At 45.8% G+C, this 144,179-nt stretch overlaps 1 protein-coding gene across 6 annotated transcripts; it reads left to right on the top strand.

Annotated features, from left to right (window-relative positions):
• The first annotated feature begins 37,189 nt into the window (after positions 1-37,189).
• Positions 37,190-90,044, top strand: Gpatch2l (G-patch domain containing 2 like). 6 transcript variants are annotated; one of them, XM_052739229.1, is made up of 10 exons: positions 37,190-37,310; positions 39,278-39,949; positions 52,391-52,455; positions 55,994-56,170; positions 56,993-57,072; positions 60,620-60,687; positions 62,197-62,251; positions 64,202-64,287; positions 77,019-77,113; positions 84,760-90,044. In XM_052739229.1, exons 2-10 carry the CDS (start codon positions 39,288-39,290, stop codon positions 84,909-84,911), a joined length of 1,440 nt encoding a protein of 479 aa, XP_052595189.1. In that variant the 5' UTR covers positions 37,190-37,310; positions 39,278-39,287; the 3' UTR covers positions 84,912-90,044. The 6 variants fall into 6 exon arrangements, with proteins under 6 accessions (XP_052595189.1, XP_052595188.1, XP_052595193.1 ...); XM_052739228.1 differs by having other exon boundaries at positions 37,205-37,332; XM_052739233.1 differs by lacking the exon at positions 62,197-62,251 and adding an exon at positions 62,106-62,145 and having other exon boundaries at positions 37,205-37,332.
• The last annotated feature ends 54,135 nt before the right edge of the window (positions 90,045-144,179 follow it).

The following is a 144,179-nucleotide window of genomic DNA, read 5'->3' as shown; positions in this document are numbered from 1 at the left end:
TATTAAGCTGTGACTTTGGTTTTAAAGAGAGGGACAAATGCATGTTTTTCCATAGGCAATGCCATACATTCATGATCAATTCAATGAAATTGACGCTGGCTTATCCAGTGTGTGGCTTTGCAGCCTACAGAAGACAGGAAGGGCCCGGGGCCCAGCACTGTTCACACTAGCCTGTTCTCCCTTTCCTGCCTCCTGACCCGTGCGGAAGAGGAAGCCTGGGACCCTGAATTTTTATATCCCTGCTCCTTTTGTATTTTGTATTTTTTTTTTTTTTTTGAGACAAAGCTTCTCTGTAGCTTTGGAGCCTTTCCTGGAACTCACTCTGTAGTCCAGGCTGGCCTCAAACTCACAGAAGTCTGCCTGCCTCTGCCTCCTGAGTGCTGGGATTAAAGGCCTGTGCCACCACTGCCCTATCCCTGCTCCTTAATGAAGCCTAGCACAGTGAGTTTAGAGCTGGATAGAGGAATGTTGGTGAATAATACCACATTTTAAGTTCACATCTCTTGATCTATGAGTCCTAGCTTGTTGAGCAAATCCTTTCTTATCTTCAGTTCCACGCCAGGCCCTGTTCTAAGGACTTTATCAATACGGACTTTAAATCATCCTGACAATCTCACAAGGCAGTGGCTGTTCTTCTCACTAAGGAGGGCTCATCATTGGATCACCATAATCCTGCATGAAGTGCCTAGTGGCTGACCATAAGACACTGCTCTCATAGGAAACATATGCCATAGAGTGCAAAGTGCTTTCAAACTCACTATGTAGCTAAGGATGACTTTGAATTCTTAATCTTCCCATCTCTACTTCCTGAGTGTTAGAATTCCTGGTATGTATCATCCTATCTGGCTTATGAAAGAAACATTGTTTTTTTCAGTGCTAGGAATTGAACCCAGGCCCCCATGCTTGTAAGGCAACCACCCTACCAATGTAGGGTATTGGTAGGGTCTAAGCTATAGCCCCAGTCCACGTTTGGCATTTTGGCCACAGGTAGAATGCTGTCATGTGCTACATCATTGCAATGAGCTGGGATAAGGCCTCGGAAGCTACCAAGCTCAAACTGAATAGAATTGCCTATGAAGCCATGTACCTCAGTTTCTAGAAACTCTGTGGTGGCTCTAACCTCTAACCCCAGCACTTGAGAGGCAGAGGCAAGATGATTGCTGAGAATTCAAGTCTATCTTGGGCTACAGGGTGACCCCCAAAAGGAACATGGGTAACTGACTATTGTACGTGTTGGGGGAGTCATGGGTGTGTGGTTTCTGGTAGCTTCAGAGAGCCAGAGCTGCGATGGAGCTGCATAATATCAAGAGAACCTTGTTTCTGTGAGGACCTGGGTACCCAGGGCTGGGTGGACCAGGGACTCATTCTTCTCAGTTGATGAATACACCCTTTAAACCAGACCTCATGCTAGAGGGTGACAAGAGAGTCAGGATGGGCCAGGCCTCCAGGCCAGGGCAATTGCAACGGTAATGGTTATTTGGATCCAGCCTCTGCTCTTCTTTGTGTTGGAAACAGTTCCATGTCTTCCTTGGGGAACCACTCTACCTTTCTTTCCATGGGAAGGTGTGATCATGAGGAACGCCCAACCCCATAGGTAGGTGTATGAGGCAAGCCAGCCATTGAGAGACTTTATCTTCCTAGGCACAGGAATTGGTTCAGAAGTAGACACGTGACCCAAAGCAGATCAAAGAGAGGTCTGCTATTGCGTTTGTACTGGTCAAGGGGAGCTATCAGCTTACTACTTTAAATTATTATTATTATTATTATTATTATTATTATTATTATTATTATTATTATTATTTGTGTGTGTGCATGCACAGTGTGATAATGGAGGACATGCATGAATGGCTCACATTTGAAGGTTAGAGGGCAAACTTTGTGGAACTAGTTTTCTCTTCCATGGGTTTTAGAGATCAAACTCAGGCATCAGGCTTGTGTTTTTAGGTGTCAAGGCTTTTACTCACTGAGCCACTGCTAAGGGCTTGTGGTTACTTATTGTGCACCCCAATAAAACTTATCTGGGGATTGGAGGGCAGAGCCAGCCACTAGATTAGACATAGAGGCCAGACCGTGGTGGCACACACCCTTAATCCTATCACTGGGGAGGCAGCGATCCATCTGGATCTCTGTGAGCTCAAGGCCACACTGGAAACAAAGCCAGGCAGTGGTGGCACACACTTTTAATCTCAATACTGGGAAGAACACATGCCTTTAATCCCAGGAAGTTATGTCTGGGCAGAGAAAGGTATATAAAGCTTGAGGAAACAGGAACTCACAGTCTTGAGACTGAGGATTTCCTAGAGGTAAGAGCTTGTGGCTGGCTTGTTCTGCTTCTCTGATCTTTCAGTTTTCACCCCAATATCTTGCTAACCTTTTAAGATTCGTGTTACAAGGGATTACTACTTTTGTTGAGTTGGTGGGACTTACACCAAGTCTACTTTGGATGTGTTGACTGATATCAGGATCCACGTACAAAGAGACAAGAAACGGGGACAGGTTTCCCAAGAATACTCTTTGAACATTTGGAAGCCATAGTTCCTAAGTCTGGAATTTTAGTTTCATGAGCCGATACACACACTTGAACTGAGTCTTAGTTTTTTTTAATGACTCTAGTCAGTATGTCAACTGACAAAAGAATCCTAGATTCTCGGGGTGTGATGTCTCCTGTGTGAGAGTGAGAGTCCCCCATGAAGATCCCGAGAACAGAAGGGCCGATGATGGTGGTGAGGGAACCCACAGTGGCCTCCCGGAATATGAGAGTGTTCTGAAGGGCAAGAGGCTGTGGCATTTCATCTATCTTGTCCTGGACTTTGTTCATAGGATAGAGACGTGGACCAAAATGCCTCAATCCTGATACATAATCTTTCCACCTGAAATGTATAATTGGATGTGGTTGAGGCAAAGATTCAACAGAACGACCTGGTAGAGAGAGAGGTCTGAAAGAAGGTTCTTGCTCTCATTCTTCCTCTGTGCATGTGTGCATGCATGCGTGCGTGCGTGCGTGCGTGCGCGCGTGTTTGTGTGTGTGTGTGTGTGTGTGTGTGTGTGTGTGTGTGTGTGTGTGTGTGCGCGCGCGCGCGCGCGTGCAGAGCAAACCGATTAACTCTCAGGATCCTGTCTTCCACTGTTTGCTGAGGTTATCAAGGGCCAGATGCTCCACCCAGATAGACTGAGTAGGCTGGAAGTGAGGTGAAGATGTGGCTGCCAAAAGTGTGAGGGGTCTTGATGGGACACCCCAGAAGCCAGGCCTGGCTTGCAGGGGCTTCTTCAGGAGTCATGCTCCCTGTGGAGAAGGGAGGTGATGTGAATGACAGATCCAGGAGGGGCTAAGGTGGAGTGAAACCATGGAGCAAGGATTACAGAAAACCTACCCTGTCCGAAGACCTGAAAATCTGAATCTGATGAACTCAGTGAGACCAAATAAAAGATGCAGAAAAGACAGCAAATGTGATGTCATGAGCTACGAGTCCCCATTAGTCACCAGTGAGCAACACTTAAGGAACAGATAAGAAGGGCTTGGAAGCCAGCTGCTGTCTTAGAAGTGGATGTATTTCTAAATCATCAACTCAGGGGGCATGGCTGCCCAGGTCAGAGTGTCCATTCCTTCTCAGATGCTCTAGAGGGACCAGAGCTTTATCTAACAGGAGAGGCTTGGAAAAGGACTGGATATGTGCTACACACCTATGACATCATTCCCAGCAGTGTCTTCTGTCCAGGTGGCCTGTAACCATGCAGGAAGCACCATGCCAAGTTCTCTCTAGAGAGCCTACAAAGCTCCAGGTACAGTGATGCTTCTGCCTGAAGCCCACCTTTAAAAGTTCCTCAGAGAGCCCCATCCAGGAGGGACTCAGCCAGGCTCTCTTTACTTGAGGCAGGTCTTCTGCTTCCTGGCAATAGGAAAAGCCAGCATCTATATCCTGTTGCTGCCCCTATTCTGCCCTCCCTAGGGACACAGGGTGGATGTGACATTGGGCCTTGTGTGGAGACTGCCAGCTTTGGCAAGGTTGATTGGGACCCACATGTCAGCTGGGGCCACTTCCTCATCACCGTAACTCTATGCCAAATAACAAGACCACCGAAATCTGCCCGAGCAGGCCTGGGGAACACACTCCATTACTCTCTTTTATTCACCCGGGAGATTTATGTAGCCTATCTCCCTTCCCTTTGTCCACCTGCAAGGGCCTATAAGTCATGTCCCCAGGCTGACAGGTCACAGGGCCTGTGCTGCTGCTCTGTCAGAGTGAGTGATGCCAGGGGGTGATTAAAAGAGAGGAAGGGTGAGGGGTCAGCCGCAGACGGCATGATGGGAGTTTGGAATGTAATTATCACTCCTGTGACATACGGCTTGGTCGTTCCCCCCCCCTTCTCGTAATAGATATACACACTTGGGTACAGCTCTCAGAGAGGAGGGGGTGGTGATGCAAGGAGGTGGCCTGAAGGACCTGTGGAAAGGGGCTTTGTATAATGGGCGTCCCAGGTAAGTGTGGAGGACCAGGCACATCTTCAGCTCCTGAGGAAGAGCGCCCTCCATACCCAGGAATTCTCTCAAGGGCCTTGGGACAAGGGAAACTAATTGTTATCATTATTGTCATTAACTCAAAGGACTCTATCAGGGAAGATATGGGTGGGACAAGCTCTTGGGGTAGTTAGATGGACTAGATGGCTCACATGGTCACACGCATCTTTCTCAGTTCCCATTCCCACAGTGTACCTGGACCGGCCATGACTTGCTGGGGTCAAAATGGGGTTGTGTGAATGCTACGTCTGGATGTGACAGCGTTATAGGGCCCACTTTTGTTGTTTTAGGGTTCGGAACCACCATGTAAGGAAGTCTGTGTTATTCTGTTGGCGACATCAAGTGAAGAGAAAGGCCCTGGAGGATGGCTGTGGAGAGAGAGAGAGGGAGAGAGAGACTCGGATGTCTCAGGGCTCCAGCCTCTCTGCTTGATGGCTGAGCAAGAGAAAAAGGTCATTTTGCAGTCTTCAACCCAGACTGCAGGTAGACTCAGAGCAGAGATGAGCCACCCCAGCTGAGCTCCGCCCTGCTGACTCCAGGATCATAAAGTCATACGCAATAACGTGATGGCTGTTTTTAACCATGCTGTTTTGCAACAATTCTCTCACTGATCAACCCATCTCCTCCTTGGGTCCTTTTCCTCAATTTGACATAGAAATCATGAAGAGTCAGGAACAGCATCTGAACGAAAGCTGCGTTGGGGCTTCTGTGTCCAAGCATGAGGGAAAACACACACAAGACAGTCTCTGGGCTGCTCTGGAGGAAGCTTGTATAATATGAGGTGTTCCCTTTTGATCCCATTGGGACTTCTGCTGTTTCGATAAACACCATGACCAAAAAAATCATGGGGAGAAAAGGGCTTATTTAGTCTTACACTTCAAGGTAACAGTCTTATCAGGAGAGGGAAGTCAGGGCAGGAACTCAAGCAGGACAGGAACCTGGAGGCAGGAACTATAGCAGAGGCCATGAGGAACACTTGCTCCCTGTGGCCTGCTCAGCCTGATTTCTTATACACCCCAGAACTACCTGCAAAAGGGTGGCACTGCCCATAGTGAGCTGGGGACACACACATCAGCCATCCATCAAGAAAATGTCCTACAGACTTGTGTACAGGCCAATCTGATTGGGGCATTTTCTCAATTGTGGTTCCCTCTTCCAGAATCACGCTAGCTTGTGTCAAGTTGACATAAAACTAACCACCACACTGTTGCAGTCTTCGGAACAGTGGTAGCTGGGAAGTCTGCAGGCACCGTCTGCAAGAGTTCAAGGAAGCACGTGATGTAAGCAGGAAAGACACGGCCTCAGTTTTTTATGAAGGGACAGATGACTCTGTTTTGAATTTAACTTAATTTTATCACCTGTCCACAGCTGCCCTTGCAATACCATGGCCTCATTCTTCCTCAGGGCAATATGAGCTTTGGGAAGAAAGAGCTGGGAAGCAGCCAAACTTGAACCCAGGGCAGGAAGATCGGAGGAGAGGGCCTCTGAGGCAGTCAGGGTTTTTATAAATGTTATTGTCTCTATCCTCAGGATCCTACTCCCAGGTCCCCTTCCCAGTGTGTGTGTTTATGTGTGTGCGTGTGCGTGTGCGCATGTGTGTGTGTGTGTGTGTGTGTGTGTGTGTGTGTGTGTGTGTGTGTGTGTGTCTCCATTTGGAGGTTAGAGCCCAACCTTAACCTCAGGTACCCATCTTGTTTTTTGAGACAGAATATCCTACTAATCCATAGCTCCCAGATTAGGCTAGGCTGACTGGCCAGCGAGGCTCAGGGATCTGCCTGTCTCTGCCTCCCCAGAGCTGGGATTAGACATGTGGGTTCTGGAAGTACAACCTGAGAAGAAGGGTATTCAGGGCAGAAAGCCCATGAATTCCCAGAACAAGGTAGTGGTGTGGCCAGGGTGTGGATACAAAGCATTTGGGGTTTGAACTTGAAGTCTGGTGAAGTTGAGAGTACGGTGATCCCTGGCCTCCAAAGCTGGATATCCTGTATCAGGCTGTAGTTGTTGCTGACAGAGGCTGGACTGTCTCTTTCTAAATGCCTTCAGAGGCACTGTTCACAGAGACTCCAAGAGGTGAATGCCTCCTCTTCCTCTCCCTTTCTCAGCATCAATGTAGAGGGTTGTGGGCAGACGGGCTGCACAATCTGGATTCCCATCTGAGGTCTTCCCAGAATGGCTGTGTGACCTTGGATAAATATCTCAATCTCTTTGTGCCAGCTTCTTTTTTCATCAGATGAGATTAATTATAGCATTCACCACATTAAAATAAGTGTGAGGGTCAAATAATTCAATGTATGTAAAGAACGTAAGGGCTGGAGAGGTGGCTCATAGGTTAAGAGCATACACTGCTCTTATAGAGAACCTGAGCTTGGTTCCCAACACTCACATTAGGTCACCCACAACTACCTATAACTCCCACTCCAGGCAATCTGACATCCTCTTCTGGCCTCAGTGGGCACCTGCATTAATGGGCACATACCCACCCACCCCCAACAGACAGGTAAAAACAAAATAAAGCCAGGTGTGGTGGTATACATTTTTAATCCTAGCACTTGGGCGGCAGGGGCTGGCAGATCTCTGTGAGCTCTAGACCAACCTATCTTACACAGCAAGTTGCAGTGAGAACCCGTCTCAAAAAAACAAAACCAAAAAGTAATACAAACCCCCCAAAAAATTCCTGTACTTGTGGGGCTTCTAATTATTACTGAGTAAAACAAAAATATGTGATGGAACACATAAAAAGCCATTTATGTGAAAGTAAAACCACACCCCAAAATAATAATATATATTTTATTTAAATTTCTGTTCTATTTTATTTATTTATTTATTTAGTGTCTGCACATATCTGTGTCATGGCATACACATGGAGGTCAGACAACATATTGGAGTTAGTTTTTTCCTTCCACCATGTGGGTTGCTGGGATCAGACTCAGGTTGTCAAGTCTAGGCAGCAGGTGCCCTTACCCACTGGGCCATCTCACCAGCCCCCGGTAACGCATATGTTTTTCTTTTGTTCTGTGAATGACAGAGACTTCCTTTTCATGGTTCTAGAAGCTGAGAAGTCTGAGATCGAGGCACTGGCTGGTGCAGCATCTGGTGAGGCTCACTCTGTGCTTTGAGGCTGGTGCCTCAGGCTGTGTTCTTGGGGGCATGTTCTCTAAGAGCGCACAGACGTGTAGGTAGGTGTACCGAAAAAGAACTGAATGATTAGACACCAAGTTGTTACTAGTGGGAGAGTAAAGGAAGCCTGGAGATTACTCAAGCATTATTGACACATAATCAGGAAGAGTTTGTTTCCATATACTTTTATAAACGAAGTGTGTGTGTGTGTGTGTGTGTGTTGTGCACATATTTGGGGGGGGTACATGTACCTGTGCATATGTGTAGAAGCCATGGGAAGATGTCAGTGTGTTCCTTAATAGTCCTCTACTTTATTCCCTGGAGACAGGGTCTCTCACTGAACCTGTAGCTTACTGCTTTTCCGTGAGGCTGGTTAGTTGGCCAGCAAGTCCTAGGGCTCTTCTTGTCTCTGCTCTACCCTTGCAGCACTGGGGTTATAAGTAAGACATGCTCGGCTCTTTAGCTTTTTTACATTATTTATTTATTTATTATTTAGTGTGTGTGTGTGGGTGTGGGTGTGTGTGTGGGTGTGCGTGTGGGTGTGCGTGCGCATGCAGGTCAGAGAACAACTTGCAGTAGTTGCTTCTTTTTATCTACCAGGTGGGTCCTGGGGATCCAACTCCGGTCATCGCACTTACTGGCAAACTCCTTTCCTTGCTGAGCCATCTCCCAGGTTCCAAGCTCTGCTCTTTATGTGGGTGCTGGGGGTGTAAACTCGGGTTCTCATGCCTGCACAGAAAATGCTATTTGCTGAGCCATATCCTTAGTCAATCAGAGAATACCCTTTTTGTGGTATAAACCTTGAGATTAGACAAATCTGATGTGTTAGTCTCTGCCAGTTGCCAGAGGAGGTCACAGTATGCTGGATGTCATAGACAACCCACACTTTACCAGGTTTTGAAGGCTTGAGTGGACCAAGATCAAGGCTCCAATAGACATAGTTCCAGACAAGGGCCCTCTTCTGGGACCACAAATGACTGCTTTCTTTCTGTGTTCTGGCTTAAGGGATATTTCCTTCTTTTCATAAGGACACTAATTGCCACAGGACCTCATTTAATCCTAAATTCCTCAAGGACCCACCATGAAGTCCTATCATTAGGACTTGGGCTTGTGAACACAAGCATTCAGTCTGTAATATCTGAGTTAGAATCCCAGCCATTACTGCATGACTTTGGCATGTTATCATTCTCTCTCCAACCCTGTTTACTCAATTATAAAAACGGGGCTCACACCCTTCATTTCAGAGAACTGTGGTGAGTTTTTTAAAAACCTACAAATGTAAGTCCCAATTCCCTGGCAACTCAAACCCTGCTCTGTGTTTGAACCCAGGCCCCTAATGGACCTCATCTTCTCTTTCTCTTAATTCATGCACATGACTATCTGTACTTGAGCCTCAGACTAATAGTATGAATGTCCATGTCTTCCAAAGTCCCCAAAATACACCTTCAGTTGGACTTCTTTAGGATTTAGGTTTGTCTTGGGTGATTTTGGAAAGGGTTCAAGGAAGCTTTGCTCTAAGCTCTGTGTTGTTAGGAAGTGACTAGTTCTCAAATGATGTATATAATCAATTTTAAGAATAGATTGGCTTAAGTTAAAGCTATAATTAAAGAAGCAGCCATTATCCTATTAGCTAGTTGTGCTAAGGGCAATGTTTTTGAGATCTTGATAATACTTGATTCATCGTGGTCATGAAGTGGCTTTGTCTAATTCTTGTGAAATTATTCACACCCCCCAGGAAAGCACCAGGAAGTCTCTGTGGGTGCCAGGCCAGTGCTGATGCCAGAAGCACCTTTTCTTCCTCATATAGGAACTTCTTTGAATCCAAACCAGGCATTTGTAAGACCTTGGTCAATGACAAGAGAGGAATTGTTCTGTTCTGGTTCAGATTAGATAACTTTAGCCGAAGTAGCTTCCCGTCCTTCTTTCTTGGCTCTACCTAGCACCACCCCCAACACTTCAGGGCAACAGAGTACTCAAAAGGCAGGGATCTGTGCACCCTGCAGATGGGCCAGGTCAGAAGTGGTGGGTACTTGCAGGCTGGAGGTAGAAAGAGAACTTTCCCTTATTGAGAAGTTGAAAGTCCCATTCTCAGTATAGTATGGAGCTGAGTCAAGGTGGGAGGTAGTGAAGAGTGTTCCCATGGAGAGATGATGGTCATGGAACCAATGCATGTTAGCGCTATGGAAGCCATCTGGAACAAGGAAGTTAGGGCCATCTTTCACTGCAGAACTATTTCTCAATGGGAGGGTGCGTAGAAGCTGGGCACACAGCAGTGATATGGATGGAGCTGTTGAAAATGAGTCAGATGAGATCACTGCCCATTTCCCCCTAAACCTTAGGTCACTGCAGCTCACCTGGCCCAAACCCCAGTTCTCACTCAACAGTTCACTCTCCAGAAGTCTAGGAAAAGGTAGTTTTCCATCTAAGGCGCTCCCTCCCTTCCCCACCAACCTCATTCTGATCTTCCATGGCTCTCGGGGCTTTGCCCATGTCTTGTGCGGGTATCCAGATAAGACCTCTCCAAAAGCCTCCACTTGATAGTGTGTGCTTGGGCATGTTATAGTCTGGTGCGCACAAAAAGGACAGGCTCTGGAAATGGCTCACACTGGCTCCCATCAGCTCACAACAGGGGCACCTCTCATCTTTTCCCAGCTCATGGTCAGTAATAGCAGGTTGGTACCCGGAAACAGTCACGGTGGGAGAATTCATACCATAGAAATGGGCAAATGTTATACTTGGGGCTTCCTGCACGCCCTTGTGAAGAGCCAGTTCAACCCTAACTAGAATACACTTGAGAGAGAGAGAGAGAGAGAGAGAGAGAGAGAGAGAGAGAGAGAGAGAGAGAGAGAGAGCTGTCTGTCTTTCCCCACTACATTTTATAAAGCTAGACCCTCATCCATCTTCATCTTGCTCACCACCCAGGAATTAGTACTTGCATAAAATAAGAGAGTTTCTTTGGTACCAACCTAAGTGCATACCATTCCATGACTGATCTAGGTTTATGCTCTGAGGGTTTGGGATGCTCATGGTGGTACCCACCCTTGGTGCCTCTGCATCCTAGAACTATAAAGGTAGCATAGCTGCTCATCCCTGACGGTACTTGGGAAACATTAGTGTAGAATCCTTCTACACTCCTCTCTCCCTGAGATAGACTCAGCTACTGTTTCCTCTCTGACTGCTCCTCTGCAGAGCTCTTAGCTTTGCTGAATGGAGACTGAAGGCCATGCTCACATCTGCAGGAGGGCCAGAGGCTGCTTGGGAAGGACCATGATTCATCTCGGTGCGAATGAGACTATACTTTCAGCCATCGTGGGAGTAGCTAGAGGGAGTGAGGGTATAGAGGAAGAGTAAACTGCCCCCACTGATAAGTCCTACACAGCCAAATCTACAGCAAATTCAGAGAGGCCCGAGATATGTATAATGGAGGGTCCACCAGAGAGCCTGCCCAGTCTTTCTCAATTCTACATCCCACTAATCTAAAGGACGGGAATCCTGGGCCCAAGTCAGGAACCACTCAGCCAGTCTGGTTGTTCTTTGCCTATAATCTCCACAGAAGCACTTGTCCCTCATACCTGATTGTCTAGATTTTTTCTGAGTCCTCCAGGCTGGAGGGGATTTGTTTATGGCAAATCTAGGTTTTCTTTCAACCAGAGTGTTCATATTCAAACATCTCCTTGCCAGGGAGTGTCGAGAGGGTGCTTAGATATGTCCTAGTCTTCATCTTTTGATATCTTGGGTGCATATGTAAAACGTCATGATCTACGCCCCTAAGAGCTGTGCCCGGCAAAGAAACAGTAAAAGAAACAAAGGCAGAGCCATCTGCCAGTGTGTCTGCTTTTGGCTGGCGCGGGCACCAGTGTCAGGGGCTGATGGGAATTGAGGGCGCTCAGAGGCTTGTAAAGCAAGAGAGCAGACACATGGAAGAGCTGGAGAAGGAAAATGATCTGAGGCTTCCAGAGGAGGATAAGGACGATTGGGCCAGAGGAAAGTGTGGGACGATGAGGAAGTGCTGTCCCCAGATGGGTGCTGGGGAGTCCAGCTGGAGCTCCGGTGGGTGGGCGCGGCTGAATCCCTGTACTGTCCAGACACTGGGAGGAGGGGAAGACAGCGTGACTGCGTCTGATCTACAGTGACGAGTACCAATGTTAACTGTCACCTCTCATCTCCAAACTAAATCACACCTGGAATTGGAGCCACCGAGGAGCTGATAGAGTCAGCCTCGCCAAGGCGACAAGTCAATCAGCACGGAGATGCGCACTCGGAGACAGGCTCCACCAGGCCGGGCGCCTTCATTCATTCTGGGATTTACACTTGTCAAGCAGCCGCCTGGGGGTGGGCAGGAGGAGGGGTGCGCAGGAGGCTGGTCTCACTTCAGCTCCACTTAGAATGAGGTGACTGGCGGCTTTCCCCCAGGGCCCTCGCAGGCCGGGTCCCCTTACTCTGGATGGGGAAGGATTGGCAGGCTCCGAGTCAGCCTTATGAGATGTGCAAACAGCCGGCTGCATCCAGCAGCCTTCCACATGTTTGACAAATACAGAGTTCAAAGAAAATTCTATCCAGGGCCACAGGTCGTATTGCTGGAAGGGAGCAGTGAGGTTTGGTGGGCAAAGATGGATGGATTTATATGGACCTCTTCAGAGCAAATTTTAGCTGTGGTGGAATGATATGCAAAAAAAAAAAAAGACTTCCTTCCATTTATTTTATTTTATTTTTTGTTGAACAAATGCTATCCAGTTGCACTCTATGGTGGACCGGGGATTCTGCAGCCCAGAGCTTCCCCATCCTGAAAAGGAGAAGGACTAACTGTGTTAAAGGGGCTGGGAGTGTAGCTTGGTTGGTAGAGTCCTTGCTTACTTAGCATGCAGTCCTGGGTTCAGCTCCCAGCAGTTTTGAAGTTCAAGGTCACCCGGGACTACACGGTGAGATTCTCCCTAAACATGGTGTCAAAACATCTCAAGTTAGGGCCTACTACAGCCTTTGAGTTACTGAGTGAATCCAGAGCCAGCCCCCACCCCATGGCTGACTACACCAGCTACAATCCCTCACATTTATAAAAGAGAGGACTTCTCACCTACCTATAAACATAACTGATACCTGTCATACCAAGGAAAGTACCTAGACATGTAAATGCCAGGTAGAGAGAAAGCCATCAAGAACTCTTCCTAGATTTTTTTTTTCATCATGAAAGCAGTAAAACTTCATCACAGAAAGTCTGGAGCAATTCAGAGAGAGAAAGTCACCTACATACAACATTAGAATTTTGATTGGCTCCCCTGTGGTCTTCTCTCTCTTGTCTAAAAAAAAAAAATCTTTGTTGTTGTTTTGTTTCATTTTGAGACAGGTTCTCACTATGTAATTCAGGCCGGCTCTGAATTCATGATCCTCCTGCCTCAGTCTTCCAAGTGTTGGAATTACAGATGTGCACTTTCTGTGCCCATCTACTTCTGCTATGTCTTTTACATATGATTTCTCAGAACCCCTTAGCTGAGAGTGTGTGTGCCATGCCGATGGATGTGGCGCTGGGTGGAAGCTTCATTTTCTCCTCTAGCCCCCATTCACACTGGTCCCTGAGGACCAGGCTTCATTCTGCCTGGTGCCCAGCACAGACGTGGTGATACCGGCACTGGGAAGGCTGATCTCTTAATCCAGATTGGTGTAGTCATTTGGAACTGAAAGAAGCTCTTTTTATGTTGCCTGCTTCTCCGCATTAACTTCTCTTTGATGTAATTTTTGCTTCCGATGCTCTCTCCCTTCATGGGTTAGATTAGTGTGAAATTGGCCTGGCTCCTCTGGAGACTGCAGTGTTAAGCTTCAAATATTTGGTCCTTATTGAAAATCCTTAACCTACATCAAGGGAGAAAAGTGGCTGTGCTACTTGGGAGCAAGTGCGTGCCGCAAGTGTGTGTGTGTGTGTGTGTGTGTGTGTGTGTGTGTGTGTGTGTGTGCGTGTGTACAAGATTTGGCATAGTGTAAAAGGGAGAGAAGTGTATGTTGGCTAGGGGGCAGGGGGGAGTGAAGACTCTTCTCTATTTATTGACTTCTGAGACGATAATAATGAGTCTTAAGGAACTTGGAAACTTCAAAGGGAAGAAAGCTGACCGGAGCTGTCCACTGGTGCTGGTGCTGAAGAAAGCCAGGATTCCGTTGACTGTGCTCAGGGAAAGGGTGCAATTACATCTTCCTGGTGGTTCCTGTGGGGTTAAAGCTGCCCTAGCGAATGTGCCACTCAATTCAGAGATGACTTTGAAACACGGTGGCCAGGAATCTGAACTGACTAGCACCGGTGGGTGCTGTCAATACTCATACTCTGCTTTGGGTTTACCGTCTCACAAAGAGAAGTGGTAACTCAAACTCCGGCCAGACTGCTAGATGGAGGTACTCATCTCCAGGAGAGAGTCATCTAAGTCCAAGGCCCAAGGGAAGGTCCCCACTTTTAAGGAGGAACTGGGGAGCTTCCTGGAGTAAGTGATCCAGACAGATCCAGAAGGGAGAGCTCTCCAGGAAAACAGCAGCTTATGTCCCGTGTCCCCCAAATCCAGGTTGACATCTGAGAACATTACTGCAGGACTGACCCCTGCCTAGGGCCAGCTACCCAGAATGGAGGTGATCATATGACCAGGGTGTTCAGGGGGAGCTGAAGACTCTCCGCTTCAAAGCAGATCACCTCTATATATTTCGCTCTTGCTATCAGCCAACCAACAAGCACTTCCTGTCCAGCTTTCTCTGCTCCAGTGGCCTTGGCCCTTCATTGTATGTCTGGCTTCTGCCTTGGTTTATTTTCTTCCCCACAGCACTCCTTCCTCTGATCTTAGTCTCCGTGACCTTCCCTTTTCTTGCCCTGGTCTCCACCCTTCCCCTCACTCCCATTGAGGTCCTTCCCTCTCACTTACATCTTCGTATCTGTCCGTACTCCCTCCCTGCCCACTCCATGCCAGACCAGACCTCGGGCAAGGGCCTTGGCCCAACTTTGGCTCAGCCTGTGCCTCCTTGGGCTTGGTCCCTCCTCTCCCCTTCCGGAGTGCGCAAATCACTCCTTCCAGTGTCAGCGGGCAAATTGGTTTATCCTCCCCCCACCCCGGCTTTCATTACCTTGCCGAAATGAAGCGATATCTCCTCGCGGAGGCTTCCAGTCCGTGCCGCCGCTGGCATAATAAATGAAGACAGAGTGCCGGCGGCAGAGACCATCTCCCCTCCGCACCACCAGCCGCTGCCAGCTTCATTATTCGCTTAAGTTGCCGGAGAGAATTACTTAACCCTGACCCGTGTATTAGGGGCCTGTATTAATGCCGCGACAGGCGCCTCTTACGGCAGAGAACAATTTATTAGCGCCGAAACAGGCTGCTTTTCTCTGTCATTTTTCCAATCTGAGCTTTGAACACACATCATTAAACTTGTCTGACTCTCTCCCCTTCTCCATCATTCCTTTCATTTTTTTAAACAGAAGCACCGTAGAGAACGGAGATGGTTCTGAAAATCTCCAAGCACCCCTCCCTCTCTTCCCTCTCCCCCTTTTCTTTTCTTCTTTTCCTCTTTCTTGTTCTCTCCTTGGGCTCTCTCTCTCTCCTTCTGGATCCTTGTCTTGTTTTTAGAGTCAGAATGTGTGGGGAGGGGACCTGGGGTTCCCAGAAAGGAACGGAGTTTTCCTTTGGGGGTGGGGCCTGGGGGATAGGAAAGTCACAGCCCCATCCCTTGAGCCATATATCACTCTCTCTCCCTCAGATGCCTCTACGGCCCCGTGTTGTGCCTTCAGCAGAGCACCTACTTTGAAGTCATGCTTGGGATGGATCCTGAAGACTAAAGGAGCTTGTAGTAAGTAAGGAAAGGCTGGGCGAGTTTCCTATTTCCCACGGGGAACTTACCATGCAAGGATTGGAAGCATGCAGAATCGCCTAGAGGTGGCTATGCTGGGCTTGAACACCCTGGGCCCAAGTGCAAAGGCTGCCATTGCCCTGGAGGGCTGGCTGTGGGGCCACAGGCTGCACGCCTAGCTCTCTGAAACCAGGGCACTGTAGTGTCAGTCTCTAGTCCCGGTCATTGGCTCCCCATGTGACTTTGTCCCAGATCCTGAGCTCAACTTGCAGCTTGCACTGTCCTCCTTGATTCCTGGTCCTCTGCCCAGGCCGAGGCCATGTGTGCAGTGCCAACTGCTGAATGGAGTCACAGGAAGCCATGCTCCCTCGGGGCCGCCTCTGCCCTTTGAACTGGGAGATGCATAAGGCCGTTGTCTTCACTTATGTCCCTTTGAGGCCGACCTGGGTATGGAGAGTTTGAGAAGCAGTAGTGGAGGGTGGAGAGAGCGAGGCTAAGAAGGAGGAGACATGAGAATGTGTGAGCCTTTGTCGACCTTGGAGTTTGACCCCAATAGGCCCTCTGAGCTGGGCAAGAAACTATTCCCACTTCTCCTTCTGGAGAACTGAGGTATTTATCCATAAACTCCCTCTAGCTAGCGGGGAGTAAACTCTCACGTATTTCTCCCATGAGCTGTGTATGTGTGTGCACGCACGCGCATGCGTGCATGTATATGTGTGTAGGGGGTGCTGCTGCCGCCACGCACAGTTCTCTTGGAGAAGGTCTCAGGGCCAAACTGGAAAGGTAAGTCCCCTGATTGAGGTACGATGGGATAGGGTGGGTTAGGATGCATTCGCATGGCACTGGCCAGCACAATTCTGCAATGGGCGAAATCAGAGGTGGTCCAGAAGGGCAGCATCCATCCTTGCATCACTCCCATCTGTCTACCGTCCTCAGCGTCCTCTCTCTCCAGTCTCCAGCACCCATTGCCTCTGGCAGGTCTCAACTTTGCAGCCCCAGCCCGACCAGGAGCAGAATCTCTCAGGCCAGGAGAGATCTTGAACAATCGAGGCAGGATGGAAGTAGTAAGCAGGAACTGAGGGGAACCGTCAAACCACAGCACAGAGACAACCACATCATTTAAAAACACATGCTGTCAGCCAAGCACATTGTGGCGGGAACAGGGGTGGGGAGGTGCGGGGGGGGGGGGGCGAGGGGGCAGACAATTTGCCCTGTAGACTTCCAGTTCAGTGTCAGGGTGGGGTTCCTAGAGGGGATCCGACTTCTGTGAAGTTTCATTTCCTTTTTTCGTTCTTCACAACACTAGTTGATGTTTGCGGGGGGGGGGGGGGGGGGGGGGGGGGACATTGGACTGTGAAACCAGTGGAGAGAGGGGTGGAGGAGGGGTGAGGAGCTTAGAGTTCATCTGAGAGGCTTTCCCCCAGCCCAGTCCCCCCAGACTCGCTGGGCCTGCGGATCCCTGCGACCCTCCCTCCCGCTTAGCTCAATGGCTCTAGAGGACTTCTCTAATCACCTCTGCTTCCCGCATTAATGAGCCTCTCATCTCACTGATGGCAATCAGGATATTTGCTTATGAAAGGGACACGGTGAATAACACGATTGCTCCCCTCCACCTCCTTCCTTCCCCTCTCCCCCCCTCCCTTCCCCTCACCCTCCACACAATTCTCTCAATTAACGATAGGCAGAAATTAATTTTTCCCCCTCGATCGAAACAATCGCCAAGAAGCGGATTGCCAGCGTGGCTTCAGATAGGGACCGCTCCCAGCAGAGAGCAGAGAAAAGGAAGGAAGATGCCGGCGATAAGCGGGCCCTATCTGCAGGCACAGGACAGAGTAATACAAATGTTATCCTTAGAAATGTACTTAAAGAGGATATGTTTATAATTCGGAGGGGATTTTCAGGGGCTCTCCCGTCCTCCCTCCCTCTCCAGGGCACACTGCTCCACTCACTTCTGCAGGGCGGAACCCAGGGTTTGCTGGGAAGCGGCTCCAGCTGCCTCAGTGAGGGAGTGGCCCAGGGTGAGAAGTGAGATCACATTACTCAGGTCCTGACCACGGACCAAGGGCCCAGGATAAGCCTCCGCTGGTCATGCTCATTTGGCCTAACTGTTGTGTGGGTTTCTAGGTGACAGCCTGTCTATCTGCCACCGTACCACCCCTCCTGAACCTGCCTGTATGCTTGGTGTACCCCCTTCCAGCCAGGTCTCTGACCAGGTAAAGAGGCAGAGGCCTGTGGTGAAGTTCACATCCTAGTGAACTGTCTTTAAGAACCAAGACACTGCAGCTGAAGAGCCTGGGTTCGAACCCAGGCACTACTGCTCAGCAGCGCTGAGAAAGTAGGAAGTTGCTTACGTTCTCTGTGGCTTTATTTCCTCACCTGTAGCATGGGGGCAAAACTGCCTCCCTGAGTTGTGATAAAGATTAAATGAGGAATGGTGTGTGTCAGTCAGATTTGCACGGCTGTCCTGAAATAGCTGAGATCCAAATTTTATTCTGGTTCGTGGTTCTGGGGTTCAAGGCCAAGGTCCCTCAGACACATTGGTTTGGACCTCTGGACAGGGCAGCCTACTATGGCAGGAAGGCCTACTACACATACTACAAGCCAGGAAAGAAGGGGAACAGGAAGTGGAGGCAGACTGGGGTGTGGGGGGGGGCATGTGGGGGGGGGTGTGAGAGAGAGAACACCAGGATCACCTTTCAAGTTTCCACCCCTAATGATCTAAGTATGTCCCGTTAAGCCTCACCTTCTAAAGTCAATAGTACAGCCCTCAGGAGCAAGCCTCCTTCACATGAACCGTTGGAGGACATTACATTTCCAAACCATAACCGTTGATGAATACTTAGAACGGCATGTGGAACATAGCAAGTGCTACTTAAATGTTGGGTACAGGAAAAGTCTCCACAGTCAGGAGTCTGTGGACAAGTCCACTTATCAGTCGCCAGTGAAGTCCTGGGAAGGATGAGGGCACTTCACAGATCTGGTGTCTGTACGCTTGGAGTTGTAAACGGCCTTTACGATGCGTGGAATCCACACCTGATGAAAAGTGCCATGGGATTGCCATGGGAGGAAGTAGAGAAATTCAACCAGGACAATCAAGACTGGCCTCACAGAGGAGGTGGCCCCTCAGTGGGACTTTTTTCTTTTATAAAGATTTATTTAGGTGTATGAGTGTTTTGGCTGGCATGTATGTAAATGCACTGTGTGTATGTGTAGTGCTTGTGGGGGCCAGAAGAGGGCGCCAGGTCCCCGGAACTGGAATTAAGGTGGTTGTGAGCCACCACCGCGGGTGCTGGGAATCCAACCCGGAAGTGCTCTTAATGGCTAAATCATCTGCCCAGCTCCATCAGCGGGACCCTGAAGAACGTGGTGAGGTTTTGTAATAAAGGCTGGTGCAGGCTGCTGCTGGGTAAAGCGGGCAGGAAAACGAGGGGTCTAGATGTAAGGAGCCAACAGGTCACCAGGAAAGGTGGAGAACTGGGTGGGGCAGAGCAGCGAGTCCCTTCTGTGGTCCCCGGCTGTGTCTAATCCCCCAGCTCCCCGTGACTCCCTCCCTTCCCTCTCCACACCCAAGAAAGATTAACTTCTCTCAGTTCGAGAAGGAAGTTATCATTAGCCGAGAATTAAAAGAGTGATTAACGATGCACCCCTCCTCCCCGCCAGGTCTTATCTGGCGGTGGTGAGCTGGATGGACAATGGGGCGAGCGCGGAGGGGAACAGACTAGCAGAGGGAGAGAACGGGAAAACAATAAATACTAAGTGCAAGAAGAAAGGGAGCGGGCCGCGGTCCCCACTTGTTACATTGAAGGCGCCTCTCCAGAGGGGGCCAGGCTCCAAATTGCTAATTAGCGCCTCTGAAAAGGCCTGGCTCTGATATGCGCGCGGCTGAAAGGCCGCGTTAATGAAGGCGCCGAGCCCGCTTCCCTTTGACGGGCCCGCAGCCCTCCTCCAGCCCTGGGCCGCCCGCCCCGAACAATGCGCCGGGGAGAGCCGGCTCCCCCAGGCCTCGCTGGGACGGCCCGGGCAGCGTGCGAGCCATGTGGAGGGGGAGATAAGGCCGAGCGCAGGGAAGAGCTCCCTCCCAGGGGCCCAGGGAAAATTTGCAGTTATTATGAAGAAGATGAGACAGATTAAAAAGCCCTTGTGTTCGCCGCTTTGCCCCTTTATTTTAGTGGCTTCATCTTGGAGATGAAAGAAGTTGGAAATGACTTTTCTCCGCTTTGCGCGCTCCAAGAAGCTTCATGGCACATTTCTTGACGTTATTCCTTCCTTTGTTTCTCTCTTCCTTGCTTTTAACCCCTGAGTGGCTTCTCCGTGGGGCCGTGGGTACTTGGGGTGCGGAAGCGAGAGGGCCGTTCTCCATCGGCCACAGGCAGCCAGAGCCCTGGAGGTCTGTGGCTTCCTTTCCAGAAGGCTTATGCTGTGGAAGGCTCAGAGAGGAACGAGCGGTGCCCAAGGCTGGATCTTCCCTGGGCCTATCCACAGTAGGTAACACGGCACTAAGCTGAACTGCGGGACTCCAAGGCCACCGTTACCTGGGCTCAAGCCCCAAGGCCTCCTCCGAACATAACCTTGGCAGGGGTCCTTAGTTTGTGGTACTTGACTTTCCTATCTGCGAAATAGGCATGATGTTATCTACTTTGTGGATGGGGAAATGGATCTCAGGACGGACCCTACCCCCCAAGAGTTTGGGATGTTCCTGTTTTTCTTTAATGTCGCCCTGTGTATAGCCTTTCCCTGGTGAGTTCGGTCTTACATGACCTACCTGCTTTGGCCAAGGTGTTGCTTACAACCTTAATTCAAGCAGGGCTTGAAAACGCATTAAGTCCAGAACATTTCTGCCTCCTCTCCTTGGTGTCTTTATGGTTGGAAGGACATCATGTAAGGGCTGGCCTCTGGTCAGGAGAACACAGCTGTATCAGCTTGCTGGAGGTCTGTGGTAGACAGAGAGGGAGAGTCAAGTTGTCCCACACAGCGATATCCTAGGATAATATACAGCCTTCACCTAACGACAGCTGTATTGGGTAAGCCCAGCCATGACCAGCCTGGCCCAGATGGGCAGACTGTCCCTGCCAGCATGGGGGTCTGTGAGAGCTGCTGAATAAATGTTGTTTTAAGTAATTAAGTTTTTTTTTTACATTTGTTTGTTTAACGTGTGTGTGTGTGTGTGTGTGTGTGTGTGTGTATGTGTGTGTGTGTGTGTGTGTGTGTGTGTGTGTGAGAGAGAGAGAGAGAGAGAGAGAGAGAGAGAGAGAGAGCGCCAACGTGAGAACATGTATGCCAGAGTGCACACGGGAATTCAGAGGGACCATCTGAGGGAGTCAGCTCTCTGCTCCTGCTCGGTGGGTCTCAGGAATCGAACTTATGTTGCCAGGATTGGCAGCAAGTGCCTCTGTCTGCAGAGATATATTGGCTAACTCGCCAGCCCAGTGACTAAATCGAACTTTTTTTTTTTTCTTTTTAAACAGCAGCGCACAAAGCAGGAGTCACGGTCTCTCCGTGTATATGTGTCAGTACTCGTCGCTCTCACTCATTTCCCTCTCCCGAGCAACGACACTGGTTTTCCTTTACAGCCTCGCCTTCCTGTCTCTCTGTCACTGTGTAAGCCCGGCTGGCTGCACTGGGAGCCCCTGGAGATCCTCTTGTCTCTGCTGCTGCAATTACAGACCTTTCTGCCACTGCATCCAGCTTTTGTGTGGGTCCTGGGGATCCAAATCCAGGTTGTCAGCTTGTGTGCACCCCAAACTTTCCTCCTTCTTTAAAAAAAAAAAGAGTTTAATTGTATGTTTTATGTGTGTGAGTTGTTTTGCCCGTATGTATGTCTATGCACCATGTCCATGACCAGAGAAGTCAGAAGAGGGCGTCAAATCTTCTAGAACTGGAGTTACAGATAGTTGTGAGCCTCCATGTGGGTGCCGGGGATTGAACCCAGGTCCTCTAGAAGAGCAGTCGGTGCTCTTTAGAGCTGAACCATCTCTCCAGATCTCCAACCTTTCCTTGAGTTGCGAAAACTGGCCAAAAGGGATGTTAATGGACTAGCAGGAAACACTGTAACCCTCATCCTCAAACAGAGGAGTACAAAAGTTTTCAGCATCCAGCAGTGTTGGGGGAAATAAAAATATGATTATAGTATAAAGAAAATTAATCAATAAAAACAGAACTCAACATCGATAAAGGACAGAATGGATGCACAAGAATAATGGTCTATTAGTAGACTAGTAGGAAGTTGACTTGAATAAAATTAAACACTGTAAAAATGAAGGAAACAAACATGCCAAACACCTGTTACTATATTTCATATGTTCCACAAGGGAAGAAAAACATGAGCACATGAAGGAGAGACGTTGAATATGTTGAGGAAGAGCTGCAGTTGAGAAGTTAATAGGAAATGGTGCCAGGTACCACAATAGTAACAGAAAAAAGAAAAGAAAGATTTCAGATCTAGCTTCAATGTAAACACAGCATCTGAGATGACAGATCCATTGGATAGGATAAACAGCCTATTTGATCTTTGTGGATGAAAAAGATGACTGACTTTGAAAACATCTATGTAAGATGCCTAAAATAAAAGTCAAAAATAAAAGAGGAAGAAAGAAGGAAGAAAAAAAAGATGTAAAAGAAAAAGAGAGCTGGACGGTGGTGGCGCACGCCTTTAATCCCAGCACTCGGGAGGCAGAGCCAGGCAGATCTTTATGAGTTCGAGGATAACCTGGTCTACAGAGTGAGATCCAGGAAAGGCTCCAAAGCTACACAGAGAAACCCTGTCTTGGAAAAAAAAAAGAAAGAAAAGAAAAGAAAAAGAAAAAGAGACTGGAGAGATGGCTCAGTGGTTAAGAGCACTGGCTCCTCTTGCAGGGGACCTGGGTTCGGTTCCCAGAACCACATCAGTTTGTCCATGACTGCCTGCTATAACTCCAGCTCCAGGGGCAGGGGAATTTCTGTGAGTTCAAGGCCAGCCTGGTCTATAGTATACATAGTGAGTTACAAGACAGCCAAGTCTACATAGAGACCCTGTTTCAATCCTCTCCCCCAACCAACAAAAACAATCAAAAAATGAAAAGATTGAAAAAGAACTTAAAATAACCCAAAATATGTGTGCAAATTTGACTTGAGATGGACCTACATCCCAACAAACACATAATAATTTGAAAATATCTGTCTAAAATGCAATTAATACCTCCAACCTGCTGAACACCATGGCTTAGCCTATCTTAAACATACTCAGAACACTGACTTGACCGTAAATCAGGCAAGATCATCATCAGCGCAAAAAGCGCCGACTATCTCACGATTTTCACAGACCACTGTACTTAGACTGAAAACCAGAATGGTTATGTGGATGCTTTTCAATGTCACTGTAAAATAAAAGAAATTGAAGATTGAACCATTGTAAGTCGGGAGCTGTCTGTAATTTGAGTTCCAGAAGTAGATGAGAAATGGGAGGGGAAAATACTTGAAGAAATGATCGCTAAAACTTCCTAAAGTCAATACAAATTAAAATTCCATAGATTTAAGACAAGAAGCATGACGAAAATGGCACCAAGGCGTATCAGAATCAGAACTTTTTAAAGCCAGTGATAAAGGCTGGAGAGATGGCTCAGCGGTTAGGAGCACTTGTTACTCTTGCAGAGAACAAAGACCCGGTTCAGTTCCCAGTATCTACATGGTGGTTCATGGTCATCTGTAACTCCAGTTCCAGAGAACCAATACCTACTTCTGACCTGATGGGCACCAGGTACTCACGTGGTACACATTTATTTGTGCAGGTAAAACACTCATACACATAACATAAATCTAAAAACACTTTTTTTTAAAGCCAGTGATAAAGAAGCAATCTTAACAACAACATGAGTACAAAGACACACTATGACAAAGAAAGGCAAGAAGATGGCAGATTGAGTCTTTGACGTAAGCCAACAGACAGTGAAGCAACACTTTTAAAAGAATAAACAAGTGGTGGCCCACGCCTTAATCCCAGCATTCAGGAGGCAGAGGCAGGCAGATCTCTGTGAGTTCAAAGCCAGCTTGGTCTACAGAATGAATTCCAGGACAGTCAGGGCTGTTACACAGAGAAACCAGGTCTTGAAAAACAACAACAACAACAACAACAATAATAATAATATTAATAATAATAATAGAAAACATTGTTCAGGGATTGTCCACCAATCAAAGACATCTTTCAGAAATTTCTTTTTCAGAGAAATCAGATCTGAATGAATCATCACCAACATACCAGACTGATAGAAAATACTGGGGAAAATATTGCAGACAGAAACATTACAGATCCAGATTTAAATCTACATAAGGGAATAAAAATCACCAAAAATGATAATAATTGTGTGACTACAAAAATATTTTATTTAACAATAACATAAAGTGACTAAAGGCAAAAAAACAGCAATATATTGTGGGAATTCTGTCATATGAAGAAATAAAATGTATGACAACTGATGGGTCCAGGACATGCCATTAAAAATATGGCACTATGTCCATAGAGGAAATAGCAGCCGCCATAGAAGCTACAAAGTCCACTCACCTCTTCTTCCCTGAAATGGGTTTTATAACAGCTGATATTCTCCTGAAAATAGGTCCCGAGACTTCCTCCCATTCAGGAATGTTCCCTACCCCATACCAAGGAAAAGGCTATCCTTCTCATACAAGGTCGACAAGGAGAATATGGACAAGTAACTGTTGTTGAGTTACTGATGTTTGTTACCATTGGATTACATTTTTAAACCTCTAATCATACTTCCACATGACTGTCCATAAACACAAATTTTCCTGTTTCTTTTCCTAAAATTTCATTTCATTTTCCTTCTTTTATTTTTTTTTGGGGGGGGGCGTTTCGAGACAGGGTTTCTCTGTATAGTTTTGATGCCTGTCCTGGTTCTCACTCTGTAGACCAGGCTGGCCTTGAACTCAGAGACCCGCCAGGCTCTGCCTCCTGAGTGCTTAAATTAAAAAGCGTGTGCCACCACCGCCTGGCTAATTTAATTTTATATGTGTGAGTGTTTTGCCTGCATGTATGTCTATGCACCACATGCATACTATGCCTGAGGAGGTCAGAAGAGGCCATTGAACCCCCGGGGACTAGAGTAACAGATGGTTGTGACCTGCCACCATGTGGATGCTGGGAATTGAACCCAGATCCTCTGTAAGAGCAGCCAGTGCTCTTAACCACAGGGCCATCTCTCCAGCTCCTTCTCTGTTCCTTTAAGTCTTCATTTGTATAGGCTCTGGGTTGTGCCAAACTGATTTTAAATAACTTCCCGTGTTTTTCTCTGGTCATGCCCTGTGCTGGTTACTTTTATGATGCTGACAGAATGACTTAAGGGAGAGACCATTTATTTTGGCTCATGGTTTTAGTAGGTTTTATCCCTCGTGGTCAGCTCTGTTATTTCTGGGTCTGTGGTGACACAGGACACCTTGGTAGTGGGAGTGTGTGGCAGAAGATGTTTACCTTTGGGTGAACAGGAAGCAGAGAATGAGGGAGCCAGGGACAAGATATCCCAAGAGCCCATCTTTCGTGACCTACTTCCTCCAGCTAGGTCCTACCTCTTACAGTTTCCAGAACCTCTCAAGATCACATTACCGGCTGGGGGATCAAAGAGAATTTCAACACAGGAGCCTGTTGGGGCTTTTCATTTTCAAATCATAACACCTCCACCACAGCAGGAAGTGGTGGGATACTGTGATAAGCTTCATACGCTAAGCACCAAGAGGAATATGACTGGAAGGCAGGCTGTTAACATACGCATTTTAAATCTTAAAGAAACCACTGAACGTTAAAACAGAGGTATACATAGTAAGCTAACAAAGGCTGCCTCTAAGCTCAACTGTCACAAAATGGAGTGTCTTTCCCGTCCTCCAAATTAGTATGCTGAAGCCCCAACTCTCAGTTTCCATGTCTGCGTAAGGATTATGTAGATCAGCAGTTCTCGAGACCCCTTTGGGGGAGGGATCCAATGATCCTTTTGCAGGGCCACATATCAGATATTCTACATATCAGGTATTAACATTATGATTTCTAACAGTAGCAAAATTACAGTTGTGAAGCAGCAATAAAATAATTTTATGGTTGGGGGTCACCACAACATGAGGAACTGTATTAAAGGGTCACAGCATTAGGAAGATTGAGAACCACTGCCTTAGATTATAGGGTTATTTTGAGGGCTAATGAAACAATCTTATCAATTAATAAAAGATATGGTTTTCTTTGTATCACAGTACATGCCTAGCAGTTAATATGTCTATTTGTGTCCTGCTGTGTATCAGGGAAGATGCTAGCTGCTAAGGCTGTGGACCTGAGTTTGATCCCTGGAACCTATAAGGTGGAAGGAGAGAACCAAATCCCTCCAGTTTTCCTCTGGCCTAGACATGACACACAGAACAAGTATATAAATGTAATAAAATAGTGATACTACTACTACCCACATATGTGATTATCATGAGGATTAACCCTGATAGGATTGAATTAATCCACACTAATGTTTAAGTGCTGAGTACCCAATAGATGATAATGACCATTAAGTCATACCTCCCTCCACTAAAAGGATGTTTTGATCAATAATAGAGCTCATACATAAGGGTGGAATTGTAACGAGGCTGAAAAACCCCTATCACCCCGTGGCATCACAGCTGCTGAAGTGGTGTAGGACAATCGTCCTTCATGTGTTCATGGTGATGCTGGCATGAACTAACCTAGGCACTGCCAGCTGTAGGAGAGTGTAACACATACGATGATAGTGCAGAAGCTGGGGGGGGGGGGGGTGGCTCAGTTTTTAAAGGGCTCGCCTCACAAGTATGAAGAGCTGAGTTCCACCTCCAGTACCCACATGCAATCCCAGTCAAGGGTTGAGGAGGGAGAAAGGAGAGTCCCTGGGATTGGTGCGTTCCCGGCCAATAAGAGACCCTGTCTCAAAGGAAGTGGCCAGCGTGTCTGAGGATGACAAGCAAAGTTGTCCTCTGGCCTTTCCATGCACACTCACACATGTGTAGCTGCACACACACAAACAAGCACACATCCACACACATAAACAAATAATAAGATAAAATAGTCAAATAATTATATATAGTAATAATACTTGATAATGATATGAATCACCTTGAGACAGGGTTTCTCTGTGTAACAGCTCTGGCTGTCCTGGAACTCACTTTGTAGACCAGGCTGGCCTTGAACTCACAGAGATCTGTCTGCCTCTGCCTCCCGAGTGCTGGGATTAAAGGTGTGCACCACCACTGCCCAGCTGTGCATTCCTTTTCTTCGTTGTCTTAGAGCACATTCCTTACTCTTCTAAGAACAGGTCGATGTACAACAACGTGCAGTGAGTGTAACACCAGCAGCCCCTTCCTGCAGCTCACGTATACGGCATCTCTTGATTGTGTCAGGAGGCCACCGCAAGTGATCGCACTATACCGGCCAGGCTTGCGTAAGCATGCCCTACAATATCTGCACTGCTTCAGACACGTTTCTCAGAACACATCCTTGTTGCTAAGTGACTGTGTTTTTAATTGTCTAACTTGGTCTATGTATGTCCCGGGTAGTTCCTGACACTCCAGACAGAGCTTCCGAATGCTTGTTTCCCTTCCCTCATCCCCTTCCGGCCCATTGAAAAACTCAGGTTCAGCTAATCTTTCATCACTTCTTCCAAGCACTCACCGAGTTCCATCTTCAACAGCCTTGGCCCATGTGTCCGAGGACTCCTGCTTTCTGTTCTTATGTCTGGTTTGGGGCTGTGTGAGAACAAGCCCAAACAAACAGAGAAGGTAGTCGTCTGCTCTTGGTTCTGCAGCTCCTCCTTACCTGTCCAGATGGCTCCAGCCTGTGCGAGAGTACTTCGGAACAGAGTACTTCGGAACAGAGCTTCAGGGTTTTACTCCATGCCAAGCTTCAATGGCAGGACGGAACAGAGCTTCAGGGTTTTACTCCATGCCAAGCTTCAATGGCAGGACAACTTGTATGTCTCCAAGGGTGGAGGGTCGGGTATGCACTTTACTGCCGTTTCTATAAGGACATGGAGAGGGGACCATGAGTAGAGTTGTGGGTTTTGTCCAAGCACATGGCAGCATTGTTTTCCAGTCCTGAGGAAGGGGAAGAAAGAAGACAGAAGCTGGGGAGGGTCTGAGAGAACGAACGGCCTGAATGGTGGGCAGGTGGGAAAGCTGGGGAGGGTCTGAGAGAACGAACGGCCTGAATGGTGGCCAGGTGGGAAAGCTAGGGACTTTGGGCCGCAAGAAACAGAAACTGACAACTCCGAGTTGCTTAAATAGGACCGACCGTCAGTATGTGACGGAACAGAATATTCTGGAAAGGATCTGTCAGTGTTGGTTGATCCCGTGTTCAGGGATCTCCTGAGAGATCTAGGTTGTCCTTCCATTCTGCTCCCCTCGAGGTTGGCAAGATGAGATGGCATTCCCAGACGTCATACTCAGTCCAATTCCCAGGAAAAGAGGGGAGATGGTCTCCTGCTGTGAGTCTTTCTTCTTTTTGCTTCTTATTTATTCTTCTCTCGTACAACACATCCCGACTGCAGCCTCCCCTCTCTCTGCTCCTCTCAGTTCTCACCACCCACCCCCACCCCTGCCCTCTAGATCCACTGCTTCTCATTTCCCTTCAGAAAAGAGCAGGCCTCCCAAGGAAATCAACATAGCATAACAAGACGCAGTAAGATCAGGCATAAACCCTCATATCAAGGTTGGATAAGGCAACCTAGTAGGAGGAAAAGGGTCTCAAGTGCAGGTGAAAGAGTCAGAGATATCCCCACTCCCACTGTTGTGGGTCCCACAAAAACCCCACATTAAACAACCACAGCTTGTATGCAGAAGGCATAGTGCAGACCTGTGCAGGCTCCATGATTGCCACTCAGAAGCTTGCACACACAGATACCAGGGGAGCACACGCCCGGAAGGATGTCTTTCTGAAGGGGCAGCAGAAGATAGCCATCTGTAAGCTAAGGAGGGAGGTCTGAGCTCAGGGTGTGGCTCAGAGGCAGCGTGCTTGCTGACATGTGTGATGCTTACCACCACTGAAAGTAAAACAACAACAAACACACAGGAAGAAAGGCCTCCGTGGAAACGACTCCTGTGATTTCTGGTCTCTAGAAAGGAAGAAAACAAATCTGCATTGGAAAAGCTGCCCGGTGTTTATCACGATGGCATCAGCAAAGCAACATGAGGGGATGCCATTGAGGGAGCATTCTCGAGGGAACCACAGCTGTTCTTCAGAGCAGCTGTGACAGTGGAGGGTAGAGTAGGAATACATGAATGTGGGTTATATAACACTGGGGAGTCAGACAGATCTAGACTTCAATCCCGGGCTCCATCATTTGCCAGTTGTGTGGATTCAGGCAAATTTAGCTTCTTCAGAGCTCTAGATTTTTTTCATCTGTAACATCTTTATTAAATTGTGTATTAGGGAGAAATTAGGGAGAATCTGTGACAGAAGGGATTTTACTGATGTCATCAAAGTTAAGGACCTTAAGCTGGGTGTGGTAGCATATGTTTGTAATTCCCAGGACTTGGGAGGCAGAAGCAGGCAGATCTCCATGAGATCAAGGCCAGCCCCATCTACAGAGTTCCAGGCAAGGCAGAGCTACATAGTGAGACCCTGTCTCAAATAAACAAACCAACCACCCAACATCCCCAATCCAACTAATCAAAGACCTTAGGAGGACAACAGTGTAGTTTCAGTCTAGGTTCATGAGATCCTAAAAACAGAGAACTCCTTACAACTATCTTGTTTGTTTTTGCTCTTTTGGGGGACCCACCATCCAGCTCCTAAATAAATCACACACGGAGGCTTAGTCTTACTTATAAATGTTCTGCCTTAGCTTGGCTTGTTTCTAACCAGCTTTACTTAACTTAAATTATCCCCATCTACTTTTTGCCTCTGGGCTTTTCCTGCTTTCTTACTTCTGTAATCTTACTTTCATTCTTACTCTGTGGCTTGCTGTGTAGCTGAGTGACTGGCCCCTGGAATCCTTCTCCTTTTCTGGCTGCTGCTGCTTCTCCCAGATTTCTCCTTCTATATAATCTCTCTGCCTGCCAGCCCTGCCTATCCTTTCTCCTGCCTCGCTCTTGGCCGTTCAGTCCTTTATTAGACCATCAGGTGTGTTAGACAGGCACAGTAACACGGCTTTACAGAGTTAAACAAATGCAACATAAACAAAAGTAACACACCTTAAAATAATATTCTACAACACCACTATGCTTAGAGAGAAGCATGAGGACAGGACACAGGCCAAAGAGTTTCTATGTCCTTGCCTTGGAAGTTGGTGGAAGGATCCCCAAGTCAAAGACTGTAGGTGGCTTTTAGATGGTGATTGAAGGGAGCAGGCAAAAGCACTTTGGCCTGAGTATGGCCATTTTGACTTCAGACTCCATTTTCCCTGTAGGGTGAAATAAAGTTCAGGTTCCCAAACCCTAGAGGAGTCCAACTTTCCAGTGGCTGACCCACCTTCTTCCTAAACCATAGAAATAGTCGTTATACATCTTTAGTTCTTTAGAAACATTATGGCTGTTCACTAACAACAGAAGGAACAAATGAATCTGACTGGTCGGACTAAAAGGCTTGTATCGCATGTCAGTTGACAATGATGGAACACACAAGGGAAGTTCCTAATCTTTGATTTCTGATTGGTGAAAATTGTAACTGTAACTTGGCAACAAATGTTTGTGCATTTTAGGCTTCTAAACCCCACTTCTGCCCCTGCTCAGGGCTGTCAGGAGAAACAATGCTCCCGAGTCCTTGTCCTGCAGCCGTGATCGATCTGTGACCCGCTTATGTGGTGAATTATTAAAATCTTTGGAACTCTGGGGCTGGAGAGATGGCTCAGGGGTTAAGAGCACTGACTGCTCTTCCAGAGGTCCCGAGTTCAATTCCCAGCAACCACATGGTGGCTCACAACCATCTGTAATGACATCTGGTGCCCTCATCTGGCCTGCAGGGATACATGCAGGCAGAACACTGTATATGTAATAAATAAATCTTTAAAAAAAAAAATCTTTGGAACTCATACGTGTTGCCTCTCTCCTTCCTTGTGGCACATAACGGGCTAGGTGTGACAATGACAGTCCAGGATCTGGACTCTTCTTCAGAGCCTCTAGAAAGGAGCATAGTTTATAGATGCTTTGAGTTTAGCCCAGTAGGGTCTGCATCCAATTTCATATAGAACTATAAGGACATAAACTGGCGTGTTAAGCCACTCAATGTGTGGTGACTCATTACAGCGGCCATAGGAAATGGAAAGTCACTGATACCAAATGATTATTGAGAGGTATGGTGTGAACAATTTTCTACTTGAGGAGATGTGAGCAAATGTCTATTTACTTCAGATAGGGCCCAGATAACAGACCAAAGACATGATTCCACCCAAGTCTGCTTAGTGACCCAGCAGGTATTGTAGCTACTTACAGGAGTCCAGGCAAAGGGCTACTTACAGGAATATGGATGCCTCCAAGGCAGCTTCTTTGTCCAGAAAAGCCTACACCTGCATGGACAAATCTGTTTTCCTAAAGCTCGCTGAAGATCTTGCAGGCCAGTGGGAGAGTCTCCTCTCTCTAATGGTTACATCGTTGCTTACACACGCTTGGGAAGGGGCCTTGTGACTCTTCCTGACACGTGTACAGTTTGAGTCCTTCTTTGGCCTTCTACGTTTCCTCTACTTCCTGAGTCTTAAGGAGCCCCCTTCCTTTTTCAGGGAGGGGATGTTTCAAGCAGCTCCACAAGAGGGCTGAAGAAAAGAAAAGCTTCGAAACCTTCACACGAGGCCTGCCTATTAGACACCTTTAGTAAATACTGCTTGAGCAAACCCACAAAACCCAACAGAGTTGAAGAGAGGCAGACAAAGTGAGTGATGTGGCATAGGAGGCCATGGAGAAGCTCTGGACCACATTCTGGACCAACACAGACCTCTCTTGACATGCTCTACGGCAATTCTGTGTCTGTCACCACTGATGCCAAGAACTGATCAACGGCCCCTGTTTCTAAGTCCCTGCCGCCGGGGAGGTTTCTTGCACAGAGAGGATACCAGAGTTCTGGGGGCAGGGGAGGCTGCTGCATGGCTGGGAGGAATCACTTGTTTTCCATCTCAACACTCACACTCTTGCCCTCTTTGGTTGCTGGAAACAAGAGTTAACGACAACAAACTTCTGGAAATGTTCCAGGGTGTCTGGGATTAGTTTAGAGAAGATCTGAGCTGGAAACAGGGGGGAAATGAAAAAGAATGGTAGAGAGGAGAGGATGAAGGATTCAGTCATCCAGTGTTTACTGAGCCAGCTGTGATTGTGACCCGCTGGGAAAGCAGTGAGACAGTCTCTCCTCCCTTCTCTCTTCCCTTCCCCACTCCTCTCTTCTCCCTACTTCTGTTCCTCCTTCTCTCCCCCCTCGGTCTCCCCTCTCTCCTCTATCTTTCTCTCCCTAGAGACAGCGTCTCCTGTATCCCAGGCTTGCCTCTGTGTGGCCAGGGATGACTGTGAACTTCCACTCCTCCTGCGTGCTAGGCCATAGCAAATGAGCTGCTCCTTAGCTCTTTTATCCTGACTCCCTGCTCATGGCTTCCATCTTTTCACAAAGATGGAGTTTTCATTAACGATTTATTTTAGGATGGTGGCAAGTCCTTCTAATTTTCTGGTCCAGCATTTAGTAAACAAGTACTTATTTGATTTTTGAATCTATCAAGCACCTGCCACGTGCACAGCTCTGAGCCACACCAGTATGATGAATGGGGCTGGGCCTCAGGGAGGTGGAGTAGGCTCTGTTTTGTTTACACAGCCACATCTCCAGGGCTTAGCCAGGGGCCAGGGAAGCTGAAGGTGCTCGGTAAATATTTGCTTGCGAAGTGATTTAGTTGGGGGAGGCTCACTTGCTCATCATTGCCTCTAATTCAAGGTTGAATGAAGAGAGCGCTCTAATAAAGATCCTGCTAAGTGCTGAGAGCTGGGGCAGAAGAGTGGACAAGCAAGGAGAACTCTTCATGGAGGTGACTTTGGCTTTGAGCCTTTAAATCACCCCCAAGTCCCCAGGGTGTTCTGGAAGCAGCAAGTGGTTGGCTGTGCTCAAGCGTGACCCGGGGAGGCAGTAGACCGTGGATGAAGCGACGCGATCCAAATGGTGTTTTAGGAAGTTCACTGGGGTGCAAGCAAACGATGGCTTTTCTGGAGGGGTGACAAGTGCTAGCACCAGCAAGGTGGTTGTTGTGTCGCTCAGCTGAGTGAACCTGTCAATGGCAAAGAGCAAACAAACAAAAAGGATGGCTGGGATGTGAGGACCCGGTGACGGTGGCAACCCGAGGCTGAGCTTTCACTGAGTAACAGGCTAGCTAGAACGGGAGAGGGAAGAAGCAAGAACTGGAAATACTTGGAAGCTTGGGGCCTTGGCGGCAGTGACATTTCTCCAAACGGGGACAGATTTGATAGGAACAATGGAAGAAACGAAGTTATAGTTTGACATCTTAAATTATAGGTGCTGGTAGAGGGTGTACACACGGCCTCTATCAGAGAGCAGACCCTGAATTTAAGACATTGGGAGCTTTCAGTGTAGATGGAGGGAACTGACAGTACAGGAACAGATGAGACCCCTGGGAGACGACTTTCACTTGAGCAGAACAGAGGTCTGATGGCTGTGCATACCTGGTGAATATTTCCATATCTTCTGCCCTGCGAGAGTCACAAATTCATCAAGTTCAAAACAGAATGAACCACTTTCCCGCTGGTCCATTTCTCTTTTTGACTTCTCTTGCTAGCCCCGAGGTACTTGTAACTTGCTCTGAGAATACAGGAGCAGACCACTACACTGGTTTTTGATGTGACGACTGAGGGTCTGAACTCACACTTGTACAGCAAGCACCTTAGCCACCCAGCCATTTCTCCAGCTCCTGTTTTTCTTTACAGAGTTTACCAGCAGATAATTCCAGAAATCCACAAAGAGGTTGGAGATACAGATATTTTTACAAAACTAATTTTTTTGAGACAGGGTCTCACCATACAGCCTTGGCTAGCCTACATAGGAACACTCTATGTAGACCAGGTTGGCCTTAAACTCACAGAGATCAACCTGTCTCTGCCTAATGAATACTGGGATTAAAAGTGTGTGCATACCTGATATAATATCATATAGAAATATATACAATCATAAATCAGTAACTTTTTTTTTTTTGAAACTGGGTCTTTTTATGTAGTCCTGACAATCCTGGAACTCTCTATGTAGACCAGGCTGGCCTCGAATTCACAGAGATCCACCTGCCTCTGCCTCCCTAGTGCTGGGATTAAAGGCATATATCACCATGCCCAGCTTAAATCAGTATCCTTTCAAGTCATCAAATAATCTACTGCAACATCAATTTTTATTTATATTGCTGGCATGGAACTCAGGACCTTGTCCATGCTAAGCACATGCTTTACCACTGAGGACAACCCATTGTCATGACTTCAATTCTGAGAGGCTGCAAGGAATTCTGTTTCATAGATATACCAGAATTTCCTTAACTAATTCCTGTCATATACTTTATTTCTAGCCAGTAGCATTGTCCTTCTTCTGCAATGAATACCGAAGAAATGAATTTACATATTTAGCATTTCTTAAAAGTCCACTTTAATTTTTCCTTAGAATAAGTCTTAGAAGAATTTCTGAGCCAAAATTCATGTACATTTTTTTTAAAAAAAAACAAAACCTTTTAATTTTGGAATAATTTTAGGTTTATGGAAAATTAGGAAGATTCTACAGTTTCTATACAAACCACACACAACCTGTTTCCTTTGTTTACATCGTATGTAATACACTTTTTACACAGGTCTTGCTATGCTGGCTGGAACTTGCTATGTAGTTCAGACTGGCCCCACACTGGCAATTCTTCCTTGGCCCTCCAAGTACTGGCATCATAGGCATGTTCCACCGTATCCAGTGTTTTAGGGTTTCTGGTGCTGCGAAGAAACACCATGACCAAAAGCAACGTGGGGAGGAAAGGGTTTATTTGGCTTACACTTCCACAGCACTGTTCATCACTAAGGGAAGCAGGACAGGAACTCAAACAGGGCAGGAACCTGGACACAGGATGCAGAAGCCATGGAGGGGGTGCTGCTTACTGGCCTACTCATCAGGGCAGCCTGCTTTCTTATAGAACCCAGGGCCACCAGCCCAGGGATGGCCCCACCTACAGTGGGCTGGGCCCTTCCCCATCAATCACTAGTTAAGAAAATGCCCTACAGGCCTGCCCACAGCTCGGTCTTATAGAGGCATTTTCTTAATTGAGGTTCCCTCTTCTCAGATGACTTTAGCTTGTGTCAAGCTGACATAAAGGCATCCAGAACACCCAGGTAATTAGTCAACTTTTACTACATTATTAGTATTAACTAAAATCTATCCTTTGTCCAGATTTACTTTTCATCTAGTTCTCCTTTTTTCTATTCCAGTATCCCTCCAGTATATAACATGGCATTCAGTTGTCATGTTTCACTTTACGCTCCTCTCAGCTTTGACAGTTTCTTAGACTGTTTTCCTTATCTTTGATTTCCTTAACAGTTTGGAGGTATACTGGTGAGGCATTCTGTAGACTAGTTTTCAACCATAGTTGGTCTGATTGAAAGGACTCTGGCCAACTGGGGCACGGCAACCATGGCCTTGCCCTTCTCTCCATTCCCTCTGCCTTGCTAAAAACCCTTACATGACATTCCTGAAGCTGGCCCCCAAGCTCTCTTCCCTTATTTGGCCACTTCCTCCTCCTGAGACTGACTACCAAGGCCCAACTATCAAAGTATTGAAGTCCAGCAATCAAAAGCCCCCTTTGGCTCACCTAATTAACACGCCCAATTAAAATTAAATATCTCTCTCTAACATGGGGTTTCCCATTTTACCTTTATAAACCAACATTTGTCTATGGGCCACATCTGTTTCCTCTCCATCCAGAGGCAGTCGTTTGTCCCTCCAGGACAAATATCCCTGCCCTCTCTCCCTCGTTCCCTTTCCCTTCTCTATCATCCTATAGCTCCTGTCTTTGTCTCTTATTCCCTACCCTCCCTCTGTCCCTCTGGGGCAAAAAGATCTCCTTTGTGCTGAGAACTTGGTCTTGGGGGTCCTGAGCCAATACTTTTCCTTTCACTGATTTTCTTCCTCCCTGCTTCCATCCCTCTCTCCCTCTCTCCCTTCCTTTCGTGAGATTAGACTGGGGTTATGGGTCATTCACATTATATATCAAGTTCATGTGTTATCACCATAATTGTTAATGTGTGAAGGCAATACAGACCCCATCTAAGGGTAGGGTCAGCATCTTATACCACCTGCTGTACTCAGTTCCAGGAAAGACCTCAGGAATGTGCCATGACAACTCAAACAGATACATGTGGTGATATTGTGTTCCCCAAAATATTGTGCACCCTAATAAACTTATCTGGGGTCAGAGAACAGAACAGCCATAATATTAAACATAGAGGTTAGGCAGTGGTAGCACACGCCTTTAATCCTAGCATTCCAAAGGCAGAGATTCATCTGGATCTCTGTGAGCTCAAAGCCACACTGGAAACAGCCAGGCATGGTGACACACGCCTTTAATCCCGGGAAGTGATGGCAGGAAGCAGAAAGGTATATAAGGTGTGAGGACCAGGAACTAGAGCCTGGTTAAGCTTTTAGGCTTTTGATCAGCAGTTCAGCTGAGATCCATTCAGATAAGGACTCAGAGGCTTCCAGTCTGAGGAAACAGGATCAGCTGAGGAATTGGCGAGGTGAGGTTAGCTGTGGCTTGTTCTGCTTCTCTGACCTTCCAGCATTCACCCCAATAATTGGCTTCAGGTTTGTTTTTATTAATAAGACCTTTTAAGATTCATGTTATAGATAAAGGGCAGTATGCTCCTGCAGACATTCTGTCTGCAGTTTATGGCCCTTGAAGATGTCTAGATAATCCTGATGAGCAGTCCAGATAATCTTGTTCTTCGGGTTGTGGTTCCCCGCCAAAAGTCTAACCCAATGGTTTCAAATGTGGCTTCGTGCTGAAAGTCTAAACCAATAGTTTCAAAAAAAAAAAAAAAACAAAAAAAAAAAACAAAAAAAAAACCTTGCTCCATACCCCTTCTACCCAATCCCAAATTGCCAATTCCCAGCTTGTGGTTTTTCCCTATAAAAACTTTCTACACCTGGGTTCATGGCCCCTGCCACATTTCCTTCCATCTGCTGTGCAGTGGCCCAGGTTGAACCTGAATAAAAGGACCCTTATGTGCTTGCATCGGAAACCAGCTTCTTGGTGGTCTGTGGGTGTTTCCAGAAACGGGTGTTTTCATTCACTTAGTATGGGATTATTAGTATTTTTCTTTCTTTCTTTCTTTTTTTTTTTTTTTTTGGTTTTTCGAGACAGGGTTTCTCTGTGGAGCTTTGCGCCTTTCCTGGATCTCGCTCTGTAGACCAGGCTGGCCTCGAATTCACAAAGATCCGCCTGCCTCTGCCTCCCGAGTGCTGGGATTAAAGGCGTGCGCCACCACCGCCCGGCTATTAGTATTTCTTTTATGCTTTGAGTTATAATGCAGTAGGACTTGCTTTTTGCTCAAGCCGTGTACACTTTTATGTCTTGAGTAACTTAATGCGAAGGCAGGTGACCCACTTCTCCTTAACATCAGCATCCTAAGGGAGAGAGGTCTTGTCTCAGGTCTAACGGGATTCCCAGTCGGTCCTTCTTTGCCTCCAGCCCCACTTCCTAGTTTCCCGGCGGCCCGCCCACCGCGGAGCGGAAGTGGGCGCCCCGCAGGGCGGAAGCGCAGGGCGGGGCGTGTGCCCTCTCTTATAGCCCGCCCCTCCCTTACGGTTGCGGCCCCACCTCTCCGGCCCAGACCGGAAATGAGGTCAGAGAGGGAAACCCGGGCTAGGAGCTTCGGCCCCCGAAGGCGGCGCCGGGTACGAGCGGCTGCGGCAGCCGGTGAGGGGAAGGGTGTTCGTGAGGCTGGGCCCGCGCCGGGCGGCCTCCGGGCTCCGGGTTGCGGCGGGGTGGCCCAGGGCACTGCGGGGCTGCGGCGAGTGACCCAGGGTGGCGGGGGGGCCTTGTTGCCCTAGACGCGTCTCCCGAGCCTGGGCGCCGAGGGTCGGGCCGCCTCTGTGACGACAGTGCCCTCGGCTCTCGCTGTCCCTTTGGTGGGCGACAGCGAGAGCTCGGGCTTGGCCTCCCGAGCAGGGGTCTCCCTAGCCCTCGAGGAGGGGCTGGGCATGGTGGAGAGTCCTCGGAAACACGGCTGGCTTTTCTCACCTTTGTGGTGGTACCGTGATCCCCCCCCCTGCCTTCCCCATCGCAGAGGGAACCCAGTCACTAGGACGAGATTGGAGACCGTCTCTGCCGTAGACAGCTGACCCCCGGTCGCGGGTGAATCCCAATGAGAAGTTGCCTCTTGCCTCCCCTCCTCCCGTCACTGATTGGGAGGCTCGGTCGCTGCTTTGCGGCCCACCAGCGTCCTGTGAGTGACTCGGAGCAGGGTGTCTGGGGTCTGCTGAGAGTGAGTGAGCCTGGAGGTGCGGGTGTACCAGGGTTCCCTCTCTGTCCCCTTTGAGGCGCAAGGATTCTGCGCCAGCGTTTGAGGACACTCTGTTTAGGACACTTGTCCCACGTTAAAAGTTTGTGCAGTTCTGAGTTTCAAAGCCGTGGTTCTTTATTAGATCGCGGTTCCCTCGTGTGTTATCTATCTGCTTTTGTAAGGCTTTTGACACTTTGAGGAAGTTTGTTTGGGTGGTAGTTTTGGAGCTAGGTGGCCCCATTGCTCTCACAGATGTTGTTGACACATACGCCAGAAGACTTTTTCTGCCTTTGAATTTGTTGACATTAGGGACCCCGTGAGAACAGTTTTTTAGAAAGCCCTTTGCAAAATGTAAACTGCGTGAAGGGAACTATGGTCTGAGCTCAGCTTTAACCTCGAATTATGGCTGAGATGTACTTTGGGCTTAACACGAGCTGGGGAGAAAGTGCTATTTTAGTATACAAAATTGAGGTGTTGCATGGATGGTATTAGACATTTCTTTTGAAAATGAAAAATTTGAAAATTGCCTCTACTACTTATGCCTCGAAAGGGTTGATTCTGGTAGCCAGAAATCTTACTCTACCCTTCGTACCCATTTTAGTTTCATTTATGTTCTGCTTTTGTGCAGTTGGCACTAAAGCACATAATTAGGGTGACCAGGATGAGTAATCTCAAAGCCCTATACTAAAATAATCATAATAAATCATAATAAAAGGGTCATATTCTACAGTATTCTATATCTAGTAACTTCCAGGTGGCAGTCGGTATGGTAGTAACCAGATGTGGGCTTTCTTTTTTCCCTACTTGGGTAACTACAGATTCTCTGACTATGAACACTGCAAAGTCTTCCCAATAGGTGCCACTCAGCCTTTTGTCTCCTCCCTACCGCAAGCAGTTTTAGGAGGTATCCCAGACCACAGCCTAGCCTTCCATTGTGACTGGATCCCGTCCGGTGATCCCTTAGCTCTACCATAGTGTTGAAGTTGTGTGATTTGCTGTTCCTCTCTGGTGAGATACTTTCTCATGATCAAGCAACCAAGGGACACATTTACTTGGAGAAAAGAGGAAGCTCTGTTTGTTTTTGCTAATGTCCCAGTTGTCATCTGGTGAGCCATTGAATATGTTGATTTCAGGTATTTAACAAGGGCCAGGCACCTTATATTTGTGGCTTAAGGGTGCATGGATGTTAGAAACAGAATGGTAAGTGTAGCTGGATTAAAAGAGTCTATTATCTATAGCCAGGCAGGGAGCCACACTGCCGTTATAAAATTGCTCTATAAAATTACTGGAAAACAGCAGGTCTTTTCAAGCTTTTCGTCTTCTTTTTTTTTCTTTTTTTTTTGTGTGTGTGTGTGTCAGATGTGGCCTCATGGATGAGCTGGTACACGACTTAGCCTCAGCCTTGGAGCAGACCTCTGAGCAGAATAAGCTTGGTGAGCTATGGGAGGAGATGGCCCTGAGCCCCAGGCAGCAGAGGCGGCAGCTTCGGAAGCGCAGAGGCCGGAAGCGCAGGTCTGACTTTTCTCACCTGGCAGAGCATGCCTGCTGCTTCAGTGAAGCCTCAGAGTCAAGTCTGGATGAGGCCACCAAGGACTGTCGAGAAGTGGCCCCGCTCACCAATTTCAGTGACTCTGATGACACAGCGGTGGCCAAACGCCACCCAGCCCTCAGTGCCATCATTAGGAGTAAGCAACATTCGTGGCACGAATCTGACTCCTTTACAGAAAATGCACCTTGCAGACCACTCAGGCGCCGGCGGAAGGTGAAGAGAGTGACGTCAGAGGTGGCTGCCAGTCTTCAGCAGAAGCTGAAAGTGTCAGATTGGAGCTATGAGAGAGGCTGCAGGTTCAAGTCGGCCAAGAAGCAGCGTCTGTCGCGCTGGAAGGAGAACACCCCCTGGACCTCGTCAGGCCACGGGCTGTGTGAATCGGCAGAAAGTAGGACTTTCCTAAGCAAAACAGGAAGGAAGGAAAGGATGGAGTGTGAGGCCGAGGAGCAGAAGCAGGGCTCCGATGAGAACATGTCAGAATGGTGAGCTCGCCCTTCCGAAAGCGGAAGGTGTCCCTGGTGAATTGGGCCGAAGTGCAAACCCCCAGTCTTGCCATGAGTTCCGCTCTCCTCTAAGCTAGCCACGCTAGTGTTGCCTTGTGGCCTTGTGGCTTCCCGTAGTCAGCTGGTGGTTGAGCTCTGGTTTACAAAGCGTCATTCATGAGTCTAGTTTGCTTTGTGTGTAACAGAAATAATTTCATCCTAAAATTAACTTCAAACATGGACTTTAAATGCATAACCAAGAATTTGTCTTAAAAAATAATTTGCTGTTTTCTATACCATTCAGTTCATACAAAGCTACTGTTGTTTAGAGCCAAGGTATCAGCAAGGGCTAGTGTTGACAGTTGTGACAGAGAAGGCATGCAGGTGCCGGGTCTAGGCAGTTTGTAAATAAAGGGAAGCTATGTGTGCTCTTTAAGAATCATGGCTTAGCTGTGGTGGCACACATCTTTAATCCCAGCACTCAGGAGGCAGAGGCAGGTGGATCTCTGTGAGTCCCAGGCCAGCCTGGGCTACAAAGCATGTCCCAGGACTGTTACACAGAGAAACCCTGTCTCAAAAAAACAAAACAAAACAAAGAATCATGACTTTATATACTTTGGGACTATAATTCTGTTTTCTTCTAGTTATAATTTGACTATAATTAAGTGCATTTCTGTGTGTGTGTGTCCGTGTCCGTGTGTGTGTCCAAACTCAGGTCGTCAGGCTTGGCGGCAGGTGCTTTCACCTACTCCCTGAGCCATCTTAATCTGTCCTTGGGTGTTCTCCAATGGCAGACGTTTTAGGTTGTATGCATATATAGTGAGTTTTGAAAATGACAGTATGAGTCCCTTTAATCTTGTATCACATGTGATAAAGTACTCTGATGGATGCATGTTTAAAATGTCAGTGTAGTTTTGATAACTCACTTCTCTCCAAGTCAGATCGCCCTGAAAACATGGATACTTGGCAGCTTGCTACTTTAGTGTTATTACTAGAGTTAAGATGTGACCTCTCTGTGAGGATGCCTTTGGTGTTTGGGGCAGTTTTTTGTGGCACACTGCAGGATGGTCTGCCATCTTCCCCTCTTCCTGTATCCCTTCAGATGCTGTCAGTGGTGGCCACGAGGTGGGTTGAGCGCTGCAGGTTTGCTGAGTACTCTGTGGTAGGCACTGTACTGCATGCCTGCTGGGTATTCCTATTTATTCCTTACATTCTACTGTATGGTAGAACCTCATTATTTGTATTTTTAGAAGAGAAAACTAAGTTTAGAGTTTGAGTAATTTGCCAGGGTCACCTAGTGTCCAAACTGAGAGTCAAACCTGATTTCCAAACTCACATTTCACCAGGTTTGGTGGCCTGTTATGTTTTACAGCTGTAGCACAAGTAACCTTCCTTAGGACCTTGTTCTTCTGAAGTTTCCACCCTCAAAGACATAAAGCTTAGGTCCACCAAGTAAGCCTGTGTTGGTAACAGGACAAGCTATGTACGTCTGTATGCTTCCTCTTTTTCTGAATGGTTTTTCATTTAACTTTCCAACTTTTTCTTACTAACTGTATTTTGCCAGTGTGTTCAGCTTGTTGAGGTAGGCTCACAATTTGACTCTTGAAATTTTCTTCTAAATTTGATTCTTTCTAAGGCCTATTTATCCAATTTATATATAGTTTTTGGATTATAAAGGCACTCTTCCCCCTGATTCATACTATTTTTAATCAAACAAGAATTGCTTAGCCAACTTGAAGCGTTTTATGATTCTGAAACCTTTTGTTGAGGCATTCAGGTTAGCTGTAAGATCAAGCATTTACATCTGAGACACTTACAATTGAGAATGGAGAATTAAAATAACCTTTTAGAATGTTGCTTATGTCTTTTTCTTCCCCAGAATTTCTTGTTAAACTGAAGGTATTGTGTGTGCTAGAGACTGTCAGCTGTCTTCTCTAAAAAAAAGAGAGACCCTTGTGCCCTCACTTCCAACTTTTAAGATTATTGAAACAATGGACCCAAAAGAATTAAAATTTTCTCAGGAGTCCCATGCTAGAGCAGGGAGAGGCTGAAATCCTAGTACTGACCAGAGGAGGCATTTGCCTTCTGGGAAGAGATTTCACTCGGTCTGGAAAGCTTATCTCACAGTTAAGTTAATGTGTATATTTCCAGGGTTATTTCATCCAAGATGGTTAACACTGTTACATGGAGACCCCAGGAGTTTCTCTCCGTGATTTTGGCCAAACTGTAAATAATTCTATTTTTATTTTATCAGTTTCTGTTTCCCACTTTGTTTTAAAATACAGGGAAACTAGGTGGCGGGATTACAGTAACAGTAATGGACATGCACTGAGAAAGTCTTTGAAAAGTTCTAATTGAATTGCTGGGCATGGTGGCACTTTCTTGTAGTCCCAGCAGTTGGGAAGTAGAGGCAGGAAGAGCAGGAGTTCCAGTTACTTAGTAAGTTTGAAACCAGCCTGGGCTGTACGATACCCTGTTTTTAAAAATAAATAAGTAGAGTCAAATTTTTAAAGGAATGCGAAATCACTCCTTAACTTGACTCCATCTATCTGTAGTTACAAATACTTGTATTTTCCTCCTTAATGCATTCTGTGAAGAGAAGGATGCTTCTTATTCTCTGGCATCAGAATCTGTTCAAACTTTCCTCAACAGTGAAGTGAAATAAAATCTTTCAATTTTCAAGCTGCTCTTAATTATGACTTATTTTTATTTTTATTTTTACTCATTATTATTATATTATTTTTTAGGATAGAGTCTTTGCCTCAGGATGACCTTCAACTTGAAATCCTCCTGCCTCAGCTTCCTAAATGTTGGAATTACAGGCTTGTGGTTTGTTATTTGTTTTGCTTTGGTGTTGGGAATTGAACTCAGAGCTTGGTGCATGGTGGGCAGGTACTCTGAAACTGAGCCTCATACCCAACCCTACCCTTGGGTATTAAGCATATTTTATAAACAGGGCTAACATTAGACTGCAAATAGAAAATAGTTATGATTTGTATATTACTCTCTGTTGGTTAGTTGATCATGCTAAAATTTCCCTACACGTGTTTTAAAAGAAGTCCTTTCAAGAATCCCTGTGGCTGTTCTTAATGAAGCTGCTTGGCTGTGCCATGGTTCAGTCACATAGAGATCAAAGTGTGGAACTTTATTTCCTGTCTGTCATGTTGAGGGTTCTCCCCATCAGCCATGGAAACTTACTAACCTTGATCCACCTTGTAAAATTACTGAGATAAGAAGCTGATTATTAACCTTAGCCTAGTCTGTGGGTAGTGTTTTAAGAAACTATGTATTAAGTGTTTTGGGTTTGGTAATGTATATGTTAATTGGCTTTATTTCTAGTTTACTTAAATTCACTTACTGCTAATAACTTAAAATTGCTAACAGTTTTAATCCTTGGTGCTGTTTCTTTCTGCTTTTCTTTCTCTGTTCTTCAGTTGTGTTCCAGCTAAGAACTGTGAGGATGTAGAAATAGGTATGACATAATAGCTTTATTTATGCAGCATAAAGATCAAGTTATTACTGTAATGTCTTCTGTGTATTTATGGGAGTGAATACAAATCTTGTAAAATTCCTTCCTTCCAGTCTTCATTCAGATTTTCTGAATATCACTTACTCATTAGGTGATGGAGCTTAGCCTGGTTTTCTCTGCTCTTCAGCAGCACATTGTTTGTTCCTCTTGAATGTAGTTTAGTTCTTTTATGAGCAAATTGCTTGGGTGATGGCCTAAAGTCCCATCAGGAGCCTTCTTCAGGTGATGGATTAGAGGCCGGTCTCATAGGAAAGAAAATAGTCCCTTGTCTTGGAAGGCAAATGACAGAGATGGAGTGCTAGACCTGTCCCCTCCTTCCCCAGCCCAAGCTGACCTTCTGCAGCCCCTTGGTGCTTCTTGTTTTCTTATTTTTATAGAAAATCAATATCCCTTCTGACACAAACAATAGCTCAGAAGCAAGAATAAATGGGAGAAAGCTGAGATCTCTGTCCATCACCTCTCACTTTAACTGCCCCAAACTCTTTAATTATGAGTGTGCTTTGCTCCAGGTGTTTGTGACAGTGAAATTGCTAAATGAGGACCATTTTAACCAAAGATTGGGTGATCAATAACCTTCTATAGCAGTAGCTTGTTGGATCAATAGCATTCATTATTTCATGGTTAAGGTAAGTAGTCTCCTTTGCAAGTGGAGGTCATTAATCAGGGGTTACTGGGGCAGTGGAAAGAATATATGTAGTGTTGGATGTTCTGCTTTTCCCTTCTGTAAACAGAGATGCTGACCAAGTACATGCTTACCTTTTCTGCAATTGGCAACATTCACCAAAAGGTATCGGAAGACTAGCACAGACTGCTTATATAGGCTTAACATTCACCAAAAGATATCGGAAGACTAGCACAGACTGCTTGTATAGGCTTAGTCTAGTTCTCGTAGTGCATCCTTAGAAACAGCCAGAAGATTCTTTGAGAGGCACATGTGATATGACTGTATTTGAAGGTCTCTTAGAGTCTCCCTCCCAGAAAGAGCTTTGCTAGAAAGTACAGAGCTAAATAGTAAATATATAATATTAAAGAGCAGAACTCTGTGGATTATTTCACTGAGTCCCAAGTTCTAGGTTACTGCAATGATTAGGAATTCCAGCATGGCCTGATGACCATTACCATCATCACAGAGCTGAAAGAAATAAGCTGCAACACTTCTAACGACCCCTGACACATGAGATCCTGTGCTTCTTAGTCTACCTGCTATTGTGACTTGTGAATTTGTATTTTAAAAGGCATCGAACAAACAGCTTCAACTACCTACTAAAATGCTTATGAAAAATTAGACATTTGGGCCAGCAAGATGTCTCTATGCATGAAGCTGCCTGCCATCAAGCCTGACAGTGTGAGTTCAGTCTCCAGGAACCCTGTGGTGGAAGGAAGGAACCAGTGCCCTACAACTTGTCCTCTGACTTCCACATGTACTGTGGCTCTTGTTTCCCCCTGTGGCACTCATCCCCCCATCAGTCAATCAAACAAATGTAATAAAAGCTAAAAACAGCAGGGAAAAAATGAAACATTTGCATACCCACATTACCAGAAACCAGGACTCAGAGTTGGCCTATCAGCAAGGCTTCCTCTGCTGCAGGCTGGTATACTGTGGAACGTAATCTTGTCAGTCTGCCCTGGAAAGGCAAGGCCCTATGTACATTCTCACCAGGCAGCCCAGGGTTCAGAAATGCAAAGATGGCTAGAACTTCTTAGGTGGAATGTTGCTCTGTCCTTCACTTCCAACCTGTAACTCTGAATTTTCTGTTTGGGGTATACTTGGATAGGGCAGTCTGGTTTTCTCCGTGTGTTTTGTGTTTGTGTCTAAGAGACAGTCATGGGAAGTTGAGCCTTCAAGCATACAGTTTAGTATTGTATGGCCAGAAAAGAAAAAAATCCCTCTTGGTAGTGCATTTTAGAGATTGTAGCATTTCCTATGCCTCAGTTTGTTACAAATTCCTGGGCTGTGGTGGGGTGAGAGTCAGGTAGTGAGGGTAGGAGATGGTCCAGTGTCTGTTGAGACCTGTGTGAGCTGAAAACCCCAGTAGCCCTGGGATTATGTCAAGGCCGCCTCATGCCTATTGGTCAGGTGTGGGTCTGAGGCATATATGTATACTTTCTGTGGACAGATAGGAACCAGTGGCCTTTGGATAACTGGAAATAATCCCCAAATTTGACGAATAAGATTACATGAAATTAAAAAGCTCCTACACAGCTAAAGAAATAATTACCAGAATAGAGAGAGCCTTCAGGATGGGATGAAATCTGCCATCTATTCATCTGATTAATATCCAGAGTCTACAGAGAACTCAGAAAATTAAACACCAAAATAAATAATCCAGTCAGTAAATGGGCATATTATTTGAGTAGACAGTTCTCAAAAGAAGTACAAAATTCCAGTAAATATGTGAAAAATGTTCATTACCCTTAGCCATCAGGCAAATGCAAATCCAAACTACATTGACATTCATTCAGTTTTACCTCAGTCAGAATGGCTGTCACAGAATCAAACAAGAGCAAGTGCTGGCAAGGATGGGGTTGGGGCACTCAGGCAGTTTGGAATGTGAATTCGTGTAGCCACAATGGAAATCAGCATGGAGGCTCCTAAGAAAATTAATGATCTAGCTGTGGCATTCCTGGTTATATACCTGAAAGAATTCATGCCAACACAGGACAGAGATACTTGTATGCCCATGTTTGTTGTGACACTGTTCACAATAGTCAAGTTACAGTCTCAGCCTAGCTGATAAAGAAAATACTGTTTACAGAAATAATGGAATATTGTTTAGCTGTTAAGAATAGTGAAGTCATATCATTTGCAGGAAAATGGCTGTTAATGGAGGTCATGCTAAATGAAGTCAGCCAGGCTCCAAAAGACAAACATCACATGTGGTCTCTCTTGTATGGAATCTAGACATTTTACAAAAAGCCTTGAAAGCAGTGAGGCAACCATTTGGGAAGAGGAAGAGGCAGGGGCCCAGGATGGGAGAAGGCCATGGGAGGGGTGAATAGGAGCTAGGGATGTGGTATGCAGTTATGAAGATACCATAATGAAATAGGCTGTTTTGCACAGTGATATATGACTAAAAACATACGAGAACATGAAGTCAGAGGAATTGAATTAAATTCTGTCGAGTTTCATTTATTTAAAAGAGAACTATTACAAATAATTTGGGACATGTTCACTTAAAGAAAAAAGAAAAGACAAAAGAGGCTTTTGGACACATTCTGTAGAGTAAGGGAAAGGGGACATTGTTCTCAAACTTCAGAGGCAGAACAGCCCTTTGAAGACTGCAGTGGGAATCAGAAGAATATTTTAGGAATATTCACCAGGATACAAAAAGGTAGACCCATTTTGAAATGGGAAACAGAGAACTGGAAGGTGACTGCTCAGACAACCAGTATTTGGGAGGAAGATGCACAAGGACATTTAAGGTGTAATTGTAATTACAAAATGAAGGACAGAAATTGAATTGATGATATGGAAAACTTTGGAGTCTTCCCAGAATGCAGATGGCAGAAATACTGGTCAAAGAGGACATCAGGTCTGGAGGACAAGAGACTAGAGGCCCAATCTGTGCATACATTCTCCCAGAGAAGAGACCAGGGGACTGGAAAAGAAGGGCTTAAGAGATGCAGCTGATGGGGGAAAATTTCCTAAACTGAAGAAAAATTAAACCTAAGTTTAAAATGGAGAGCTAATGAAAACAGTTCTCTCCCATACATGTCCTGGCAATCTTTTATGTTCTGCATTGGCAGTCTGGGTGGAAAAGGTATGAAGACAGATCCTGAAAGCATTGACAGTACCATGGCATTCATCCTCAGTGATAAATGTGAGGGGCTGTATTTGCTGGCAGAATTTTGAGGAGAACAGCATTGTTTCCTTCTTGTATATAGAAAGGATAAATTTCATGTGGAAAGGCAACAGAAAGTCTCAGAAATAGGGTTAGAGAGAGGGCTCAGTGGTTAAAAGCACTGGCCACTCTTTCAGGGGACCCAGGTTTGATTCCCAGCACCTACATGGTAGTTCACAACCACCTGTAACTCCAATGCCAGGGTGACCCACTACTGACCTCTGCAGGTACCGGCATGTACATAGTACACATCATACATACAGGCAAAACACTCATACGCATAAAAAATAAGATGTTTTTCTAAAAGAAAGTTTCAGAAATGTAGGCCTCTTAAAAATGGGCCCTTATCCTCCTAAAGGTGAATTGCTATTAATCCTGCAAATAGGTAGACAGTGCATTAAAAAGATGGGTGGGCTTCTCTGAGCTTAGCCACCAGCCTAGTGGACCCAGCAAACTACGCATTTGTCCTAGTCCCTTTCTGGTCACGTGAACTGGGCAGGCTGCTGGCCTCATTCTTGGTGCCATCTAGATGAAACTGAACACAGACTCACTACCCGGGAGAGCTGTCTCTGAGTGACCTTGTGTTCCAGTGTATGGGTCCAGGTTCATGATGACACGCAGTTGCAGAGCTTCCACCTCTACCCAGAAGTGGGGCAAAAAATAGATGGGGAGAGCCAGGCTGTCTCTGGTCAATGCACGTAGAAGTGACACTTTTCTTTCTTCTCCTGGATTCTAAAATATGTTTAAAGTTTGTGTTAACTACATTATTACTTAGTTTGAAAAATTAACCTAAAAGCTTTTTCTATATTATTATTATTTCTATAATAATCCCAAGAGCCATAAAATTCTGTTTAGTTAGTTTTAAATATATAAAAATTATATGTAAGAGATAATTTCTTAAGCTTCTTGGCTAATAAATGGGAGCAACAAATCTGCATGGTAACTTTGTAGTTCAGCTTGGTGTGTGTGTGTGTGTGTGTGTGTGTGTGTGTGTGTGTGTGTGTGTGTGTGTGTATTGTATGAATGCGTACACTCAGATATGCACACTTGGTGTGGAGGCCAGAGGAGGACATTGGTGTCTATCACTGTCCCCCGTAGTCCTTTGGTCTCTCACTGACACTGGTTTTCAGTTCGGCTGTCTGGATAGCAAGCCCCAGTGTACTCCTGTCTCTCTGTTCACCCTGTGTGCCATAGTTATGAAAAATGCTGCCAAGGACTGTGGTGGTATATGTACACTCAGTGGTGAGGCCCAGGCTTCTACCCCAGTGCAAGAGGGAGAAGATTGGAGGCGTTGCTAAATGACCCTGAGAAGGATGCAAATTGCCTCTAGTTGAGAATGACTGCTGAAGATGTTCTCTCCTGAGATTGGGTTTTCACTTCATTGGCTCAGCTTTCTATAATAAGCATGAATTTCAAATTGAGAGAATGAATAAAACCAAACAATCAATTTTTCCTATAGAAGAAAGATACCATAGTTTTAAAACTGAGACCTTGTGTTCGTTTGAAATTAAAACCTTTAATCTCCTAAAAGTATATACAATTCATTTTCAGAATTTGGAAAGAATGTTTTAGAGACAAAAGCAGTTGAGTCACTACTGAGGGTTATAATGCTGGGCCGTTAAGTGATTGACTGAGATGGTTGCTGTAGACGAGGTATGGGGCAGTTTATGGGGCTCATTCCTGTGATCCATGCTTATGTGGATATGAATGCTGTGCCTAATCATCTGCTCCACTGAGAGAGCCTCTAATTACAAAGAAGCTCTGGTGGGAAGGTTAGATGGGTGGGTTGGATGGATGTGTGATAAAGCAAAATACTACTTGCAGAGCAGAGCGTAAGTGATGTGTGTGTGTGTGCCGAGCACCTTCTTTGACTTCTAATAGAATGTTGGTGGGAGAATCAGTCTTTTAGAGGTGCTGGCTAAGGTGGCTTTCTTTACACTCTGTTACTTCGTTTGGATGTACTTCAGTTGCTTTTCCAATAATGCTGTAGTAATTAGATAATATACTTGGTGGTCCAAAATCCAAGCTCTAATTTTGTGTCTCATTTAAAAATGGTGACCCTGCTGCTCAGTGAAATATGGAAACATTTTTTAAGTGGAAAGCATTGTAGAGAAATATGAGGTTAGTTAGATGGTTCAGTAGGTGAAGGTGCTTGCTGCTAAGCCTGGTGATCAGAGTTTGATCTCTGGATCACACATTGTGAAAGGAGAAAACCCATAGGGCCAGTGAGATGGTTCAGTGGGTAGGGGTGCTTCCTGCCAAGCCTGATAACCTGAGTTGAATCTCTGGGGCCCAAATGGTGGAGGACAAGAACCAACTCCTCTTGACCACCACATGAGTGTACACACACACATACACAAATAAATAAGTGAATCAGAGAACTCACCTTCTCCAAGTTGTTCTCAGACTTCTACTAAATTTCTTTTTCCCTCCTGTGAATCTTTTTGACATTTTCCAGCTGTTAAAAGGGGATGATTTTCCTAGTGTTGTAAGGTTAAACTCCAGACCTGTACTATCCCTTAGTAATTGAACAATATTTGTCTTTGGAAAGCCCTCTCCTAATTCTTCATCTTCCTCTCCCATTATCACCACCTGAGGATTTATCAAGTGCATCATTTAATTGCTGTTGAGATGATTCTTGCTAGTCTTAGTGTGGGTCCCCGCAGTGTCTGTTAAAACTCTGTGAAGCTCTGGGCTAATGGGGAGAGGGTTGTTTTCTCTTCACTTTTCTGTTAGAAACGTTTTTATTCCCCCACTTTAGGATTGGATTGGGGGGTTTATGTGCAAGGTAATGTAGTTCTCCATTATTTTAGAGCTAGTCTAGGAGGAGTTTGTATGTGCACCATTGGTAGGTTTGGATCTCCTAAGTCCATGAGAATGGGGAGGACGGAACAATTCCAGAGCCAAAAGCAGGAGGCACAGAGGCCACTCGAGCTGCTGTCACTTTAAGAGGTTAGCACTGCATTGTCTGCCCTTTGTAGACACACCCAGCGCTGGGGAGACAGAGGCAGGGGATCTCTGAGTTTCAGGACAGCCAGGGCTATGGAGAGACCCTGTCTCAACAAAACAAAACCAAAGCTGGCTGGCTACCTGTGCCTTCCCTCCCTCACCTCTTGTTTCTAATTGTTTTTGGTTTGTTTCAGACCAGATATCTTGTATGCAGGCTGGCTGTTAAGAGGATGACTGCATTTCTGACCCTCCTACCTGTACTTCCAAGTGCTGAGACTCTGAGTGTCCATCCCTGCACCTGGTCTCTGCAGGGCTGGGGATTGAACCCAGGGTTCATGTATGCTAGGCAAGCCTTCTCCCCATTGAGCTATGTCTCTTAGGAGTTAGTTCCCAATATTTAACATTTTATAGTTGATTAAATTATTCAGGAGTCTTATAGGTCTGATTTGTTACAAATCATAATCCCAGGGCTGGAGAGATGGCTCAACAGTTAAGAGCACTTTATTTCTCTTGCAAGAGGACCAGGGTTTGGATCCCAGCACCCACACAGTGACTTACAACCATCCATGACTGCACTTCCAGAGTCTCTGACACCCTCTTCTGGTCTCTAAGGATGCCAGGCACATACATGCAGGCAAAACACTCATACACATAAAATAAAATAAGTCTAATTTTTAAAAATCTCTGAGCAAGAAGTGAGTGACAGGAGGACTGTAGGACTGGACACCCTTGGACATAGTTGCCTTTCTAGCAAGGACTTTATTCTGGCAACTTGCTTCTTAGTTCCTGTGTGCAAGCATGCTGTGCAGCTCCCAGTTTTTTTTCTTCTTAGCAAATTGTACTAACTATTCTCTTTTCTTTTCTGTTTGGTTTTTCGAGACAGTTTCTCTGTGTAGCCTGGCTGGCCTTGAATTCACTGAAATCCGCCTGCCTCTGCCTCCTGAGTGATGGGATTAAAGACACACACACCACTGCCCAGCTCACAGGTTTTTTTTGACATGTATTACAGCTTCACAACGCAAATTACTCTGAGGGAATACACAGAGTTAGAAAATGCCATCAGATAATACGCTCATTTCCAGTAGAATAAGGATACTTTAATGGAATAAGTGTTCTATAGACATAATGTTTTAAATCAAGGATATACATACCTCCCTTGGTCATAATCTTAGAGTCCTGATGATGGTTTCATGACATCATTGTCATTACAGACTCCATATAGGAAACTCTTAAGGTAAGTTCAGTCCAAGTTCTTTCAAGAATTTTCTCTTGAAATGCTGTTGACACAGTAGGAGAAAATGTCTATTTTTTTTTTTTTGATCAACAGGTATTTTTTGAGCCTGCCATTTTAATTTAGAATATAAGGAGAGAATAGATTCCAAATAAAAATAATCATAGAGGCATCGTGTGTTGTAGTGTTGCTGGTGACTTGAAATTAATGGAAAGAGACTTGATAGACTTTATGATAAAATACCTCTTTTAATCTTTTAACATTAAAACAATGGTAACATAGTCATCTTAGAGTAGAATTTATAATATAGAGATCCACATACTTTCTCTGTAATGAGCCACACAGCCAGTATCTGAAGTCTTTGGAGGCTGTCTATTTTCTGTTGCAGCTGCTTACCTTTGCAGATGGTAAGCCCCGGGTACATAAATGAATGAGCATGACTGCGTTCCATAAAACTCGATTGTGTACACTGAAATTTGAATTTTATGTAATGTCTACATTTTTGGAGTTTTTCTTCCAACCACTTAAAACTGTAGAAACCATTTGAGGGCTTCTGCACTCATCTGCAGAGGTAAGCTGTTGCAGCAGAGAATGGATGGTCCACAAAGTCCTCAGAGGTCATACCAAAAGAAGAGAGAAGTCGGAGAATGAGAAGTTGGTTGCTGATTCCTATGGCCTTTCATCACAGTGACTTTAAGTATGTTGAAACTAGTCTAATGTGTAAGAGTTTTAACATTCTTCTCCTACCGTTTGAGGGGAGGAGAGTAAACTTCACCTGTGTCTTCTGTGTGACATTTACATATCAGATTGGAAGTTAGACGATCGGGATGCTTCCATTTGAAAATGGTTTTTGACTGGAATTGTTGAGTTCTCTTTTTTTTTTTTTCCAGTGAAACTAGCAGTGTATGCAGCAGCAGCGACACAGGGCTCTTCACCAATGACGAAGGACGGCAAGGTAATAATCATCATCTTCTTCTTCTTCTTCTTCTTCTTCTTCTTCTTCTTCTTCTTCTTTTTTTTTTTTTTTTTTCTGGTTTCTCTGTGTAGCTTTGGTGCCTGTCCTGAATCTTGCTCTGTAGACCAGTCTGGCCTCGAACTCACAGAGATCCACCTGGCTCTACCTCCCGAGTGCTGGGATTAAAGGCGTGCGCCACCACTGCCCAGCTGATAATCTTTTTAAAAACCTAGAAGTTTTTTGTTTTTTTTTTTAAAGACTCTTTATTTTTTAATTTTTAAATTATGTGTATACATGAGTGTCTGAGTGTGGGTATGTGCATGTGAGTGCAGTTACCCATGGAGCCCAGAAGAGGACACCAGATCCCTTTGGAGCTGGAGTTACAGGTTGTGAGCCATCTGATATGGGTGCTGGAAACCAAACTCTGGTCCTTTGGAAGAGCAGTACACACTCTTAACTGCTGGCCTTTTTCTCCAGCTCCCTGGCAGTGTAATCTTGATTCCAGCTTTGGGACTTTGTCTCAGTGGTTGATTCCAGTGACTGTGGAGTGACTTATTGAAGGCATATGAGAGCCACCTGGGGAATTGTGAAAATTTCAGATTTTCTGAACTGCCACAAATCAAATAGATTTGAAGTTGGTCCCTGGAATCTATAGTTTTTACAAGCCCCTGAAGTGGTTCTTATATAGTAGCTTATAGTTTGAGAATCTTTGGTCCATGGGGTCAGAGTGTCAAGGCTGGCTTGTGAAAATTTCTTTTAATTATAACCAATAATATTCTCATACATAATTCTTTTGGGGAAGGTTGATATGTTATTATTACTAAGGAATAACTTTTACCTTATTTAAGTTTAAATGCCTGAAGAGTATGACAGAGTCATGTTAATAAACCCTGTAGTGTCCTTGGTGAATATTTAATAAGTGTCTTAAAAAGTCACCAAGTATTCCACTTAAATGTGCATTTTTTTTCCTGAAGGAAACCTTACCTGTGTGTGTGTGTGTGTGTGTGTGTGTGTATGTGTGTGTGTATGTGTGCGCGCGCGTGCGTGCGCTCGTGCGCGCACGTGTTGCCTTTTGATTTTGTTCTTTGTACCTGTTGCCTTTTGATTGTGTTTGTTACTCGATGCTTTTAAATTTTGGTGTATGAGTGTTTTGCCTGCATGTATGTAATGTGTCCCACGTGTGTGCCTGGTACCCTCATAGGTCAGAAGAAGGCACTGGATCCCTGAAACTGGAGTTATGGATGCTCATGAGTCCCTACGTGGGTGCTGGCAACTGACCCCAGGTCTCTGCCAAAGCAACAAGTTCTCCTAACTACTGAGCCATCTGTCTCTCCAACCTCTGCTTTTTAAAGATCACCTGTTGTGTTACGTGCTTTCCATTGAAACCTTCCGCAGCCGGGGATGATTATTTTTATTTTTTAATTTTTTGTGTATGTGTGTGCACCATGAAGGTGCATAACCCTGAAGAGGTCAGAGAAGGCATCAGATCCCCTGGAACTAGGATTATAGATGGTTGTGAGCTGCCATGTAGGTGCTTGGAACCGAACCCAAGTACTGTGCGAAAACAGTAAGTGATCCTAACACTGAGCCATCTCTCCAGCCCTTAGAATCATTTGTAACCATGGCCCCTTACACATTGCTTGGAATGCAAGAGGCCCTATTAAGTTGATAAACCCAGGTAAGTGTAAGCAAGGGTGCAGTGAAGCCCCCAAACTAGACCTACTGTGTGTAGAAAAAAAGGGTTATTGGGGATCAAACTGCCAAGGCTGTCTCTAGGAGAGGTGGCAGAGAGAGGCAAAATGGCAGGATTTTATCTGACAGTCTCACAAAAGTCTCTTACTATTTTGTTTTTTGAGACAGGGTCTCTCTGCATAGCCCGGCTCCTGGAACTCGCTCTGTAAACCAGGCTGTCCTCACACTCACAGAGATCTGCCTGCCTCTGCCTCCTGAGTGCTGGGATTAAAAGAGTGTGGCACCATGCCCAGCTCCAAGTCCTTTTTAAAAACTTTTATTATTGGATCATGAGTGAATTGTAAGAACTATAATTCCCATTCTGCATTAATTCATTGTCAGAAAACGTGATCTAAGGAGTTTACCTGTTGTAGTGCATGTCCTGAGAAATGCTTCTGCCTGAGAATGGAATAAGCATGTCATAGTGCATAGAAACTAGTCCACCGTGTCACTGGCTGGTGAGGCTCCTGTAGAGTAGTGCTCTCAGATTGTGCTCCCCATGTAGAGTAGTGCTCTCTCAGATTGTGCTCCCCAGGCCTGCTCAGCTTCATGAAGAGACTTGCTAGTGTCTGTGTGTCCCCCTGATGTATCTTCTTTCCCATCTGTTATCATCTCCTCACTTCCCCACATCCTGGTTTTGACAAGCCCTTCTGGTGCTTCGGATGCTTGCTGAAGTTTGAGAACCCCTGTTCCCAAGACAGCTGTTTGCAGTGATTGTTTATAGCCAGACACCAATATTTACCAAAGAGCATCCTCTTTGGTGCTTGGTGGTAATAGCTATTATTTGCAGAGTGCAGGCTTCATTGCCCCCTTGGAGATTTCCACATTAATTTTAAGAGTCATTATTATCCTGCGTGTTAGTGGCTTCATGTGTTTGGCAGGTGGGATCTAGTATATGCTGGGGGGTGGAGGACTCGTGAGCTTTAAATGCTGTTGTCATAGTTTATTCTTGCAGTTGGGAAGGGGATGAGTAGCAGACATGAAGATGCCCTTTTCTTACCTGTCTTGTTGGCAGGAATACACTCTAGTAGAAACTGAACTGTTGTTAGGGTAGTTAATTGGAAGTTCAAACCAAGAGGTTGGACAAATGGGTTCATTGAGACCTTACCATTAATGAACAATGTGGCCTTGGGCAAATGTCATAGTTTCTTGAAAGAATTTTATTGCTTGTTTCTGTGGGTTTTTTTTTTCCTTGATAGCTTGGATTTCTAGTTCAAAATGATTTTCTGTCCCATCAATGAGATACCAGCCAAAACAAAGTGTGGGCATAATTTCTTTACTGACCTATTAAGATAAAATGTAAATATGTAAAAATCCCCCAGCAATAAAAACTAATTTTTGAATTGAGGAACTCTTATGGCTTTGAACTCTGTTTGTCTACATGGTGGATAATGGTAAGGAAGTCAGTTTGTTTTTTATGGATAACACTTGGGCTTTGTCAGGTTCTGGGTTCAAATTCTGACTTCATTTACTGGCTTAACCCTGACTTCTGGGCATTAGTTGCTTCACTATAAGTTAGAGCTGTTGTGTGTTTTGGAAGAGATAACATATTTTCAGGTTTTCCACATGAATTCAGGAGGGCCGTAAGGCTAGATCTTAGATTTTACTATTTAAGTGGTGAAAACCAGTCCAACATTCACGTGGAACTAGGTCGATGCCTCAGGTTTCATCTTACTGTGACCCAAGAGGGACTGGACATGTTCTTTTGTACTTTGGTTTATTTGTAGTATCATAACTGTAGCATTAAAAACCCTCCTGGCATTTGGATTTTAACATGACAGCTCAGGACATGATCTCTTTACTCTAGGGGATGATGAGCAAAGTGATTGGTTTTATGAAGGAGAGTGCGTCCCTGGATTCACTGTCCATAACCTTCTGCCCAAGTGGACTCCTGATCACTGCACTGAAGTAGAAAGAATGGACTCCGGACTGGATAAACTCTCAGATCCCACATTCCTTTTACCTTCCCGGCCAGCTCAAAGAGGTGAGTTTGGAGAAGATGAAAAAGTCAAGGTCATGGCTTTATGGTTCTCTTTGGGAAGACTCAACGGTTGCCCTGCTCAATCACTGGCATGCCTCTGGCCATGCATTGCTCTCTGAACTGTGGAGTTAGCTCAGGGTCCTCCCACTCCTAATCAGTCCACATAGGCTCTTGGGACAAATCTCAGTTTGTGCCACATTTAGGCAGCCTGGCATCAGTCACATCCCAGCAATACATCCCTTTGTAAAGTTGATGTGATTCCTCCCAAATGCTCCTTGGAAGCTTGAAAGATCGACTCTTACAGGGAACATTCACATACAAGAAATGTGGCATTTTTAAGTGGATGGTTTTAAAATACTTCTTTAAATGTGTTTGTTTTAATGATCTTATTATTGTGTACTTCGACACAAACGCATATCTGTTCCTTTGCTTTACTTGAGTTCTAAAGGGGTAGAGTGTGGTGGAAAGGGCCCATAACAGGACACTTCTCTTTTAGTTAGCTCCATGTTGTGACCAAGTCATTTCACTTTTTGGAATGTCTGGGCCATTGCCCAAGATGTATGACAATGAACAGGACTGTTTCATAGTTTCTTTAACCCTGCAAATGTAGGACTCTCAGGGAAGTAGCTATCAACCATTGAGCCAGTCATCTGGTGTTTGTTGATGTTTGGTGCCCAGAGTGGCACATCTGTGATCATATTGCTCAGGACAAAGATATGGGCACAGTCTGGCAGATAGTTTTGTGAAGATGCTGGGGTAAGGGCTCCAGTGTGCTAGAACATCTGTGCTTAAGGATCTTGTAACTGAGGCCTCTTCTTTCTACAGGATACCATGCTCGTCTGAATCGATTGCCAGGAGCTACAGCTCGGTGCCTCAGGAAGGGGCGGAGAAGGCTGGCTGGGAAGGTGACAGATCTCATGGTTTCTCCAGTGCTGTGGGAAGGTGGTAGTCCCCATGGGATTTGCGTGCCCTACTGACAGTTGAAGGCATCACAGGACTCTCTGGAGTGAATGAAACCAACTGAAATGTTCTGGGAGTTAAGAAGGGTGAATGAACGTTGTGTGGGATTTGAATGGATACAAACTGAAAGAGAAACACTTTATCCACACAGAAGTTCTGACCAAGCATTTAGTCAGCCTCTGTTGTGTGTAGGCGGCTGGTTTGGTCTCTCTCTTCTGCACTTGTGACTGCCCCTATATTGTTGTATAAGTTAAAAATCTCTTTTGGCTTCTTTATAACTCCTGAATTCAGGATGTGTTTTTATCCTAACTGGACTTTTTATCCTAGAATTGATTTAAAAGGAGAAAGCTACATAACAACAAACTGAACCAAACGAGCAATGCCTTCTCTCACACGTAAAATAACACTGAGCCTGCTTCACCGTCCTCCAGGAGCTTTGCCCTGGCCCCAGGGAGGACAGCTACTGCTCTGCAGTTCTGTCCTTGCCAGGGCCTTTGCTGGGCCCTGGGCCAGTGATTCCTCCCAGCTGTTGCCTTAGCCCACACGGAGAACTTAGGTTCAAAGAAGTAAGAAGTGTGTGGCATTCCCCGCATCCAAGTAGCAGAATAGAGACTTGAACCTATGGGAACTGTTTTGTTTTTTTTTTAACTAAATTTATTTTTATTTTTTACCTTTTGGAGATAGGGTCTCTATGAAGTCCAAACTGGCCTGGTACTTGCTTTGTGTCCCAGACTGGCCTTCAACTTGAAATTGTTCTGTCTAATTTCCTGAATCCTAGGATTATAGGCATGCACCTAGCTCTTGATTTAAATTATTCCAGCTTTGAGACTGAGAACTCGGCTACGGAAACGGTTCCCTAGCCAGGCAGGGAAGATGGTTTTGAGGACGAGTTTGTCAAGCATTTAGAGTGCCTGCTACAGTGTTTGCCAAGCATGTGATGGTTGTCAGTCATGATCATCTGGCTCCTGCTTTGTATTGTAGTCTACCCAGAGAGCTATTTTCTCAAGTTTGGAGCTCGGGTTGGGGGTTGGGGGTTGGGGGGCAGAAACAAACAAGAGGTGAGGTTAATTAATGTGTGTGTGTTTCCCGCAGAAGACAGTTTGCAGGAGTCACTTCTCCTTCAGTCTTGTGGAACCTGGGTATTGAACTCAGGTCATCAGACAGGGCAGCAAGTGCCTCACCTACTGAGCTCTCTCTCCAGCCAGAGTCTTACTTCTTACCTTTAAGTCCCATTCCAGTCTCTAACTAGAGAGGCATTTGACCATCGCAAGAATCACGCTCCATGTTCCTTTTGGCTTACTCCATCTATAGACCCTGGACCAACACCCTTGTTGGTTTTGGAGCTCCCTCTTGACAGGGAGAGCTTCTGTGTGGATGAGGTAAGGAAGGCAGAAGCTGGAGAGTGGTGGACAGTGAGGTTTTCCTTCCCTTCTGTTGATTGTGTAGAGAATGGTCTCTGCCCTGTCTGCTGCCTTCTTTAAGCTCACCAAAGAGCTTTCCGCTTCCATGGACGGGAGTTAGTTCTAGAGGAATCTAGGGTTTATTGGATGTGCAGCTAATGATCTCAAGTGAATAGGGAGAGATGTACTTTTTAAAGTCGTCTTCATCACCTTCAAGGGAGATGTGTCATTTCTAGCAGAGGTCACTGCTCTGCTCCCCCTGCTCCTCTCCCCAGTCCCTCTCTTCTCTTTCTAAACTGTAATCATAAATAATGAGTTTCATTCACCGCTCCCTGCCAGCGAGCTGCTAATTACGCAAAGTACTGCTTGTAATTTACACAGTAATAAACTGTAAATTTAAATATTACGGCATTTTAAGTTAATAATTTTTCTGCTGTAACAAATAGCTCATTATTCACCCATCTTTTTCCTTGGCCTCTCTACGTTCTGTATGTCTGATCTGGAGGCATAACCAGAGGGATGAAAAATACGAAGAATGCAATATGTGAACCTTCCACTTAGCTCCACCCCTGTTTAGAATCTGACCTCAAATTAATTTTTCTAAAGCTGGTGGTTCTGTTAAAGTGTGTTTCCTATCTTCAGGCCAGCTTGTACACATAGTTGAGTACAAATGCCAAGATACCGATGTGTTTGAGTAGCGTTGACACTCAGGCCCGTGACTGTCCTTTCACCTTGGCACTTCCTCTTGGGTGTGACTCTTATTTCTGTGCAGGTTGCTGTGGTCAACAGCATTGTTGATGTGCTCATTGGGGAGGGAGTGCCTTCTGCCACTCTCTGGTGGAGATAACTGGTTTGCCTCAAGGCTGTGCTTTCCCTCTGCAGTCCCGAGAGCCCTGAATTTAAGAAGCAGTTTAGTGCTTTTACTTTGAAATGATATTCAAGGGACAGAACACAGGGATCATTTTTGTGGTTTTTGTTTTTTGTGGTGCTCAGGGCCTTGTGCATGCTAGGCAAGCACTCTAACACTGAACAGTATGTATCTAGCCAGACTGCTTATTTTTCTAAGTAGCACAAGTTCTTTAACACATAGACGTGTATTCAGCAGGTACTCGGTGAGGGTTCAGTCACTGTTTGTCTATGGTACTTGTTGAACCTCAGTCAAATAGTTCATGGAGCTTAGTGTACTCTTCTGCTAAAAACTGGCTCCTGTTGCTGAGTGTGGTGACATACACCTCCAATCTCAACACTCCAGAAACTGGAGCAGGAGTTTGAAGCTAGCTTTAGCTACACAGTGAAACCGTGTCTCAATAAAAAAAAGTGTTGAATCTTCTGAAAAAGTTTTTCTGCTTCTTTATACTCTAGTATTCTAGTATTATTTCATTATTGTATTAATACTCCAGGAAGTATGACTGTATTAAAATTACACAAACATCTAAACAGTAAACAGTGTATACACATGTCGAAACACTCCTTGGGATTAGTTTTACATTTCACTTATGTGTTAGTTAGAAACTAAACAGGGCTGGAGCGGAATCCCAGCTGGTGAAGTGCTTGTGGAGGACTTGAGTTTGCTCCCCAGAACCACGTAGGAGGAAACCTCAGGCTCGAGGGCATGACTGTAATTTCAGCACTGGGGAGGAGGAGGCTCACTGACAGACAGCCTAGCCTACTTGGTAAGCTAAGGCCGGGAGATACGCTGTCTCAAAAAAAAAAATACAGACAGTGCCTGAAGAATGACATCTGAGGTGGTCTCTGGCTTCCATTCGTGCACACACTTATGCCTGCCCACACATGTGTACCTGTATGCACACTTACATAAAACTAAATTTAAAACAGAAAAAATCCCAAGTCCAAAAACCAGTATTTATAATGGCTTTTTAAAAGTTTTTTGGGTCAGCAGAGAATAGATGGGCAATAGATGATACTTCTAAGATGGACTCATCTTAAAAAAAAATAGCTGTTGGATTTTAAGGTTGACACAACCTTGAGATTGCTTGGCTGGCATAGTTAGAGAAGAACTGAGCTTGGTGACAGTTTGCATTGTATATAATTGCTTCTGTGGTTTGATGACACTCTTGTTCTTACCTTTCAGGAGACCAGCATAAGCAGTCTAGGAACCGAGAGGATCAGCCATGTCATCAGTGACTCCCTGCAGAAAGAGTAAGTGCCTGAGTGCCTGCTGGTGCCCTGGCCTGCTCCTTGGAGAAGGAGGGAGAGAAAGAAGGCTTTTCTAAAGGAACCTTTCTATTAGACCCCAGAGCTGAAAGAGGACATCTTAAAAGAGTGGTGCTTCCTGGCAGTTAAGATGGCTGAAGTCAGGCTGGCAAGATGACTCATGGCTGAAAGTGTTGGCCGCCTGTTGTGTGTGTGATGACCAGAGTTCAATCCCCAGAACCTACGCACAGGTGGAAAGAAAGAACCAGCTCCACAGAGTTGGCCTCTCACCTCCCAAGGGTGCTATGGCACACACAGAAATTAAAAAGAAAATTTTAAGATGCCTAAAGTCTTAGATCATGACAGTGATTTTCTTTTCCTTTCTAGAGTAGTTTTTATTTTGTTGCCTGTTGTAATTCTACATGTTATATTACTATCCACCACCAAGATACTATATTTTAAATGCATTTTTCCCAGTTTTTTTTTTTTTTTTAAATCGTCATTCCAAGTGGCTGATTGCCTCTGTTTTCCTTCAGCCCTCTTTAAGGAGAAATCTTTTTGTCCCTGTTACCATGGTGAATGCAGTAGGAAGCATGAATGTAGCTACACAGGGATCATCTACCTTTCTTCTAACAGCTTCATCTCCTGAACGCTTGGCTTTGCTGTGTGCTTTGCCTTCCTACGGGTCTTCCGGGGCAAACATTTGAATATCTGCTGAATAAATACATACATATTGGGGCTGGAGAGACGGCTCAGTGGATCAAGCATGAGGACCAGAGTCTGGATCCCCAACACCCACATAAGAGAGCAGGCAGCTGTGGCAAGCCTGCCTGTAATATCTGCCCGTGAGAAGTAGATCCCAGGGTAAGCTGGCTAGCAGGGAGCTCTAGGTTCAGTGAGAGACCTTGCCTCAATAAAGGAGAGTGAGCCAGGAAGACATCAGACATTAACCTCTGGCCTGCACACACATGTGTACCCATGAACTTACACTCCTGCATTCACACATACACATATGCGCACATATACAGAACTACAGATGTAAATAAAAAAGCCCCGCATTTGTGTATGCTAAAGAACCTGTATGACTCATTTCTTAATCACCATGGTCAGTGCCCGTGGCAGTCCTACACATACGTAACTCATCTGACTTTGGAGTTGGAGTCCTTTTCTCACTGCACAGCTGAGATAAAGCTGTAGTCTTCGTTTGCTCTCCCGTGTCCGGTTTTTACTTTGCGTTGTCTGCCTTCTCCATTGAAGAGCTGCTTCATGAGACTGTTGTTCACACTTAGCTGGCATCCTTCTCCTTCAGCTGCGTCTCTCCCAGGCCCTTTTTTGTCTTCAATAGCCTACCCTTTTTCTTCTTCCCTCTTACTTTTCCTATCACCTCTTTTATTGGTTTCTTTCCTATTATTCTCTCTCTTTAGTTTCTGGTTACCATCAGCTGGGAAAAGAGAGCGAAAGCAGGTAAGATAATTTTTTGGGTCATCTTTTATCATTTAATTTCCTTTTCTTTAGAAAGAATAAAGCATTGGCTTCTGATTTTCCCTACATTTCTGCTTGTGCACATGAGGTGAGTAAGATCACTTCCCCATCAATCACTCTTGACTTTTGAGAGCTGTGTTCCAAGACTGCCCTGTGCTCGTCTGTAAGAATGGTAGCCAGCTCCCCTCTTAGGTTCAGCTGCAGTTGTAACACATTGCAAGGAAAGCCTGCTTTTATTTTCATTCCCCACCCCCCAGGATTTATTTTTACTAATGTGTCCATGTTTATATATGTGCATGTGACCCAGGGGCCTGCAGAGGCCAGAAGGCATCCAATCTGCTATAGCTGAAGTTATAGGCCGTTAGGAACTGCTTGACATGGGTGCTAATGAGACCGGAACTTGGGTCTTCTGGAAGAGCAGTATTTGCTCTTAACCAGTGAGCCCCTTGTTTTAGTTTTAAACTTGGATTAAACATGTAAAGTGAGTCTCATTGCCTCTGGCTTAGCTTGCCAATCTGAACACAGGAAGCAGAAGGCCTCTCAGCCTTTGGGGACGTGATCAAGGCCTTGGAGCTTTCTGCTCTTAGTCTTTTCCCTGGCTCCCCCAGGGGGACCTGGATATAGTCAGGCCTCGAGTGGGATCCATGATTTGAAAGTGACTCGTGGTTCAGTTTAGAGATGAGGGTTACTTAACCTTAGTTCTGAGCTTGATGGAGAACGATGGGCAAAACTTTTCTTGCTCCTTGGTTGGCTGGTTGATTATTTTGGGGGACTATTTAGCATTTTATTATGTTACACAGCTTACATTTGCAGACTTCACTGGGAAGTTGCTGTTCCACAATTAACTAGAACAGTGGAAGATAAAACCAGTGTATGTTTATGAGATGACTTTAGTTGATGTATTTTAAGTTACATATTATAACGTACATTAGAAAAATGTAATTACTATGTCAGACTGACTTTGTGGAAACAGGACAAAGCTAAGTGTAAGTAATTGGTGTAAAGAAAATTCTAGATAAACAGTAGTGCAGGTGGTGGGCAGATAAAGAAAGGGTCATGAAGGTGGCATGCAAGAGATTTGGGGGCTGTTAAGCTAGAGTGTGGATTGTATTTGCTTCAGAGCATGCAGAGGCAGGACTTCTGGCCATCATTTGCTCCACATCTGTTATGTACAAGTGGGTTCAACTAGTTTCCTGAAGTTGCAGAGCTGTGTGTACTAGCTAAGTTCCTGTTCTTTTTAAGTATGCTTGAGGTTACCGCTTAAGTTCTTTCGTCTTAAGTCATCAAGTTATCCATTTTTCAAAGGACTATTTTTTGAGGGAAATTTCAGAGAAGGCTAGCAAAGAAAGTGAGGTGCTTTGTCCCCAGCTCCCTGTTTGGTTTTATAATCTCGGTGCTAAGGATGGCGTGCTGACATGTGCGCTGCACTCTCCCCTCGCAGTCACCTTTTCGGGTCAATAGGCGAGACACGGAAATGACCTTATGCCCTGAAGAGCAGTACTGGAGTTAGCCCTGCAGTAACCCTATCATACCACAGGTGAGGTGGCCAGTGATGCACCCTGGAGAGAAGGCTAGCGAAGATCAGAGGTGACATGACTTTAACAGAAGCGACTCACTCGGTGGTGCATTCGCTTAGGCACGCTAACTCTAGGCGCCTTCCGGTTACACTGTACTTAAACTGTGTACTGGGATGGGTGTGCAGTTGTCCTTGAGAAGGTAATTTCATGCTAGTCCTCTTGGGAAAAGGATACATAGTGGATAATCACTAGGTTTAAGTTCCTGGACTTCCCATTAAGAAGTACTGTGTTTGGCTATTTAAGTGATTATTGCATAAAAGTTTTGTTTGACATGGAATAGTTTTGCTTTCTTTGTGCTGGGACATTATGGACATAAGCTTAAATATGCACAGTGTTATTGAATGATACCAGTGTTTATGGCAGAAGGGTTGGACATAGCCAAAGAGAGCATGTAGGCTGCTCTTTGGAATCAGGTCTCTTTCATTTAAGCCCTACTGAAACAATCTGATTTATCCCCACAGTTTAATCCTCTCTCTCCGCTTTACTCCCTGGATGTTCTTGCTGACGCTTCTCATCGAAGGTGTTCCCCTGCACACTGCTCTGCCAGGTAATTGACTCCCAGTGGCCATTATTTTCTTTTGGAAAGTGCGGTGTTCCTTTTCATAATACTTGAGATTGTATGGTATATGTGCACAGGGTCCGATTTGATCCTTACAACAACTTTCAGAGGTAAGTCGATGTTTCACAGATGTGGAAACAGGCTGAGGGTGGAGGAATTTTTCCTGTGATCACATGGCTATGTCTTCTGGCTCATATTTCACATTATTTCTGCTGCTAAAAGCCCATCTTCAAAGAACATTATTAATGTCCCTTGCCATGACCTGCAAAGCCCTGCATAATCTGATTTCTGCCAACATGGCCAGCTTCCTTTCATACAGTCCTGTCCCTTCTCTGAGCAGGAAGATCTAGCAGTACTAGGGAGCTCCATTTTCTTCTTTAAAAATGGCAGCCCTTCCTGCCTTGGGCCTTTGCTCTCATTCCCCTTGTCTGGAAACCTCTTTGAGCTCCTGGATAACTAAGAGGTCATCTGCAGTACCATCTGGTTATTCTATTTGTTTCCTCCATAGTGTTTACCATTGTCTATACTGAACATGTATACTGTTTATTTAAAACACCTATTCCACCCCTACCCCACTTTCGTTCTCACTAGGATGTAGAGACCTATCTAGTCCCCTGGTAAATCCCAGCATGTGCACCTGGCACTTACTCGGCATTCTATGTGTGTATGTCACATTTCTCATTATGGAGTCTCCTATTCAGGTGACATGGAACTGGGTATAGTGTGATGACAGCATTTCTTAGCAGTGTTATTGGGCATAGAACAGCTCAGAGTCTGGACCAAAGAACTCCTGTTAGTTATGGTAGCTTGAGGAATTTCTTTTCCAAGGTTCTGATGCGTTTTGTTTTGTTTTGTTTTTGGTTGGTTTTGGTTTTGGTTTTGGTTTTTCTGAGACAGGGTCTCACTCTCACTATGTAGCTCTGACTGTCCTGGAACTATGTAGACCAGGTTGGCCCGGAACTCACAGATCTGCCTGCCTCTGCCTCACAAGTGCTTGGATTAAAGGGGTGTGCCAATACACCCAGCTTCTGGTGCTTTTTTATTAGTCAGCTCTTAAGTAAATGTGGTGCTCCTAGACTTGTGTTGTAGCTACACAAAGAAGTAGCTGTTCTTTGGAAATAGTTACAAAGAGTTAGGATAATGAGCCCTGTTGCATAACCTACTGCTAGATATTTCTGCTGAGAAAGTAGTATTTTAAGAAGGAGAGTCTTTTGAGAAGAGAGGCCATTGTAAATAGTGTTGCTAAGAATGTGGAATTGGGGGTGATAGAACTTCCACTGTAGGCCTTTACTCCAATATCATGCTGTTTATCATGCATTCAATCAGCATTTGCTCACTCCCTACTATGTGCGAGGCTCTTCCTTTAGAACTGAAGCTCTCATGAGAAAATCAGATATGGAAACTGGCAGCTATGATAAAGGCTTGCACCTGAAAGCTGTAAGACAGAGGCAGGGCTTCTGATGCAGGCCCATGGGGGTTTTCTAGATTTCAGTCCTTAGAAGAACACGTCTCTGTTTGGCTTTTTTCTTTATGCTAAAGTAGTAGCTGTGTATGCTCTTTGGGAAGACCAGATGAGCAGCACCACATAAATTCAGCACAGAGAGTGGATTACTCTGCTCTCCTTCCTCCATGGCTGCTCCCTGGGGCTGTATTTGGGCAGCATCAGCACCTCTCTCGTCTCCCATCCTCCTGTGGCCAGTACCCAGAGCTAGATCCATGATACTTTGTGCGTCCTGTTACTCTGTCATTACTGCTGTCTTGATTGGCAGCTTGTGTGGCCGGCCTCGGAAACATTAAGAAGTCTCAGCCAAGCTTCTAGTGCACACGGCTTGGGAGTGCTGCTGTTGCTTTGAGCGCTTGCTAGAAGCAAAGGAGAGAGCCCGGAGATGATTCCCAGTTGTCTTTGTCTTGTCTTTAGGTAGCAGTCCCAGATTAGAAGGCTCGATGCAGGTTCTGTGAAGTTGGGGGGGAAAACGTTTGAGTTAACATTCATTATCTTGTCCTTAAGTTGTTCTTTGTTTTAAATTATATGTCTCTGTTTGGCCTAGTACCACATGTATGCACATTCTGTGTGTGTGTTATATGTATAGATCTTATCTCCTGCTCCCTCTCAGTTTTCACTTATTGAAGGACACAGGAAGATTTGGAAGGTGCTCTGTGGAATGATCAGAGAAGGTGTCCTCAGTGCAGGTTTCAGAAAATATGAGTGACACTGAGTTCTTGGGGATAGCTCTCAACCCTTTAGAGTGATGGTGTCCCCACGCAGCAAGGTGTCATTGGAGCAGGACCTATCTAACTCCAGTTAGGGGACTTGTACAGTGGGGTTTGGAACCATGCAGGGAGTTGTAAGAAGAGTGGACCATTTAGCAGAAGCCTTGCATCAAGCAGAGGGTGTAAAGGAGCAGAGTGCTAGAGAAAGGCAGCTGAATGACTGCATTAAACAGTGTTTCGAATGGAGATTTTATCTTTTTCTTGTCCCATTTTATTTGTAGTAAGAAGAAATTTCTTTCAAAGCATCTGGGCAGCACTGGGAATTTTACACCCATCATTAGAACGATTTGTGCGCGTGTGTGGTGACTGTGTTATCATTAGTGGTATAATTTTATTTTGCAAAGAGAGAAGTGTTTCCTGTTTTATCACAGCTTTCCCTGAGGAGGGCTGCTGTATTAATTTGCTGTATTGCCTCCTGGCTGTTCCCAGGCTGTTTTTCCTCTTCATCATGGAATTTTTAATGGCCCTCATGCCTCTTGGGAAGCATGTGAGGGAGAGTTCCTCGGGGAGTGCTTCCCTTTTTTCACATGCCTATAATTACTCTCCTTTAAGAGCACAAAGAGTCTGATAATCATGCCTGGGCTCTGAAGGTTCCCTCCTGTCAGGAATCTGAGCTGAGCGACTTCCTTGCTGGACACTGCCGGCTGCACTCTGCTCAACATCCGAACATGGCCACCTCAAAAACCACATACAGCTTGGGATTTCAGAATAAGCTGAGGCCACTGGGGTATGGTGAGTGACCTCAAGTATGTAGTTTAGCATTTCACTATAAGCCAATAAATAATGAGACCTGATTTAAGGTAACACTATATGAATGTGTCATTTAGCAGGTGGAGGGGGCAGGAGGGAGACTTTTGTGGTCATTGTACCATCAATAAATTTGTAGGTTCTCTCTAGAAATACTTCAGTTTAGTGGCAGTTTTCAACCCTGACTCTGCTTGCGAGTTATCTGAGAAGCCTTAAAAAATGCATCATAGGCATAGGGAGAGGGCCTCATTGATAATGTGCTTGCTGTACGAGCTCTGGGACCAGAGTTGGATCCCTAGCACCCATTCTTTTCTTTTCCTTTCCTTTTTGTATGTCTAGAATCTCAGCATTGAGGAGGCAGAGACAAGAGGATCCTGGGGTTTGCTGGCCAGACACTCTAGCCAAATCAGGGAGCACCAGACTCGGTCTCAAAAGTTGGAAAACAATTGAGGAAGACACATAATACCAACCTCCAGTCTCCATGCTCATATATGTGTACCTGCATGCAAATGTACACACAAAAGCAAATCTGTGAACACATATATGCACACGAAAACAATAGTAATGACCATCCAAGCTGAGTCTGACCTCCACAGATCAGTCGTTGGTGTGGGGAAAGGCCCGGGCATTGACGTGATCTTAGAGCTTCTGAGGTGACTAGTAGGCAGCCAGAGTTAAGAGCTATTTCCCTGAGTCCTGGTGGTTCCATGACTGGCCCTTAGCAGGGCACCTATTGTGTAACAGGCGCAGGCTCCATGCTTTGCTTTTGTGAGCATCATTCTGTGTGGAGGCAGACCACTGGGATTCCTTAGCTCCAGAGGAACTCTTCCAGGTGAGAAAGTCGTTATCTAGCATGGCAGGCAGCACATAGTTGAAGAGCGAGGGCAGGCACAGTGTGGAGGACTGCATGAACATTTGGCTGGGAGTCTGGGTGAAATCCATACAGCTGTTTCAGTTTAGCGTTGGCATTTGCCGTAGAAGTAGTAATGTGCAGTACTCAGAACTGCTGCTACTCAAACAGCAGATGGGGTGGTTGATGTTCTGCTAGAGGCGGTGGTATTGTAGGCAAATTCACAGTGAGGCCAGAGCTGCAGGCAGCTTTCCCCAAAATGAGACTGACTGCGAGGAAAAAAACCTCACCATTGTCATCTACGGAAAACAAGTAGAGACTACCAGTTGCTGCGGCTCTCTTGTCTATGTTACTGGCTGACATTGTTAAGTGCTTTATGGCAGTCCTCAGTTTTCTCTAATTCCTCTGTCCTCCCCCTGTTTGGGGTGGTGATTTAGAAATGCCTCCATTTCCAGTTATTCTTCAAGTTCTGACATAGGAAAACTCTGTTCTAGTATCCCCCACCCCCAGTTATCCAGTTTCCTTGTGAATAAGCTTCTTAATTGGTGAAATCTTATTTTCGGCTGAGTAAGGATGGCAGGTTCCCGAGCATGTATTCATATAAAAACCACGGATTTTAACGAGAGCACAAAAGTCTCAGCGTCTCCTGTTGTCAGTGCTCATGAGATGGTGGGCGTGGGAATTAATAATGCACGGGAGACTCCAGCCAGAATCTTGGGTTTGCCTGGACAAACACTTAACCTCCTTGTTCCTCAGTGTCCACTTGTTTAAGGGAAAACTTTGCTTACTGGATTAGCAGGGATCAAAGTGAAAGGATGTATGTCAATATTCAGCAGTCTGGCAGCCAGCATTATTTTTGGGTTACTTCCCTATCCTATCCTTAGGATGATTTCAATTTTAAGACCTTTGAGCTGGCTCCAGACTTACTTACTAATGAGATGCTGTACAGATTCTTGAGGGCCTTAAATGGCCTCAAATTGACTCTAAGAAGAGGCATTTGGACAGTGCCTGGGTAGAACGAGAGAGACCTTTCTGCCCATTAGAGAGTTGGCCTATGATGGGCCTAGCTCATTGTAATTCATTTTATCCGTTCACAAGCATTGTGATCTGCATATCAGAGTTGTGTGCCCAGCTGGCTGTGCCACTTGACAAGGAGTTTCAAAGAGCAAGAAGAAGACTCAATTCATGCTATTCATTTTGACCTTTGGAGCCATAATAAACAGCCTCAGGTTTTACCCCAGGGCTTGGGGGAAGGAACCTTTTATTAGTCCTCTGTCTGTCTGGGTGCTGTGACACACAGCAGCCCCCACTCAACTCTTTAGTGCCTTGCTTTCAGCCGTGTTCAAGGAAGGGTTTTGCTGTAATGGTGTCCAGATATATCCATAGGCTGTCCATGCCTCTTGGAACCTCCTGTTGTAAAGCACACATTTCTTGAATCTTCTGCTTCTCCTGAAGGGGCTTGTTTACAGGAGCTCTTGGATGGCTGCTGTCTTACTGCCTGTGTGGAGTATGAAAGCACCTTCTGTCTGTCCTTCCGTTAATAATACACGTCTTCCCAGTGGATGCCAAGCAGTTCTGCTCCTGTGGGTGACATCCTGCCTTGACTTCACAAGGGAAGAATTTAAGGTAGTTTTAAAGCTGTGAGCCCTTCACCCCAGGCTGCTAAGGGTTAGGTTTAAGGAGGAGGTCATCAGGGAGTGGTCAGGGTCTCTTCTTGCTAGTTGAGCGCTTGTCCCTTGTATAATTGTGAAGTGCCTTTCTCCCCCTAGTGTTACGGACCTGTGCAGGTTGGTGTGGAAGGTCTTTCCCTCACTGGGTGATTAATAAATGCTAGGACCCTGAAGATAAGATCCCAGATAAGGCAGGGTTCTTTCTGCTTCTCAACATGTAATCCTCCTGTCCCTCATTTGACCCAGTGCGTGACTCATTCCTTGATTACAGTGCATTGTCTCAAAGTATTCACTCTGTTTATGAATCCCTGGGCTTCCCGCCATGCTGTGAGCTGCTAGGAACAGACTCATGGCACAGTCACCGTGGCTCTGCTCTATGTGCCTCAAGCATAAAGTTTTATACAGGACAAGCCTTCATAAATTTTTGTTGAAAAAAATTGAGGTGAATGGATTTGTAATTAAGGAGAATAATTAGGATATATGCTATGTTTGACCTTTGGTCCTTACTAACATCCATTTTTCCCTGAGGTATTACATAAGGAGAAAAATTAGCAAATAAATACCTTTTTGTTGTTGTTTTTTCATAGCTTTTAAAAACAAGCTGTTTTGAAGGTGAACTATTCCTTAGACTAGCTTGCCATTGGCAGACAAAGACTGCTTTTGCTCCCTCTGAGTGACTTTCAGTATCTTTGTTCTAAACCAGAAGCAGCCACTTGAGTTATTTTTTTTGCCAGCACTGGTTCTATTAAACATGCATGTATTTCTCTCAAAGTATTTTTTCCCCTAAAAGTACATTCCTGCCCCTGGGACATAGTAATCCGCCCAGTTTCCTAAGTAACACCGCAGTTTGGGCAGCTCACCTGATCCTTCATTCTCTGCAGTAAAAATAAAGTAGAAATGTCGTGTTTACAGGAGGATATAAAAGAGTTCTCTTTTCATTAATTGTTAATCTTCACCCATTCACCTTCACGGAGGAGAATTCAGTGGCTGCTTATGAAGGAATATATTTTTAAAGTGTATTATTATTAATAATTGTTCCCCTTCCCTACTCCTTCCCTTCTTTAAGTGTGTGTGTGTGTGTGTGTGTGTGTGTGTGTGTGTGTGTGTGTGTGTGTGTATGTGTATGTGTCTACTTGCTTGAACATTAAAGCTAGAAATTACAGTTGGTGTCTTCTTCTGCTGCTCTCCACTTTATTTATTAATTATTATTATTATTATTTGCACTTACTTGTCTGGGGTGGGAGTGGTGGGAAGCACCTGTGCCACAGCACTCATTTTAAGGTCAGAGGGCAGTTTGTGGGAGTTGGTTTTTTTCTTTTCACCACGTGGGTCCTAGGGCTCAAATCCAGGTCCTCAGGCTTGGCAGCACACACCTTTCCCACTGAGCCGTCTCGCCGACCCTCCAGTGAACTCTAGGAATTCGCTTGTCTCTCCCTCCCTAGTGCTGGTATTGCAAGTGCATGCTCTTGTGCTTGGTCTTTATGTGAGTGTTGGGGATCCAAACTCAGGTCTTCATTAATATGCAGCCTGCATGTGGCCAGCTGAACCATTTCCCCAACCCCTAACCCCCAGTCTTTGGCAAATACCATCACAGTTCGCAGTAGACTATGCCACCAGTAGGAGAAATACAGATTTCAGCATTCATACTGTGAAAGAACTGCCTGCCCCAAGTACTCACTGGCCTGTGGGTAGATAGTCCTGAGACCCAGCCAGAGGAAATGAAGCAAGAGGACAGTCAGTCTCTCTCTTTGGGTTCTTAGCTTATATACTGGGAACGATATTTTTATTATTTAAACTTATATTTATTTAACTAGCATTTAGCCTAAGTTATTTAGACCTAGCATTTAGACCTCTGTTATTGACTAGGTTATCACAGTAATCAGGTGCTATCAGAATTATCTAAGAGCACATTTCAAAATAAAATTTTTACTGATTCTGTATACTAAATACAGATCTTAGCCAGATGTGTGTTTTTAATAGAAACTTACATAATTCCAGTAACCATTTGTCATACAGTCAAGAGTGATGTTTTAACCTGGTAGACACACAGGCCTAGCTTCTGAAGAGTAGCTGGGATGATCCTTTCCCCAGTGCAGGCTATCTGTAGCCCAGGACCAATGCACATTGTTCTAGTAGACCAGGCTGGCCTCAAATTCAGAGATCTGCCTGCCTCTGCCTCCCAGGTGCAGGGATTAAGGGCGTTGTGCCACCACTGCCCAGCTGTAAATACTGTTTTTAAAGTAATGGGTGGTTTTTTTGTATTATCTTTTGAAAACAAGATTTAAAAAGTGAACCTTGCCAGGAAGAAGCCCAGAATCCCCTACACCTTCCTCTGGTTGTCCCTCTTTCCATTTCTACTGTTCTATCGAAGAACTGCTCCCAACACTTACTCTGAGAAGGAAGCTGGTCAAGTTTTGTTGTTGTTTGTTTGTTTGTTTGCTTTTTCTTATCAGAGATGGGTTTATTGGTTGAAATAAACTTTATTTTTTAAATTAAATAATTAATTAATTTCCCTCAGCCCGATTACAGTTTCCCCTCCTCCCTCCTCTCCTCCCAGTCCCTTCCCCCAAGCTCTCCCCTCCCCTAACCACTCCTCTTTTCTCTTCAGAGGTGGGCAGGCCTCCCTTGTATATCAGGCAGCCATGGCATACCAAGTTGCAGTGAGACTAGGCACCTCCTCTCCTGTTAAGGCTAGAGGAGACCACCCAGTAGGAGGGAAGGGTCCCAAAAGCAGGAAACAGAGTCAGAGACAGCCCCTGCTCCCACTGTTAGAAGTCCCACAAGAAGACCAAGCTACACAACTGTAACATGTGCAGAGGGCTTAGGTCAGTCCCACACAAGCTCTCTGGCAGTTCAGTCTCTGTGAGCCCAAGTTAGATTCTGTGGGTTTTCTTGTGGTGTCCTAGACTTCTCTGGCTCTCACAATCCTTCCTCCTCCTCTTCCACAGGATTCCCCGAGCTCTGTCTAATGTTTGGCTGTGAGTTTCTGTTGGTTGCTGGATGAAGTCCCTCTGATGACAATTGGGCTAGGCAACAATCTATGAGGATAGCAGAATGTCATTAGGAATCACTTCACTAACTTTATTTTTTTTTTTTTGTCAGTCATGTTTGCTTCTATCCTAGGGCTCTGGGCTGTCCAGCCTCTGAGTTCTGGCCCTACAGACAGTGTCAGGGGTGGGCTCCCTCCCATGGTATGAATCTTAAGCTGGGACCAATCATTGGCCACTGCCATAATTCCTGCACCACCTTTACCCCAGCATATCTTGTAAGCAAGGCAAATTAAAGGTCAAAGATTATGTGACTGGGTTGAGGGGTCACAATCCCTCCACTGAAATACTTGCCTGGTTACAGGAGATGTCTGGTTCAGGCTCTATATTTCCCATTGCTAGGCTTCTTAGCCAGGGATCACCTTTATAGATTCCTGGGAGTTTCTATTGCACTAGGTTTCTAGCTCATCCCAAAGATGCCTCTGATTCCACTTGTCTCTCCTGATACTCCCTCTCCATCTTCCCCCAACCTGATCTCCTCTGTTCCCATGCTCACACCCCCACAGCTATCCTCCCCGCTCCACCTGTGACGTCTATTCTATTTCCCCTTTACAGTGCCCTCTCTTGAGTCCTCCCTTGTTACTTAGCTTCTTTGGGTCTGTGGATTGTAGCATGGCTATCCTTTACTTTATGACTAATATCCACCTATAAGTGAGTACATACCATGTTTGTCTTTCTGGGTCTGAGTTACTTCACTCAGGATCATGTTTTCTAGTTCCATCCATTTGCCGGCAAAGTTCATGATGTCATTGTTTTTAACAACTGAGTAATACTCCAGTGTCTAAATGTACCACTTTTTTTTTTTAATCCATTCTTCAGTTGATGGACATCTAGGTTGTTTCTAGTTTCTGGCTATTAGAAATAAAGTTGCTGTGAACATAGTTGAGCAAGTGTTCTTGTGGTATAGCATCCTTTGGGTATAGGCACAGGAGTGAATAGCTGGGTCTTGAGATAGGTCAATTCCCAATTTTCTGAGAAACTGCCATATTGATTTCCAAAGTGGCTGTATAAGTTTGCATTCATTTCCACCAACAATGGAGGAGTGTTCCCTCTGCTCCACATTCTCACCAGCATGGGCTGCCACTTGTATTTTTGATCTTAGCCATTCTGACAGGCATAAGATGGAATCTCAGAGTCATTTTGATTTGTATTTTCCTGGCTAAGGATGTTGAACTTTTCTTTAAGTGTTTCTCGACCATTTGAGATTCCTGTCAAGAATTCACTGTTTAGATCCGTCCCCTGTTTTTGAATTACTGGATTTGGGCCATTGGAATTGAATTATTTGGTTTGTTGATGTCTGGTTTCTTGAGTTCTTTATATATTTTGGAAATCAATCTTCTGTGAGATGTGGGATTGGTGAAGATCTTTTCTCATTCTGTAGGCTGCCATTTTGTCCTTTTGATGGTATCCTTTGCCTAACAGAAGCTTTTCAGTTTCATGAGGTCCCATTTATTAATTGTACATCTTAGTGCCTGCGCTGTTGGTGTTCTGTTCAGGAAGTTTTCTCCCGTGCCAGTGATTTTAAGGCTATTCCCCACTTTCTCTTCTACCAGGTTCAGTGTGTCTGGTTTTATGTTGAGGTCTTTGATCCACTTGGACTTGAGTTTTGTACAGGGTGATAGGTACGGATCTGTTTGCATTCTTCTACATGCTGACATCCAGTTATACCAGCACCATTTGTTGAAGATGCTTTCTTTTTTAAAACCATTATATATTTCTGGCTTCTTTATCAAAAATCAAGTGTCCATAGGTATGAGGATTTATGTCTGGATCGTCAATTCAGTTCCATTGATCAACCTGTCTCTTCTTATGCCAATACTATGTGAATTTTATTACTATTGCTCAGTAGTACAGCTTGAAATCAGACATGATGGTGATAGCTCCAGGGTTGTTTTGGCTATCGTGGGTGTTTTGTTTTTCCATATGAAGTTGAGTATTGCTCTTTCAAGTTCTGTAAAGAATTGTGTTGGAATTTTGATGGGAATTTTGTTGAATCTTTAGATTGCTTTTGGTAAGATGGCCATTTTTACTATGTTAATCCTATAAATTCATGAACATGGGAGATCTTTCCATCTTCTAATATTTTTTCAATTTCTTTCTTCAAAGACTTGAAGTTTTTGCCAAACAGATCTTTCATTTGCTTGGTCAGAGTTACACCAAGGTATTTTATATTATTTGTGGCTATTGGGAAGGGTGTTGTTTCTTTAATTTTTTTCTCAGCCCATTTATTGTTGGGTATATAAGAGGGCTTGTTTTTTTTTTGTTTGTTTTTGTTTTTTTTTGAGTTTACTTTGAATCCAGTCACTTCACTGAAGGTGTTTATCAGCTGGCGAAGTTATCTTGTAGAATTTTTGGGGTCACTTATGCACACTATCATGTTTGTTTCTTACTAAGCTTACAGTGAAGAGAAAAGATGGCTAATACACACCTGCAGTCCCCACGGCGGACAGAGCATGACGGAGTAGGTGAAAGCATGTGCTTAGGGCCCTTGCTTGTGGAAAGGCGGGACAGATCTGTACGTGTCTCTGGATCAGGAACACAACACTATTGTGTCATTTTCTTTCCTGCCTAAGTCTTGGCATTAAAGTGTTTGTCCATCCACACAGAAGTCCAGTGTATCTTTGGTGGTCTGTCACACCAGGTGTGTGTGCAGGCGCATGTACGTGTATACATGTGGGCGCCATGAAGGTCAGAAGAGGGCACTGGATCCCCCGGAAATGGAAGCATAGGCAGGTATAAGCCATCTGATGTAGGTACTGGGAACAGAACTTTTGATTCTTTGCAAGAACAGATGCTCTTAACTCCTGAACTCCCTCTCCAGCTCCACATACTAGATTTCTTTTTTTAAAAAAATGGGTTATAGCTATTTATTTTTTTAATTGTGACAAAATATAAGTAACATAAAATTTACTATTTTTAGCTATTTTTCAGGGTTCATTCATTCTACCATTTGATTTTTAAAATTCTTATTCCTATAAGTTCTGGCTACCATATACTTAATGAGGATCATCTCTTGCCCTGTGCTGAGGCTGGTAGATCATTGGATAATTATGAAAGAAGTGTAAATATGGCCCCTGCTCTCAGGACCACTGATCTTAATCTCAAGGAGATTAAGCCTCATTAGGGAAGCATGATGTGTGTTCACCAGTCAGATAATGATTCGTGGCACGTAAGCCCTGCAGTGTTCAAGGAAAGCTTTGTGTAAAAGTGACACCCAGCTTTATCAGGGGCAGTCTGTCCAGACTGCAGAAAAGGAAGAAGTCAGGGACTGGGGAACTAAGATACTCTGTTAGCTGTGCAGTGTTAAGTCTGTCATTTTCCAGAGAATCTTGTTCTTCTAGGTTAGAGTATTTAGGTGTATTATTTGTGAAATAAGCTGAATATCCTAACAATGGAACATGTTATTGACTCGTAATTTATATTTTTGAAAGTCACAGAAACAAAATATTTAACTTGTGATATAAACACATATTAAAAATCTAGATCCGGGTTGGAGAGTTGCCTCAATGGTTAAGAACACTTGGTGTTCTTGAAGAGGACCCAGCTTTAGTCCCCACTACCCACAGAATGGCTCACAACTGTCTGTAGCTCCAGTTCCGGGGGATCCAAATCCCTTCTCCAGCATCTACAGACATCAGCACACACAGGATGTACATACATACTTGGAGACAAAACACCTATACATATAAAATAAAAATTTTTAAAATCCAGATTATCCAGTGGCAGCAGGGTTAAACTTACTATAAGTCTATGTAAATGTCCCTATTCACAGGGCATTAACCCTTTTGATGCATTATCATGTGAGAATAGGTATTTCATTAGTGAATTTAGCTCAGTTGCAATTAGAGTTTTCATGTAAAAGCATTGTATAAAAATCACGTAATGAAACACATATTTATTGAAACTTGAATGTCTGCTTCTCTGAAATCTCGTAACAAGTTGAGAGTGCCATGTATTGTATGCATAATTCTGAGTATGTGTAGAGGCTGCAATGATCAGTAGCAAAAGATGATGCCTGTTTTGTTACCGTGTATCTATAATGGGTCAAAGATTTCATCTGGACGGTCCAGTGCCTTCCAACAGTACCACACAGTAAACATCGTCTTCTTCTTCTTTCTCCTCTCATTTCTGCAGGCAGGCAAAGGTACACTGGGGACCACCATGTTCACGTGACATTAAGAGGAAGCGGAAACCTGTGGCCTCAGCATCTTTATCTAGCTCTAGTACAGGTATATACAGTTATCATTCATGGAGCACCTGTTGTGTACTAAACACTAGAGACGTGTTTTATATACCATCCCATGGAATCTTGGTGATAAGGATCTTCATTCCTATTTTACATGAGAAAATTGAGATGCTGAGAAGTAGTTGTCCTAGTTCTCTCTGACAGTGGAGTCTGCTTTTTCATCCTGTCACTTGGCTTTGCATATCCTCTGTCAGCTGTTCTCAGTCATTTGGACCTTTGTTGTAGCCCAGACAGGAGGTGAAGTCCATGCTGATGAACATCCAGCTGGATAGCAGCTAATCAGTGCAGTGGTTACCTGGGTCCATTTACCATCTCCTTTAAAAAATAATTTGTATGGACTAGAGGTGGTGGCACACGCCTTCAATCCCAACACAAGGGTTAGCAGAGGCGGGTGGCTCTCTTTGAGTTCAAGGTCAATCTGGTCTACAGAGTGAGTTCCAGGACAGCCAGAGCTACACAGAAATCCTGTCTCAAAAAACAAAACAAAAGGTAAATGAATAAAAATAGAATAATAATTTTTATTTTATTTTACATATATGAGTGTTTGCCTACATGTATATCTGTATACCATGTGTGTGCCTGGTGCCCATGGAGGCCAGAAAAAGGTATTGATTTTCTAGGACTATAGTTATTAACAATTATAAGCCATCGTGTGGGTTGCCGGAAATAGAACCTGGGTCCTCTGGAAGAGCACTGACTCATCTCTCCAGCCCCCGTTTACTCCTCCTTCCCTCTTTCTCTCCCTCTCTTCCTTTCTCCCTCCCTCCTTCCCTCCCGCCCTGGTTATTTTGAGATAAGGTCTCATTATATAGCTCTGGCTGTCCTGAAACTCAGTATGTAGATAGATTACAGACCAGACTGGGCTTCAACACACAGAGATCCATCCACCTCCGCCTACTAAGTGCTGGGATTAAAGGCATGCATCACTACACCTGGCTCTGTTTACTTTCTTAATTGATTTATACAACACAGTGTATTCTCACTAGTTATATAAAATAGCGTGTCCACTTTTACTCATCATGAAATGTCTAATTAAAAACATTTTCAGGTTAAACTTTTTTAGTTTCTATATAAAATTTATGCCAGTTGGTAGAAGCTTAAATAATGGCTATCTTTGGTAGGAGAGTGACCAAGAAAAGATGAGAAAAATCTGGGGCATTGGAAATGTTCTACGTTACAAGCCAGGTAGGGATGACATGAGTGTTTATCTATGTAAAAGGTTTTAAGCTGTACACTTAAGATACAGGTATTTTATTACACATGCTATCAGAGATATTATATATCAAGGCTATTGTAAATTACTTTCCTTAGATAAACTATAGATTGACCATCTCTAATTAAAAATCTAAAATCAGAATCAATTCAAAATGTGAAACTTTTGAACACTGACATGCACGTGTAAGTAGAATTCTCTACCTGACTTTGTATGACAAGTTGCAGTTAGAAGCAAGCACAGTGTAATAGCATATGGCTGGCCTTTCAGCTGGGAGTGTAAGATATTGTGAAACAAACAGATCTAAACCCAAAGCATTTCTGGACCCAAACATCCTGGCTAAAGCTTACTTACTCTGTGCTACATATTACATATTTCAGGTTAGCTGTTAGCCGAGTGAAGATAGAGAACAGACAAGTATGGACTCCACCCCTTACCTTCCCTGAGTGGCTTTTCAAATACTCTGAAATGGACCTCTTTGAACTTCTGTCTGAGGTGACTGCTAATTGGTGGCTCATCCTGAATAATCTTAATCACAGACCTAATGATTATTGTGAATTGTTATAGTGGTTTCCATCTGCACAGGCCCTGAGTGAGGTACTTTGCATACAGTTGTTCGTTTAACCTTGGCCCCAGCTCTTCAGGATAGATACAGTTCTTATTCCCACTGATACATGAGCAAACTGAGGTGTAAGTCACCTTCTGAAGTCAAGTGTTAGTTACAGGGTCAGGTCAGATGTTTCCCTGATGCTCTGGATCTGCCCTTTGAACTCCCAGGTGTCCTTTGTATGTACGGTAGGATTGATTATTCCAGACTGTGAAACTCAGCTCCTCAGCCAGTCTGTGCTACTGAAAGAATTAAACTGAAACCTTTTCTCTCAGCGTTTGTTCTTCTTTTCCCTCTCCCTGGTTCTATTTTGTGCTTTTAATTTTTTTTTTCCAGTTCTAGGGATCAAACCTAGCCCTCGTGTCTATAGGCAAATGGTCTGCTGCTGAGCTACTACCCCAGCCCCGCTTTAATGCTTTATGAGGACAGAACCATGGGAAGAGTTGATTGCACATTCAAAGCAGGAAGTGTATTTAGTGTATCGAAGAAGACACTAGCTGTAAGTGGTTCCCACGGGAGCCCACTCCTCTCCTCACTTGTTGACTGAGCCCTGCTTCACTGAGCACTTTCTTTTTTTTCTACTCACAACCTGAGTGCCCCGTGGAGGTGAAGGACACAGCCTAAGCCTGCGCCATCAGTCAGGAGAACAAATGGGCTTGCTCTGCCTACCATCGGGCCATCTCCGATTCCACCTCTTTTATAGAAATGAGTGATGAAGAGAGGTGCGGCCCGCTTTGCCGCTGTATTAATACACATCAGGGGCCAGCTCCTGGCACTAAATCACACAACTGCATACATCTGTTATCAGCTCTTCACCAGTGTGATGAACAAGACTGCAGATAGAGGCTTCCTTGTGTCATTCTTTATAGGATTTTCCTAAAAGAATAAATAGCTCAGATCTCTGCCAACACTCTCCCCTGTCACTGTGATGAATTCAGCTTCTTTCTTAAGCATGCAGCTACAAATCTCTGCCCTTCCCCCACCGCTAGAAAGTTTGGAGTTGAAATTGACTGAATTTAAAGATCTTAGTAAGACTAGAGGAGCGAAGAAAGGAAGAGACGCAGGTCTTCCTTGTTTTGTTTGTTTGTTTGAACAGTACAAAGGGCTGGGGAAAGGTCATTAAGTAGAACCTTTTTGAACTGTAGCACTGTTATTTTCTTGTTTTTGTCTCTGTTCCCTTCCTTCCCTGGCTTTATAGCATGTGGAGGTTTAGTGCACAGTGCTGTTCCCTGGATCCAAGGGAGCAAGTGTGCGGACCTTTTCGAAGACAGGAGTTTGCCAGCAAGCCTATACCACATACTGAAGCAAACTAGCTGTATTAGGATCTTAAAGAATGTTACTCTGTGTGTGTGTGTGTGTGTGTGTGTGTGTGTGTGTGTGTGTGTGTGTGTGTGTGTGTCTGCTTTCTTCAAGACTTGGGACTAAGTGGCTATAAGAAATGAAAGGCACTCAGGCTTACATTGAACCAGTGTCCTTGAAGTGATTTTCTTCCTCAGAGCCTTGATATTCCACCCCTCCTTCTGAAGGTAAACCTGGTTAGATTAGGGGCACTGGGGCCTCTGGAGAGTCTGTTCAGAGCCTGCATAGTTGGGCTGTTCCTAAAGCATTTCCCCAGCCTGGGGTTCCTTCCGACCGGCATTCAGAAGCTGTGTTGTGACACATGCTTTCTGAGCACCGAGCCAGCCATGTGTCCAGAAGGGTCCGAATTTTTAATCTGTTGTTCACTGCGGTCTCCCAGCATCTAAACAGACACCCAACACTAGAGCAGACACACTTCTGTTTTTGTTTTCATTAGCGTTTATGAGACTAATGGTTGTCACTATGACACCCCGTACACGTAGATAATATACTCTGATCATCCTCGATCTCCTATTATCATATACTGCTCTCCTCTCCCACTATTGCCCTCCTTTACCTCCAAGCACTCCCTTGACTTTTATAGGTTGTTTTCTTAGTCATTACTGTAGCATGTATAAAATACCTGTAATTGTGTATAACCTATTGAGTCCATTTAGAGTTGCTCAGATGTACCAGCTTTAGGACTGATCGCTTGGTATTGGATAACCACTTAAGGGTCTCGTCCCTGGGGGAGGCTGACTGGCCCTCTTTCAGCAGTCGTTCATTTTCTGTAGCTCCTCATCTAGGCTTGGGGCCTTGGTCTGACTTCCTCTGCCCATGTTGGCATGCCAGCTGGTGTTGTCACTGTTCCGGTCTTGTTTAGGCAGCCATGTTGTTGATATTTATGGGTGCAGCTTCCTTCTCTTCTACAGAAGATGTAATCTCACAGCAGATATCCTGCTCCTCTAGCCCGTGCTGTCCTCCTCACTTCCGATAGTCTTCTTGATAGTCTCGAAGCCTTCGATGTAGGGTTATGTTGTACACAGTGACCACTACAAGGTGTCTCCAGCAATGCAGTAATGGTGCTTCTATCCTGGGAATAACCAACCGCTGTCTGATTGGTCTCAAGGCCTGGCCAATAGGAAGGAATCCATGCCTGGTCCTCTAAACCTAGACAACTACATGGATGGTGAGGCCAAGAACCTAGAACAAACCTGCTGCCGCCACTTCCTTAAACCGGTAGCATCTCTAACTGCATCTTAATACTTAGGCTTCTAGCCACAGAGAAGTGTGGCTCCCACCCGTTAGCAGTAAGGCTGTGTTTTTCAGTAGATGGAGACCAGTACAGTTTGTCAAAACTAACTGATGAGAATGTGAGAGAGCTGACCATGGGGTGCCTAGCTCCAATAGATTAAATTAATATTACCTTAAAGTCGAAACTGTTCTCCATATTATTCTAACCCCTTGGAAAACACCTAATTGCTACAAAGAATATTGATAGTAGAGACGTTGGTGTAAAGAAAGACAATGCAGCTAGCAAGAAACCTTCCCCTCTGCTCAGCAGTAACAGCTTTCCTACTTTTTGTTTGGTTTTAATCGTCACTTTTTTTTAAAGTAGTTTTAATAGATGATGTATCTCTAAAGAATACGTTGTCTGTGTTTTAGTGTTTCTGAACCTTACACAAAAGAATTCATATTTTACAGGTTTCAACCAGTTCTGTTCCTGAGATTCGTGGATGTTTTTTTGTGCAAAATCCCTTTGTTTCTGACGGCCACACATGATATCCCATTGTATGAGGAGGCCTGGCCACAGCTCAGTGATCGGGATTGGATTGGATTGCATCCTGTTTACACCATTGTGAAAAGCACTGTATTCTGGGCGAGGATGGTGCAGCATTTTTCTGGGTTACTTCACACTCATTTGATGGTGGTCTCAGAGACCAGGCCTTGGCAAAGACATGATTGGAACCCTTGAACATTTCTGGTGAAATGTAAAATTGTATGTCCTTTAGAATACATGGCAGTTTCTCAAGCCAACCATTATAAAAAGGCCATGATATCTGCCAACTCTGCTCCTGGTTATTTCACCTAAAGAATTAAAAGCAGAAATTTGAAAAGATTTAAAATTATTATGATTTTATGTGCATAGCTGTTTTGCTTGCATGTATGTCTATGTGCCATGCGCATGCAGTGCCCCCAGGAGCCAGAAGGTGTTGGATAACTCTGGAACCAGAGTTAATTAAGGTTGTACTTCCACATGGGGGCTGGGGATTGAACCCAAGCTCTCTGCAAAAGCAGCCAGTTCTCTTAACTGCTGAGCCATCTCTCCAGCCCCTAATGCAGAGATTTTCCTATACTGATGTGCACAGCAGCAGTGGTCACAGTAGAACAGCCCGGATGTCCATGGCCAGGCGAGTGAGCAACAAAATATGGTTCTCTCCCACATGGAGTGTCACTCAACTGAACGTTCGGCACTCAGAATCTTGCTGTCTCAGATGAAGACACAGTGAGCGAGGCCAGCCAGCCACAGGAGAACAAACTGGATGATTCCATTTTACTGAGCTCCCTGGAATAGTAAAGTAATGAAAACAGAAGGCAGAGAGGTCCTCCCAAGGTTGGGAGGAGAAGGGGTGGAGTTAGTGCACAGAGCTTCCCCTGGAGACGGCACAGCCTTCCACCTCGCCACTGTGCCTCGTGCTCTTGAACAGTGCATTTGCAAAGGCGTGGACATTGAGCATCCTAGAAAACCACAGCAAACAGTTTCTCAAGGGTAGACTCGCCGCTGAGGTTTTCTGACTGTAGTAAAGACAGGTATAGTTCTGTGAAGTCCTTTCAGTTCAACTTGAAGGAGTACATGTGTGGGAGTGTGCGCAGGTTCAAGTCTTTCAGTTCAACTTGAAGGAGTACATGTGTGGGAGTGTGCGCAGGTCTTGTCAGATATGTGTCGTGCTGCTGTGGTTGAGATGCCAAAACATTTGAAAGCTACTGTTTTAAGAAACTTAGAAGCTGTGGTAGAGTCATGTTTTTCAAGATTTTTTTAATGTTAATTTACAGTACTTGAGTATATTTGTGGATTCAAGATAAGATAGGATAAGAGTGCCTTTTTGTTTCCTGTGAGGTAGTTTTTGTTTGTTTAATACTGAGCAAAAGCAGTACTGGTTATGGCCTGCTAAATTTGTTTTTGTGACCCAGTCACTATTAGAAAAATACTAAGGCTATATTATTGTGTAGAATTGCTGGATGCAAAAGAACAATCTAAAATGTGCTGTATTTCACTATATCCCCGTCTATTTTTATCCTTGGCAGAGGAAATGGTGGTGAGGGTGGTTTGTCCTGATCCACTCAGGGGAATATGGAAAGGTGAAAAAAGTGTTTGATGGCACCATGGTGGGATGCTATTGGCATTCCGTGGACAGGGTTCAGGATGCTGAGTGTTCTGAGTACCCAACACAGCTCTGCACCATCATTGATTATCCAGTCCAGAGTGTCTTAAGAAACTTCATTAAAATACCATGCCTGATGCTGTTTATCGTCTATCATTTTCCTTGTTGTATTTACTTATAGCACCAGCATGTGGAAGGTCAAGTGGAGCCCAATATTTGAGCTTGAATTGCTCCTTTTGATCTCTGTAGTTTAGTTTCCTGATCCATAAAATGGGCATGACAGTGCCTACTTCGAAGGGTTGTTATTAAGAAATATAATCATGTAGGTATAAGGGCACAGCGCTCGGGGGCTAAGGCAAGAAGACCATGAGTTCGAAGCCAGCTTGATCTATATTGTAAGACCTTATTTTTTTTTTTTTTTTTGGTTTTTCGAGACAGGGTTTCTCTGTGTAGCTTTGCGCCTTTCCTGGAACTCGCTTTGGAGACCAGGCTGGCCTCGAACTCACAGAGATCCGCCTGGCTCTGCCTCCCGAGTGCTGGGATTAAAGGCGTGCGCCACCACTGCCCGGCATAAGACCTTATTTTTAAAAGGAAAACACACACATATATGGGGAAGGTATAGAAAAGGGAAAGGAAAGAGTCGGGTAGGGAGTCCTGAGTATGCCATGCCTAGCAGCACAGTGCCTAGCCCATGTGTGTTCCATGAGTGAAGTGTTTCGGTTTTTCCTATATCTCTTCCATTGAATATTCCTAAAAAAATGATTCGTAAATTTCATTTCTTGTTTGTGTTTTGTTTTTTGAGACAGAGTTTCTATGTAGCTTTGGAGCCTGTCCTGTCAGTCTGTAGATCAGGCTGCCCTCGAACTCACAGAGATCTGCTTATTTCTGCCTCCTGAGTGCTGGGATTAAAGGCGTGCCCCCCCTCATCGCCTTTTTTTTTTTTAAATGAAGAAAATAGTAAACCTTATGAAACCGCTGTGGTGAATAGGGCATGAAATATAAAGATTAAGAAATGTATTTCTAGTGCCTCTTATCCTAACTTCTTACACTAACTCATCTCCCCATCTTTCTTCTTTTGTGAAACACAGTGCTCCCAGATGTGCTGGAGCCAGCCACCCCAGGCCCGAAGCCTCCCCACTCCGAGTGGTTGGACAGGACCTGTGCAGCAGAGAAAGCCACTGCCCCAGCTCCAGCCACGTTTTTCAAAATGCCACATGAAAAGAGTCCTGGATGCAGCTAGAGCCCAATACCTGATGGGTGTTGAAACTTTGTATTGTACAGTCTGGGTGTCCTAACTGGCATTCCTGGTCCTTGCACCACCAGGACCGACTCCTCTTCTTTTTTGTAAAGTATCAGGGCAGCAGTTTTCTTTCAAGGGGGTGGGGCGTCTTCTCTGTATTCCTTGCTCCGTTGTTAGCCCGCTGCTCCCTCCAGCTGCCTTCCTAGAGCTGGTACCCCTTGGCAGCTCTTCTCTGTTCCTGGAAAACTAGTAACAGCTTTTGCATACCTTCTGTGTAGAGCTTTTAATATCACCGATGAAGTCCCAAATTCAGAGCCAGTTCCAAACACATTCCTGGACGGAGTTGTGTCTATGCAGTGAGGCTCGCTTGCCATCGAGCCTTTATTCACTCTGTGCCAGTAAGATCCACCAGCCCAGAAGAGACCTCAGCAGTATGGGTTGGGAACTTCTTCCACTTGGCCTGCACGTGGACTGAGGGGATCACCAGCAGCTGCACTGTACTTGACGCCATCTTCATGGTCTGTGTTCTGCTGACCGAGGGCACATCTAAGCACCGAAGTGGTGTACTCAAGTGGGGGTGGTGGTTAGGTGCGCAGCAGAATAGTCAGTGGATAGTGTTTGCTCTAGCATTTCTGATCCTGGTCTAAGGCTTTATATCCTAAGTGAGACTTCACTGTTAGTGTGCTATAGATCAGTAGCCAGTGATGAGCAAAGACTCAGGCTGTTATCTGGTACGATAATGGCTGCTTGGGGCCATACTTTGGGAAGGAAAAATGTCTTTTTGACATGCCTCTGTGTGGCGTGTTTATGACTGCTCAGCTGCATGTAGAGTTGTATATACGGTTGTGCCTGAAGTGGGATGCTACTTTGTCAAAGTGAGGAATATGGGACTGCCTGGAGCTGCTGGGGAAAGGCCACGCTTCCCTCAAGTATTCTTAAGAGCGCCTGTCATCCAGGGCCTGCTTCTTTTGTATCCATGAGTGCTTTTACTCTCAAGTACACAGGAGCTGTTTGCTCCGTGCTCACTGCTGTGGTCATGTGGGACAGAACACCTCTCCTTAGACAGGTGCCAGGCGGTCCAGTGCCTCCCTTTCCCAGTGTAATTGTCCCTCCCACACAGTGTAATTAATGTGAGGGGGGCAGGTGGGCGGAGCGTGAGTCTCTTTGGAAAGGGGACCTGGAGCTCAGTTCTTACAGACTCTGTGGAAGGCTGACACTAAAGCCTCCAGTCCCCCAGAGTCACCTGGTTCTTTTAAGGAGTCACTGTCCTGTGGGTGTTACAGCTGCGTCCACAGAAGATAGGGGATGTGGCACTGTGTCATGGCGCGGTGATGAAGTGGGCTGTGTCGTACATTCTCCCCTAGTTCCCGCAGTGGCCTGTGGAACACATTCCTAACATTCTGGCTTGGGTGAAGGGAGAGCTCTACTGATGACATTTTGAAAATGTTTCCAAACTGCTGCCTGCAGACACTGAGCTGACGACGGCTTGTGAGACCCCCACAATTGGGTACAAAGGTATTTCCGGAGCTCTCCTTTGTGGGGCATTGACAGGTCCGTCTGCTTTTCTACCTGGGGTTAAAGTAGTTTATATATCCGTCTTTATTTACACTTTGAATATCTCTCTGAAGCCATGCCAATTTTCAGAGCTGAAGGCAGACTTGCATATGTACTCAGGCACATGGGTAAGCCAAACAAATGATAGACTTTCATGCTATTCTGCCCTGGGTTATATAATCTGTGTTTCTCATTGGTATCCCTAGTCAGGCTTGAGGCGCACATCTATGAAGTTTTTCATGAGTGTTTACCATCTTTCTTGGTCATGCATTTCTACACATTTCTGAATACTTTTGACAGGGATCACCCAAGATTGTAGTATTTACCTATAATGAATGAGAATAAAGTTATTTACCTGAGAAAATAGAATATTAAGCACACAAATGCTTTCTAATACAGGGTTGTAAATTATGCTCATTTTAAGGTGTAAATGCATGCTTAGGGAAGCCATTTATTCTGCTTATTTCTCTGTCAACCAGCTTCAGGGGCTAACTTTAGTATCAGCTGTATTTTAAACCTTACATTTAAAATTTTTTATGACACAGTGGATAATGTCATAAATTAAGGTCTGCTTCTCAAGGATGATGTGGTTTTGTTGTCAGTATTGAAGATCACCAGACAGACTTAAAGATGACCATTGATTGAGTTCATGCATTGGATATCAGAAGTTAATGAAGCCAAGTGCCACAGTTCTGAATTCTAGGTCCTGATATATCGTTATGGACTACACAGATGTTTCTCTGAATTTTACTGTTGTATTTTTTCTATAACGGACAAAAGTCATATTTTCTACTTGCATGAAGTCCATTCAAAAGTTGTTAGCTTTGCCGAGGAATTTGAGGGTATTTGAGATTATTTTTACATGCAGCATTTAAAGGAAGAACTTCATTTGTATGAAAATCCCTGGATAGCTCTTTGGTCAGAGCTGCTGAGAAGAGGAATTAGTGCTGTTCATGTTGTGCTGCGTTTGGAGGGGCAGAATATAGTTTTTCCGAGTGGCATGTGGTTGGGCCTTGAGTTCTTTAGAAATCAGTTGCAATAAGAGATTATGGATGACATCGGCTCCTAAACAAGAGCAGCAGATGACCTGAGGTGAATAAAGCATCTCAATCTGTGGTGCTTATGAATGAGATCCTTTTTAAGTAAAATTCATTGTGAATAAAGAGTAATTATCAGTCCTCAAAAGATTGATTAAGCTTTGCATTTGGGGATGAGAGACACTAAGCATATCCATCCATCTATATCTATCTACCTATCTACCTATCATCTGTCTATCGATCTATCATTCATCTATTAATCTATCATCTATCTATATCTACCTGTCTAGCCATCTAAAATTTCCTTCCATGGTCTAGGAAGTTCTGTGTTAACCTGAGCCACTGAGAACTGAGAGTTAATAGGTACCAGGAGGAGCTGCCAGGCCGCCATCATCATGGCTGATGCAGTTGGTTCTTGGGCTCTAGATAAAGGGTTATGGGGATGCGTGGCTCATTTAAGGTCTTTATTCTAGTTTAGCATCATTGCTGTGGTTCTGGGCTATGTGCTTTTATCTCTCCCCTTCCTGGCAAAATGCCTTGGGTATACCTCAGCAGCAGAAGCTGTATTTTAAATCAGTTTCAAGGAAAAGCCTTACACATTTTTTAGCATAATGATGTACATTTTAATATATAGTTGAGAAAAAAATGAAAAACTTGAAAGAACAAATACCTTAAGTACATCGCAGGCATGTAATAAACATCTATGGAGGTTGGTAGTCTCAGTACCTGAGTCCACCCACATCCTCATGTCTGCTTTACACCCAGCTAACTGGCTGTGAAGGCTTGGGATCAACAGTTACATCCCACTGGCATTTCAGAATATGGTAAGCTCATTTGAAGCTTTCGAAAGAAAGGGACATTGTTAAAGATGATTTTATTCAGAGTAACTAAGATGGGTCCTGACTTACTGCCAAAGCCCACAAACCCAAGTTCTTCCTTGCAGAGAAGTTCTGAGCACTGTCTAATGTGTTTCCCTAGACTACTCTGTATGTGTGCTTGGCTTAGCTCTCGGTTGTTACCAACTTTTAAAACACTACACAACTTCTCTTTCCTTTTTTTGGTTTTTTGAGACAGGGTTTCTCTGTGTAGCTTTGGAGCCTGTCCTGGAACTCGCTCTGTAGACCAGGCTGGCCTTGATCTCACAGAGATCTGCCTGCCTCTGCTAGGATTAAAGGCATGCACCACCACCTTTTCCTATCTTAAAGACCAATTAAAACCACCTATTGCCAAACAAGCCAGCATTTCTAAATAACTAGCAAAAGTCTCCTGATAGTGTTGGGCTGGGTGGCACACACCTTTAGTCCCAGTATTAGAGAGGCAGAGGCAGGTGGATCTAGTTCAGGGCTAGCCTGATCAACGTAGTGAATTCTAAGACAGCCAGGGCTACACAGAGAAACCCTTTCTCAAAAAAAAAGTCTTTACGGTGGCTCATGCCAGTGATCCCAGAATCGCCAGGCAGAGGCAGGAGGATTCTAGGCTGACCTGAACTACATCAAGATTTTGTCTTTAACAAACAATTTGAAAAGCTTCCTATGGTTCCAATAATGCAAATGTTTTCTTTCTCTGAAAGGTAGTTCTGATCCTTGTAGAATCTTCAAATGTTTAAAATTGAAGAATGAAAGAAGATAATCTTAAAATAGCTTCTGGGTAGTTTTGTTCACTACAAACTGATGCCACTCTGTTGTAGTAACAATTTATACTACCAGGTATCTCTGCCAGTTCCCCCTTTCTGTTAGCAGTTTTTGCAAAGCTGCCATTCCAAATCCTGGTAACCTCAGCCTCTCAGCAACTAATCATGCTCTCCCACCCATGACCTACTCAGCAGAGTATCCTCCCTCCCAACCACACTTCCTCTTACGAATACCTGTCTTGCCCAGGTCTGTTGCCCTCAGCCCTTGTGATTCGTACTCTGCTCGGGCTAGCTATATATAGCCTTTTATCATAGACATTTTTGCATTTTAATATGCTCAGAAACTTTTCCCCTTCAAACAAAATACCGTTGCTTGACTCTGGACCCCTGCCGACCACTGAAGGTTGCCTCCCACTCTATCTTTGACTTCTCTTTTTCATTGAAGCGGGGTTTTTTAACCCTGGACGTACATGTGGACTAACTGGAAGTTTTAAAAGGCATTTGTCACCAAGCCTGATGTCTTGAGTTCTGTCCCGGGGACTCAAATGCTAGAAGAGAATCAACCCTCACAATGTTGTCTGTCCTCTGTCCTAATCAGATTGCCATGGCACATATGTGCACAATAAATATGATTTTCTTTTCATTAAAGGCAAAACAGTTCTCAAATGAATTTTAGGGCAAATCCATCCTGTATTTACTATCTCATATCTATGCATAATTGGGTGTACATATGATTAAAACCAGATGCATTATAGGAAGGGACATATGCAGTAAATGATTATGTGACGAGCTAATCTATCAATCAAAGCACTGTTGCCAGTAATATGTTTTCTCTGCCATTGTATCTTCTAACTAATAACTCTATATATGAAAGGTATCGATTTTGTATGCTAATTCTATTTCCTGCTACTGTCTTGTTCTGCTTGTGAGAGTTCATTTTACCATGAATCCACTGGAGTAAAAAGAATCTTCTAAATGCACGGGGGGGGGGGGGGGGTGGGGGGGGCGCTTGAATAGAAAGCAGAGTCCACAGCGGTTAAAGTTGTGTGTTCGAGAGAGAGAGAGAGAGAGAGAGAGAGAGAGAGAGAGAGAGAGAGAAAGAGAGAAAGAGTGAGAGTGTGTGTTTCTTCCATGAGAGGCAAATAAGACAATGCCATCTTTCACCCTAAAAGTATCCGCTAAGCCCCAGTGAGCTTCTGGCATGAAGACTGAGGTGAGCACTTGAGGTCAGCCACGGGATGCTCAAGGAACAAGGGTCTCAGCTGAGATCTCACAAAGCCAGCTCCCTCCAAGCATGATGTCTGCTAGTGTGGGGTAAGTACTAAATAAACCACTGAACTAAACACAAGTTTGCCTTTCTGCATCTTGACCCTGGTGGAGGAAATGTCATTTTTCACTTAAAAATGTTGAACAAGTTGTTCTTGGCATAGGTTTCTGTTCTATGTATACTGTTCGTGTGGTCTGTCATTTTCAGTGGTCCTTAATCTGTCATAATTCCAGATGACTAGCAGACATGACCTCAAAACTCTGCAAGAGTAAACTTCCATCCAGGTGTCGAAGTACTCCCACAGGTGAGGTGATGTAGAGACTGAGCTCGCAGCTAAAGCCATAAACCCAAGTAGGAAGTGAGTGATGCAGCCAAGATAGGAAAGTTAATAAGGTAATGCTGTGAACATCCTTAACCTGTAAAATTGAAAACCTCCCCAAATACTTTACCCAAACCCTGCAATCAGGAGAAATGGAAAAGATGAGTTAGTTCTGTGACCTGATTGTGGTTTCAAATCTGGGACTGTCCTCTTAGTACAAAGGTCTGTGGTCCACCCCTGCTCCACACACCATCGGTTCTTTGCTTGGAGCGAGGTCTGTTCATGATAAGGTTGACTTGGAAGAACAAAGGAAGACAGACAGCCTGAGGAAACCGAAGAAGCACTTGGAAGAGAGACTCTGTCCTCCTCCGTATCAACAGGAAGTCTAACTGAAAGTAATGTACAGCACATGGATAGGCAGTGGGCGGGTAGATCATCAGAAATGGGCTCAACTGCTAAAGAAAGTTCAGGCGACAGTAAAGTCGGTGTCAGTCATGGTGATGGGGTGGGTTGTGGAGTGGAGTGGGTGGAGATAAGCTAGAAGACTGAATGATGCTGGGACAACTGCATAGAAGAAGTCCATAAATGGCTGTACAGGAAAAGGGAAATTGGACCTGTTCCTTGTACTGTATGCCAGGATAATTTCCAGATTGGCCAGGGATTTGATTATACAATGCTAACTGTGGTGGTATTTTGTTCCCCAAAATATTGTGCACCCTAATAAACTTATCTGGGGTCAGAGAACAGAACAGCCACAGAACTGATATAGAGGCCAGAAAATGGTGGCACGCACACCTTTAATCCTATCACTTGGGAGGCAGAGATCCATTCGGATCTCTCTGAGTTTAAAGCTCACGCCTTTAATCCCAAGAAGTGAGCCTTTAATCCCAGGAAGTGAGGGCAGGAAGCAGAAAGGTATATAAAGCATGAAAACCAGGAACTAGGCTGGTTAAGCTTTTAGGCTTCTAGCAGCAGTTCAGCTGAGATCCATCCTGGATGAGGACACAGAGGCTTCCAGTCTGAAGAAACAGGATCAGCTGAGGAATTGGCAAGGTGAGGTAGCTGTGGCTTGTTCTGCTTCTCTGATCTTCCAGCATTCACTCCAATACCCAGCTCCAGGTTTGATCTTATTAATAAGAACTTTTATGATTCATGCTACAACTAACTATACAGTCACTGGGGAAAATAACAGGAGTCAGCAAGGTATGGCTGATGGTCTACGCTTTGCCCAATGTTCATCTCAAGGCTGCTAGGAGCTGCAATGTTTGTTTTGGGTTGTTTTTTTTCCCACAATTTAAGAATTCAGTAAGAAAGGAAAGAGCATGAGATAGAGGTGTTCTGTGGTTGCAAGTCCAAAATACTAAGACTTTTTTCATAAGGAAGTTGGCCCTGTCTGTGACCTGGAAGGGTGCAAGCTTCCCAGGGATGCTGATTAGCTGCCAGGTTATGATGGGGTGGTCAGCTGGGTCAGCCCTGCTCTTTGTTCCTCACTCTCCTTGGACCAGCAGGAAAACATCAACCACCTTTGTTGGAGAGGATTCTAAGTTCATATGGCAAAGGGTGGGGATGCAGGGAGAGCGAGGAATTAGAGACATGAATCCTCCTCCCTGCCTCTTGAAATCCATAGAAAACAACTAAAGCTTTTGCATGCACTTAGGCCATAAGCAAACAAAAATGCAATAACTGAGATGCACGTTTGTAATTTACATCACTGATTATGGCTAAACTCAATGTATAAGGAACTTTTAAAAACAAGATATTCCACAGAAGAATGGGGAATAAATATGAACAGCCTGCTCAGTTTTTTTTTTTAAGTGGAAATAGCTTTTAAACATTTGAAGAGATGCTCAGATTTCCATACAGCCAGTTGATAATGAGCAAGTCTCCATTTTAAAAGGCAAGGGAACCGAGTCCTGAGGAGGTAGAGTATTCTGCTGGATACCAGTAGTGAGCAGTGAAGCTAGGCTGAGTCCAGCCAGATGGCTGTAGATAAGAGTAATTCACCATGACTAAGTGACGCTTATTTCAGGAATACAAGGATCATTTAATACTAGGAATAGCTGGGTGTCTCCTTCATAGGATAAAATATATTTATCTCAATCTGAAGCCAGCGTCGTGCTTAATTGAGAATACCAGAAGCAATTTCATTAAAGCCAGGAACAAGACAAAGATGTCTACTAATCATCACTATTATTTAAAATTGTTCCGCAGGACGTAGACAAAACAATTAGACAAGAGAAGGAAATTAAAGACAGAAATTAGGAGGGAAGAGAAGATAAAGTTCTAAGTCTCAAATGAAATGATTGGATTGTTTACCTAGAAACAAAAGAGGACTAACCAAAGACAAACAAAATGATTTATAAAATTAATTTTCAGAAAACAATCATCTTTATATACATGGTACTCAATTTCATGCCCTAAGAGAAAATAATTTTTACAATTGCAGCAGAAAACAAAAAATAAAATATTAGGTATAAACTTATTTACAGAAAGAATTTAAATACCAATGAGGGACCAAACAGGATCCAATGAAAATAAGATGATGATGTTCTTTCATGGGAATGATCAACATCATGAAGCTATCACTTCCCCATGTTTAATCTGTCAATTTAGTGTGATATCCAGGGTTGGAGAGATGGCCCAGCACTTAGGAGCACTTGCTGTTCTTCCAGAGGATCCAAGTTCAGTTCCTAGCACTGCATTATGCAGCTCATGACCACCTGTAAGCTCAGCTCACAGGGATCCAGTGCCTGCTTCTGGCCTCTGTAGGCATCCACATGTGTGTGTACCTATACACATAAATACAAAATAAGAATAAATCTTAATGTGATATCCATGAAGCATACTAGTTAGGCTTTTTAAAAATAAGATTTACATAAGCTAGTTTTAAAATTCACAGGGAGCCAGACTGGTGGTGCACACCTTTAATTCCAGCACTCAGGAGGCCAGCCTGGTCTACAGAGCAAGTTCCAGGACAGCCGGGGCTACACAGAGAAACCCTATCTTGAAAAACAAGTGATGATGAGAGAGACTCCACATTAACACTTGCATGTGTACAGTAGTTAGTGTGCAATAATTTATCATTGAGACAGACCAGCACACGGAACTGAGGCTGTGAGAAAGGAGGCTTGCAAGTCAGTGGGGTGGGGACTACTCCATAGTGTTCCAGAAAAAAAGAGCAGAGCAGTCTTCTCACACCAGGACACTGCACACAGTCCAGTGTGAAAAAGATTGGTTATGTGGGTCTGTGTGTGTGGAGGCCAGAGGTCAGCCTCAGGTGCCTTATTTTCTGAGACCGCTGCTCATTGGCCTGGAGAGTGCTAGGTATTTTAAATGGGTGCTGAGGACTGAACTGAGGTCCTCATGCTTGTGCGGTAAGCGCGTTACCAACTTAGCTAAAGATTCCTTTATAACTCGAGTGGGAAGGCCTTTCTAAGTATGAAGCAGAGCACAGAAGCTAGAAGAGATTACTAGGTTCGGTTTTATAGATGTAAAATTTTCTTGGACTAGAGAGACAGTCCAACAGTTAAGAACACTTGTTCTTCCAGAGGACCTGGGTTCAATTCCCAGCACCCACATGGCAATTTGCAACTGTCTGCAGTTCCAGTTTCAGGGAATCCAATACCTTCTAGTCTCCCTGGATACCAGGCATGTGCATAGTGTACAAACACACATATAGGCAAAACACCTATACACATAAAGTAATAAAATAAAACAGCATATTCTACATTATCTCTGCCATTTTCTGTTCTTTGGTTATTGATAGCATTCCATTGGGCTTTAGTGTATTTTAAGTGTATTTATCTATCTTGTTCAGTTTAACATTATAATTACAGTGGTTTGAATTCTCTCTGAGGGGTAGTGGTGACTGAGTCCTCAATGAGTAGACTGCTCACTAAGAACATTTCCAAATGAAACTGAATGAGATTGCACAGGTACAGATACACAAACCATGCAGAACACAAAAAAGCAAGGCAAGATGATGCCTCCAAAAGACACGAACTCCTTAGTTACCAAATCCAAAATACCAGAATGGTTGACTTGGTAGACAAATAATTCAAAAGTCTGCTTGTAAAAATGATGAATGACTTCAAAGAGGAAATGAAGAAGTAGATGAATGAAGCAAGGAGAAAGAAAATAGGCAAAACAAAAGAGAAAATAACATGGATGAAAAATTGAGCAAGGAAGTTTAGATTTGGACAAAAAGACCAAACATTAGAAATGAGAAGCTTGTTGAACCGAACACACACAGTGGGGAGAATCCCCAGATTAGAGTAGGTTAATCTGATTGCTGTGTCAGGCCTATGGCGGCATATCATGGCAGGCAGCAGATGGCAAAGTCACTTACCTTATGGTATCAAAGAAGCAGAGAAGAGGGAGACTGGGCCCCTGATATTCTCTACCTTTCTTCCCTCTTCCCTCCGTCATAAGGTGAATAGGCTCTTCCTCCATGTACACTAGATTAAGCCAAAGAAATAGCAGGGGTGGATGATTAGGACAACGAAATACTACGTTCAGACAAAGTGTTTGAAAAATTAACAAGGAGTACTTCAACTTTCAAAAAAGTCTGTGATACCTGAGAAGTCGGAGTAGACAAAGGAGCTAATTGGATTAAAACAAGATCCAACTATTTGTTGTCTGCAGGAAATGCAGTTTTCAACAAAGAAAGCCAGAGGTGAGGACATAGTGTCTAATTCTTTTTTTAAAAAAAAATTTATTATGTACAGTGTTCTGTCTGCATGTATCTCTGCAGGCCAGAAGAGGGCACCATATCTCATTACAGATGGTTGTGAGCCACCATGTGGTTGCTGGGAATTGAACTCAGGACTTCTGGAAGAGCAGCCAGTGCTCTTTAACCTCTGAGCCACCTCTCCAGCCCCCATAGTGTCTAATTCTACATATATGCAATAAATACCAAGTGTCATGGTTTAGATTTTAAATGTCCGCCCAAAATCTAGTACATGAAAGACTTGGTTGCCAACCATGGCATTTATTGGAAGAGATGTGGTAGGACCTTTGTGGGCAGGGCTTATGTTAGCTTTCCATTGCTATAACAAAATGCCTGAGGCAATCAGCTCATAAGAAAGATTTGTTCAGGCTTAGTTTGAGAGGTACTAGACTCTGATCAGTTGGCACTGTTGTGTCAAGCCTGTAGCAGCATAACATGGCAGGCAGCTGATGATAGTCGCTTACCTTATGGTAGCAAAGAAGCAGAGAAGAGAGAGACTGGGCTCCTAATACTCTCTACCTTTCTGCTCTCCTTCATAAGGTAAATAGGCCCCTTCTTCCATGTTGTGCTCTGCTATGACACACTGAGCTGCCTCAGGCAATGTGACAAGGCCAAGTGACCATGGGCTGGAACCTCTGAACCTGTGTACCACAAGGACATTTTTTCCTTATTCTTTGTTGCTCTTGGGCGTTTTGTCACAGGTATGGGAAGCTGACTGGCACAGCAGGGAAACAGAACTTCGTTGTTGCAAAGCAGGCTTCTGCCTGCCTAGGGAAGTGTGACGTAACTGAGGGGGGCGAAAGGTCCCTGGAAGTCAAGGTGCTATCAGTTCTACGCCTTTGTGTGGAGGAGGTGTGGTCACTGTGGCCTGAACATGCCCATTAAGTCCGTGTGTTGGGCACTTAATCCTTAGTGTAACAGGTTGAAGACGGGGCCTGATGGAGTTCTTTAGGCCATGGGACTTCACCTTCCTGAGCTAATAATACCATTATAAAAAGGGATTGTAGGGTGAGCTCATCACCCTTCCCTTCTACAATGTTCCCTCACCAGATGCTAGCACCATGACCTCGGACTTTCCAGCTTTCAGAACTGGGAGGAAATAAATGTTCGTTGTTTATTATCCATTGAGGTGTTCTCTTAGCAGCAGCCCATATGGACAGCATTATCCTATGCAGCTCCACTTGGAAGTGTGCATTGTTCTGGAAGTATGTTATTTTCCATAAAAATAACAAGGCAAGACAAAACACGCATAAAAACAGAATGTGTGTGAGCACGAGTCGGTGGTTTTTGAGTGTAAGGGGATGTTTGAGAGCCCGGAGATGCCATGTACAGCACAGGCCAAGCCCTGGGCAGGAAGCACTGCACAGAAGCCTTCCCTCCTGGACTCAGGGATCCCCCACACCATGGTTAGGGGATCCTGGAGGTACCCTGACATTCTCTTTCATGATAGGCCATGAAACCATATATGATGTTAGGTCATGTGTGAAAAGGGCAGAGGACATGCTTGGATACTGACTTTGTCATCACGCCGCCATCTCCCTTGATTGGGATAACCCCCTTCCCACAAAGTGGGGGATCAACTGCTGCCCCCTGCCACTTTGAGCACCTGTTTCCCTAATCTCCAGAGTCCGAGCACCTGCCTGATCATGTGGAGTAGAGGAAGGAGTTTGACAGAAGGGGGGTGAAGCCAAAAGAGCCACAGAGCAGAGGGGACAGACGGGCAGAAGTGACCTTGCCAGCGGATGGGGTAGAAGCCTATGCATGAGGCTGATTCTCTGACGAATTCAGGAGCATGCAGGGACATTCTCAAGGCCACACAGGATGTTCACATTCTGTAGCTCATGGCAGCATCCTCGTAGGTCATTTGTGGATTGAATCATGTTCTTGCTAAGACACAGGCTTTTAAGATATTAAAAAGTAGCACCCGTTCATAACACAGATATCATCCTGTACATTTAGGAATGCATTGGAGGAAGTACTACCTGTAAGAACTCTAGTAGAATTGATACCATGGTGGGTATTGGTTTTGGTCAGCTTTCATTACTATAATGAAATACCCAAGATGGGCTAACTTTACAAAGAAAGGCTATTTGTTTCAGCTCACTGTTCTGGAGGTACAAGGTCTCACATTTAATGAGGTCTTCCTTGAAGGGAAAGTTCTGACTAGTGTGGGTCATCAATGTCAAATCAGGGAGTGTGTCTATGTGTTTCTGGTTTTGTTTCCTCTTATATAACCACCAGACTTCAACTTTGGGGAATCCTACCTAATGAATTTATCACCTCTTAAGGCCTAATCACCTAATCACCTCTTAAGGCCTTCCCTCTAAACACCATAGTGAGATTCAGCTTTCTCCCTCTCCTGATACTTTAAATGGGAATTAAGGAACACATTGAAACCATATCCAAACTGTAGCCACACCCTAGCAGGTAGGTAGGTGTGTACATACAAGTTAATTCCCCTTCTGGGCAGTAGACAGACTAGTAGATTCAGGCATTCTGGTCTGCAACTCTGGAGGCCTATATGGCTTGACAGTCCAACGTCTATGCCAGTGGTTCTCAACCTGTAGGTTGCGACTCCTTTGGGGTCAACCCTTTCACAGGGGTCACCTAAGACCATCTGCATATCACATATTTATGATTCATAACAGTGGCAAAATTACAGTTAGGAAGTAGCACTAAAAGTAATTTTATGATTGGGAGTCACCACAGCATGAGGGAGCTGTATTAAGGGGTTGCAGCATTAGGAAGGTTGAGAACCCCTGCTCTGCTGGAAGTCACCTGCTCCAGCCTTTCCCAGGCAGAGGCTCACTTCATGATTCCCAGGCTCTGGGAGAAAGGAAAACTACCTACTTACTTCTCCTGGAGCAATACCCCACAACACACACACACACACACACACACACACACACACACACAGGCTATCTGGTAGTGGGCAACCCTGGAACTTTCCAAAAACCATGTGACTAGCACAGAAACAGTTAAGTGCTCACAGGAAGCCTGCTCAGACCACCAACCTATTGCTCTAGGCATCCAGAGTTGGCTGGTTTTCCTTCCCAAGTAAGAGGTTCACTTCCTCTTCACCCCAAGACCCCCAAAGGAGCAGAACTTCTCCTTTGTCACATCCAAGATTCTCAAGGGTCTTGTTTTGAATGTTGTTGCCCTTTGGAGGGACAGAGGAACTTCTGGTTCCTTTTGGTGGTGGTGCGTGCATGTGTGTGCAGAGAAAGAGGTCGCTTCCTCCTGTCGCCTGCATTACAAGTCTTCTCTCTGCTCTGAACTTGGCAGCTGTCAACTTCTGCCAGGGGGCACGCCGTTTCTAGTCTGTCGATTTCCCAAGGTCATCCTTTGAGGCTGGATGACTGCTTTATGTATCTGCAGTAAGCATTGGCTTGTTCAGCTCGCTCAGGGGGGAAACTGGGTCCCTCGGACCCGGAAGCTGCAGAGCAAGGCAGGGTGTGGCCTGTAGATGGTCTGATTGTGATGAATTCCTAGGAGAGGGTGAAAGCAGTCATCGCTCCTGGTGCCCATTTCATCCCTCCTCCCTGTCCTTTGGTAAGTGTGGAGGGGTGTGACAATGCCTGGTGGAGTTGGTAGAAGGAGAAGCAGCGGCCTGTGGGTTGGAACTTGGAGAGAGGGGTTATCCTGGGATGAAATATCAAACCGTATCACATTGATTTTCCCTCTGGGGGGGCCGGATATCACATCCTTCCATTTCCCTCTACTGCCTGCCCGCCATCGATGGGGAAGCATTAACGGGGAATAATCAATGATGCTCTGTCCTGAAAATAAAAGGCTTGTCATGTCTCTCCATTTGGTGGAATGGATGTGAGACCAGGGGTCATGTGGCCACTTACATCTGTCTCCTGACAGAGGCACTGACTCAGGCATGCTTCCCACCCAGAGGCCTGCAGCCCACAGCGAGGGGACCACAGGCTCTCCCTGGGTATCAGGAAAATTAAGACTTCAGTTTCTTTGAACTCTCTGTCAGCAGCTCAGCTAACTCACAAACTTGGTAGCCTAGGAGAGGCATTCATGGGTGTTAACTTGGGAGTTTCATCATGGGCTGGTGTTCCCTCATGCGCTGGGTGCTGGGCTGGCCATCAGTACAAGGCCATGGGGCACTGCTTCAAGGCAGCTCTTCCTCCCACCTCTCTGATCCAGTTCCTACTCGGCTCCCCACTCCTAACTCTTCCCACTTACAAGCCTATGAAGTCCTTTTAGATTGAGTTCTCATGTCTCTGTTCGTCAAAATCTCTGGCTTGGAAGCATGCCAGGGCTCTTCTGTCAACCCCTGGGATAGCTTCTCTGCTCTGTCTAGTCCTCAACCCTTCAGCCCAGAAGAAGGTGGGAAACAGCCCTACCATTTTTCCATATCTGTGTTCGCATGGCTGAAGGCTTTAGATGATATTCTTTGAACTCGTTTGAAGGTAGTTCTAGTTTAAAGTCCCTTTGCTTTTTGTTGGGTGCCTACTTCCTCCTGGAGGGAGGAGAGTGTCTTGTATGGAAACTTGTGAGGGACAAGAAGCTCAGAAAGCTCCAACATCCACAAGCCCCCTCCCCAGACTGTGAAAGTAGTAAATAACTATGGAGAGGAGACTGCTGGAGCTGCCTGCAGGTCGGGCAGGAGCTCCAGGGATGCACTGTGAGGCACCACCTTTGCTGGGGTGCACTTTCTGAGATCTTTTCTACCCTCCTGTAGGCATCCCCAATAAACTCTATTTCACTCAGCTGCACTTGGGTGGAATCCTTTGGTCTGCTGCTGGTGCCCTAGCTGGGATGACCAGACATTTATTGGCATCTCTAAGGGGAAGTCATATATTTATTATTTTCTGGGGAGAGGGGAAGTGCAGTATGGGAAATGGACCTAGGCTGTTGGGCATTCTAGGGTAAATACTCTACCACTGAGGCACATCCCAAACTCTTCTTGTTTTTCTCCCTTTTTAAGCCAGAATCTAATGTAGCCGAGGTTGGCCTCCAACTTGAGATGTAGCTGAGGATGGCCTTGAATAGTTCTCCTGCTGTGGGATGGTCTGTATGTCAAGTGTGTTGCTGATTGGTCAGTAAATAAATCACTGATTGGCCAGTGGCTAGGCAGGAAGTATAGGCGGGACAAGGAGAGAATAAAGCTGGAAGATGAGTCAGAGAGACACTACCAGCCGCCATGATGAGAAACAGCATGTGAAGATGCCGGTAAGCCACGAGCCACATGGCAAGGTATAGATTTATAGAAATGGATTAATTTAAGCTGTAAGAACGGTTAGCAAGAAGCCTGCCACGGCCATACAGTTTGTAACCAATATAAGTCTCTGTGTTTACTTGGTTGGGTCTGACGGCTGTGGGACTGGCAGGTAAGAGAGATTTGTCCTGACTGTGGGCCAGGCAGGAAAACTCTAGCTAGATTCTCCTGCCTCTACCTCCTTAGTGCTGGGATTACATATGTGTGCTACCATACCCAGCGTTATGCAGTTCCAGGCATGGAACCCAAATGGTAGATAAGCATTCTACCATCTGAGCTACATCCTCCCCCATCCCTGCTCTTTGTAATTTTTTTTGACAAGGTCTGGCTAGCCTTGTACTCTCCATGTAGCCTAGGATGGCCTTGAACTTGTGGCAACCCTCCTGTCTCAGCCTCCTGTCTCTGTATTTTTGATGCATGCTGTATCTGAGGCAACACTTTCCCATCCTGCACTTGTATAGTTGGCTTCTTTTAGATCTCCACAGAGAACCATGCATCTGCTGCCATCACATTTCATATTGGTTGGGTAGCTTTGCTGTGTCACCTGGAGCCCTGTCTAAATCAGGTCCCACTACTGAAAGCATTCGCTTCCATTCACAGCTCCAGTTAATCTGGGAATTTTGTGAGCGAGTCATTTTTCTCCCAGCAAACTTGAGAGGGTGGGGCTTGGCAGGCCTGGATGTCGGCTCCATCACTGACTAGAGTGCAGAACTTCCGAGGACTCGGACAGGCAGATGAGCTACACTTCCCTTCTGGGTGAGGGGACAGAGAGAGAGCAGGGATGTAAGACAGAGAGTGAGAGTCCAGAGGAGGCCCTTGGAGGGAGCAGAGCAGCTCCCCCTGCAAGTTCACAAGGCCTTCCTCCTCCATCTTTGGTAGTAGGTATGGAAGTATCATGAGTCTTCCATTTTCCAACCCCCACCCCTTGCACACTCCCATTCCCACCACCCAGATGAGTGTGTGGCCTGAAGGGGATTTGCTTCTCTGAAGGCCCTTCAAGGTTAACATGGACCCTGGGAGCAGAGCTTCTCCCAAGGAGCCATCCACTTGGATCCCTCAAAAGATCTATAAGATGGTTCCCTCCACTTTATTTCAATAAAAAACAACCAAACCAAACAAAGAATGATTGCTTCTGGGATCTGGGTTCCTCCACTCTACTCCTGAGCTCTAGATGCAGCATCTCTTTCTTCAGGAGCAAGGGATGGACACAGATACTAAGCTCGGCCTCTCTACCTCCTGGAATCCTCCTGGGGTCCTGTATTCAAGAAGCCCATGATTATGGCAAAGGAGATGCCAGCCTGATTGTGTGTGTGTATGTGTGTGTGTGTGTGTGTGTGTGTGTGTGTGTGTGTGTGTGTGTGTGTGTAAGTGCAGGTTGCTCAGTGGTCACCACTGTGTTTCTGATGTTCAAAGCTTACTTATAATCTACAAACTTGGATTGTAGATCACTAATAAGCTCCTATTTGCAGAATGAATCATCAGTATAACTTGGATGAGTCCATTTGAACCTAGCTTCTTCAACTATAAGATGGACATAGTGATTATGTCTTTCCCACTGACCATAACTGCAAGCCTGTGCATGGGTATTACTACTTATGGTCATAGTTACTCTCTCATTTGTCCCCGCCAAGAAGAATGTGTGTGACTACTTAGAGGAATGTATCTAGAATACATCTGTCTGTGTGTGTGTGTGTGTGTGTGTGTGTGTGTGTGTGTGTGTGTGTGTATCCATGTGTGTGTCTGTGTGCCCGTCTGGTTGTGTGTGTGTGTGTGTGTGTGTGTGTGTGTGTGTGTGTGTGTGTGTTGTATAAAAACTCCAGTTCTTGTCTTCTGGCACCTGCTGTACTGCTCTGGAGTAGCAATCTCATTTGCAAGGGTTATCAGCATCCTGGGAAGTAATTCATCGAGGTAAGTGACTTTAATTCATTACATAGCCATAGAAAGGGGGTCCTGTCTATAATCTCTGAACTCCAAGCTCTAATTCTCTTATCAGCGTCTTTGTTACCCATTTCATGGTAAAAGATTGTATTTGACAGTAAAGATGGAAGAAAGCTAGGGGTATAGAGGAGCTGCCTCTTTTCTGATTAAAAAAAAAATCACAACTGTCCTAAACAGTCACCTGTGTCCTTTTTTCTCTATTTGCCCCCAATTTAACTTTAAAAATTTACTTTTGATGACTTGTTTGATATCTCCACTCATTGCTTCAGCCTTCTGACACCCTTAAAACAAATGCCATATTTGTTATTAAACTGGGGATAATCAGCTTTCTGTTACTATGACAGATGCCTGGGATAATCAACTTATAGAGAGAAAAGGTATTAGGACAAGGGTGGCCATGCCTGTTATTCCCAGCACTTAGGGAGGTGGGGAGGTCAGAACCTCAAGGTTAACCTCAGATGTACAGCCTGGGCGACATGCGATCCTGTTTTGTTTTTAAAGAAAAATAAAACAAAGGGAGAGAAGAGGTGAAGAGGGTAGGCCCTGCCCCTTAAAAGACCCGTCACCTCCCAGCATTACCTCAAGTCAGGGACGAAGACTTTAAAACATGAGACTTTGGGAAATATTTCAGATCCAAAAAATAGCACTTACCCAAAAAGGCCTCCCAGGCTAAGACCTATTGTAGACATGGCTGTCTTATCATCAGGAAGTTCTGTTCTGCAGCACCCCAGATCCTTCACTCTCATGCTGCACCTCTGTGCTGGCCTTAGAGCCGCAAGATGTGGGCCTGGGCGGGGTGGATCCAGGTGCTGTTTTTTGTTGTTTTTTGCCTACTCAGCTCGCTGCCTTTCTCTGAGCTTGTCAGAGCGTCATCTGCAGCAGCTCATAGTTCCTCCCGTTTCTTCTCTCTCTCCCTCTTTGGCGTCATTTTTAGTTCCACGGTGAGATATGGGCTTTGAGAGGCTCCGGGTTCTGATGGTTTGGATCTGGCCTGTTCTTCAGAAGTTCTTGTAGCCGTGTTGAGATGTGGTGGACTTTATGGCAGGCAGGGCTCCCTGGGTGGCAGCCGGACCACTGAGGCTGTTGCCCTGCATGACACTGGTGTGCATCCGTGGATAATGGGCTAGGACTTGGATGGGACGGGGGTGGGGATGGCGGTCCATGAGAGGAGGTTGTTACAAAGTGGGTACAAGCTTTTCCCAGCACTCTTGATCTTGTTTCCCCTCTGGTGTGACTCTTGAACCCTGTGCACACTCCCATCATGCAGTGCGGTTGCCCTGAGCTCCCTGTCTGCCATCCTGCTTTTAGTCTCGTGTATATATATGAGACTAAGACACCAGTAACAAAGTAAATCATACATATTAGCATATTGTAGACCACTTTAAAAAATTAGAGAACTAGACAACGCAAGAAGTAAGTTATATAATATTGCCACCTTAAAACAGCTTCTTGTTGGGCATCTTGACATGACTCCCCTGCATCATTTTCTCTTAAAAGCAAAGCAAAACAAAAAAAACCCCTGCATTTGAGGGCTGCACATAGTGGTGCATTGAATCCCAGCACTCTGGGAAAGAGGGGCGGGTGGGTCTCTGTGACTTTGATAGCAGCCTCATCCACATAGCAAGTTCCCAGACAGCTAGAGATACATAGAGAGACCCTGGTGTCCCAAAAAGACAAATAGGAGAAAATCTACATTTGAATAGTAATTATACTGTATATTAAATATTTTGTATTGATATTTTATATAACTTCCTCTCATACTGGGATAAAATTTTAATATTTTATTATCATATATTAATTATGCAAAATAATGGGTTTCATTATGCCATTTTCATCCATGTACTTAACAGATTTTAATTATATTCACCCTGTTCTCATCCCTTGTCCTCCCCACTGGTACTGTTTTTCTTTCCAACTAGGTCCCTTCTACTTTTATAGCTTTTTTGTGTCTTTTGTTTGTTTTTTTTTTTTCTCTTTTTAAGACAGGGTCTCACTATGTAGTTCTAGCTGTCCTGAAGCTCATTCTGTAGACCAGGCTGGCCTTGAACTCACAAAGACCTTCCTGCCTCTGCCTCCCAAGTGCTGGGATTTAAGGCGTGCCCCACTGTGCTTGGCTGTGTCTTTTGTTTTGTTGTTTTTAATGACCCAATGAGTTTCAGTAGGTTTGTGTGCAGGATGCACGATGGTTTGTTTACAGGAACATGGGTATCTTTTTTTTTTTTTTTTTTTTTTTTTTTTTTTTTAGGTTTTTCGAGACAGGGTTTCTCTGTGCAGCTTTGCGCCTTTCCTGGATCTTGCTCTCTAGACCAGGCTGGCCTCGAACTCACAGAGATCCGCCTGCCTCTGCCTCCCAAGTGCTGGGATTAACGGCGTGCGCCACCACCGCCCGGCGGAACATGGGTATCTTAACAGTGGCTATACCACAGAAGAAAATGTTTCTCCCCCATCAACCATCAACTGTATATAAATCTTCATGGAGGGGTGGAGCCCTAGAAGCCCCTTCCCACTCTATGACAGGATGTTAATGGGTCCAATCTTGTGCAGACATGTCACACCCAGAGGTCAGTGTTTCACTAATTCTCCCCTTTCTCTGGATCCCACATTCTTTCTGCCACTTCTACAATATTCCCTGAGCTGTGTAGAGGGAGTGCTATAGACATCCTGTTGATGGCTGAGCATCCAGGAGTGCTATAGACACCCTGTTCATGGCTGAGCATCCATCAGTGACTTTTCCCAGCACATTGACCAGTTATGAGTCTGTGTAATAACCACTATCTACTGCAAGAAGGAAGTGTCTCTCGCCAAAGCTGATGGCAGCACTAAGCTGGGACAGAAGTGCAGTTATTGAGAAGGCAATTGGATGGGCATATCACATCCATTTAGCAATACAATGGCAGAAGTTTCCATACTAGGACCTACGGCCTCGCCAGGCATGGCTTTTGAACAAGTTTGCAGTACCAGACATGAGTCCCTCCCATGGTTTGGGCCTCAAATCCAGTCGGAAAGTAGCTGGCACTCCTGTAACAGACTTGCCCCTACTGCACCAGTGGGCACATCTTGCCTGACCAGGCAGTAGTCATCTTAGTTACTATTCTATTGCTGTGAAAAGACACCATGAGCAAGGAAAATTATAAAATAAAGCACTTAGTTGGGGCCTTGCTTACAGTTTCCAAGGGTTAGTTCATGATTATCATGGCAGGGAGCATGGCAGCAGGCAGGCATGGCACTGGAGTAGTAGCTGAGAAGTTACCTCCTGACCCAAAAGCACAAGGCAGAAAGAGTGGAAGAGATGGGCCCGGCATGGGCTTTTGAAAACTCAAAGCCTACCCCATAGTGACACACTTCCTCCAAAGGCCACAGCTCTAACCCTTCCCAAATAGTTCCATTCGTTAACCTGGGACTAAGCATTCAAACATATGACCCTGTGGAGGCCATGCTCATTCAAATCACCCCAGTAGTATAGCACACAGGGTCCACAGTGAGCAAGACTGTTGATGTTGATTTTGCCCCAGCAGCCTGCATGTCGTTTCTTATTTAGTCTTTCGAAACAGGCTCTCACTAAGTAGGCCAGGCTGGCCTCAAACTTAATCCTCCCACCCCAGCCTCCTAAGGATTTTAGGTGTCCACTCACACACCTAAATAAGGATTTGGTACACATCACTGACATGCTTTCCAAGGAGTGTGATGCTGTGTTTTCCAGTTACCCAGCAAGGATCAGAGTACCCATCCTCACCTGTGGAGAGGATTAGCATGTCACAGTTTTCCTGGAATTTAGTAGGCACAAAAGAGTTTCACATGGTTTTCATTTGCATTTCTGACTACTGATAAGAGCAAATACTTTGATTTACTTTTTAAAAAGATTGTATTTTACTATTTCTTTATGTGTATCTGCATGGGACATACATACAGTTGTCTGAAGAGGTCATCAGATGCCCTGGAGCTGGGGTTAGAGGAGACTGTGAGCCGGCTGGCCTGGGTGCTGGGAATTGAACTGGGTCACTGGGAAAACAGGAAGCACTCTTAGCCACTGAGCTATCTTTCTAACTTTTAAACAAAGTTTTATTATGAAGAAATTTGAGGTCAGCACTCGGGGTGTGCCAGAGTCCTTGCCTAGCATCCACAAAACTCACAGTGTGCTCCCCAAAACTATAAATAAACCAAATATGGTGGTGCATACCTATGATCCCAGCACTTGGGAAATAGAGGCTGGAGGATCAGAAGTTCAAGGTCATCTTTAGTACATAGTAAGGAGGCCAGGCTAGCTTAGGCTACAAGAGGTCCAGTTGCTAAAACATTGGTCATCCACAGAAGTTGATAATAGCTTCATGAGTCCCAACAGCACTCCAGAACTGTCACCATCAGCCCCAGGGATCCTGCTCTCTGCTGCCCACCGTCTCCCAGTCTCCTCATTTCCTTTGAAAGAAAGTCTCTAGGACACTTTATTTTTAGTATTTCAGTGTGAGTTTCCAAAAAATAAATGTTATTAAAATTTCAGAATAAAATTTTCATAAATTAAAAATCAAAAATAATTTCTTGATGTCATGTCCAGTTGGTGCTCAAAAATAATTTCTTGATGTCATGTCCAGTTGGTGCTCAAAATTTCTGATTGTCTCATAAATAACAGGAGTCTCATGTTTAAAATAATCCAAAAACGAAGGGAGAGATCTTGAGATTCTTTGCAATTTATAGGTCATATTTTTTTAATTCAGCATATCTTTTAACCTTTAGCCTAGTCTACCCTCTCCCATCCTCTCTCTCCCTCTCCCTCTCCCTCTCTCTCCCTCTCCCTCTCCCTCTTCCTCTCCCTCTCCCCCTCCCCCTCCCTCTCCCTCTCCCTCTCCCTCTCCCTCTCTCTCTCTCTCTCTCTCTCTCTCTCTCTCTCTCTCTCTCTCTCTCTCTCTCCTCGGCTACTTCCCTTGAAGACATGACTCATTGACCCCTGCGTCCTGGTGCAGCAGAGAGAGAGACTCTACGCTGTCCTGTGGTCCCTGCCCCGTGTTCGCATCTTTGTGTAGTCCCTTCGCCTTGACTCTGATGTGCTTCTAACCGAGAGAAAACGACAACGGTGACAAGATGCACACCTGTGGTTATGTTCTGTAGCAGTCCGTCTCACTAGCAGCCCTTCTCTCTCTGCTCCCCTCTTTGAAAGAGAAAACTGTGCGGAGGGACCTGGCCATGCTGGAGAAGCTCATGTGGTGAGCGGTCTCTACGTGCTGAGGGCAGACTGAACGGGACAACGCAGGGCTAAATCCTGCCCACCGCATTCGGTAGTTTGGAAACAGATCTTTCTTTGGTTGAGCCTTGATTGAGACTGCAGCCCCGGTCAACATCTGGCTTGCAGCCCCAGGAGAACCTGAAGCTGGTAAATCAGACAAGCAGAAATCGCAGATAAGCACACGCTGTCCACAGCTGCCAAGCTTGAAGTGCTTTGTAGCGCTCACTAAAACGCGTTGGATTGATTGCATAAGCAAACAAGAGGCTGCTTAAAAATTAAGCAGGCGCGATGTTTTTGTTGCCTTATTTTTTCATTTTTTTTGTTTTTTAAGCTGAATGTGTATTCTAGCCACTGACTAGAAGGTTAAACTCCACCACCACATTGGCCTGTGGTCTAGTGAGCTACATCATCACTGACCAATGTGGTCAGCCCCCTTCCCACCTGGCTGACAGTGGTACAGCCAACACTTGCTTCTCTGTCTTCCCTGTTCTTGCATCTCCTCTTCAGGAGACCCTGTGGACCCTCGGATGAAGTTCTGGCGAGGCAGGCATCATCCTGAGCGCCTAGCCTAGGGTACATCTATCTACTCAGTAGACCTGGCAGTATCTTTTGGACCCTGGGCAGCACTGGTCAGGTGGTACTGGGCATCTGTCTGCACCTCCTTCACCCTGTGGAGGTTCCTGCCTTTGGTGTGGTATCCCTGCTCCACTGCACACAGTCTCCCCAATCTGATTTCCGAATGACTGTAAATTGCTCCCGTGAAGCTTTTGAAGTAAAACATCTATCCTTGAGCTGACCCTGTGTGGTCACCTCGTGATCAAGAAACCTGGGGAGCTTCCTTTCTCTTCTCCACACAGGAGTTCCGTCGGTTTTCATGGTCCAGGGCTCCCACAGATAGACCTCGGCTTCCCTCTGCCACGGCACCTACTCCCATATGAGTGTTGGAAAACAATGGTCAGAAAATACCATTTAGTCGGTTTTCATTCTTCATTATATAAAGAGGAAGGAAAGAGTGGTGGTAAGATTGTGGCTGAGTAATGAAGGATTTCTCACAGCTGTTCGGGAATTTGTTTTTTCCTGCAGTGGCGTGAGACAGAGGCCCGTCACAGCTCTGGGACATGTTCCATGAAACCCCCTCATCAGCCATGCTCTCAGGGGTCAGTGAAGAAGAGTCATTATAGATGTGATGAGACTCCCGAATGACTGGTCAAGGTTGGCGCTGTAGTCCTGACAGCCGTCTTGGGAACATTCCTAGATGATGGGCTGGAGGAGCACCCTGCCCCAGGCAGCCTTGCTCTGTGGCTGCTCTCCTCTTCCTTTCCAGGCAGACTGCCCCGCCACTGAAATGGGGCCACGCACCGTAGGAACCCGAGGACGTTCCAGTCAACGCTGTTCCACACTAGGGAGACAGGAAGTCAAATACGCTTGTTGTTGAGGTTTGCAATAAACTGAATCGGTTGCTCCTGGGAGCTTTTACTTTCTCAGCCGGGTGCTACTGGCTCATCTTGTCCAGGATTCTAAGCAAGAGAGAAGCAGGGTGGGCTAGAGCCAAGGCGGGAGCATGATGCCAGTGAGGAGGTGAGTTTAGATCTGGGATGCTGCGGCAGGCTTGCCGATACCATGTGGATCCTGACTAGTCTCAAAGCGAGCAGTTCAAAGGTGACCATTTCCCAAGACAGCAGATGCTAGACCACAGGGTTGGTTTTTTTTTCTCTCTCAACCTCCTTTTGATCCCAACTCCGGAAGTCATCTGTGCAAAGAGCTTTTCTGCCACCGGTAACTGCTCTCCTCAGCTCTCTGTGCCTGAGACCGAGCCTGGCTGCATCAGGAGACTTCCTGGGGGGACCCTTTGACCTACAGAACCTCTGCCTCTCCACTCAGGAGAGCATAGAGCCTCTCTTCCCTCCCCCTTTTAACATGGATCCACTTACGGCAAAGTCGAGGGAAGCGAGCAGGACCAAGCAGGAAATAAAGGTAGAGAACATGTGTCTCTTACACCAAAAGCTGACTATGTCCATTTGCTAATTTGCTTTGGAGTTTTCTGGAAGAAGCAAACACAATCATTGATTCTCATGATTGTAGGCTCTGCTTCACTATTGGTTATAGTGAACGTAACACTGTAGAAATTCTACTTTGCCCAATTCTTAAAAAAAGCAAAACAAAACAACAAAAAATGCACCCTCCAGAAACACACACACACACACACACACACACACACACACACACACACACACACACACATACACACACACACACACACACACACACATACACACACACACACACACACATACACACACACACACGTGTGTGCACTTGCTTGGAGGCCGGAACAGGTTGGTGTCAGAGCTTTTGAAGCAGGTTGTTGTGAGCTACCCTTTGTGGATGCTGGGAATTAAATCTGGCTCCTCTACAAGAGCAGCAAGTGCTCTTAACCACTGAGCCATCTCTCCACCTAGATTTTGCCCAATTCTTGACCACATCCCAAGTGGAGTCCTGAAAAGCATGACAGCTTTCTCCTTTCTCCACACCCTGTGGTCTTTCTCTCTGGGGAACCAGCTACCCTGTGAGGTACAAACTCAGCTATGGAAAAGCATGTGTGTGGAACCAAGGCTTCCTGTCAACAGCTCTACGAATGAGTGGGGGACTTCTAGTATAGGTTACACCTTTAAATGATTCCACCCCAGGAAACACCTCAATTCCAATGTCAAAAGGACCATGAGCCAGAACAGCCCAGAAAAGTCACTCTCAAATTCTTGACTCAAAGAAACCATGAGTTATAAAAATTTTTTTAAGGCACAAGTTTGGTGATAAATGATTACGTAATAATAGACTACACTTCTTAGAACTAGACAGACTTTGATGCCATCACGGCCAAGACTTTGACCATGTGACATTCCCTGCAAGAAACTTTCCGTGACTTGTTACTTCGCACCAAAGGTTCACAGCTCAGAAGACCAGTCCTTATCATCTCCCTCAAGTTCCCTAAACAGAATGCATTGAGTGTGTGCTCTGTGTGAACACCTTTCAGACTTTCACCAGCTCCTGGGACCTGCCTCTTCAATTTTCCTGCATCCTCTTGGTCCATAGCCAAAGCTACCGTCCTCCTGAAAATACTCGAGTTTCAATCAGACATCCATATGCACCCGGGTTTCCGATGGGCTCTCAGCATCAACACCTTTTCCTCTGCCCTAACGGTGTCTGCTGGTTTCTGGGGTCGTGCCTTGCTTGGACTCCAGGCAAATTCAGAATGTCAATTTCATTTCCAGAATCATGACTGCTGTCTTATTAGTACAAACAGAATGGCCCAAGAATGAAGGGAAGAGTGGAAGAAAGAAAGAGCAGGGGACCATAGGACTCATTGTTTGCTTGTTTGTTTTTATTTGGGGTCTGGAACTCACTGTGCAGACAAAACTGACCTCAGACCCACAGAGATTTGCCTGCTTTTGTCTCCAGTGCTGGGATTAAAAGTGTGTGCTACCACACCCAGCCTGTATGATTTTGTCCAGATATAAATTAGCCAGCACTGTTACTACCTGCCTCTGGGCTTCATGCTATATGAAGTCTTGTATTTAATAGTCTGGAGTAGGTCGAAGGAGCTTTGTTGCTCCTTACAGATGGAAATGTCTTAAACAGTACAGATACAGAACAAAACAGGTATGGTTCAAGTTCTAGCACTATGAATGTTCTCACATTGTCAACCTTATGGAACCTCCGTACGCAGTGTTCAGGTCAAGACACAGAACTTCTGAGGCTGCAACTCTGTGGGAGAACATTTGTTTGCTTAACTTGACACAGTCCAAGGCCTGATCCCCACCCTGGGGAGAGGGATAAAAAGGGGGGAAAGGGAGAGAAGGGAAATGAAGGAATGTGCACAGAAAACCACATCACCAAGGTTCTGTATGAAAAGAAATTTCTTCTACCTCTCTATTTGAATCTTTAATCACACACACACACACACACACACACACACACACACACACACACACACACACATCTTATTATTCTGCTTGCTTCTAAGAACATGGGTCAGGGTGAGCTGTGTTCAAATTTCATGAAGTAGAACCTCAATACACATGCCTTTTGGCCTGGTTGTTTGGCTCATCATTACATCTGTGGGATTTATCCAGTTTGTTGGATGTGTCAGTAATTTCTTCATGTTGTGGATTGGAATATTGCATAAATACACCATGCTTGTTATTGATAGTCTATTGACAGACTATTCCAGTTTGGAGCTATGACAGATAGTGTTGGTATGAGAAAGCACGTGTTCTCTTGGTAAGTGTGTGTGCACACACTTGGGGATGGATTGATGGGCTATGCAGTAGGCACATGTTCACACTCACTATCTATATTTCCAAATGATTTTTCAGATACTTTTTATTTCTCCTGTGTCCTTACATACTCTCCTGTCTCTTTTCACTCAAAGAACTTACTTCACATCAAGTATATACACAACAGATATTCATAACACCATCGTATGTCTATATGTATAACTGCATGTACACATATACATACACATGAGTGTGCATATACAAATGCATACACAAATATGTGTGTATAAAATATATATGGCATACGATACATAGAATATATCACACAATAAAATATCAAGCAAGCCTTAGCAAGTCAGCAATGCCAGGGCCTCAAAAGATAGATACGAGAATGGCCAGGTGTGGTGGTGCACGCCTTTAATCCCAGCACTGGGGAGGCAGAGGCAGGTGGATCTCTGAGTTTGAGATCAGCCTGGTCTACAGAGAGAGTTCCAAGACAGCCAGGGCTACGCAGAGAAACCCTGTCTTGAAAAAAAAATGAGAATGGCCAAGGACACCTATTTCCATCTGACATCTGAGATTTAGTTCATCGATGGATTCTTCTCCAGGAATATTTCAGTTGCCTTTACCTTTAGTTTGAGTTCTGGAAGTTGCTACAATTTCCTTACTCCTATGGTTATTTGACAAGCTGTAAGCAGGCAGAACAGAGGCCTCTCTGTGCAGCATTGAACTGGAGGAAGATGTCCCACGTTAGGCTATTTGGAGCAGAGACTAAAATCTTTGGTGGGAGAACTGTCTAGTAAAAGCTGCCAGGCCAAGGTCTCCGAGGTGCTATTGATTTTCTTAGAATTATTTTTGTTTTCAACAAACCACCTTTTCCTGCATGCCTCTTCCTCATTCAACCTTTAGAAAGAGCTTGGGCTACAGTGTGATATTAACACGGATCCTCTATGAACTGTCTCACAAAACCAGGATCAATCTTTCGAATTTCTAGAAAAGAAAACATTGTGGTGTTGGGGTATTTTTTTTTTAATCACAGGAGGATGCTAAAATATATATTATTGGCTTTGCTCTTGATTGGCCTCCTGGGAAAAAATCTAATGCTGTTCAGAAATATATAATTTCTCACAGATGATAAATCTCTGATATTAATATTAATAACTAATATCCAAGACCCCCATGTTCATGGGAAGGCCCAGAATCCATGGTTTCAGCTAACCATCTCTCCATCCCCAGCTCCTTTTTCCTTTTCCTTTTTGAAAGACAGAGGCTTACCACATAGTCCAGGATGCCCTTAAACTCACTCTGTCCTGCAGGCTGACCTTGAACTTGTGATCCTCTTGCCTCTGCCTTCCTAGCTCTGGGATTACAGCCCCACTCCACAGGTTCAATTCTGCCACCAGTGCTTGCAATCTCGGGTCTCGGGGAAATTGCACAGGGCTGGGAGAATGAGTCCGTGAATGTTTCTCATCATGAAGGGTGTGGGTGGGTGCCATGTAAATGCCAAACATACAGTTCTTTAACTCAAGTGCTCGGGAAAACAGAACCTCAGATAGAAATGTACAGCCGCCTCAGAAAACACTGTAGGATTCATAGCAAACTAACCATGCATTTGAAGAAATGCTCATGTAAATGAAGAATAACAACTCTTGAGCATGCCGAGTGACCCATACCAACACTGGGCCCAGTGGAACACTGACAATAAAGTATCCTCTTCCAAAGGGATGGCAAATCTGAATGTGTGCAAGACAATCCAGCGGGTGCTCTACCATGACCAAGAGCTTGCACAGACGCTAGATGGCTTAACAGACCCTGGCCTAGACATATTCTCAGTGAATGCTGGGAATTCAGTCATGGAAGCTTACGGAGCACATGGAACTCTCCCGTCCTTAAGAACCTTCTAGGGCAGTGGTTCTCAACCTTCCTAATGCTATGACCCTTTAGTACAGTTCCTCATGTTGTGGTGACCCCCAGTCATAAAGTTATTTTCATTGCTACTTCATAACTGTAAGTTTGCTGCTGTTAAGAATTATAATGTTAATGGCCGGGCGGTGGTGGCGCACGCCTTTAATCCCAGCACTTGGGAGGCAGAGCCAGGTGGATCTCTGTGAGTTCGAGGCCAGCCTGGTCTCCAAAGCGAGTTCCAGGAAAGGCGCAAAGCTACACAGAGAAACCCTGTCTCGAAAAACCAAAAAAAAAAAAAAAAAAAAAAAAGAATTATAATGTTAATATCTGATATGCAGGCTATCTGATATTCGACCTCTGTGAAAGGGTTGTTTGACTCCCAAAAGGGTCTCGACCCAGAGGTTGAGAACCATTCACTGTTCAAGGAAGTCACTAGTACAAACTCCTTAATCATAAAGGGGGGGAGAGATAAAGCCCTTGTAATTCCTTATCCTTTGCTCTTAAGAACCAAGAAAGGACACATGCTGTTTCTTGTCCAACAGGACACCCTGCTCAACTCACCAGTGGGATACAGCAAGCTCTCTTCACTGAGTGAAATAGGAGTAGAGGTCTGTGCTGGCTAGTTTATGTCAACATGACACAGCTACAGTCAGCTGAGAGGAGGGAGCCTCAATTGAGAAAATGTCTCCATAAGATCAGGCTATAGGCAAGCCTGTAAGGCATTTTCTTAATTAGTGGGGGAGGGCCCAGCCCATTGGGTATGGTCCCCCCTGGGGGGTGGTCTTGGGTTCTATAAGAAAGCAGGCTGAGCAAGCCATGAAGAGCATGCCTGTAAGCAGCACCCCTCCATGGCCTCTGCATCAGCTCCTGCCTCCAGGTTCCTGCCCTGTTTCAGTTCCTGCCCTGACTCCCTTCAATGATGGACTATCAAGTGAAAGTGTAAGCTAAATAAACTCTTTAGTCCCCAACTTGTTTTTGGTCATGGTGTTCATCACATAGTAACCCTAAGACAGAAATTGGTACCCAGAGTGTGGAGTATTGCTGTGACCGACCTGACCATGTGTTTTGGGGAATGTTGTAGAAGGACTTCAGAACTTTGGGCTAGAAAAGCCATGGAGTCTTCAACCTTTGGTGAGCTGTCCTGTAGAAGCTTGGGAGATAAGAGTGTTGAGAGAAGTGCAAACGATAGAAGACGGGCTTGTGAAGTTCCAGAAGGAAGTTCGAGAGTCATTTAAAGACTCGGGCTGTTGCCTAGTATGAATTAAGAATCTGTGGTTCTTGTCAGATGGGGATGAAGAATCAGCCGTGATTAATAAGAGACCAGCATTATTGAAGTGAAACCTTTGTATTACTGGGACAGTTGTTGCTGGTTGGCTGAAACTGAGAAATTAGCCGTGATTACGAAGATACCAGCATCACTGTGGTGAAATCTTCTGGGAAGTGTTTCCTCAGAGTCAACACACAGAGGCTATGTCCCAGAGGCAGCCAATGTTGTACCTTATGCTGGCAACTGAATTTGGTAATGTAGGAGTCACCCAGGTGGTACTGGTTTTGAGGGCATGAAGGGGTCATGGAAAGCAGCTAAGGCTTGGCACTGTGAGGGGCCAGGAGAAGCCATTGGTGAAGGTGCAGCCTCAGTGGCAGTTGAAGGCCCAGGACTGAAGAGGTCATGCAAAAAAGTTGTGACTTGGCGCCATGAAGAGAGTCTGTGAGAGGGTATTGGTGAAAGTGCAGCCCAGTTGCAGCAAAGACCCAGCAATTTGGAGATGACAGTACCGTGGGATGACCCCCAAGAACAGCAGCAGTAATAGAATGGAGCCAGACCCCCAAGAACAGCAGCAGTAATGGAATGGAGCCAGCCTGAGCGATACTCAAAGACAAGCTGCGTGCTTCAGAGAGCAGAGCTGGAGAAGTGACCCAGGCCCTTTGGAGGAGCCCCGAAGATCGTGAGTGGATCCCAGACATTGGACACTGAGTGATTTACACTGTTGGAGTTTGGGTTTGCTTTACTTTGTGACTATACCCTGATTCTTCCATCTTGAAGTAAGAAAGTAGTTAACTTATCTTTTATCTAAAGGAGCCCATAGTTGAGAGACATTAGATTTGAAAAGGCTTCAGATTTTAAGAGACTAGATATTTTAGTGAGACTAAATTTTTAAGTGTTTGAATTTTTAAAGACTGTGATGTCTTAAGTTTGTAAAATGTTATGATGTCTTTATTAATATGTCATCGTAAGGATGAACAAGAAAGGAGAGGTTGTGGCTTAACAGTGACCTGTTTGTGTGTCAAGTTGACAAGGGGTCAGTTGTGCTGGCTGGTTTTATGTCAACTTGACACAGTCTAGAGTCATTGGAGAGAAGGGAGCCTCAATTGAGAAAAAAATGTCTCCATAAGATCAAGCTGTAGGCAAACTTGTAGGGCATTTTCTTTTCTTTTCTTTCTTTTTCTTTCTTTCTTTTTTTTTTTTTTTTGAGATAGGGTTTCTCTGTGTAGCCCTGGCTGTCCTGAAACTTGCTCTGTAGACCAGGCTGGTCTCAAACTCAGAGATCTGCCTGTCTCTGCCTCCTGAGTAAGTGCCACCTCTGTGTGGCTGTAGGGCATTTTCTTCATTAGTGATTGATGTGGGAGGGTCCAGCCCATGGTAACAGTAGTAACTAAGACATGGCCTATTTGTACAGATTTGTTTAACTCTTCCTGCAGGGCCTGGGATTTATAGGATGAGTTCAAGGTGCACAGCCTGGGCAAATGGCCACAGAACAGAGTGCTAACCATAGATGTCCCGAGCATGGCATTCTTCTAGATGCGTGCATTTGGATGAGACTAAACTGGGGGTGACCAAGTACTATGTATGTCACAGTCGTGGCGATGGTGGATATTAGAGGTGGCCTGGGTTAAGAGAAGCTAGGTCAGTACATGGTTTGTACGTTTCTAGTCACCTTTGCTCTTCAGCAAGACTTCTGTTCACCTCGTGCGGCTTATATACAGTTTGTTTGCAGGCAATCACCCAAAGAAAATAACATATGCAAAAAAGGACATGAAAAATAGGGAAAGCTTATGCAGTATTCTTGGGAATGTGTATAAATTAGTCCAGTCACTATGGAAATCAGAATGGAGTTTCCTCAAAAACCCAGAAATAAAACTACCCTATGACCCAGCTATGGCACTCAAAGGAATATAAGCTAAAGACATCGGAACAGCCATATTCACTGAAGCACTATTCACAAGAGCCAAGTGGGAACAGCCTGCTGCCCACTGATGGCTGAGTGGACAAAGAGAGTGTAGTGTATTAAAACAGTGGACTTTCATTCAACCATAAAGGAGAACAAAGTTGTGTCATTTTCAGGAAAGCAGATGGGCCTGGAGGTCATCATGATAAGCAAAATAAGCCAGAGCTGGACATACGAGCATCTCATTTTTCTCTCATGAGTAATCTAGGTTTTTAAATAGAAAGAAAAACAAAAAAGCCGTGAAAGTAGGAGTGAGTGCTGTTTCAGCTAAGAGAGGGGAGCAGCAGAAAGGAAGGATGGGAGAGGCTGGAGATAATGAAAGTGCGCCGTATGCACATAGGAAAACGTTGCAATAAAACCTATTACTTTGTTATGAATACATATTAGTAAAAAAAATGAGTGGAAAAAAAGTCATCCGTGAGCTAGGAGTTGATTTATAACTGAAGTCAGTTTCTAGTCGGGTCACTCCACTCCAAATATATATTTCAAAGCTCCGCATGGTGTTCAGAGCCATGGAGAGATGAGGCTGCCTATAAAGGGCAGATCTTGTCACCTGCAGATTTGGTGAATGATATCGTTTGAATTGCCACTTGATGGTATATTATCGTATAACTCTTAAGCATTTCCCAAAGTAAAAGAGGTCTTCAGACACCCACGTGGCCACTTACTTGCCTTTCATTTTCAGACTCTTAATGTAGTCTGCATTAATCTTCACCGGGCCTTTCTTAGTCCTCATTTGCTAAGCGTTACACTAACCAGATTCCCAGTTGATTTTTTTTTTTCAAGCGAGTGTTTCTCAGCTGGTGAAGGTTGCTTATAAAGACGGTTGTACATCCTGAGCCCCTGCCGGAAATCAAAAGACAGAATTAGCCATGAGCGTCTCCCTCTGTGCTCACCATGAAAATATTAAACAGGATGGAGGCACGAGGAAGGCGCAGGAACACACACCTTTGTAGCTGCCTTTTTCCACCGGATCCTGTGGCTCTGTCTCCATTTTGTGGAATATTTTTACAAATGTGTTTATTGACAGTTTTAGAAAGGCAAGTGGACCTGTGGCTTCGTCTGTATTAGCTCCCAGTGGGGCTAGGATCGCCTACCCAATGGGCTAGCTAGGTGTTGTGAACCCGTCATACCTCGGAAGCAGTAGAGGGCCACCTGAGCCCGAGGAAAAGCCTGGAGCCTGGGCGGCCTTGTCAGTGGCTTGTTGACGTACTGAGTTTGGTCTTGGAACAACACCGGACCCACTTAGAGAGCTTGTTTTATTGCTGTGTTGATATGCCTTTGTTCTTTACTCTGAACTGTTGAACACTGTCCCAACAAACTAATTTTTTTTCACTCTGTCCTGTTGTGATGGCATAGAAGCTGACAGGTACCTCGTCTTTCTACCCCTTACAAACGGGACTTTTAAACAGAGCCACTTTCTAAACTGGAGGGGGAGGAAAAGCGGGATTTTGCTATAATTACTGTTCTCAGGTCTTCTCCCTGCCAGAGGCTTTGGACTGGGAAGGTAGGCAGGGACCTAGAGAGAGGATCCAGGGACAGAAGGTGGAGAAGTGCTTTACACGGGACTGCTGGGATGATGGAGTCCAGCCCTGGGCAAGCTGAAGCAGAACTGTGGATCTGAGGCAGAGAGGATGCGGGGACTCTGGGCCTTCAGCAAGCCTTGCTTCCTCCATGTGCACACCTCATTTGTGCCACGGCAAAGCTTTTTTTTTAAGTCCGGTGACGGGACAGCATCAGTTAGGTAAGGGGCGGAAGGCAGGGACCCGAGTGTGTACAGAAGAGATCAGGGTAAGAGGCAGCCAAACACGACTAGACAACAGTGACTAGACAGCAGTGAGCCCTGGCTTCCTACCGCACAGCAGGATAGCCACTGCTCACGATAATCTGTCACCAAGAATGTCCCCAACACATAAACATGATTAATGTTGAGGAGGAGGAAGCGCTTATTACCTTGATTCGATCATTATATGCATCAAATTATGCAACTGTTCCCATAAAAGTCTACAAATATCATGTCTCAATAAAAGCAAACAAAACAATGAAGCAAGGTGATTGTGGTGGCACAGCCCTGTAGTCTTAGCGCTATGGAGGGGCAGAGGCAGGAGGATTGCTGTGAGTTTAAGGCCAGCCTATGCTACTGAATAAGAACCTTTTCCTCGGAAGGAAAATGCCTGCTTCTTTCCCTCTCAGAGCTTTCGGTTCTATCTGAGATGTTTCCTTTGGAAGGAAGGAAGGACGGGGACCAGGATCACCATTCTCTTGCTCACCCAGAATGCTCTCCATCCCTGCCTTTTGTTTCTGGGAAGTGTTTTATGGGAGGTCTTCATCTTTCTGCTCTTCATAGATGGGTTTCCCTACCCATGCGCTTGAGTGGCTGAGAAGCCAAGGAAGACGATGAATTAGTTAGTGATATTGATGTCCTGAACGGTGAGCAGTTCATCTCACAGAGCCTGATCATTTTCAATAGCGGGCGAAAAGGTTTAGCCCTATGGAGACGTGGACCCGCAAATGTATAGAAGATAGCTTACACCATTTTTGAGAACGTTCAGCAGGTTCTTACTTAGTTTTTTTCTAAGACAGGGTTTCTCTATGTAACACCCGTGCTTGTCTCAGCTCTACAACCAGCATCACGGTGGGTGAAGTGAGCACACCAATCACCCAGCGACACCCACCATCCAAGCCTGCCGGTGGATCGAGGACCTGCCCAGCACAGGCAGCATCCCTCAGCCGTTTGGTGAAGACTCCAACTGCGACTTTTTTTTTTTTTTTTTTTTGGTTTTTCGAGACAGGGTTTCTCTGTGTAGCTTTGCGCCTTTCCTGGAACTCACTTGGTAGTCCAGGCTGGCCTCGAACTCACAGAGATCCGCCTGGCTCTGCCTCCCGAGTGCTGGGATTAAAGGCGTGCGCCACCACCGCCCGGCCCAACCGCGACTTTTATACATTTCCCTTTTTCTTTTTTCTTTCCTTTTTTAAATGTGCAACATGGGTGTGTGTACATGTATGTTTGTTCAAGTGTGTGCACGTGTGTATGGAGGCCATAGGTCAATGTCTTATGTCTTCCTCAACCCCTTGCAACTTTTCACACTGGGTCTCCCCCCACCCCACACCCCCACGTCTATGTCTGGATCTCGTCGACTGGCTAGACTTGCCGCCCAGCAAGCCCTAGGGATCCTCCTGTCTCCATCTCCCCAGCACTGGGATGCAGACATAAACTGCCACACTAGGTTTTGACATGGGTGCTGGGGATCCGAACTCAGGTCCTCAGGCTTGTATGGCAAGTACTTTACCAACTGAGCTATCTCTCCAGTCTTCCATTTTTCCTCTTCTAGTCATTCTTAAATATGCATGGTTTGCAGACAGGAAGAGGCCCCAGGGAACCCAGGAAGAAAATAAGGGTGTATTTCACATCAGAATTCTTTCTGTACATTTAGGAACTGAGGCCGCTCCCTCACCTCCTTCCTGTCCTGCAACCCTGTGCCCAGCCTTCCTCCCCATTGGTCCATTCAAAGTGGAGTCATGAATTAGGAGCCCGGAGGCTCCATACAGGTAACTAGTTTTGACCTTGTTTGTTTAGGGGGCATTTGCTGGCCCGCGCGCCCCTGCGAGTGCATGCGTGTTCTGATTCTCTTTGCATGTTCCTCTAATTGATCTTGAAAAGAAGGGACGGTTAAAGAAGACGTTAAGGTGAAATGAAGCCATAACCGCAGCTGGAGACTTTTATTAAGTGTGGCAAAGTTTCCTGGGCTGCGCTGAAATTGTTTATTGATTTTGGTATGGCTGGGTGCTCGGGAGTAATCGCCCAGAATGCTGCCTGAGAGAGCCGCTTGTTAGCTGTGCTCGGCAGCGGCGCCCCCCGCCCCGCCCCGCCCTCACTCTGGAGCTTGCCTCCTTAACCTGTAAATAAATACCCGCTTAACTCCTGAGGTGCCTCACCTGAGACCAGCTCTGCTCCTTGGGTACCCAACCACCCACAGAAGGGCTGCCCCAAGAGGGAGGAAGCTAACGTCGGCGTTGATGGGAAGGACACACCATTTTCCATCTTTACTATTGTTTACTCGCCTCCCCCAACCTCTGTTCTCCTCTAGCTGTAAGGTCAGAAGTTTGCAGAAACGAAGTAAATTGAGGTTATTTCTGCAGTGGTTTGTTATACTCTTTCATCTGTGTGTGTGTGTGTGTTTATCAGTTTCTGCGCTTTGTCTATATGCTCAGGCCTTCTAGTTTCTCTGGCACTGGAGCCCAGCTCTCCTGGAGTCTCCAAAGTGACAGGGTGGTCTGCTGGACTGGCCTTCACTCTGCAGCAAGGATTCCTGTGAGGGTCAGCTGAAAGGATGGGCCATGGTCAGGTCATGGGACCAGGCCTGTGTGCTCAAGGGACGGATGGAAAGCTGAATTCTAGAGTCACCAAAGGGACAGGATCAAATAGTGAGAAGAAGGCCTGGAAATTTGGGTCCAATTTGGACCTCTGAAAGAACTGGTTTTACCTGGGGGATCCTAGTTACTTCACAAAGCCTTCTTGATATTACCAAGATGTAAATTCGACAGTTAAGGTTTTTTGGGTTTTTTGTTTTTTGGTTTTTCAAGACAGGGTTTCTCTGTGTAGTTCTGGTGCCTGTCCTGGATCTCACTCTTTAGACCAGGCTGGCCTTGAACTCACAGAGATCCACCTGCTTCTGCCTTCCGAGTGCTGGGATTGAAGGCGTGCACCGCTGCCGCCCGGCGACAGTTAAGTTTTTAACTCATGAATGTAGGGGACCATCATGGTGAGAAGGACTGGTAGAGCAGGTCTGTGGCCTCAGGAAGGTGGGGCAATGCTTCCCACATCTTGGAAGATTAGGAAGAAGAGCTGGGCCACCACTAGTGGTCTATATCTTCCAGCTAAGCCTGTGTCCCAAGTCCCAAAGCTTCTATAATCTCTGAAAACAGCAATGCCAAATGTGGATGGAACATTCAAGCACATGAGCTTGGGGGTTCAGGTTGGGGACATTTCACAATCAAACCACAATTTCTGTATGGGGAAATTCACATTGGCTCCCTCAGCCAATTGGTAGGGCTTGGTCAAGACCAAGGAAGTGGTCAATGCCACCACGATGAAATGAAGTCAAGTTAACTCTGACAAATAACTTTAGCCTGAAGTCTCAGTAGAATCAAAAGATTTCTAAATGTAGGGATGATATCTCACACAACTTCAAAAACTACTTAAATGCACACCTTTAATCCCAGCACTTGGGAGTCTGAGGCAGGAGGATCTCTATGAATTTGAGGCCAGCCTAGACAAGATAAAGAGGACTTCCAGGCCAGCTAGGGTTCCTTAGAGGGGCCCACTCTTAAACAAAACAAACAATCCACTGACTAGTTAACTGGGCTGGAGTGATGGCTTAGCAGTTAAGAGCACTGGCTGCTTTTCCAGGAGACCCAGATTTGATTCCAAGCATCCATATTGTGGTTCACAATCATCTATAACTCTGGTCCCAGGGGATCTGACACTCTCTTCTGGTCTCTGTGGGCATCAGGCACACATGTGGTCACAGATTTACATTCAGACTAAACACTCATACACATAAAATAATTATTTTAAAAAAGACTTAACTGGACCGTTATTTTAGTCGAACATATTTGAACAGTGTTTAGACTGAATCTGACTTGTAGATAGAGGCTTGATTTGTATAGATGCTTAGAAACAAAGTGTGCTCATAATGTCTCCTTTGGACATAGTATCACATTGGAAATTTATTTTTACACTGGCAGACTGTATCCATATTGCAACATCATCTTTGAATCTGATCCTGGGCAGATTATTAGCCCTTATCATGAAATCTTCCTTATATTAAAAATGGAATATAAAAAATAAAGTTCTGTAGAGCATGGTGGGCAACAGTTTTCTGTAACAAACCAGATTGCACACCTCTGAAGGCTGTCCAGTCCAAACCGTCTTTATTACCACACTCGACTGCCATTGTAGGAAACAACAGTGGCCATCACATTGGTGAATGGGCACCAGTGTGCTCTGACAAAGCTTGACTGATTAAAAACAGCAGTGGATGGATGTGTTTGGCGTGTGCCATAGTCTGCTGTAGATGAACTTTCTGGAAAGTGATCTGCCATTCACAAATATGAAATGCTGCCACCATTGGAGTGGCTCAGTGGGAAAAGGTGCTGCTAAGCCTGAGAACCCGAGTTCAAACCATGGGACCTGCATGATGGGAGGAGAGAACTGGCTCTCCCAAGTTGACTTCTACATATGTGCCGTGCCGTGTGCCTGGCCTCTCCCCAAATAATTAAATGTAATTAAATTGTTTTTAGGCATGGTGGTGAGTGCATTGAATCTCAGCACCTGGAAGGCAGAAGCAGGTGGATCTCTGAGTTTGAGGACAGCCTGGGCTACACAGCAAGTTTCAGGACAGCCAGGGCTACATAGTGAGACCGTGTCTCAAAAGAAAAAAAAAAACACTTTTAATGAAGTGCAATCTCTGTCATCAATCATAGGACAGCTGGCAAATTCTTAGACATATCTAGCCAACCGATTTGGCCGGGATAAAAAAGTTAACTTGCGCCGGGCAGTGGTGGGGCACGCCTTTAATCCCAGCACTCGGGAGGCAGAGGCAGGTGGATCTCTGTGAGTTCGAGACCAGCCTGGGCTACCGAGTGAGTTCCAGGAAAGGCGCAAAGCTACACAGAGAAACCCTGTATGGGGGGGGGGGGGGACTTTCAAACTCTCCTAAAATTTATCCTGATGGTTGATGATAAGTCAAAATCTATTCCCGCTTTCTTAATTTTTTTTTTCTTTTCTCCCTAAGCTGGTATATCATAGGCATCATTCTGAGCCTCGGCCCTTCCCCCAGTCTCTAACTGGGCTGCAGGACAGGGTGGTCCTCCATTACTTCCCCAGCCCACACAGAATGTAGAACTCTTCCTAGAATCCCTGACTCTGGTCGCCTCCAGTGGAGAGAGTGATTTCTGACCTCCCCTGACCCTGTCTCGAACAACAATAAAAGGGGGATTGGGAGAAACGTGACACAAATCAATAGGTTATCCCAACAGGCTGCCTCTTTGAAGCTGTTTTCTCTAGGACACTTGCAGCAGTAACAAAGATAAATAGCGACTCCCTCCCATCGCCACTGGGGCCCTAGGAGGCCCAGCGAATCACAGTGTGACCTCTCTGGTAGGTCTGGGCTGGATGAGGACAGGGAAAAGCCAGGATTGGGCTATGCAAAGAGCGGGAGGAGGCTGCTGGCCTTGCTCTCTCTACAGCTGTCAGTAAAAGTTTCCTGCTGCCCTGCCAACCGCTCCTCGTTACTTCTCATTTCTTCACACCCCTTATTTTATGTCCGTTAACAAACACTTACTAGGTACAGGCCACTGGAGCGTTCAGAGAACTTGGGGCCTTGGGAGTTCCTCCAGCATCTTATTTGCCCGATTCTGAGCAAAATGCTGAGAACAGGTGGCCAGAGCCAATTCTAGGAGCCCAGGAGAGGAAAGGGAATGGCAGCCCGATGGCTTCCTTCTTCCTGGGTGCCCCAGGCGGCTGGAGACGTAAGGAGAAGGCTGAAAAGATGTGGGAGCTTCTACCTTCTCTTTCCCGGACATGGTACCCTTCCGTGGGGAGTGGGTGTGTGGGTGTGGTAGGGTAGAAGGGTACTAGCTGTGATGGGCAGCTAGCCAGACGACAGAGAGAGAAAGAGAGACAGAGACAGAGAGAGACAGCCTGAGAGAGAGAGAGAGAGAGAGAGAGAGAGAGAGAGAGAGAGAGAGAGAGAATCAGTTAATCGTATATACAAGTAGTACTCCCCTTCTTAGTAATTTCATTTTCTAACCATCCCCACGAGGCAGATATGGTTGGCCATCACATAGCTGGGTTGGGGTGGAGACGGCAGAGGAAGCCAGGCAGCCTGGCTCAGGGTGACGTTGAGTTTCACTGGGCTACCTACACTTACTTACTTTCCTGTCTCCTCCGCTGGGCTGTGAGCTGACCAGCACCACGGGTTAGTGTTTTACATTGTAGACTACAGCACATAGACAGAGAACTGCACACCGGCAATGAATCACCAACACAGCACACGCCCGTGTCTTCACCATCTAGACACAGCCACCCACTGCAGAGAACCTTCCGAGGCCCCTCTTTCAGTTCTCACTGAAAACTACCTGCCGGGTAGTTTTGACCAGTTCTGAGCTGGAACTCTACGGGGTTATGAGGGAGAGCCTCCTTTCACACCTGGCTTCTGGCATCCCAGCTTGTGTTTGTGAGCGTCTGGCACACAGGGGCTTGTAGCGGGAACCATTCGTTTCCATCTCAGGGGAGTGTACGACGGGAGGATGACACAATTCTAGTGTCGATGGCCACCGGGGAGTGTCGGGAAGACAGCGCTGTGCGCGCACGCTGGGCCTGCATCTCCGTTCCCGCGTGTGGCGGCGTCCTTTGAATGCAGGAGTGGAGTTTCTGGGTCAAAGTGTGTTCCTGTGTTGCGCTTTGGTTGGAGCTTCCGGCCAGCAGTGCGAGAGGGTACCTGCTGCCGCTCGCTGACACTGGGGACCGCAGGTTTTCGTGCAGATCCTGGCAACTCCTTCTGGCCCTCGTGGACGGCTCCCAGTAGGAATGAGGGCAGCCTGTTCATCTCTCTGTTGCCTTTTTGGAATCTTCCATTTAGAAGCGCTCCTTTAAGCCTTCTGCCCCTTTCTCTTTTTCTGTGTGTGTGTGTGTGTGTGTTTGCCCTTTTAAGACTGCTTTGGGGAAGTTTTATGTGCTGTATTAGTCAGGGTCCTCCAGAGGACCAGAACCCCAAGGATGAATATACGTCACCGAGGGGGCTTTATTAGATCGGCTTACATGATATGGGCTGGGTAACCCAGCAATGGCTGTCTGTACTCTAGAGAGGCGAAGAATCCCGTCATCAGCTCAGTCCATGAGACTGGATGCCTCAGCAGTCTCAGGTCCGCACTGAAGGCCGGGAGGATTCTTGGAGAGCAGTGGGTCTTCAGCTCATATTGGAAGGCTGATGAAGCGGGGTTCTGACAACAGCCAAGAACCATGGCCGCAGTGTGAGCAGGCGCAGTAACCCTAACCCAACCATGGCAGCAGTGTGAGCAGGCGCAGTAACCCTAACCCAACCATGGCAGCAGCAGGAGCAGGCGCAGTAACCCTAACCCAACCATGGCAGCAGTGTGAGCAGGCGCAGTAACCCTAACCCAACCATGGCAGCAGCAGGAGCAGGCGCAGTAACCCTAACCCAACCATGGCAGCAGTGTGAGCAGGCGCAGTAACCCTAACCCAACCATGGCAGCAGTGTGAGCAGGCGCAGTAACCCTAACCCAACCATGGCAGCAGTGTGAGCAGGCGCAGTAACCCTAACCCAACCATGGCAGCAGTGTGAGCAGGCGCAGTAACCCTAACCCAACCATGGCAGCAGTGTGAGCAGGCGCAGTAACCCTAACCCAACCATGGCAGCAGCAGGAGCAGGCGCAGTAACCCTAACCCAACCATGGCAGCATCGGGAGCAGGCGCAGTAACCCTAACCCAACCATGGCAGCAGCGGGAGCAGGCGCAATAATGGGGTGGACACTCACCAGCAGGAAGGAAGGCTTGGCTCTCCCTTCTCTAAACTCTTATATATGGGCAGCAGTCGGAAGATGTCACCCACTGTTGGAGGGGGTAAGGGGGGGGGGGTGGAGGGTGTCTTCCTGCCTCAGTCCTTCCTGGAAATCCCCTCACAGGCACTCCCCCCCCCACACACACACACCCTGCATGTCCCTAAGTTAATTTCAGATCTAGTCAAGTTGACAACCAAATCCAACCATCACCTATGTTGACTATAAATCCACGTGACTATAAATCCCTTATTGAGACTGCCTTGACCCCGCATCACTCATCCCAAAGCCACCTCTGCCTATTGCCCACTTGGTTTTGTGAGTCAGTGATCCTGTGGGTGTTTGGGTGTTCCGGGGGATGTAGTTCCTGCTTCCGGGCTCTTTGGTTCCGTTGGTCCAGTTGGTTATCCGTGCACCACACTACTTTGGTCCCTGAGGAACTCCCACATGGATCACGTCATAGTTCTGCTTTGTGTCTCCAGGGCTTCTCAGTTGCTTGATACATAATAGATGCCTAGGGAATATGTAGCGGGTGTAAGGGCTTCTCAAGCTGGTTTCTGGCTTTTGCTTTGCTGGCTGTGGGAGGGTAGAAGGAGGAAGATTTCACTCCCCTCCCACAATGGAGGCCGGACTTGGAGGGGGCTTTGCAGTGTTTTTGTTGGGGTAGTCAGACCTCAGTGTCTGCCATAGGCAGAATCCAAAAGGCCAGGGGCTTAGTGGAACTGGAAGTCTGTGACAGAGAAGGATGCTAGAGGTGGACAGCCACCATGGTGTAGGCTAGCTGGGTACGCTTGGCACTGCCAGTGGCAGCCAGTACCTCACAACAGTGGTGTCCCACTCTGCTTCTTGGTTGCTGTGACCAAAACCAACCTGGGAAGGGGGAGGGTTTATCTGGCTTTCACTTCCATGTCACAGTCCATCACTGAGGGAAGTCAGGGCAGGAACCTGGAGGTAGGAACCGGAACAGAGACCATAGAGGAATGCTTATCTACCCCAGGCCCACCTGCCCAGGAGCAGCACCACCCACAGTAGGCTAGGACCTCCCACACCAATCAAGAAAATGCCCCCATAGACTTGCCTACAGGCCAATTTAATGGAGACTTTTTCCTCAGATGAGATTTCCTCTTCTCAAGCTTTTGTCAAGTTGACAAAACAAAATGACTAACCAGTTGGGAATAGAGGCTTCTGGACAGGTACAGAGGCAGTCACACACTAAAGAACCATCAACTCTAACTTCAAAGGCCTCCACAGCCTTCCTACCACTCCCAGAGACATCTGGACCCAAGGCCTTGACAGTCTCTGCATCCGCAAGGGGAAGCCCCAGGGATGTATCTTTCTGAGTTGGTACCCTGGAATCTATCTCTCCCCGCCTCTGCAGCTAAGCTTTCGTAACACCACTTTGAGAAGTGTGGCTGGACAGAGCCGCTGAGCCTTGAGCATAGACCCTGGTGGGCAGAGGTGACTATTCCTTTTTCTGTTCTGCAGGCTGGATTTGGAGCAGGGTATCGCAAAGTGAGCGTTGGTGGAACAGGCAGGTTAGGAGTTGTGTCTGACTTTGCACTTCTTGAAGAGGGCTTAGTTAAAACATCCAGAAAGAAGCGAGTCACCAGGGATGGTTTTAAGGAAGGGAAATTCCTAATTAACAAGGTGCATGGAACTTCAAAAGCTGACCTTTGTGGAAAAAAAAAATAACTAGCAAAAATATAGTGATTTTTACATCCACCCACATTAATTGAGTTTTCCTTTCGTGTGGAAATCCATATCCACTGATAATCCCAAATGAACCTTTGATTTCAGAATATATATATATATATATATATATATATATATATATATATATGGCAGAGATTTACTACCTAATCATGTTTATAGCTTAAGTTAATATGGAAATCAACCCTGAAACTCTAGACCATTTCAAAGACCCTGAGTTTTTACAGAATTTGAACTACTTTAAAACAAATGCTGAAAATGTGAACTGCATAACAATAAAAGCTGATCGTATTAATTTAATTTAATCTCCATTAAAGATGCCAGGAATGGTTTGTTGAGTTTTTTTCTAAAGGAGAAAGGCTCTGTAATGGACATATGCCACTGACGGAAACAAGTTATTTGAATGAAACATCATGCTTTTGTTAGATGCTAGTTGATGGTTGGATCCAAACCAGGAATAAAGTCCTGCGAATGTCACTTCAATGGTTCTCTGTGAATGAGCCTTTGTGCGGAAACACTTCATGGCTCACAGCTCCCCACCGGGCTGGAGTGCATTCTGGATCCTGAGGCCTGAGGGAGAAGAAACTTTGAATTGTTTTTAGTAATTTTGTTCACTCACCAACACATGCTAAACACTCCAACCTGCTTCGTAGTGTGCCTTGTGTTTGTTGAAATTGGGGGGCGGGGAGACAATGGCTGTTCTCCATCTGGGTGGGGTCTGGGGCCAAAGAGTGAGTGACAGGAGCTGGAAGGTTCGCGGTGAATGGACAGTGGTCATCCGGGGTCTGTGGTGCGCTGGGGAGTAAAGGTTGGAGAGGCACTAGTTGGGCTGGGGTGAGATCTGGGAAGGCCCCTCTGAGAAACCGACATTTAGCCCGAGAGACAAAGAAATGCATGGACCCCTTCTTCACTGCACCCCTCCTGCACTGTACCCCTCCTGCACTGCACCCCTTCTGTACTGCACCCCTTCTGCACTGCACCCCTTCTGCACTGCACCCCTCCTGCACTGCACCCCCTTCTGCACTGCACCACTTCTGCACTGCACCCCTTCTGCACTGCACCCCTTCTGTACTGCACCCCTTTTGCACTGTACCACTTCTGCACTGCACCCCTTCTGCACTGCACCCCTTCTGCGCTGCACCCCTTCTGCACTGCACCCCTTCTGCCCTGCACCACTTCTGCACTGCACTCCTTCTGCGCTGCACCCCTCCTGCACTGCATCCCTCCTGCATTGTACCACTTCTGCACTGCACCCCTTCTGCACTGCACCCCTCCTGCACTGCACCCCTCCTGCACTGCACCCCTCCTGCACTGCGCCCCCTCCTGCACTGTGCCCCCTTCTGCACTGCACCCCTTCTACACTGCACCTCCTCTGTATTATACCCCCTTCTACACTGCACCCCTTCTACACTGCACCCATTCTGCACCGCACCCCTCCTGCACTGCACCCATTCTGCACTGCACCCCATTCTGCACTGCACCCCCCATCCATCCTTGTATTTGTATTTTTGTTGTTGTTGTTGTTGTTAGGGATAGGATCTTCTTCCTATGGGGAGCTTAATTCCCAGGAAAGTGCTCCCAGTAGGTAACAGCAGGGTTTTGGCATCTCCAGGCATGGGGCCAAGAACCTAACTCCAGGGGAAACACAGTTCTTTCCAGTAGTTTCACAAAAGTCTTCAATCTTATTCCCATTGAACATGTTACTCCAGTCAAAGGAATGCAGGATATTGATTGGCCAACGATGGGTCACATGTCCAGGAGAGCATAGGTCAGCCACACTTCACTCCCACTGATAGAAGAGAAGGAAGGAAAAGAAATCCTTCACATGGGAACCAAGGATTCTTCCCAAGGCAAAGGGAATGGCTGACCCCATAGGGTGATGAATCACAGATGCCCATTGTGACAGCTATCCATTTACATTTTTAAAAAGTGTGTGTGTGTGTGATGTGTGGTATGTGTGCAGGTGCACATGTGTACACCTCTCTCTGTATGGAGGCCAGAGGTCAACCTCAGGTCATTCTCCAGTCCACCTCCATGAAGACAAGGTCTCTTGTTAAAGCTGTATGATGAGTGAGCTCCAGGATCCTCCAGTTTCTACTCCACAGCACTGGGATTACCCCCTTCCCCCTCCCTCCCTCTTGTAGGTGCTGGGAATTGAACTTGGGTCCTCATTCTTGTGAGGCAAGCACTTTAGTGACTGAGCTCTCTCCCAGTTTCTGATTATATCTTTGTCTTTTGACCTTTACCCTTCCAGTACCAGCTAGAGAGGATTCTGTGAGTATTGTTTGTGGAATCCCTTGGCCCTGCTTGACACAGTTCCTTAGAGTTCTCAAAATTGCCCTTCTATTCAAGCAGAGACATAGTTAGCAACTTCATTTTGCTAAGAGAATGTTAATCCCATTTCTCACCTGGCCCATTGTCCAGGCGTATGTCTTGAGCTTAATGGAAACACGATATAATATCTGCATTACAAATTCCTACTAAGGAAAATAACCCCTGAGTCTTTCCCAGCCAACTCATAAACATTTGCATTTCTAAAAGTAATTCTCAAGGAAGCTATGGGGAGCTTTTACAGTTGGGTAGTTCCTCTAACTGTTGCACAGTACACCGAAGGGTCAAGGAAGAGCAGTGTGCTTGGCTATGTGGCTTTTCCCCCATTATCTACCTGTCTTTGGAAAACTGAAGTATGCTACGAAAAGCAGATGTAACTATTCACAACAGCTGACTTCTGGACCTAACCTAGGTGTCCAACAACAGAGGAGTGGATAAAGAAGATGTGTACACAATGGAGTTTCTTTTTTCAGCAGGAAAATGGATCCCTTCTAGAGGATGAGACCCGGGGTGGAGAGCATTCAAGCTGAATTCACTGACAGCTCCTGCCTAGTTGCAAGGGAGCCTGGGAAATGTAGTCTCTTGAGTGCCTATGACAACATCTACTCCTCCTCAGCTACTCCTCCTCTTGAGAGCCACAGTGGAAGCCAGGGTTTCAAGTGTCCACTGAAGGGCTTGCAACTTATTGCTGGAGGATAAGGCACATGTGCAGCTTGTTGTGTACAGAGAGCAAATGGATTCGATCATCTATTGTGGGGCTAGAAAGCATGCTGTGCCTGCCTCTGTGGGCCCTGCTAGGGCACTGGGTTAGAGAACGGATTCTGGGAAACGGCTTGGGATATAGGGACTGGAGACCAGGCATGGATCTTGCCTCAGGGAACTGAAGTGAGACACAAAGGAATGAGCTTTTATTTCTACCACTAAGTATTAGTTTGTATATTCCTCTCTCTCTCTCTCTCTCTCTCTCTCTCTCTCTCTCTCTCTCTCTCTCTCTCTCTCTCTCACCTCTCTTCCTTCCTCCCCCCATCTCTCTCTCTTTCCAGATGCACAGGGTTTTTTTTCTACATAGACCATGCTGGCCTCAAGCTCTCAATCTTCCAATCGTAGTTTCCCAAATGCGGGCATTATAGACCCTGGGCACACACGCCACACAGCTACAGACATCTCTAAAAGAGACTCAACTCTGCCCCTCAACTCCTTGGTGTCCGTGGAACCTGCAAGACCATAGCATTGCAGATCATCTCCAGCTGGTCCCAGAAGCATCCCTGCGAGTCAGTTGTGACTTCTGCTGGGGACCAGGCTGGGCTAAAAAGGGCCGCACTGTTCTGATCCGCTCCCTGTCACCAGGGTCTGGGGTGCATGCAACATGGGTGGCTGATCTAGACCCACGTGGGCCTGAAGCTGGTTCCATAGGCCTGTGGTGCCAGCTCAGCCTCTGCCAGCTGTGCTGGAGGTTACTCTGCATGGACGCGTGTGCACGAGCGTGCTCACGCGTGTGCACACACCCGTGGGGGGAAGTTAATAGAGATCTACGGCCCTCATTCCCGTTTGCTTTCATAAATAAATACATTAAATCGGCAAGCTGAATTTATTTCTGGTAACAGCTTGCTGGCGACACCTCTCCCTCTTATTCACCGCTCCCGAGGAGCACCCCCAGCCTCTCCCGCCCCACCCCACCCCCCCGGGCATGACTTTCTCTCTTAAAATTTTATTTTTAATTTGTTATGATGAATGAGTGGCACCTCTGACAGCCGATTCGCAGAGATTAATAGAAATGACACAATATTTACGTCGGCGCTACGAACAATTATCCCGCCATCTATCTCTGAGATTATCTTCCTGATTGAAAACTACTCATCCGTGTAATCGGAATTATTTGGAATTAGAGGGGAATTTATAGCCCCCCGGAGCCCGCCATCTCCCCTCGCTTCGGCACCTCGATTTCCGTCCTTCTCTTTTCTCTTCTCCGGGTGTTTGGCTTTTTCTCTTCCATCCTGGCGACGGAGCGGAGTAAATTCAGGGCAGGAGACATGTCTTTGGGGGCAGTGTGGAGGGATGGGACCCGGGACTGGAAGTATGCTTGACAGGAGGGAGGGACCCTGTGTGGCTGGACGAATTCGGGGTCAGGGAGGCCAGTTTTAGAGTACAAGACAGATGAGGATAATCGGAAGGAAGCGGTCTGAGGTGAAGGTGGCGGGGGAAGGTGACTTTGGAAGCACGTGGCAGCAGAGGGCGGTAGGAAGTCTGAAGGAGCGGGGCTACAACTCCCACAGTGGAGACAGTCCCTCGAAGAGCCCCAGTTCACCAGCTCAGGCTGCCAGAGCATCGCCATAGGCTGGGATTATAGACGGAGGTGTCCGTTGCTCGCAGATTTAGGGATGGAGTTCAGGGTGACGGCATGGTGGTCTCCCTAATGAATGCCTTTGTTGTGTTCTTATTCGGCAGAAGAATAAAGGAAGGGAGAAAGTGCTAGTGTGTGTGTGTGTGTGTGTGTGTGTGTGTGTGTGTGTGTGTGTGTGATTATACATGCATCAAAACAATATTCTTGGGCTGGCGAGATGGCTCAGTGAATAAAGGCACTTACCACCAAGCTTGATGACCCAGGGTCGATACCAAGGATTCATATGGAGAAAGGAGAGCAGACCGATTCCTCCAAGTTGTCCTCTGACATCTACACACACAACCAACCTGGGTCCACCTGGGTCTATGTCTTTGCTCATGGACATCACATTCCACGACCCCCAAAGAGCCCTCTGGGACTAGAGTGTGCTTGAACCAAGTCTGACCGGGTGGGGTGTTGGCGTTTATCTTAGACCAAGGCTCAAACTGAGTAAGACTGAAGTGTGTCCTGTTGGGGCTCAAGAGATGGTTTCTCAGTTAATAGCATTTGCTGCCCTTCCAGAGGACCCAAGTTCAGATCTGAGCACCCACGCTGGGCAGCTCACAACTGACTGTAACTCCAGCTTCAGGGGATCCCATACCCTCTTCTGGCCCACATCTGCAAATATGTGGCAGACTCTCACATAGACAGACATACATGCTTAATTTTTTTTTAATTAGAAGTATATATGTATCTAAAGTGTGTCCTGTAATGGGAACTTGGCAATGCCTCCTGGGATGTGTCTCTCCTGCAGGTGAATCCAGTCCTGTCTGAGGGATACAGACTCCGTTTCATCCTTCAGAGTCACATGGACCTTCTTGGGCTGCTTCTGGGTGTGGAAAGGGATGTGGTACCACCAGGGGGTTGGGGACTGGGAACAGGTAAGAATTGGCTTTGACAGTGTCCTTCAGACCTCCCTCCAGGCCAAGCAAGTCTGGTCCAGAATGGCCCCCTTGGGGCTGGAGGACCTTGTCTAGCACAGAAGTGTACTCCAGCGCTGCCCTACTGACTGGAAATGACAAGAGCTGATCCAGATTCACCCATGTGCTCTTTAAATGGTGGGACCCTGCTCCTCAGGAGATAGGATGACACAAATGTGTCGTCAGGATCTTGTTCCCTCCGTTCTTGTGTCAACTGAAGAAGGGCTTCCTCCAGCTCCTCAGAGGGAGACTGTGGAACTTCAGAGCTTAGCAGAGGGGCTGCGGGGATGACTCAGTGGGTAAGGCACTTGCCGTGGAAATGTACGATCTTGAGTTCGGATCCTCAGATTCCATGCAAAGCTAAGCATGGTGGAACACGTCTATAATGCTTCTACAGCGAGGTGGAAGACAGAGACCAGAGAGTCCCCAGAAGCTCATGGGCCAGCTTAGCCTGGTATATGACATGGAGAACAAGAGACCCTGACTCAGACAGGCTGACACCAGGATTCCTGTGACCTCCAAAAGTGTGCTGTGGCACATGTACATTCACACCCCCCCACATGTACATTCTCACCCCCCACATGTACATTCTCACCCCCCACATGTACATTCTCACATTCTCACCCCCACATGTACATTCTCACCCCCCACATGTACATTCTCACCCCCCACATGTACATTCTCACCCCCCCCACATGTACATTCTTACCCCCATATGTACGTTCTCACCTCCCCACATGTACATTCACACCCCACATGTATATTCTCACCCCCCACACGTACATTCACCTCCCCATGTGTACATTCTCACCTCCACACATGTACATTCTCACCTCCCACATGTACATTCTCACCTCCCCACATGTACATTCTCACCTTCCCCACACATACACAAATTTTTAAAGTCACATTTAAAACATTTTCACCAGAGTCCAGGGCCCATCAGTGAGTAACAAGGGCCCTTGCGAATGCCACTGTGGTGTAACAGGCTTCCAGGTCTCAGCACAACTGACGCCGTGATGGAAGTGTCATTCAGGCCTTGGAAACCAGCAGGTAGGCAGCAACATCTTACAAAAACAAGAATAAAGACCCAATCCATCAAAAGTCCATAGTTCTGGAAAAGTTCCTAAATGCACTCACCTTGCTCTTTGGCTCCTTCGGTTCCACTTCTGGCTAACTGTTTGTTCTTGCTAACTGAGATGTGTCAGCCCAGAAGGTTGTTTTATGCTTAAAATCTCACCCGGAGAAAGGCTTGGGACTGCACTTGGGTCTGGAACACCCAATGTAGTTGCTGGGGAATAAAGGCCTTCTATTGGCTTGAACCCATATCCAAGTGGTCTGACCCCACCATAGTGATGCCTGGGTCCAGAGGCAGGAAGGACCCCGATGGGAGGGGAGGGCAAAGGTTCTGTATAAATTGGAACATCATCTTAGCTGAAAGGTAGCATGTGCTGACACATAAAAAACATTACCATGTTTTTCTATTTATTTGACTGTTTACATTTATTTCGACAAGGTTCCCGAGTCTGGCCTCAAGCTCACTATGTGGCTGAGGGAGGCCTTGAGTTTCCTGCCTCCATTTCCCAAGTACTGGGGTTATAAATGTAAATATAAACTCCCGGCTCTAACATTTACCTTTTCAAATTGGCATATGATTTTTTTCCCACACAAATTAATATATTTTGGGGAGCAGTGCATGTGCCCACCTGAAGGGCCCGCAGACAAAAATGGGTGGGTGGCCTCCCTCTGTCTTAGCAGAGATAACTACTGAAGGGGACTTCCATCCAGGAGGACCCATGTCCATCACAGGGCCCTGGCCCCTTCCAGGATGGCTGCCAGCTTGAGCCTGGGCAGAAATGGTCATCTCTGGTCATTTGTCAGGCCTGACCCACTACTCCAGAGTGAGTGGGTCAGATGGGAAGCATTCTGTGAGGACAGAAAGGATGGTGATAGGGAAGGAGGCTCCTTCGTGTTGGGGTGGCTCCCAGTAGGGGTGGAGAGAGTTTCTAGAAATAGTCTAAGGAGAGACCGGATGTGATGAGGAGAGAGTGTTAACTCTCTGCCCTTATGTAGTGATTTCATTTCAAAGTCCCCTAACCCCTGATTTTTTTTTAAAAAAAATCTGGGGCTGTTCAGACAGCTCAACAGTTAAAAAGCACTTGCTGAGGACCAGAGTTGGGGTCCTAGCACTCCATCACTCACAACTGTCTCTAACTCCAATTCCAGGGGGTACCATGCCCTCTTGTGGCCTTTGTGGGCACTGCACACATATGGTATGTATCCATACATGCAGACAAAACACACATAAGTTAATAATAAATAAATAAAATTAAATCTGAAAACCTGGTCTTAGGAGGAAATGGCTATGGAATACTGTGTACAGTTGCCCCTTTCCGAGGATCCTCTGGATGCAGCTGGATGAATCTACAGAGCCCCGGGCCAGGGCCCAGGGACAGACCCTGAACCTTATTTAAAGCACGAGAGAGGCCTGCATTTGTTTGGAGTACTTTGTGCAGGGACAGGGGGCACTGGGTGAGATGTGTGCTGTCCCCATCGGGTCTAGAGCAGAGCAGAAGTCATTGCCTGGCATCTGCCACAAGCCGAAGAGCCGAATTTCCCCATCCCGGGGCCGCTCTGGGTGCCAAAGCACTCTCGGCGCTAAACAAGGTGAGGGGGGCTCTTTCTAAGAGGAACTGTCGGGGTACAGAGAGAGCTCCCGGGGTACCCAGCCTTAATACAGTCAGACAAGCTGGGGAGGCTGTGCTGAAGCAGGGGGAGTCTGCCGGAAGGAAATGACTGCTAGAGAAGAAACAGATGCAATTGAGCGAGACTCCTGGAGATGGGTTTCCCTGCCTCGGCCCGAACGCAAGTCCCTGTGCTCAGATTAATTAGCAAGGAAATATTTTCTTGTCTGCAGAGAAAGGCTGCCGGATTGCCAGTGGGACTCGAGGGTGGGCAGTCTATCAAATAGCTACTAATTAGGTTACTTCCCACTGCTGTTGACATGCTGGGGACATGTTCCTGGACCAAAATAAAAGGGGAGGAGGGGAGAGGAGCTGAGGCAGAGCTAGAGGAGCAGAGCAGGGTCTCCTCCATCGATGCCTTTCAGAAACTGGTTGGCTGGGATTATGGAGAAGGGGGTCCAAGGCACAAAGAGGAGAGGGGGAGGGTTCAGTGCTGACTGACGGAGCCGGCTGAGAGCCGCTGTCCTGAGTGCGTCTCACTCTTCCCCACAAATCTCCATCTCTGGAGAGGACGGGCATTGATGGGGGTTAGGATCTGGACGATGCTAATAATAATAGCGGGTTTCTTGAGTGCTGATTATCTGTCGGGAACGATCTTCTTGGGCCGGTGAGATGGTTCAGCAGGTAAAGGTGTTTGTGGTCAAGCCTGAAATCCAGAGCTGGATCCCCCGGACCCACATGAGAAGAGAGAACCAACTCCTGCGAGTTGTCCCCTGGCCTCCACGGGTTCTCCACGCCATGCACACATACAGCAAAGTGTAATCATAACTTTAAAAGGAACCGTCTCCCGAAGCATCCCATTCATTCATTCATTCATTCTCTCAAGTATGTGGAAGGTCAGAAAATTAGTGTCTATTTGCTTCACCTGATCTCCCAACGCTGGGTAAAGCAGGTTAGCCATTTTTTTATAGATAAAGAAACTGGGCCTCAGAACTGTTGATTGACTTGCCCGTGATTACACAGCCAAGAAAAAGCTTGAGTTTCGAAGCCGAGCTCTGCCCGAGCCCAGCCCTGCCTGCTCTCTGTTCTATAGTGTATGATATTCACCAACACTGTGTCGTCTTCGGGGACCCAACAGACTGACTGGTGTATTCCAGCTGATGGCACCCTGCCATCTTCATCCGGCCAGGTGATGTTGGTCCCCTTACATGCCGTCTTGGCTGGAGACCAGGCAGGTGAGTGCACTGGAATGTGTGCAGGGGGCCGCCATCATCCCTTTCCCTCACTTCCCACCCTCTGCTCCCAGTGCTTTCTTTGTGGACAGAGGCCACTGATCGCTCATTGTCCAAGGCAAGCCTACCTTTCAGGGAGTCCTGATCTAGTGGCGTATTTTTTCTTACCCTCAAAATTCTCTCTGGCAACACCCTTCTTTCTGTTATAAGGGTTCCTTACGGCCCAAGCAGGGTGTATATCAGCACGTGTCGCTCAAGGCTAAGGACTGTGTGCGTATAGTTTTGTGTCCAGAATTGGTCACAAAATTGCACCAGAATCCTGGGTAATGACTGTCCCATGGATGTTTTCAAGATCAGAGTAAGAATTCCTCCCTCCTGCCCCCGAGACAGGGTTTCTCTGTGTAACAGCCCTGGCTGTCCTGGAACTCACTTTGTAGACCAGGCTGGCCTCGAACTCACAGATCCACCTGCCTCTGCCTCCCAAGTGTTGGGATGAAAGGCCTCTTGATCTTGTCCAGCCTGCTGCTAAATGTCTTCTTGGTTTTAACGCTGCCACCGAATACCTCATTGATACTGGGTGTCTAAGTATCCAATGCTGAACACTGAGGAAAGGTGACATCACTCGAGAGCCGCCATTACCCCGGTGTGTGTCCAGGTTCTGTCTCCACACGGGATGAGTGGAGGCCACATTCTGGAAGGAGCTGCTTCCACATTCTGGAAGGAGCTGCTTCTAGCAGGTGGAGATGGATGTGCCATGCTGTTTCATGACCTCAAAACCTCAGAAGCCGTGCCCAGGTGTGAGCTCTGGGGATGATGATGCCAAGGATGCCATTCAGCAGAGTGGCTGGGAATGAAAGAGTGTCCCGGAAAACCTGCTTGCTCAGAGCAGCCCTGCCTGAGCACAGAAGGGTGGGATGGCAGAGCAAGTGGGTTACCTAAAAATAGCAGCATCGCTTTCCCATGGTGAAGGATGGGTCCTCTGCCATCCATCTTGAGATGCTTTCTGCAAGACTGAACACCTATGGAAAGGCAGGGGAGAAGGCCCCGGGATGGACCTTTGCAGCCTCTTCCAAGAGCAGCCGAGCAGGTGAGCTGAGAGAATGAGAAGCCTCTCTCTGATTCAGAGGCCTGGGCTGGTGGTGGGAGGGCCTGGGGGCTCCCCCTGCTGCACCTGCTCTCGGCGGTACTTGATGGTGGGTGGACTTCCACTGAGAAGTGTGTGTGTGTGTGTGTGTGTGTGTGTGTGTGTGTATGTGCATATGTGGATGTGTGTCTCTCTCACTAAGAGAAGAAATGGAATCCCATGCAGAAGTCACCTAGCCCAGAGCCAAACACACAGTAGGTGCCTAGCAAATGTCAATTAGAGAGTCAAGTAGGTACAAGGTGAGATCAGGACAGGAGGAAACGGTGGGACCCAATGCAGGGACCCATAGTGTTTTTTGAAGAAAAGGGAAGGATTCTAGTTAGAGAGTCCCACATGTAAATCTGCTCCACCCCTCACTGGCACTGACCCCAGCGCTCCTCTGTAAACACTAAGAACAGAGTAAGAATCCGTGTCTCAGGGATGCTGGCGCTGGGTGACAGGTGCAGGTAGGTTTCCTGTACAGCACTGAGTGTAGAGGTCTGAACGAGAGATGTCCCCAAAGGCGCAGGTGTTTGAGCACATTGTCCTCGTCGATGCCACTGCTCGGTGTGGTCATGGAGCCGTAGAAGTGTAGCCTTGCTGGAGGAAGTAGGTCTCTGGGGGTGGGCTTCAAGGGCTTATAGCCTTGCCCCACTTCACTTCATGCTTCCTGTGTGTGCCTAAGATGTGATCTCGCAGCTTCCTGCTCTGGACACCTGATGCCACACGTCCTGCCGTTTTGGTCACTTAGCCCTCTGGAACCTTAAACCTAAAGAAACGCTTCTTTAACTTGCCTTTCTTTGGTCATGGTTATTTTATCACAGCAGAAAAAAAGTAACTAATGCACATAGCTATTTTTCCTTTCATTATCATTTTTATTTTATTATTTATTATTTATTATTATTATTATTATTATTGTTTTGTTTTTCAAGACAGGGTTTCTCTGTGTAGCTTTGCGCCTTTCCTGGATCTTGCTCTGTAGACCAGGTTAGTCTCGAACTCACAGAGATCTGCCTGCCTCTGCCTCCCAAGTGTTGGGATTAAAGGTGTGCGCCACCACCGCCCAGCTCATTATCATTTTTAAAAGAGTACTGTAGACAATGATAATGACTTAAAAACAAAACAAAACAAACAAAAACTTCTGGGCATGGGGCTTGGGGAAGCTGAGCTAGGAGGAGCGTGAATTCCAGATTCCAGGCCAGCATGAACTGCATAGCAACAACCTGTGTGTGTGTGTGTGTGTGTGTGTGTGTGTGTGTGTGTGTGTGTGTGTGTAGTGTGTGTAGTGTGTGTGTAGGTAGAGAAAGGAAAAGAAAAAAGAACAAAAAGTGAAATTTTTGGCAAACTATACATTTGATAAAGGATTAATATTCACAACATATAGAGAAGCCCTAAAACTCAGCAACAAATTAAATAATCCAATTAAAACTGTGCAAGCCAAAGAGGATGAGGCTCATCCATTGCACTCCGGCTGTTCTGTGTCTGTTTTCCATACATAAATTTAGGGGAGGAAAAAACCTTCAAAAATAGTATTTGTTACTTTAAATCTGTATTCTTTTATCAACTTTATTAAGATATAATTTATATATATAAAAAAAGCACACCCAGCCTAAGCGTCCAAGGTAAGCCAGGCTCAGTAAATTCTGGCCCTTGAGTTAAACTCAGTCATGGCCATTGGCATGCCAGTTGTTTATGGTTGTTCCCATGCCACAGTGGCAGAGCTGGGCACTAGTGAGTGACGTCATATGGTCCTCCATGCCAGAAATAGTTACCATTTGGCTCTTCATAGAAAAGGGCTTGCTCCTCTAACTTGCCACAATCCAGAAACGGAATATTCCATCACCCTGAAAATGCCCCTGCCTGCCCTCTGCCCACTCCACTCCTGGTTCCAACAACCACGGCTCTGTCTTGTGACGCTCTAGCTCAGCCATGCTTCTCCTGGAATTTCATGAAATGCAGTCTCGGAGCACGCTCTTTCTGAGCTTGTTTTAACCCATTCAGCGTCGTGGTTTGTGCCTGTAACGTATTCCTTTTTATTGCTCAGTGGCGTGTGTCACAGTTTACTTCTTCACTCGTTAGTGTATATTGGGGAATGATTTCTAGTTTTTAGCTACTACAAATAAAGTTACTAGAAACATTTCTCTACAGGACCTTTGCCCAACGTGTGTTCTCATCGCTCTTCTGTGAACAGAAGAACTGTTGAGTTACACAGTAGCAAACGTGTGTTAACTTAATAGACCCAGTTTCCAAGATGGCTGACCACTCTGTAGTCCCACCAACAATGGATGCAAGGTCCAGTGTTCTACAGCCATCAGTACATAGCAATCTTTTCAATGTTAGCCATTCTAGTGGCAAGCGATGGTATTTCATGGTTTTACTTAGCATTTTCCGATGATTGACAACACATTTCATTTGTGTCCGTGTGGGTCATTTGTTTACCTTTTTTCATGGTTCAAATCTTTTGTGTATTTTCAGATGCATTGTTTGCCTTATTAGGCTGTAAACTTTCTTTATATATTCTTAATACCGAGAGAGAGAGAGAGAGAGAGAGAGAGAGAGAGAGAGAGAGAGAGAGAGATTGGTTTCTCTTCAGCCTGTGGCTTGAATTTTCATTTTCTTAATGATGTCTGTATTTGCTTCTTGTTAACACTGGAACAAATTGCCCCAGACTTAGTGGCTGAAGACAACACAAATTACTCTTACTCTCAGGATATAGCTCTTCAACGCTTCTAACAGGAAGCTTGAGGTGTTTTCAAGCCTCGCCCCCCATCAGTGTTCGGCTGTCTTGGCAGCTCTCCAGAGCCCTGTAGTTTTGCATTTTATCCAGCGTTCCTATTTCTTCTCGGTGGGAACACTAGTCAGATACAACCTCTCCATCCCAGTCAAAAGAGGATACAGGCGGGCTCTTTTTCACAGCCTCTGGAACTATGATGCAGGTGCTGGCCCAGGGCTAGTAGTCAGACGTTTTCTGAACAATCATAATCGAGTAGCCGCTCGGTTGCAGATGCTGTCCCAGAGCTGGGAAAAGAGTATTAGACAGTGACCGAACACGGCGGCACGTGGTTACTTACATTTTACTGGAAGAGATAGACAGTCAATAAGGGTTAAGTATAGAATGTTAAATAATGAAAATCGCTAAGGAAAAGAAATCAAGACAGGGAATAGAAATGTTTAGGGGAACGAGTTGTAATTTTATGTAGGACAGCTCAGTAAGGTCTCCTGGGAAGGTGACATACACTATAGAAAGCCCGGCGTGGTGTGGAGGCAGACAGCCGGTCCTGCAGGTATACGGGGAAGAGTGTATCTGGGAAGTGGGGCAGTAAGAGCAAAAGTCACCAGCAGGGAGGGACTCAGGTGGTGCTGAGGCCTGCGAGGCTGGAACAGGTAAGAGATGAGACATGTGCAGAGGAGGAGGGCGTCAGAGGAAAAGCGGGCAGTTTGGGGGGGGGGGGGTTCTTTAGAGGGTTCAGTACAGGGGTGACTTTGAGCCTCTAAGTGGTAAACAGAGAGAAGGACAGTGGCATGGACAACAAGACTTATTAGCTGGCAAAAATCATCTAGGTAGGAAGACCAGGGTGTAAAAGAAGAGCTCCAGCTGAGCCAGAAGGGCGACCTTTGGGGAAAAGAGGGACGTCAAAGACAGGCTGGGCCGGGCGGCGGCGGCGCACGCCTTTAATCCCAGCCCTCCGGAGACAGAGCCAGGCGGATCTCTGTGAGTTCGAGGCCAGCCTGGGCTACAGAGCAAGATCCAGGACAGGCACCAAAAATACACAGAGAAAACCTGTCTCAAAAAAAAAAAGACAGGCTGGGGGTTTGGCCCAGGAATTGGACAAATGGATTATCCATTTACCACGATGAGAAGAGCAGGTCTGAAGACTCTGGAATGGGCATGGCAGAAGTTCAGCTTTGGAACACACACTTGGAAATGTGATCATGAGGTTGCCCTCATTCCCCAGAGCTCCAGTCCAGAAATCTCACAGACGGGAATTTCAAGAGCTTCGAAGAGCAGTGGCTGGACACACCAACCCCGCCCCCAGCCTTTCATAACCACTTAGTGTGAGCTGCAAATCACTGACCAAATTACGTCCTTCGAGACTTCCAGGAGCTCAGCCTCTACCAGTAGCAAGATCCACGGCAATTAAACGAGCAGTTCTGCAGACTTGAGGGAGTCCAAGTGTCCTGTGGTGTCAGAAGCTCCCAAGAGACGGCTTGCTGGAAGAGTTCACGGAAACAAGCACCAGGATTCCAGGCACAGGATTTTACTTACCCTCCAGCAGAGCAGCAGCAGCAGCAGCAGCAGCAGCAGCAGCAGCAGCAGCAGCTCCCAGCATTCACAGATGTCTTCCCATTGAGAAATGTGACTTAAGGCAGGACTTCTTAAACTGTTTCACCCAATGGACGCTGGAGAGACGGCCCAGAGGTTAGGAGCACTGATTGCCCTTGCAAAGGACCTAGGTTCAGTTCCTAGCACCCACATGTTGGCTCACAACCATTTGTAACTGCAGGTCCGGGGAATCCCTCCACAGGCACCAGACACACACTTGGTGCATGTGTGCACTTGTGTGCACACATACACATACACAGAGGCAGGCAAACACTCATACACAATGTGTTTGTGGTGTGTGTGTGTGTGTGTGTGTGTGTGTGTGTGTGTGTGTACACGTGTGTGTATTCTTTCCCATTCAAAACCCCTTTATGTTCAAAAATTTTTATGTAATCCCAGGAATGCAGGTGTGTAAAACAGACATACAGTCAAACAGTTATTGATAGCAAATCATAATTCTTTTGGGACTGGGGAGATGGCTCAGTGGTTAAGAGGGCTGGCTGATTCTGCAGAGGACCCAGGTTCCGTTCTTAGCACTCACGGGGCAGCTCACAACTCTCTGTAACTCCAGTTCCTAGAGACCCAGTGCTCTGTTCTGGCCTCCAGACATACACTCAGACAAAAAATACCCATACACACATTTAAAAAAAG

This window comes from Peromyscus californicus, unplaced genomic scaffold, assembly GCF_007827085.1.
Source record: "Peromyscus californicus insignis strain IS unplaced genomic scaffold, ASM782708v3 Scaffold_15__1_contigs__length_86483966, whole genome shotgun sequence".
Lineage (NCBI taxonomy): Eukaryota > Metazoa > Chordata > Mammalia > Rodentia > Cricetidae > Peromyscus > Peromyscus californicus.
Note: the sequence above shows the minus strand (reverse complement) of the source record. Positions and strands in the feature narration are given on the sequence as shown.

Coding starts and splice junctions, on each gene's coding strand:
- Gpatch2l (XM_052739229.1), top strand. CDS start 39,288: ATGGATGAGCTGGTACACGACTTAGCCTCAGCCTTGGAGCAGACCTCT. Junction 57,073..60,619: donor GGAGAAGGCTGGCTGGGAAG/GTGACAGATCTC, acceptor CTTACCTTTCAG/GAGACCAGCATAAGCAGTCT. Junction 62,252..64,201: donor TTTCTGCTTGTGCACATGAG/GTGAGTAAGATC, acceptor TTATCCCCACAG/TTTAATCCTCTCTCTCCGCT.